Source organism: Syzygium oleosum, unplaced genomic scaffold (assembly GCF_021117445.2).
Source record: "Syzygium oleosum isolate NSW1041296 unplaced genomic scaffold, Sole_v2.1 Sole_v2.01, whole genome shotgun sequence".
Classification (NCBI taxonomy): Eukaryota; Viridiplantae; Streptophyta; class Magnoliopsida; order Myrtales; family Myrtaceae; genus Syzygium; species Syzygium oleosum.
In genome coordinates this window covers 37527410-37658919 of record NW_026607485.1, presented here as the reverse complement: position 1 = coordinate 37658919, position 131510 = coordinate 37527410, and the positions used below count along the sequence as shown (strand labels likewise).

The 131510-nt window shown below is 40.2% G+C and overlaps 14 protein-coding genes, 2 long non-coding RNA genes, 6 other non-coding genes and 2 pseudogenes across 23 annotated transcripts; 9 read left to right on the top strand and 15 right to left on the bottom strand.

Moving 5' to 3' along the window:
- Positions 1–8008: 8008 nt before the first annotated feature.
- LOC115679538 (protoheme IX farnesyltransferase, mitochondrial) lies at positions 8009–16582 on the bottom strand. Its single transcript, XM_030603153.2, has 7 exons — positions 16146–16582; positions 14816–14945; positions 12249–12386; positions 11977–12110; positions 9853–9978; positions 9459–9562; positions 8009–8732 (listed from the first exon to the last, which is right to left on the bottom strand). Exons 1-7 carry the CDS (start codon positions 16502–16504, stop codon positions 8359–8361), a joined length of 1365 nt encoding a protein of 454 aa, XP_030459013.1. The 5' UTR covers positions 16505–16582; the 3' UTR covers positions 8009–8358.
- A 1238-nt stretch (positions 16583–17820) lies between these two features.
- On the bottom strand, positions 17821–20996 carry LOC115679562 (uncharacterized). Its single transcript, XM_030603179.2, has 5 exons — positions 20809–20996; positions 20565–20685; positions 19739–19991; positions 18282–18401; positions 17821–18103 (listed from the first exon to the last, which is right to left on the bottom strand). The coding sequence occupies exons 1-5, from the start codon at positions 20886–20888 to the stop codon at positions 17982–17984; spliced, it is 696 nt and encodes a 231-aa protein (XP_030459039.1). The 5' UTR covers positions 20889–20996; the 3' UTR covers positions 17821–17981.
- Positions 20997–23133: 2137 nt separating this feature from the next.
- Positions 23134–27065, top strand: LOC115679551 (rRNA 2'-O-methyltransferase fibrillarin 2-like; annotated as a pseudogene).
- Positions 25027–25099, top strand: LOC115683436 (small nucleolar RNA snoR60). Its single transcript, XR_004006017.1, has one exon. It is a non-coding gene; the product is annotated as a small nucleolar RNA snoR60 (small nucleolar RNA).
- On the top strand, positions 25278–25348 carry LOC115683443 (small nucleolar RNA snoR60). The gene has a single exon (XR_004006019.1). It is a non-coding gene; the product is annotated as a small nucleolar RNA snoR60 (small nucleolar RNA).
- A 701-nt stretch (positions 27066–27766) lies between the features above and the next one.
- Positions 27767–29396, bottom strand: LOC115681191 (probable LRR receptor-like serine/threonine-protein kinase At3g47570). The gene is made up of 2 exons (XM_030605048.2): positions 28379–29396; positions 27767–28233 (listed from the first exon to the last, which is right to left on the bottom strand). Exons 1-2 carry the CDS (start codon positions 29376–29378, stop codon positions 27863–27865), a joined length of 1371 nt encoding a protein of 456 aa, XP_030460908.1. The 5' UTR covers positions 29379–29396; the 3' UTR covers positions 27767–27862.
- A 304-nt stretch (positions 29397–29700) lies between these two features.
- On the bottom strand, positions 29701–31062 carry LOC115681184 (probable LRR receptor-like serine/threonine-protein kinase At3g47570). The gene has a single exon (XM_030605034.1). The coding sequence runs from the start codon at positions 31060–31062 to the stop codon at positions 29701–29703; it is 1362 nt and encodes a 453-aa protein (XP_030460894.1).
- Positions 31063–39961: 8899 nt separating this feature from the next.
- On the top strand, positions 39962–55777 carry LOC115669657 (rRNA 2'-O-methyltransferase fibrillarin 2-like). The gene is made up of 5 exons (XM_056318420.1): positions 39962–40108; positions 52842–52920; positions 53008–53184; positions 55152–55220; positions 55593–55777. Exons 3-5 carry the CDS (start codon positions 53065–53067, stop codon positions 55773–55775), a joined length of 372 nt encoding a protein of 123 aa, XP_056174395.1. The 5' UTR covers positions 39962–40108; positions 52842–52920; positions 53008–53064; the 3' UTR covers positions 55776–55777.
- Positions 54081–54152, top strand: LOC115683408 (small nucleolar RNA snoR60). Its single transcript, XR_004006007.1, has one exon. It is a non-coding gene; the product is annotated as a small nucleolar RNA snoR60 (small nucleolar RNA).
- Positions 54331–54401, top strand: LOC115683431 (small nucleolar RNA snoR60). Its single transcript, XR_004006015.1, has one exon. It is a non-coding gene; the product is annotated as a small nucleolar RNA snoR60 (small nucleolar RNA).
- Positions 55778–56530: 753 nt separating the features above from the next.
- On the bottom strand, positions 56531–60667 carry LOC115679532 (probable LRR receptor-like serine/threonine-protein kinase At3g47570). The gene is made up of 4 exons (XM_030603139.2): positions 60505–60667; positions 57781–60408; positions 57262–57632; positions 56531–56818 (listed from the first exon to the last, which is right to left on the bottom strand). The coding sequence occupies exons 1-3, from the start codon at positions 60665–60667 to the stop codon at positions 57265–57267; spliced, it is 3159 nt and encodes a 1052-aa protein (XP_030458999.2). The 3' UTR covers positions 56531–56818; positions 57262–57264.
- Positions 60668–74835: 14168 nt separating this feature from the next.
- Positions 74836–77925, bottom strand: LOC115681166 (probable LRR receptor-like serine/threonine-protein kinase At3g47570). The gene is made up of 4 exons (XM_056309352.1): positions 76008–77925; positions 75795–75914; positions 75339–75716; positions 74836–75186 (listed from the first exon to the last, which is right to left on the bottom strand). The coding sequence occupies exons 1-4, from the start codon at positions 77923–77925 to the stop codon at positions 74996–74998; spliced, it is 2607 nt and encodes an 868-aa protein (XP_056165327.1). The 3' UTR covers positions 74836–74995.
- A 3351-nt stretch (positions 77926–81276) lies between these two features.
- LOC115681156 (uncharacterized) lies at positions 81277–85310 on the bottom strand (annotated as a pseudogene).
- Positions 85311–89642: 4332 nt separating this feature from the next.
- On the top strand, positions 89643–92202 carry LOC130140057 (rRNA 2'-O-methyltransferase fibrillarin 2-like). The gene is made up of 3 exons (XM_056318416.1): positions 89643–89799; positions 91462–91530; positions 91858–92202. Exons 1-3 carry the CDS (start codon positions 89680–89682, stop codon positions 92038–92040), a joined length of 372 nt encoding a protein of 123 aa, XP_056174391.1. The 5' UTR covers positions 89643–89679; the 3' UTR covers positions 92041–92202.
- LOC115669118 (small nucleolar RNA snoR60) lies at positions 90381–90453 on the top strand. Its single transcript, XR_004004291.1, has one exon. It is a non-coding gene; the product is annotated as a small nucleolar RNA snoR60 (small nucleolar RNA).
- On the top strand, positions 90632–90702 carry LOC115669117 (small nucleolar RNA snoR60). The gene has a single exon (XR_004004290.1). It is a non-coding gene; the product is annotated as a small nucleolar RNA snoR60 (small nucleolar RNA).
- Positions 92203–92805: 603 nt separating the features above from the next.
- LOC115667494 (uncharacterized) lies at positions 92806–93765 on the bottom strand. The gene is made up of 2 exons (XR_008818074.1): positions 93497–93765; positions 92806–93053 (listed from the first exon to the last, which is right to left on the bottom strand). It is a non-coding gene; the product is annotated as an uncharacterized LOC115667494 (long non-coding RNA).
- Positions 93766–93783: 18 nt separating this feature from the next.
- Positions 93784–94337, bottom strand: LOC130134643 (probable LRR receptor-like serine/threonine-protein kinase At3g47570). Its single transcript, XM_056309341.1, has 2 exons — positions 94016–94337; positions 93784–93872 (listed from the first exon to the last, which is right to left on the bottom strand). The coding sequence occupies exons 1-2, from the start codon at positions 94335–94337 to the stop codon at positions 93784–93786; spliced, it is 411 nt and encodes a 136-aa protein (XP_056165316.1).
- On the bottom strand, positions 94022–95210 carry LOC130140054 (probable LRR receptor-like serine/threonine-protein kinase At3g47570). The gene is made up of 2 exons (XM_056318409.1): positions 94494–95210; positions 94022–94371 (listed from the first exon to the last, which is right to left on the bottom strand). Exons 1-2 carry the CDS (start codon positions 95208–95210, stop codon positions 94363–94365), a joined length of 726 nt encoding a protein of 241 aa, XP_056174384.1. The 3' UTR covers positions 94022–94362.
- Positions 95211–95283: 73 nt separating this feature from the next.
- Positions 95284–97344, bottom strand: LOC115667493 (LRR receptor-like serine/threonine-protein kinase EFR). Its single transcript, XM_030589065.2, has 3 exons — positions 97339–97344; positions 96740–96875; positions 95284–96643 (listed from the first exon to the last, which is right to left on the bottom strand). The coding sequence occupies exons 1-3, from the start codon at positions 97342–97344 to the stop codon at positions 95286–95288; spliced, it is 1500 nt and encodes a 499-aa protein (XP_030444925.2). The 3' UTR covers positions 95284–95285.
- An 8518-nt stretch (positions 97345–105862) lies between these two features.
- On the bottom strand, positions 105863–107883 carry LOC130140061 (uncharacterized). 2 transcript variants are annotated; one of them, XR_008818072.1, is made up of 3 exons: positions 107460–107883; positions 106242–107370; positions 105863–106160 (listed from the first exon to the last, which is right to left on the bottom strand). It is a non-coding gene; the product is annotated as an uncharacterized LOC130140061 (long non-coding RNA). The 2 variants fall into 2 exon arrangements; XR_008818073.1 differs by having other exon boundaries at positions 105863–107370; positions 107460–107576; positions 107670–107883.
- Positions 107884–112432: 4549 nt separating this feature from the next.
- LOC115681148 (probable LRR receptor-like serine/threonine-protein kinase At3g47570) lies at positions 112433–113745 on the bottom strand. Its single transcript, XM_030604998.2, has 2 exons — positions 112941–113745; positions 112433–112795 (listed from the first exon to the last, which is right to left on the bottom strand). Exons 1-2 carry the CDS (start codon positions 113743–113745, stop codon positions 112578–112580), a joined length of 1023 nt encoding a protein of 340 aa, XP_030460858.1. The 3' UTR covers positions 112433–112577.
- A 3673-nt stretch (positions 113746–117418) lies between these two features.
- Positions 117419–118249, bottom strand: LOC130137626 (LRR receptor-like serine/threonine-protein kinase EFR). Its single transcript, XM_056309328.1, has one exon. It carries the CDS (start codon positions 118247–118249, stop codon positions 117419–117421), a length of 831 nt encoding a protein of 276 aa, XP_056165303.1.
- Positions 118250–118255: 6 nt separating this feature from the next.
- LOC115681138 (probable LRR receptor-like serine/threonine-protein kinase At3g47570) lies at positions 118256–119077 on the bottom strand. The gene has a single exon (XM_030604987.1). It carries the CDS (start codon positions 119075–119077, stop codon positions 118256–118258), a length of 822 nt encoding a protein of 273 aa, XP_030460847.1.
- Between the last annotated feature and the right edge of the window lie 12433 nt (positions 119078–131510).

Sequence of the window (131510 nt, the reverse complement as noted above, 5' to 3'; positions counted from 1 at the left end):
TTTGCTTGCGGTAACCGTGGCCTCTCGGGAGAATCGATTAACTGCATCAACTGGATATAGGACAGTTCCCATAAGATTCTGCTGTGAACTCTGCCGTTTCTTCCTACACACAATGTGCACTGAGCTGCCCCCGGAGATGCAGCACCCCTTGCATTCGCCTCACCCCCCTCAGCCTTCAATAATTCAGATTAACCACAGTCCTCTCTGCAATGTTTGCAGTGGCCAGCCGAGCATGTTCTTCTACAGCCGCAACTGCAACTTCACGATGGACATGGGCTGCGCGATCGCGATGATGCCTGGTGATAAGAACCAGGACGAGGCCTCGGAAGCAATGTCATAACATGTTGCTCAAGATGTCCACTGACCTGCCTTGGGGTGAAAGTTCGGAACGAAGTCAGGTTCAAAGGAGGCAGGCATCACCTCTGGGGGGAGGTCCATAAAACATGTGCCGCACACCCCAGGAGATACAACATCACCTCTTCCGCCGCCACCCTCTCACTCTCGTCTCCATCTCCATCTCTTCCGGTGAGAACAAGCTCAAACGCAATACACGTGGAGAGTACTTCTACTTGGTCTACCGGCGTGGTGAATGCGAATTCCACCTCGACATGCTTTGCATGAGTTCAACTCTGCCTCTTGAAGATCGGGGGGAGAAGAATCAACGTTGTGACCGACCCTTCAATCCACCATAATCCACTCAGATGCTTCTATTCAAAAACCCTGACCTGGATTAGGTGCAACGTGTGTGCCGAGCCTATACCAGCAGGTAAATTATTTGGTTGTCCTGATTGCTTCTCCTTTGTTCATAAATCATCCACCCAGGTCCGATTACCAATGGAGATTCAACACTCTCCATAATTCTCACCCTCACCCCTCCATCTCCTCAAGACAGATACTGCTTTAGTTGCTCAAGCACATCACTAGTTAGCGGTGGTGGCTTTCCTTACAGTTGCCAAATGTGTGACTCCCATCTTCATGCCAAATGTACCCTCCAGATCCATGCTTATCTTGACGAAGGAGCAAGCCCAACCATTCTACATCCCTCACACGAAAACGAGCTGAGTCTTTGCGAGGTAAATTGCCACAGTTGCTCCGCTTCCTCCGAGTATGAACACAGTCCAGCGTATAGATGCCTATTTAAAAAGTGCAGGTATGTGCTCCATTAATCATGGAGCGGAAATGCAGTTAGATATTCAGCATTCCATTCACCTTCAATGGTGAAGCATCACTTCAATGAGCACTGCCTTGTCTATTTCGATTGCAAGTGGGCTTTTGGTGCATGCTTGTGATGGCAGCTGCAATGTTGACCTCAACCGTCGTGTGCACTGCAATTTCAATCTTCACCCTCATCGCTTTAGTCTACCACCTACTATAGAAAGTCCTATCTTCAGCTTTGAACAATTAATGTGGGATAGATGACAAGGAGACTGACTTTAGAGTCCAGTCAGCCCAAATAGCACAGAACATTTTGTTGAGTTGGTTGAATGAGAAAAGACTAGCTAAACTGTATTATTGATTGAATCGCTACTTACAAATTTATAAGCTGTAGAAGCTTATTTCTAGGAACAGAAAAACAATAAGATCCCAAAATACAAGGAATAAAAAATAAATAAGATATTTATCCCTAATGATAAGAAGAATTTTAAAAACAAATCCTAACTGAAATAGCTAAAAAACTAAATCCTAAAAATCTGCTAAGGATTCGCAACACTCCCCCTCAAGCTGAGTTGTACAGATCGTACATACCTAGCTGGTCTAGTAGATTCTCAAACATTTTTCTGGATAGGCCCTTAGTCAAAATGTTAGCTGCTTGATTTCCGGTAGGAACGTATGTTAAACTGATAATTCCATCTTCTATCTTTTCTTTGATGAAGTGTCTATCTACCTCTACATGTTTAGTGCAATCATGATGAACTGGATTATGAGCAATACTAATAGTAGCCTTGTTATCACAATACATCCTCATAGGCAGCTCCCCTTGAACTTGTAACTCTTTCATAAGACGACTCAACCAAATAAGTTCACAAACTCCGTGTGCCAAAGCTCGAAATTCTGCCTCTGTACTGCTTCTAGCCACAACACTCTGCTTCTTACTCCTCCAGGTTACAAGATTGCCCCAAATAAAAGTACAATAACCAGAAGTTGATCTCTTATCTTCCACTGATCCTGCCCAATCAGCATCTGTATATCCTTCAATTAATCTATTCTCATTTTTTCTGAAAAACAGCCCCTTTCCAGGTGTACCCGTACAAGTATTTCAAAATTCTAAAGACAGCTTCCATATCTTCTTCAGTAGGATCATGCATATACTGACTTACCACACTTACAGCAAATGATATATCAAGTTTGGTATGTGAAAGATAAATGAGTTTACTTACCAAACGTTGATATCTTCCTTTATCTACAGGTGTCCCATCGACTTTTTGCCCGATTTTGCTTAATGATTCCATTGGAGTATCAACAGGTTTAGAGCCAAGCATCCATGTTTCTTTCAATAAATCCAATACACACTTTCTTTGGGTAATGGAAATAACTTCTCTATTTCTTGCAAATTCCATTCCAAGAAAATATCTTAAGGATCCCAAGTCCTTAATTTTGAATTCAGCAGCTAACTTCCCCTTCAACCTTGACATTTCCTCTTCGTCCCTGTTAAGATAATGTCGTCATCATAAAAAATAAGGATAGTACTCTTACCTTCCTTATGTCTATAAAAAAGAGTGTGATCCGTCTGTGCTTGACAATATCATAAAGAACTCTATTCAATCTGCAAACCTTTCCATACTTCTTCGCATCATCAAATCCTGGCGGAAGATCCATATAAACTTCTTCTTCCAAATCACCGTTTAGGAATGCATTCTTGACATCGAGTTGTTGTAGTTTCCAATCAAGGTTTGCTACAAGAGAGAGAATTACTCGTATAGTATTCAGTTTCGCTAAAGGTGCAAACGTCTCCCCGTAATCAATCCCGTATGTTTGGGTGAAACCCTTGGCGACTAATCTTGCTTTGTACCTTTCCACTAAGCCATCAGATTTGTATTTAACTGTAAAAACCCATTTGCACCCTACTGGAGTCTTCCCCTTGGGTTTTTCAACAATATCCCAGGTGTTATTTTTCTCAAGGGCACTCATCTCCTCAAATAGAGCTTTCTTCCATTGTAGTTCTTTTAAGGCATGATGAATATCCTTAGGAAGATTTTCACCTGAAACCCTTGTAACAAAAGCTCTAAAAGAAGGAGATAGATGTCCATAGGAAACATAATTAGAAATAGGATGTTGTGTACATGATCTTACACCCTTTCTAGCAGCAATGGGAATGTCGAGCTCACTAACCTTATTAGACTGATTCGGGTCCAAGAATTGACTGCTTTCGGGTTGCACAATGGTCTCCTTATTTTGTTTCAAATTTCTACGTGAATAAACACGTAATTCAGTGTGTAATTGTGGGCTATTGGGTACGGTTTCAGGACTATTGGGTACGATCTCAGAGATAAAAGGAGACACGGTTTCTATTTCAATATTGGTTTCGGTAGATGATGGTATAGTGGATATAGGTTGAGATAGTGATTCGGGCATTGTAGGCAATGTAGGGACGGTAGGGATAGATTCAGTGAGCGTAAAGGATTCAGTGATTGTGTCCCAAGAATTGTCTTCCTCTATATTTACTGGTTTCTCCCCCTGAAGAGAATTCTTGAAAAAAGGTTGCTGTTCAAAAAAGGTAATATCCATAGAGATAATGCATTTTTTATGTTGGGGAATAAAACACTTGTAACCTTTTTTTGTGGAGGAGTAACCGAGAAATATGCATGGAATGGCTCGAGGTTCAAGCTTTGAACGAGAAGGATCAGTGATATGAATGAAACACTTGCAGCCGAAAACTTTCAGTGGTAAGGAGGAGACAATTTGGTGATCTGGGAAAGTTTTGCAAAGAATGTTGATTGGTGTCTCATACTTGTGAACTCGTGAGGGTAACCGGTTAATTAGGTAACAAGCTGTAAAGATAGAATCCCTCCAAAGATATGTAGGTACATTAGTTGTAAACATGAGGGAACGGGCTACCTCTAACAAGTGTCTGTTTTTGCGTTCAGCAACACCATTCTGTTTTGGGGTACGGACACAAGAACTTTGGTGAAGGATGCCGTTGGATTCCAAGTATTTCCCAAGAGGGGAGTTGAAGTATTCTGTACCATTATCAGTACGAAATATTTTGATATTAGTATCGAACTGAGTTTTAACCATGGTATGGAATATTTGAAAGATATGAGAAACTTCACTCTTGTCTTTTAATAGATATACCCAAGTAAGACGGGTATGATCATCTATAAAAGTAATGAACCACCTTTTTCCCGTATTAGTTGAAACATGTGAAGGTCCCCATAAGTCACTGTGTATCAAAGAAAATGGTGAGGATGGGATATGTTCATGAGATGAGTAGGAAGAGCGCTTATGTTTAGCTAATTGGCATATATCACATTGAAAAACATCACTTGAAAGGAATAATGATGGAAATAATTGTTTCATATATCCAAAGCTTGGATGTCCAAGTCTGAAATGTAATAGCATGAGATGTTTTTCACGAGTCATTGGAAAAGATTCACAACTAACATTGAAAACATTTTTATTAATGGAGAAATCTGAAACAAAATAATAAAGTCCACCGTGCTCCTTAGCACTGCCAATCCTCTTCCCCGAACTCAAGTCCTGAAATTCACAAATAGATGGTGAGAACCGAACCATACAATTCAAATCCCTTGAGAGCTTACTAATGGAAAGGAGATTGCAAGTCAACTTACGGACATGGAGAACATTTACTAAGCAAATTGTCGGGCTCAAATGGACAATACCCGACCTTGCAATAGAGGCAAGGGAACCATCTGCAATTTTCACTTTAATGTTACCCGGACTTGGTTGATATGTAGAAAAAATAGTTTCAGATCCAGTCATATGATCAGTAGCTCCGGAATCTATTATCCATGGATCTCAACCAGTAGATCCCCCAGAGAGAGCTTACCCCTTCCTTTAACGACCATTAGGACTGACCGAGACCAAGAGAGGAAGTTTTTTCCATTTAATTTCAGTGAGATAATTTGAGGAGAGGAGAGGGATTGATTAAGGAAAGAAGGAGTAGGAGCAATTGTAGAGGAGGACGAGATGATCGTAGAACCATCCGAGTCTGCTCCTCTGCTTGCCCCTGTCATGGCAGTCTTTACCATGGTTTTTTCTCAACTTTACAGATCAGAACAACCATGCTTTGATACCATGTTGAGTTGGTTGAAGGAGAAAAGACTAGCTAAACTGTATTATTGATTGAATCGCTACTTACAAATTTATAAGCCGTAGAAGCTTATCTCTAGGAACAGAAAAACAATAAGATCCCAAAATACAAGGAATAAAAAATAAATAAGATATTTATCCCTAATGATATGAAGAATTTTAAAAACAAATCCTAACTGAAATAGGTAAAAAAACTAAATCCTAAAAATCTGCTAAGGATCTGCAACACATTTTGACAGTTTCTTGGACATGGCAATCAAGATCTCTTCTTTTAAAAGAACAGCATTTCCTCTGGAAGAACACTCTCCATTTGAGTTCCTTGAGGTCCTCGGAACTTCGGATAAGTAATTGATGCAGTATGCAAATAGTTCAAGCAAAATCTTGTTGATCAAGGAACAGTGTTCGATTATGCTAGGAGATAGAACTCCACCAGTCTCTGAGACTTCCAGTAAAACAGGAAACAAACTCTAAGAGTAATTCGCAATTGCTTTCCACTGTTCATCTTAGAGAGAGGAAGTTTGGGTCTTGATGGAGGTGGTGAGGGTGAGGACAAAGGTGGAGATGTAAGTAGCTAATACCATACTGGTGGAGACTAAATATTGGTATTTACCACCTTCTCCTAGAGCACCAACGGATACATCACACTTTCATATCCTCTGAAAACTTTGTGTTCAGGTGAACACTTCTTTTGCATCCTTTTGAAGGAAGAATCATCTTCATCTTCATCATCATGAGGAGTGATAGACAGTCGTCACATTGACAATATGGAAGCCAAAAACAATGTCCTCCTTCTGCATTCTTGAAATAACAGTGCAGGCTGTGCGGTGAGCCTCGTTGATCAAATGAGTGAATGATCTTCTCTATAGGGCACATATCCTCTTCTGGATTAGGAACCGGCTGCATCATCATGATTGTCGGGAAAAAAAGAACAAGTTTCGTCCTCAGGGGAGTGGTCGAACTTGATAGTATCTATGCCGTCTTTCTTTTTTTTGTAAACTTTGGCTCATAAGACTGAACCGGTTGAGCATTCTGGTAAATCTTCTCATAATTGGTGATTAAATTACTGAGAAGAAGCTTTGTCAGTTCAGCTCTGGGAATCTGCAGAGGCACGTGGGTGCACAAGGGTGTCTGGTTTTGATCGACTGAGATAAAAAAACGTGCTTCTTCAGCTCCCGGGAGACTAAGGGCCGTTTGGTTCAGCATTCCCAATGCTCATTTGGCCTCTAAAGTCCCTTGGCCAAATACAAATGGCGTTTGGCAATTTTTTTTACTCACTTTGGGAAAATGCAATTGCATTTGGAATGCTGGCCAAGGGATCTTTGGCCAATGCACCTCTGCAGGTTCTTTGGGAATTTGCATTTTCGAAATGCAACTTGCACTATTCATCGACATTGTTCATTTTGCCTAAATCGAGGTCCGGCGGCCGCCGCCTGAGGGCTAGCCCGACTCCGGCGACCACCGCCCGGGGGTCGCGCGACCCCAGCGACCACCGCACTGGGGTCGCCGGACCTCGGGCGGTCGCTGGGTCGCGCGACCCGGGCGAGCGTTGCCCTGGGTTGCGAGACCCGAGGCGACGCCCGAGGTCCGGCGACCCGGGCGGTGGTCGCCGGGGTCGCGCGACCCCGGCGGTGGTCGTCGGAGGGTCGCGCGACCCCGGCGACCGCCGCCTGGGGTCGCCGGACCTCGGGCGGTCGCCTGGGTCGCGCAACCCAGGCAAAGCGTTGCTTGGGTCGCGAGACCTAGGCGACGCCCGAGGTCCGGCGACCCCAGGCGGTGGTCGCCGGCGACCGGATCTGGCCGTCGGCGGTTGGCCGGCGACCAGATCTGGCCGGAGGCGGTGGCCGGCGGTGTAGCTCCACCGGAGCTTTTTTTAAAAAAAAAAAAAATAGCAAAAGTCCTTTAGCCCAAGTTAAACACTTACCAAATACTACTTGCATTTCGGAAAACCTCTTTAGCCCAAAGGTATTTGCAGTCCCCTAAATGCATTCCCCCAAAGTCAAACCAAACGGGCTCTAAGATCAACAGCATGGTTCTGTACACGGTAAGCCATCTGGTAACGTAAAGTGGCTGCAATTGAGTCTGGAGTCCGGGAGGCATTCGCGATCTAAAGTAGGACTTTCAAGGCACGAGTATATATGATCACAGAATGCCATGTTGAGTTGGAGATGATCGAATTTCACTAAGAAAGATGGCTTGAAGGTATTGTTTTCTGCATTGAAGTAAGTAAATTTCCATCATAGGTTACGAGCTTAAAGTCAAGTCCCACAAAGTTCAGCCCCACAAAGTTCAGCAGATCAACATGTAAAGAACCTAAACATCAGTATTCCCTAGCGGAAAAGTAGCCTGCTATAGCGAAATTGATTCAGATGGAACCCTGAATTAAAGTTTCAAGAACAAAATCACGACGAGCGGGAGAAACTACGGCTCAGATCCTACCTAGTGCTTCGAAGATCTCTTAATACAATGAGAAACTAGAGTTTCAGCAAGATTCCACAAATTCACATTGATCTCCCTCTCTTTCCTTCTGTTAACCTGCAATTGTGGTCATGATCTACTTTTGGCTGTTGTAGTGAATTACATAATATCCTTTTCTTCTCTTCCTTTTCTGTTAAGTTCTCGTCTTAACAATTTTTTTTCCCTGCTTTCACTTCTTACCTTTTTTTCTCAATCAAACATAAGATTGATATCCAATGCAAGAAAATTCAAAAGTACCCGCCGCACAATCGAACTCAACAGATGATGCCAAAATGACTAGCGGACTAGTATGAGCGAGTTACCAAATGTTACAATTTACAGCTTAGTGGCTAATTACTCCTCACCCCAAATTCCAGGGTGAAATGTACATTCCTCTCCGTCAAATGAAAACCGGGCAGTAATCCAATTTACAAGTCCATAATCATTATTCAACAACAGAAAGTGCACACCCTCACCACAAAAATGATCAACAGCCTCTGGCTCCACCCATTTTGAATTTCATCCCCCCGCCCAACATTATTGACATGTATACGGGTGCATTTCCTTGACAAAATCTGAAAAACTTACAGCAAGGATTTTCTTGCAAAAACTTTAAAATTGAAAGACTCGGATTCAATGAGGGACAGTGTAAGAAGGAGCAGGTAGAAAAGGAAATGGTGCATAAGATGCATATGCAACCGGCGGTCGTGCTTGTGTCCTCGCACTCTTTTTTCTCTTGGAAGAACCATTTTCTTCTAATGGAGTTTCCAGAGAAGATGAGAGCTCGTTATATTTGAGTGAGCGGCTCTCTGAGAGATCTTGATGATTATCCGAGACACGGTGAAAGAGGAGGCCAGACATAAATACAGGAAGATACAAGAGGCTCGCATGGAACATTCTTCTCGCCTTCTGCATGGTACGGTCCCGATAGAACGAAAATGCTGTAGCACTTATAGCGAGCGTAAGGAGTGTTGATTCCAGACAGAACCACCCGGTTGCCAAACCCCCTGCAGAAAGAAATTAAGTTGCCAGCACTAGAGCTGTAAGAAAAGTAGATTTCCTTCCAGGTAGATACACAAGAGTCTAAAGGAAACTGAGAAGGCTCTTAAGAAAAAAGAAAATACCTCAAAGAGATTGAAGGAAAAAAAAAAAAATATATATATATATATATATATATATATATATATTATAAATGATACATCCCATAAATCCACCTAACATTTATGCACCTAATTATAAGCAATTTAGTCCAGCTAATTCACATAGAATAGCAAGCAAATTTGTCCAAATCACAATTCATAATCACTGTCAAATTAAGAGGTAGAAAGACAACTTTAATCAAGTAAACAGTAATAAGAAAGTTTCATGAAACCTAAGCAAAGAAAAGAAAACAAGAGAACTATAGCATCGGAAAGGAACAAAGCTGAGAAGGTTTTCCATTTCTTTCCGGAAGGGAAAGGGGGTTAAGAAGCACAAAACATTCAGAATTCTGTTTTATTTTTTACATAAATATAGGCTTGAGCTGGACAAGTCAATAAAGTTAAAAAGAAAATATGTTCCCATCCACCACTTAATTAGTGGAAACCTTAGATATAAAGGAAAGGTCCAATAAAAGGTCAATACATTGCAGCAAAGGCCGACTTTAAGGTATATATTAGTCAATCTGACAGAATTTAACTAAGAGTGCAAAATTTCATACATAAGTATAAAAGGTTCAGGTTTCAGGGACTTACAGTCATAGGCTAAATACCCCAAAGGAACCAGATAGAGGCAGTTCCTTAAAGCTACTAAAGAAGTTCTCTGCCCCAGAGCATCACCAAGGGATAGCATTTTGAACCTAATGTGTGAGGGAAAAAGGAGATAGTAAGCCAGCAAAGACAATAAGCTTTTAATCAACAAGGTACCTAGACCCAATACTCAGCTGTAAAGCAGAAAATTACATAAAGACCTAAAATTAAGATGTTTCGCAGTATCCATTAAGGTTGGAAATACAAGTTTCAAAACAAAGTTCACACGACCTCAACAATCTTAAAGCACTGAAAAAGATCATGCTGACAAGAAAGTTTATGTCTATGGTTAAATGACTGTAAATTTTCACACAAATATTTATCAGAAACATGGACATACCCTCCAGCAGCATAATCATTGCGACACAAGTGTGCCAGAGCCATGAAATGGGGTATTTGCCAGAAGTAGAGAGCAGCCGGGAGAATTATCGAGTTGAGAGAAATTTCACCAGAAGCCGCAACCCAACTGAAATGCCAAAAAATCAAAAGCTTTAATGCATAATCTGATATCTATGCAAAACATGACAATATACAAAATAGCTGCAAATAATACTTAGAGAATTAAAAGTTTCATCGTTATAGAACAACCGAAGAGGGGCCACTAAGCATTTACTTTAAGCACCACTCAACAATTGAAGAAAAACCATTGAGTATCCACCTTAAAGTAGTTTAATTCTTGATCAAGTCGTTGATGATTTTTATTTTTGTTTTGGAGGAGAGTTCAATGAGAAGGTGATGTTTTAGGTGATTACAGAAATAATATCTGACCAAATGTTATTGATTAAAAATATTATTCATCTTATCTCATCAATACCAGATGGTGGGAAACTAATTAATCACCACCAATAGCCAATCACCAATGGCAGCACATTATTTCTTTGTCACCGTCAAATCCATCTCATACATATTGCGCTATCCTCCAAAGCAAAAATCACAAATGACTTCACGCTCAGGAATTAGACTAACTCATGCTAAAGTACACATTATGTGTCGAATATAATATAGCCCTCTCAAAATCCAGAAATTCCAACATTCCAGACTCTTCCAACTCATCTCAGGCTCATGTCTGCACCTTGTCCCCCTGCCCAAATATATACAGATAATCCATTCATTCGGACACAAGATTATCTAGCCGCAACTTTATGCCCCTATGTAGTTAACAGCATAGGGTTTAGTTATCTTCTTCTCATATGAAGAGACACCAAAGATAATTTTAGCTGCAATTATATGCCCCTATGTAGTTAGCGGCATAGGGTTTAGGGCTTCTTCTCCTCTTTTGAAGGGACACCGAGAAGTCGAAACATATAAAACTATGAAGTTTGAAGCTTAGCAGTATTGGTCAAATTCCGCTTCAAAACCTCTCGATGGCTAATACTGTAATCACAGTTTCAGTTTGGCTACACAACCAAGATAGTGAAATGGCCTATTAGTTACCACCATCGGAAGCACAACTTACTTGCTTGTCTGTCAAATATTAATCAAAATGTCCAAAAAACTGGATTAAGTAGCCCTGTTTGACCAACCCCCCGGGCGCGTTCTCTTCTTCCCTCTCACCATTCATTCCTAAAGAGACTTAAACTTTTTACTTTCAAAAACCTTCTGTACTGTCACCCTTTTTAGTGTCCTTTCCATACCACCCCACTTTACAAGTTTATACATTGCCACAAGCAGTTCCATGGAGGTCAAATTCAAATTAAGAGGGCTCATAATGATTTTAGCAAAGACCATAAGGTGCGGAAGTGGCGATGTGGACCCATCTGTAGGTTTTTGTTAGAGGGATGCTCTTAATAGTTTCTTTTCTCGACCACCGAATACAAATGAGGAGGAAGCTGAGTAAGGCAGAGGATATGACCCTGCCCTAAAGAGTGACAAATCCATTGGTTAAATCACTCCTGCCTCCTTTTTGTCCACTTCAATTGTGTTTTTCAGAATAAATATAAACTGAAATTAGTTTCTTTCAAGGTTAAAGGAACACATGGCCAGAAAGGTACGTGCATAGCAGCTTCAACATTGACATCCTCGGTCAAAATAACCTCCAGAGGTGACTTTTTCTTTAGTTTTGTTGGTGAGTCCACTACCTGATTCAACTACCCTGCGTGACCCAGATTGAATCAGGTCAACACCAGTTTGATCCGGTTTTTTAAAGCTACAAGTTCAGGCGTCCAGACCTGCCCTTGTTGGATGGACTGGTCCAATCGGATTTTTAAAAACATTGATTATAACCAAAAGTCAAGTGTCAGGTCTAAGTCCAACTGAGATCAAGATTCAAGCTCCAATCACATATAGGAGTTTCCTATGACTATGACCACCATGGTCCACACAGCATGAAGATCCTTTAGGTGAGAATCTTTTGCATGTAATGTGTTAAGATTAAAAATAACTTTTAAACTTATTAACGAAAGCACTGTGAGCAGATCAACAGAATTGTATAGATAAGGCAAAGAGACTTGAGAGATAAAATTACCCAAGAAGGGGTGGAATGGCACCAACAATAGCTCCAACCCAAGTATTTACAGGGTGAATCTGCTTCAGTGGTGTGTATACAAAAGCATAAAGAATAAGATTGGAAGCAGCAAATCCCGCAGCCAATGCATTAGTCTGAAACAACCTTGTCAACAGGATAGTCAAATTAGTCCTCCAAGCAAAATAAAATGTCAAAGTGAAAGAAATGCCCAATACCCGACTGCTGAGTCTAAAGTAACTTTTCTAGAGCTACTATGTAATTAATTTGGTCACCTGATATGCCAATAGTGCAGTCCCAACTACACCAACAGAAGATGCCCAAGCAACTGCATGAGGTACAGATATCCTCCCCGAAGGTAGAGGTCTTTGCTTTGTTCTCTTCATTTTAGCATCATTGTTTATCTCAAAGACCTGATTAACAAGGCACATAGAATTAGAAACTTTCTTCTGACGGATTATACCATTCTACACATCATATTAAAAAAAAGGAACCCCAATAGAGAACTAATTAGGCTCTCGACAGTACCAAACTATCTATCTCCTTCATTTATACCTTGTTGCGCCAACTCTATCTTCCAACTAAGTGAACCAGAACATAGTGAATAGGTACTCTCTTTGGGGGCGAGCGAAGCTGCCGATCCCTCACTCTCTCAATCAAATTAGCACTACTCTCCCAACAGAGGGATTGTTGACTTTTGACTCTGACTCTCTGCCTTCCTCACTCCCTCCCTCCCCCTCTCATCCTCTTGTTAAGTTCATGACAATTTAAAACCTAATATTGACTTAAAGTGGAAAGTAGTCAATAAACTGACATTAATCAGGGACAGAAAACTAAAAATCATCTTCTCTTTAAAAGACAACTACTTTCCTTCTTGATCGGCAATAAAGACCACTAGATATTACAAGTGAGGTTGTTGGAATTAAAAAAATGTATGATCCTTCTTGATTGGCAATAGAGACCACTAGATAGTACAAGCAAGGTTGTTGGAATAAAAATATCCATGAATGGAACTGTGCGAATCAAATAGCAAATCAATTAAATTCAATATGAAATTGGTTCTAATTGAGGATGGGAATAGAAATCAAAAAAGAAATTGTTGAATTTTGGTTACCAGTCAATTTGTTCAAAATAACTGATTTAGTTGATTAGCCAAAAATTTCAATTGAGTGTGATATTTACTGTTTACCTAGAATCTTATGTCCTAATGACATAGCTGATTTGGATTCTGAACCTAACTTGCATTTGATAATAAATAGGTTGAACCACCATATCAATGCTAAAGCACTCATCGTAGATGCATTCACTTGATTAAATATGATAGGATACTCATGTAACCATCCTAACTTTTTGCCTATCACCCTTTAAAAACATTTGTTCCAAACAATCAACAGCAGAGTGACCTGGAAGTAAATGATACCAGATTGGTGTTGCACATAAAATCAATTCATTAGAGTCTACGCTTTTAAAGCCCAGTGGTTACAATTCGCATCTCTTTGACTGCAATAGTTCAGGTTCCTAAGATATGTCTGTGAGAGACTATCTTCCATGGAACTATAATAATGCAAATAGTCCTCATGATGCAGTTCTGCTTCTTTTTGTTCCTTCTTTTCTGAACAGTTTTATTGGTGACTATACGGCCTTCGTAAACATAAGACTTTCAGTAAAACTAGGCATCTCTCATAAGGCAATCTTTTGGGTTCTTCATTTCAGTTAAAAAGGTCATTCAGCTAGAAAGAAGCCCAGAAGAAACAAATGCGAGCTAACTTGTGAATTGTGATTTTCCCCAAGTTAATTCCCAGTCCTAGTACAAACCCACTACTCTTCTGTTCCTATTCAAGGGCATGTTTGCCAAAGTAAACAAGTGTTTTCCCCTAATACTTACTTTCCTCCGAAAATTTGAAAACAAAAAAATTAATCTTACAAAGTATCAAAATATGATAGATGATCCAGCATGTTGATTTGAATATAGATTTTAGGTGTTCCGAGTTAAATAAAAGTCAAATTCTGAAAACCGTACGACTTAAAAAAATAGAAAGTTTAACGTCAAAAATCACTCCAAGTAGATCCCAAGTTAAAATATAGAGTTTCATTCAAAGAAGCCGTTTGCTACCAAATGTGGAAGAACAACGGGGTTCCAGGCACTAGGTGAAATTATCGCTTGGAGTGATTGGCTAGTCAGTTCATGATTTTATTCACGGTTTAGAGGGATCTCATCAGCAAGGGAACTTTGTTCATATATATTACCACACCGAGGTTTTATTTCTAGGGTGTTTTTTTTTGGGGAGGGAAAAATGAAAGAGAGGGACTTTATGTACTAATGATCCATCCAAAGAAATTCGGTTATGTTTACATTCGTGAATGGCTTAGTTATAAGAAACGGTGATGCACGAACAGACTAGCAATGAAGAAAAAGTCTTGTGGTGAGTAATTTCAGATCAGATGATACACGCAACATGCTTGGTTCTTTGATAGGGCTTTTTGGAGTTTGATTGAATTATCTTCTAAACAGGTTTTAGTCTTGTTGTACCTTTTCCAATACCCTGAGGTTTATGCATAAGGAGACCATGGGCTGATACAAAAATCTCTCATTAAACTATAGACATCAAACCTATAATCTCATTATACATAACAATGTGAAGTTTCAATGAAATGCTAAATGTCCACTTTCAGGGACACACTCTTGTCTAAGAGGAGATGCGAGATAAACGCCCCATACTAAATCATCAGTTAACCAGAAAAAGTATCCACTCAACAGTTCACTAACGACAAAAAAAAACAGTTCACTAAAATCGCAGAGAGCCAATTATCACAGCAATGAGAATTCTATTGAAATACCTACCTGATTCAAGGAGTTTGCAGCAGCTGCGACCATCATGGTGCCACCGCAAGTCCAACAAAGCCCTGGAATGTCAACCGCACTCCCACTCCCAAGAACAAACCCGGTTCCAGAGGTAGCAACAACTAACAAACTAGAGAGAGAGAGAGAGAGAGAGAGAGAGAGAGAGAGAGAGAGAGAGAGAGAGAGAAATTTTAGTTCTGAGCACAACGAGAACGGTTTTTGACTAATATGAAACCAGTCTATGCTCTAAACTAACTACCCCCATTTAGCATGTCCAGGGAGATATCAATCAAACGTAACTAGTAAATAGGTTCTTTCTGTGTCATCAGAGATTCTATCTGCTCTATCAGTGTGAATCAAATGCTTTGAGAACCGTGCAAGGGAATAAGCATCCAAGCACTACCTTATGGGTTGGTTGGCAAACACAAAAGTTTGATATGATATAGATATAGCTTAAGTGGAACCATTTCTCAAGGAACAGTGTATGCTTTGTGAAGTAGTTTGGATGATTCCAGATATAAGCTGTTGAAGGACTCTAAATAGAATGACAAGACCAGCATATGTAGCTGGAAAAAATGAAAACTCCACAAAGGCAAATTGTCGGTCACCAGCTGAGCTAATACATGCAGGATTGTCTTTGTATACAATTTAAAGTCAAGCATTGCAGCTAAAATAAAGAGGTCCAAATGAATGAAGTGAAGACTGCGAGATGATAGAGTACTGACTGTGGAAGTAGATTGAAATGTCAGCTGGTATAGATTGCACCATGATTTGAGCGACCTCCTAGACAAGAAAATTCATAGGCCCCCATAACTAAATTGGCGGCAAGAGTTATCATTACTAGCAGACAATCGACATGATTTTGTTCACTTAGCTTGTATGGATGAGTATTCACTGCTTTTGTCATTATTTTTCCAGATATAGCTTACACCCAGGAACAAATAGTAAATCAAATTTAGTGCATTCTCAAGCACACATACATCCTTAAATGTTCCGCAGCAGTAGCTTGCAACATAGGATCCCAGCATAACAGATCACAAATTTTCAAAACGTCAAACAAAAGCATGAAGACGACGGTTTTCGTCCATAAAATCTGTGCCGTGGTTTTGGTCAAAGTGGAAGCCAGCAGCCAAAGAAAATGCAGAGAACCACCCAGGGCAGTCATCAAGTCAACGGCAGCCCACGCAAGTCGTTCAAGCTACCGAATTTCGAAAACCAACAATCGAAATAGCAAATCAAGAACATCTTCACTGAATTGATCAGAAAAGCAAACCCAGATCGCAAATTCCCCGAATCAAAAAAACCCAGAAAGAGCTAATGGAAGCTTCACCTAAGGCGAGCCTTCGACAGCTCCCAATAGCACCGCCCGTAGTGACGGGCCAAGTCCACCGCGTCCCTCGCCCTCGAGGAAGCGAGGGCAGAGACGTCGAAGGCAGCGGCAGCGGCAGCGACGGCAGCGGGAGAAGAGGAGGCAAAGCCCCTGACCCCATCGGCTCTGCCGATAAGCCCTACCCCTGACGTCGCCGCAACCGGCGGGTTCGGATGCGACGGCGGCGCCGCGGCGGAGAGGGACTGGAGTGGCCGAGTGGCGACGCTGTAGAATGAGTGATGGGTTGAAGAAGACGACGACGACGATGACGATGAGAGAAGCTTTCTCGCGGAAGAGAAACTCAGAGAGCTCCGCCACATGGCGGCGGCGGCGGCGGCTATGAGGAGGGGAAGACGCCGGAGATCAGCTCCTTCTGCGCGGAGTCTACGGAAGCAGCGAGGTGAAAGACGTTCCGGTTTTACCGAACGAGCGAAACGACGGCGTTTAGCTGCTCTGAAGACTTCTGGCCATGATGTCGAAACGCCACCGTATCCGTTCGTCAACGTGGTCTCCAGGCTCTTTTTTTTTTTTTGGGGAAAATGACACAGGCAGTCCCTAAACTTTGACTCAATATACAATTTGGTCTCCAAATTTTTAATTTGTTCAATGTAGTCCATGAACTTTATCCTAATATTAAATGTGATCTCTGAACTTTTAATTTGTTCAATATGGTCCATAGACTTTTGGTACGTGTTCAATTTATTCTCTGGTATATTGGATCAAAGTTCAGGGACTGTTTGTGTCATTTTCCCTTCTTTTTTTTCCGATTGAGAAATTGTCGTTCATTTACGTAGCGATCTGCAACTGCTTCCCCAAGAGCTTAGGGAGGGACGTTGGATCCTCGCCGGTGGTCGAACTGTATTGCCGCCACCGTCCCAGGATGTCTTCATATTTTTACTAGTTACTTGTGGAGTCTTTAAAGTTTTTACGATATGAAGTCGTCCGATCTTAAGCACATAAATTCTATTTTAAAGAGAAGGCATCGAGGGCGGCAGCGGTATCCAGGGTAGTGGCCAAGAATGGTGTCATGTTTTTGGTTCTGATGGGGCAATTGATGGTGTCATCTGACATCGTTAAGAGGGTTCGTGTTAGTGACGAGATGGTGATTATGCAGTGTTCTAGAAGATATGTTTATGACATGTATGACAACTACTGAAGGATCGTGAACGAATAGTTCTTTTACTTTTCTGCCCGACTCTTTAGTCTTAAGAATGCCAACTTAGAGACTGAGCGACTACCCTTCTCCGACTCTCATTGCTCAACCTGAGAGCAGACCGATAGTGCATTTCACATATTGTTCAACTTGACATTAAGAAATCATAAGGTTTCATGAATTCTTTACCAACTTCACTTTTACTTTGCACTTAACATCCCTGAAGTTGTCCATGACGAATTATTATTGATGTCATGTAGTCCTAAACTTTTGTTCGATGTCCAATATATCCTCTAAATCTTTTCTTGTCCAATTTAACACTTAAACTTTCCAAATTTGGTTCACTATCATCCCTTTGTTAAATATACTAATGGAAATTGCTGATGTCCAACCTAATACCGATAGTGTGCGTTAAGTGCTCAAGTTGGCTTCTTACGCGTACAATCAAACGGTCAAATTCCACGTTTTCATATTCAATCTTCATTTTCCAACACATTATATTAATCTGCATTAACCAAATAAGGACTCAAGCATGCTTGACATGCTAATGAAGGTCACATCACGACCCAAAAAAAGAAGAAGAGAGAGAGAACTGAAGGCATTGCAGATTAACAAGATCAAAAACATAATCAACAGCTTTCAGTTCAGTGCCAATCTATGCCACCTATTGTGGTAGATCCCACCCCTTCCCACACTTCGCTCTGCCCCACCTCCTCGCTCTCAAAGCCCTCCATTCCACTGTCCCAAAAGCCTCCACCATTTGCATCTGGCAGCAGAGAACATGAAGCAAACAATTTACCTGATCAAGTTAGTCATGGCCACACTTCTGCATTTTCGCCGGAAAAAGTTTTCGATTCCGTTTAAAGAGAACTTCAGAGAACTAGAGCCATCTTGGGATGACATGGTTTCGATGCTTTCATTGGCAGGAGAGTTTAAAGACTTACAGTGGTTATAGAGAGGCCTTCTTTTCTCGTTCCGGCTAATACTCTCTGCCTTCCTTTGCTGCTCGGGACTTGGAGCTTGTCCCAGAACTACAACACGCTTCAGAGGAGCAACAATTCCGCCTTGCAAGTATACATGGAGTAATTTATGTGTATATTTTGAACAGTATGAAGCGTACACAGATGGGATCAGGGCATTGTAAGATGTCATCATGTGTATTAAGGTAAGGCTTGCTTGCAAAGTTCATTGCATCATGCTTTCTGAGTATTCATCTGGGTCATTCACCGAGCAATGTCTTTATTCCAAGAAATACCACATGGTAACGAAAGAGGGAAAATAAGTGCGAAATTTACCATCTAGGTTCAAAAATCCAGTGGCCATATCGTCAAAGTTGTATCTTATGATTTCAAAGACTTACTAGATTGGCATGATATTTATGTCTAGCCAAACAAGCTAAAACCGTTGTCGTAGATTCAGAATTCACTTGCGTGTGCAAGATAGGATCAACCAAGCCGCTAACAATCAGCGATTGTGGATGTGAAACCATTGAAAAACCAAGATGGAGTTCCAGTGTTGCTCTTCCAGGAATGTTCTAGTGATCCCCGTGACTATGACATGTCGTTTAAGCTGATTATGCAGCTTTCATGCTCTATTCAAGGTTTTGCATCATACTTTTCCCAGTATAGAGGAGCTCTATCTGTTGAAAACTGAGGAACACGGGGGCTTAAAAGCCCATCTTTTTCGGCACATGTGCCCAGAAAGAGTTTTGGTTTGATTGCAACCTCAGATAGGTAGGTTAATTTTATCTAATCATTCATAGACTTGCTTAATCACTATCTTTCATTGCCCTCTCAACTTATTATCTTCAATTACAAGAGCTTATTTCACATGCCTGCTGATGGTGATTTTATGAGTTGTTAATCCTATAGATAAACGTGGAGGCCTTAATGCTAGACTAGACTCATGCTTGAAGAGCCAAAAATTGAGATAAAGGGCCAATCTTTTGCTATCATTTGTTGCATCAGATCACCCAAAAACATAGTGAAAACGACTGACAGTACCAAGGTTTAAAGGGTGAAAACAAATCTTAAACTTGAAGCACCAACCTTCGAAAGGGTTCCTTAATGCTAGACTAGACTCATGCTTAAAGAGCCAAATCTAGAGATTACGGACCAATCTTTTGCTATCATTTGTTGCATCAGATCACCCAAAAACATAGTGAAAACGACTGACAGTACCAAGGTTTAAAGGGTGAGAACTGAACTTAAACTTGAAGCACCAACCTTCGAAAGGGTTCCTTCATGCTAGACTAGACTCACGCTTGAAGAGCCAAATCTAGAGATAGATGACCAATCTTTTGCTATCATTTGTTGCATCAATCACCCAAAAACATAGTGAAAACGATTGACAGTACCGAGGTTTAAAGGGTGAGAACTGAGATTAAACTTAAAGCACCAACCTTCGAAAGGGTTCCTTCTCTTTCTGGACTCCCTCCCTTCAACAACTTCTACAAAGTCTCCGACCTTATCGGAGCCGGTTGCAACATTACGATCTTCTCCACTTTCTTTACAAGTAAGCTTGAACTGCTCAAAGACGGCTTTATCGACACTGCACTTCTTTTCTACCAACGCTTTCTCTTTGCAGTCTCGTGAATTGCCCAACTCATTCGCATCTCTAGTGCCTAGGAGCGTCGAAAACGGCTTTGCCTTGCCCTGCCAAGGAAAGAGCTTCCCTCTCTCAATCAATTGATTATTCAGGCCACTGAAAATGATCAAGTGGAAAGGAGCATGTACTTGAACCAAATGGGTCTAGCCCGAAATGAAAATTACCTGACTAAAATGAGTGGGAGAACAATTCATATCCAGACAAATGCCTCATGTTATTCTTGTATGGTAATTTCTCATAAATAAGTTAAGCTATTGCAAAGAAGATATTGTCCCAGACTAGGCATGCACGCATTTTTTCTGCAAATTCGACACGAAATTGAAGGGTAAAAGAAAAAGAAAATGAACCCTCCTACACACCTAAAAAGAGAGACTAAATTATCGCAAGGTTGGGCTGTGATTGGTTTCTACAATCAACACAGTCAAACGAACTTCAGGTTCTTATAACTATATGTCAGGGAAACAAAGGGTACATCTGCACTGTCCACACAGACTAGACAATTAGTTCATCACTCCCAATATGGCATCGCCATAACCCGATGCCCAAGTAGAATATGACGGGACTTCAGATTTTCCTTCACTTTCTTGGCAGCCAAACACAAGGTCGGAGACAAACAGTACCCGAATCATGCCCGGCGAAGCAGAGGTCCTTCGCAGTTTCTGATCGAGAAACTCGGACAGAGAGATGCGCGTCGGGCCCGCTTTCCGGTCTCTGTTCGCATCCTCCTTGGCGTCCTTGCCTCTGATCTCACGACCCAACAAGAAAGAACCCAAGAAAAGGAACGCCCAGAGAGATACATCAACATCAACAGCACAGCAGTTTTGAAGGATCAAGAAAGGTATGTACATGATGGACTAATCTTACGGGTTCGAAGATCGAAAGAGGGCCGACGACTTGATCGAACGCTGCCCGAACACTTGGAATGCAGAATCTTTGGAGCTCATTTGCGCTTTGAGACTAGAATCCTTCGGCTATTTCAGTGTTCTGCCTTTGAGCTCCACTCCATTCTTGGCTTCTGTTCGCGCTCGAGTTTTGTGGCGCCATCGATTCAAAATATTGGAAGAGGGTTATATGCTATTGGGCCTGCTGGCCCAAATATATTAGGTTCAACTATAATCAATTAGTAATTTATATAGAAAAGGACAACTTAATTTTTTTTAGATTGTTTTTTTTTTACATCCAAATAAATTGTTTTCATAGGACAAAGGGAAATTCTAAATGGAAATTTTCTTAATGAAAAGTTAATGCATTTAATTAAAAACTTTCGTCTTTTTGCCAAACACTTTGAAGGATCTCCACAAACTCTTATTAGCAGAATACTTAATCAACTATATCTAGTGATCAGGATGGTAGTCGAGATTGAATAAATTTTAATTTATTTGGTATTTGGTTGCTGTTTAGACAAAATAAGGTCAGATAATATAAGGATAAAATCAGAATTTTAGAATTTTCATGTGGAGGGTGTAATAAATGTGGATAAAAGTTCTTTTGGGCTATTTCCATCCTTTATGACTATACCTACTCCTTTTTTACTAGATAGACAAAATCGACTGTAATGGTTTTCATATTTGCACAGGTGTCTTTAACCTAGTTATTTTCCTTTTACGATTTCCCATCAAATTTAAACTTATTGCCATTTTGAAAATAAAAAACTAGTTTCTTATTGATCATTACTCTTATTGCAAATAATCTATTCTTCATCTCTTCCATCTCACTAGCTCACTTTTCCTGGTGATTTTTTTTTAATTTCATTAGTACAAAAAAAATATCAAGTCTCTTTATTTACTATATCAAGGAATTTGAGTTTTTTCTTTAATATTTGTGAGACATTTTTAAGCACGCGAGACATTATAGGAGTATTTCGAAGTACACTAAAAAATCTGACGTGAAAAGGTAATACACATTAAGGCATATTGATATTTTTTTCATAAACACTACGTGAATAATATTAATTTTTATCAATATGAAATTAATGAAATTTCATTGACAATTAAAACATATGTTATTTTGTGTAGAACTTTCATTTAATTAATTTCATGTTCTAAAGTTTCACTTTGGCAAATGTCACTGATTTTATTTTGAAAAATCTTTCAAGAGGTCCGATCATCTCCTGAAGTACATTGAATATTTGCTAAAAGTTTAAGAACTATATTGAAAGTTTATGGACGACATTGAACATTAGACTAAAATTCAAGGATTACATTGAATAAATTAAAAGTTCACGGACCACATTGCACATTAGGTTAAAGTTCAGGAACTATTTGTGTCATTATCCCAAAAGAAAATATAGTGAGTTTAATATAAATGAGATATCCACAACAAAAAGAAAAAAACAAAAGGTGTTGTATTAATAATTACAACAACTAGATTTTACTTAAAAATAGAAAAACTAAAAAAAGTGGAAACTAAATATATTTAGACACTTTAAATTGTAATTAAATTATCGAGTACAATTTATTTTATTATCGAGGACAATTAAAAATGTGCGAATTTAATTACGCAGAGTGAAAATAGCCCACCGTTTTACTATAAAGCCTCCTCCTTGTAAAGCCCTGTCTTCCCTTCTCCTTCTCCTTCTCCTTCACCGTACCTCTCAGGGTGTAATCTGCAGCTTTCACTCTCTTCTTCCTCAGTCAATCTACCTCTCAGCAGATACCAGCAGCTCTCCTTAGCCTCTCGCAAGCCATCACCAAGATGAGGCCGCCTCAGAGAGGTAACTCTTCGCCTTGTCCCTTCTTGCGGCGACCGTGTGGGAAATGGAGGGAAAGAGGAGTTCAGCTTTGGGTGGTCGGTGGATGCTTTTCTTTTCTTGCCCTTTTGGTCCTGGTCTCACTTGAAAATCATGGGCATGGGTCAGTTCTTGAGCTGTTTTCAGCGACCGAGGATGATACTAAGTTTTGGTTACGGTTTGCTGCTGTAGAAGTTTGTGGGATACTGGTACTGCTTGCGCTCTGTGATTCTTGGTAGTGGAAGAAAAGTGTGGGGTTATTGTTTTCTGCTTCGGGGATGAGCTGGGGTTGTCTTTTTTTGAGATTTTATGTTAATTTACACTCGTGTGAGCCAGTTCCATGAGGTAGTGTCTCAGGATGTTATATTTTTAACTCTACTTGGAGACCCTTAACGGGGTATTGGAGTGCTTATTTATTGCTTGACAAATGGTCTTGTTTGGTCATTTGCAGGTCGTGGGGGTGGCGGCGGATTTAGGGGGGGAAGGGGTGATGGAGGGAGAGGAAGAGGGAGAGGCGGTGGTGACAGAGGTGGTACCATGAGAGGGCATGGTGGTGGACGCGGTGGCGGCTGTGGTGGAAGAGGACGCTGTGGCGGTAGAGGTGGAATGAAAGGTGGAAGCAGAGTTGTGGTTGAACCTCATAGACATGAGGGGGTGTTCATTGCTAAGGACAAAGAAGATGCTCTTGTTACAAAGAATATGGTCCCTGGAGAGGCCGTCTACAACGAGAAGAGAATCTCTGTGCAGGTGAATATGCTTTTTTATTCATCTTGCTAGTGATTGCTAGGCATTTTGCACTGATTTAATTGGTTTTTCAAATACTAGAACTGATAAGCTCCCAATTCATCTCAAAATAGAATTTAAAAAAAAATGGTGAACAACTTGCTTATCTAGGATCAACTGGTTTTTTAGACTTTTACTAACGGTTCTAAGAATGCAAATATTTTTTTGCTATCTGTACTTATGCTACCCGAATTTGATTAGTAAAGGAGCATCTGGCTTGGAGTTGATTCTTTGATTTGTGTGAGGTTCCTTTTGCCAGGGCTATAAGCAAAGAGTTTTCTACTAGTAAACTTTGTTGATACAAATGCAATTTTCTACTGTTTAGATCTTCCCGTTTTAGGAGCTTAATAATGTCGACCTCCCTTACATTCTTTGACTATCATTCTCATGTTAAATTTGAAAGCTTCTTTGTTTTCATTTCCCTAGAAATGTAACTAAGCTGTATTTCTTTGTGTTTTTTATCTCTTGTTAGAATGAAGATGGAAGTAAAGTGGAATATAGAGTGTGGAACCCCTTCCGATCAAAGTTGGCAGCTGCCATTCTTGGTGGGGTTGATGAGATATGGATTGTGAGCATCTCTCTTCCTTTTTCTCTGGTGTATTGTAGATGTGTGGCTTCTTCCATATCACTGATCAAGTTTCATTTTTTTCAAATTCAGAAACCTGGCGCTCTGAGTTCTCTATCTGGGAGCTGCTTCTGGGACCACAGTATCTCATGTTTCCGACATTGTTGGCCCTGTAGGTCGTTTGTTTTGGAAGAATGATTCTTTTACCAAATGACTTCATCAGACGACTGACTTGTTGTCATGTGTTCCTTTTGGCAGACAGGAGTGGTGTGTGCAGTTGAGTTTTCACATCACAGTGGAAGGGACTTAGTCAACATGGCTAAGAAGAGAACAAATGTTATTCCTATTATCGAAGATGCTAGACATCCAGCCAAGTACCGTATGTTGGTCGGAATGGTAGATGTAATATTTTCAGATGTTGCTCAGCCAGATCAGGTATTAACTCGTCTTTGCCTATGAAAGAAATTGAATAAATTCTTATGAAGGTCTTCCTTGCCAAAGTGTAGGTCCAGGACTTAATCTTGCCTCTGGACCACTGAAAAGGAAATCCTATATAATGCATCCCTCCTCTATTTCTGTTTGAGTTACTGCATGGTTTTGTTATATGCTCGTAGCAACTTATTTCTCTATTTAGATTTTTCTTCTTTTATGAAAATGGAGATTTTTTACCTTTTGCTCCTTTGGAAGCAGATTCCATGAATTGTCAACTTTTTATTTCTGATAACAAAATCAATGCTTCTTTGCAGCCTTCATTTTTATTTGTGATATTTTCATGATTTGTTTCATCTTTGTAGGCTATATTCATGCCATGGATTTTTGTTTCCCTCGTGTATCTGTGGGGCTTAAATTTGTATGGGCGGGATGACTTGTTATTTGGGGATTAACTTCTTGGTTTTGTGATTTACCTTTTCTTATATATATCTGTATATCCTGTAACTACAGTTTTCTTATACAAATTTGCCCCAGAACTGTATTGTGTTTTCTGTTTTCACCAAGAAGGAAACTTATGCACATGAAGAATTTACTCGGATTCCCCTTCAAGACAGCATGGGTGATGCAAGCTCGAGTTTTCTGATGGATATCTGCTTGGTTCACTCCATAAATTTTTTTGTTTTCTTTAGTTCTGATTTGATTTACTTTGAGAGATTTGAGAATATAGTTGAATCTTTTTTTCCTTTCCTTTTCCTTAAAGATAAGTTTATCACATTCCTTCAGGCCGGCAAACTCCATGAGTATTCCCTGTACTCAATTATTACAAAGCATTTGGTGAAATATTCGGATTCCCCTTCAAGACAGTTTGGGTGATGCATTTTCGAGTTTCTGATGCATGGTTTGTAGCCTTTCAAATTGTTTCTGTTGTATGAAGCTTAAGGATTTATGAAAATCAGGTTTGTTCAACTAGTGTGCATGACAATTTAGTGTTACCATCAGCAACTACAATGTGCGGCTTCCCAAATTTTTTAGTCTGGTGAGGTCCTTATTCATGCAATTGTCCTTATGACCAATTGCTGATTTAGGTTACCATTTCAAACTTTGTCGATAAGGTTAACCTGCCCTCCAGATTATAGCATATGGTCGTGTACATTATGTTGTCTTTACGGCTTTGGGCTAGTGGATCTTAATTTAATAATTACTCAAGCATATGCTAAATTATAAATTCGCACGTCTTGTCAGATTGCACGTGCTCTTGTTATTATTTTTGATCTAGTGTGTGCAACAACTTGACTTATTATGAAGTGGTGTTGGATGCACGTGATATGTCTCTCTGATCACCCGAATGGTCTTTTTGCGTGTACATATGATAAAAGTTGCTGTGATAATACTCGTGGAAGTGTCTCTGCATTTGACTGTTTATCAATTGAATACTGACTATTAAAACACTTGCATGACTTGCATCATTACACTTGGCTGACCAGAAAAAAGAAAAAACACTTGCATGACTTATTGAAGCACTCATTACACCAGACTTAAGCTGTGTGTAATGAAGTGTGTTCATTATACGTCAGAGGGAGAGAAATGCAAGGTCTTTAATCTGTTATTTGGATAACTTTTCTACCTGTTTAGAGTGCTTTGCTAGAAGATGTCTCTCGTTAACATGTGATGTTCAATGATATGTGGTTACATCTCAGGCAAGAATTTTGGCTCTAAATGCATCATATTTTCTCAAGGCTGGAGGTCACTTTGTCATCTCTATTAAGGTATCTCTCTCTGTGTGGACAGATGCGCACTTGGTTTTTCTTTATTATTTTTCTTGAGATGTAGCTTGTTGGATTAGAGGACTGTTGGTCATACTTCTATTTTTCTTTATCACTTTATAATTCCTTAAAAAGTAAGACAAGTAGCGGGTGCAAGTTCTTGCAAGCCTACGAGATAAGCTGTGACATCAGAAACACTGGAAATGTTGCCTCAATGAGAAGAAACGGGTAATCAATTCCTTTTGGTTGTGCTTGTTTTTGCAACTAATGAATGATCATCAAAATTTTCTCGAAAGGGCTCATAGTACTCATTATTTCCATTTAAGAATATAACTTATTGATCAGTGTAAATCAATTTGAGGTTACAGAGGATGATCAAGTATGATTATAATATTTGATCATCACAAGGTGTTTAGATAAAGTCATACATATCTGGCCTTGTTTTGTGTAAACCGTGTGAATAACAGATTATAATAGGATCAATGATAATTAATTTGAGGTTGTATAGAATAGAACACAAGTATACAATCAACTACGTTTTCTCAAATTTTTATCGTTTCCATGAAAATAAATTGTTTCAGACGGCAGAAAGCAAGTTCTTACCGAAAAACGTCTAATAAAAAGACAATGCAATTAATTAAAAACTTTTAATTATTGCCACACCAATGGCCCAGAGAGTTATAACAATCTCAAAAGAGGCACTTCACAGCTCACTTAAGAGCTTGCTCTGATTCTATGTTCACAGGAACGGTTTGGAACTTGCATTACATGTAAAAAATAGTTGGTCTGCTTGGACAAATTGTTCACGGTGGCTGAAGTAGCGAAATCCTGTCCACGCACGAGAAATACGATTTCAACAGCCAGATAGGATTATTTGATTTGCTTCTCAAATTCCTGCTCTGCCCCACGGATGACTCGTACATGAAAAGGTTTGCGAAAGAATGAATGCATCGAGTCGTCATCAAATTAAAAGAGCTACTTGCAGTTCTTGCAACAATTGAGCCAAATCCGAGTTTTATTGAATAACAGACAAGATTGAGTTCTCATTTTGAACCGTGGCCAAGATCGGAGAACCGTCGCCTTCCCTAAATCTATTATACTAACATAGCATGCATCCCCTTTTTCTAGTGCTAAGCATGGGAGAAGAAAACATCCTACTGAAATTGCAGAAACCGACTCCAAGCACTCCCGACTTCATATAACCTGGAAGAGAGATGTAGATTCATTTTTTCAGCAAAGGTGATAGTTTTAAGCATACTCTTAATTAAAGCTACATAAATGTCCTCAATCCAACGAATTTGGTGCAACTGCGAATGCATATGCCGAACATTTTTAAGGGATGGAGGGTTATGATTAGCCTGTCAACTGCTTTGATCACGAGAATAACCTCATTCTGCCCTCGGAGTTCTAACAATTATTCTATAGGATGAATTCTCTATCTCTGTAATGTGCATTTCTGTGATTCAGTTGGCAATTCATGCCTTTTTGATTCACACAAAACCAGAAAATTGAGGAATCGTGTGTGCATTTTTGAGTTTATTCACATAAGCAGGCACATGAATGCGTGCTTATCGGTGCATATATGGCAATGATCTGGTCGTTCAAGGGAAAATAAAAAGCACAAAAGCCATTTATCTTGTACATTACCTATCCTTGTAAACCGGCTGCATGAAGTTTATCCCCGATAAAATGCAGCTGAGCTGCGACTATCGCAATGTTCGTGCGCTCTCTGCGTGCTTGGACTGAGCAGGCAACCCCGATTCTATAGACCATCTCCAGACATTCGCGAGCTGCATTACCTCGGCCAGTGCCTATATGGCTCTCCATTTCTTGAAGTAGAAGAGGATCGGTAATCTCTAGGAGTTGTTCAGGCAAGGCTTCCTCAACGAACTTATGAAGGTTAAAATTTTCTCTGAACATTTCATTTGTTGGACTCATGCCTGTGAACATCTCAAGCAAGAGAATGCCATAACTATAAACATAGCCTTCTCTTAAAACAATGCTTTCCATTCCGTATTCTGCGCTTCATTCGAATTGCAAATAAAAGATAAATAATTGCAGCACAAGCGGCAGAGGGAAAAGGAAATAGCACGCAAACACTTGGACATTATTAGAATATAATTTGTCCGTTTTACTTTAGGGTACAGAGGAGAGGAGACTCACCTGGAGCAGCATAGCCCACAGTTCCTCTTACACCCGCAGAGCTCATTTTAGCTTTAGTGTTGTGGGTCGATTCATTCACGACCTTCGCCAAACCAAAGTCTCCAACATGTCCAACCATTTCACCATCTAGCAGGACGTTACTTGGCTTCAGATCACAATGGATAACAGGGTTTTGAAGGTGGTTATGAAGATAATCTAATGCTGAAGCAACATCGATGGAAATATTTATCCTCTGGATGAGACTCAATTTATGCGCACTCCCATCTACATTAGCTGATGATGGACTTGGATGTAGCCAATCTTCAAGGCTACCATTGACCATGAACTCATAAACCAAGGCCTTAAACTCATTGCCCCTGTAATCAGTGCCCGAGCATACTGTTAGGACTTTCAAAAGATTACGGTGTCGGACATTCCTTAAAGCCTCACACTCGGATATGAAGCTCTTCACAGTACCATGAAGCGTCAAATTAAGTGCCTTCACAGCAATGACAGCTCCATTTTCATCGAGGACTCCCTTGTAAACAGATCCAAAGGCGCCAACCCCAATCAAGTTAGTTGAAGAAAACCCACTGGTTGCTTTAAAAAGAATTCTGTAAGATAGATTCAGTGATGAATCATCTTTGGAACTTGAAGCTGGTTCTGTCCTTTTCTTCATCTTCAACCAACCAAAGTACATAAGAGCAAGAACAAGAGTTATTCCAAGAACCCCGAAGAAAATCGAGATGGCGAGCTTCCACTTAGGGATTAGTCTTCGGCCTGAGTTTCTAGAGCTGCATTTCGGGAGATGAAATTCGGGCATTCCTCCGCAAAGCTTGTCGTTTCCAAAGATAAAAGTAGCGCTGACATTATTAAATATTCCTCTAGTTAATAACATGCCATCAAAGTTATTGTACGACAAATTCAGGATCTCCAAAGAGTAAAGTGCCTCAAAAAACTCCGGAATCTGACCGGATAAATTATTGTGTGAAAGATCTAGCTCCTTGACATTCCTCAACATACTAATAGATGAAGGAATGGAGCCTCGGAAAGAGTTCTACTGCATTTTGAGCACTTCCAATCTAACACAACTGCCAAGACTGGCCGGAATGTCGCCTTCTAACATGTTTCTAGAGACATCCAATTGAGCCAAAAGCTTCATTTCCCCAACTTCCTTAGGTAGGACACCGACGAGATGGTTCCGAGACAAGTTCATAAGTATAGAAAGTGATGAGAGACCTATGGACTCTGGAGGTATGGTTCCATTTAAGTTGTTACTAGAAAGATCAAGCTCCACCAAACTTCGGCACTCCGATAGACGTGATGGAATGCGGCCGTGAAAGTTATTGTGTTCGAGATGGAGTCGTGCTAGCTTTTCCTAATGAAGAAGGGATTGCTCCAGAAAACTTGTTATGCGATAAATCCAGTTCCACTAGGTTATGAAGATTTCCCAAAACCGAGGGGACAATACCTGAAAATTTGCTGTGGTCCAAAAACAACCTTTCCAAGTTGACGAGATTTCCGAGTGCTCGAGGAATTGTGCCAAACAGTGGATTCTTGGCTAGCCACAATTCTGAGAGAGTAACGGAGAAATTACTGATGCACTCGGGCAACGTCCCGCCAAAATTGTTGCTTTGTATATCCAAGCGCAATAGACTGGTGGAGTTAGTCAACGAGCAAAAGAAGCTCGAATCACCGTATCCTCCGCTTCCCAGATAATTAGAACCGATAAGCAATATTTTGAGCTTGTTTAAGCGGTCCAAAGGAGGCATGTTCCCTGACAGTTGGTTCTCATTGACTTGTAGCCACAACAAAGCGGTTGCATTAGACATTGACCGAGGAATCGCTCCAGAAAATCGGTTAGAGGAAATGGTGAAAATCTCGATGTTTGGAAAAGCGAACCCTATATTGGCAGGAAGATTCCCTCCTATGTGGTTTCCACCGATGTCGAACACCGTTAGAGAAAGATTGAAGATAGATGGAGGAATCGTGCCAGACAACCTATTTGGTCCTAAACCAAGCTTTTTTAGTTTGGTTAGCTTTCCAAGAACTCGGGGTATCTTCCCACCTAACTCATTGCCAGCCAGACTGAGAGCCTGTAACGATGGCATGTTTCCGATGTATGAAGGAACAGTTCCCGTTAGATAGTTCCAGGCAAAAGATAAACCCTCAAGCTCCAGCAAAGAACCGACCTCGACGGGAATTTCTCCAACCAGCCGGTTGTGACCTAGGCGGAGCAGTGTCAGGCGAGCACAACCCGACAAGTTTCTCGGGATTTCACCTTCCAATGCGTTGACAAATAATTGCAAGATACGTAAACTGTGCAAATGACTCACTTGTTGCGGGATTTCGTGATTGAAACTATTGTTGTTGAGCATCAAGAATCTCAAGAAGCTCAAGTTTCCAATGTGAGGGGAGATGGATCCCGAAAGCTTCAGGTGTTGTAGGTCTAGTCCCGTGACTCTGCTGTGCAGGCGACCGCATGTGACACCGTACCACCCACAGTGGTCGGTGGTATGGTTCCATGAATTCAGGGCCCCGAGAGGGTCCTCAGTTATAGCAGCCTTGAATGCAAGTAACGCGAGCTTGTCTGTTTTGTTATTTGCTGAAGAGACTAGGCTAATGCATGGCAAAAGCACTGCACATGTGAAGAAGAGACGACATGATGATGAGAACTGAAGGGAAGACACTTTGTGAGGCTCCATAGTACTTGAGGTGAAATCTTAATGGATACCTGAAGCAAGTAAGAAGGTTACTGAGAAGGAATTTTCAGGAGTATGAACAGGTTTGATTGCAATTTGTATGGAGATGCTTCGATGGAGAAGTTATTTGAGTAGGAGCTCTTTGAAGTCAAATCTTAGCCATGCCCACCAAGTTGATAAGCCATCCTTCCCCATATATCACGGCAATTTGTAGTAACATGACTCGTTTTGTTCCCTAGCGAATGAGTCGCCTTCATGCAATCAATTGACAATGGTTAGGTTATGGACTAACGTGATATAAACGCCAAAAAGAAAAAAACTCGAAGTGAATGGTTCCTTTTTAAGTTTGAAGAGTCTTATAATACCGTCTTATGTAATGACCCGACCCGATCCATTTGAGCAATGGCGGAGTTACAATAACAATTTAGTGGGATCAATTGATTAAATAGAACTTGTATTGACAGGAACGTTTCAACATAGAATACCAATTGGCAAATTTAGATACAAATGGCGCAATATGTCAGTTTCAAATAATCCTATTACGTTTTTGGACAAAAATTATCTCCTTAGACCAATTTAGGCGATGAATTGCAAAGAAGATGATCCGCTAATGTTTAACTGACATTCATGTCTCGAAGGAATCAAGAATAGGGCCTTACAAATGAATCCAAAGTGTATACATTTCCCTACACATAGCGTGTAGATTTTCTCTCGCCAATGTCGGTGGCTATCACTTTGCAGGGACCTACCCTCCGAAGTGGGATTCTTGTCACGGATCAGAGTTCTCCCTCGTTTTAGTGTAGTTTATAACACAAGACAGTCATGGGATCAGTCAATACTTGTGTTGGTTGTTTCGAACCGACTATCTGTTTGTAGATTATGTGATTAAAAAAAGCGAAAAAAGACACGGAAATTTAAGTCAAATACCATAAACGCTTAAGCAAGTCTTGTAGGTACTTGATAAATCAGAACCTAAGGTGCGAATGATAACCATTCTATTCTATAAATCAATTTTTGGCCAGAAATAGATTTTTCTATTTCTATTTCATGGACGAGTTTCTTTGCCAAATACGCATTTGATAATGACACAAAATTTCTATTTCTGAAATAGAAATTCGTTTGATAACGATACAAAATTTCTTCATCCCCAGCAGTCGGCGGGAGGTGGCTGGCGAGCGGGCAGTGGCAGAAGGTGGCAGCGGGAGGTGGTCGACATCGGGTGGTGGTGGATGGCGGAGGACGATGGGCGGCAACGAGAACCGGCGGGTGGCGGCGAACGGCGGTGGATGACGGCGGCCAATGGTGGGAGGCGAACGAAGTCGGGCAGTGGTGGAGGATGACAGGTGGTGGTGGTGGATGGCCATCGGTGGGTGGCGGCGAACGGCGGTGGGAGGTAGCCGATAATGGACAACGGTGGCGAGAGGCGGGTGATGGCAACGGCGGGTGGGCGGCCGGCTAGTAGCGAGACGCGAGCGATGAGAAGAGTTTTTATTTCTCATTTATGTTCCAGAAATAGAAAGGTAGATTTTTTTTTTATTTCTGATTTTTGTTCCAAACCTATTTCTGGAGTAGAAATTTGTTCCAGAAATAGAAAAATGAAATCGCGTTACCAAACGGATTTCTGTTCCAAACATGTTCCCGGGAACAGAAAAATAGAAAAACAGAGAAACAGAATGGTTTTCATGCGTGCCCAATCATCCAAGAAATGAAGAAAAATCAGTACATGAGCAGAAGTCGTTAGTAAACTATGAAGACATGCTTTAAAATCAACTAGTATTCTACTATTCACCAAAATAGAATTCAATAGTCGCGATGTATACATTAAGTAGTCATAAAAGGAAATGAAAGTACCTTCATAGAATTCGATAGTCGCGATTCCATATTTCACGTCAAAACTCTAACCGGTTCAGACGAATACGTTAACTCCAACTAATCGGATTTGGAGCAATGTGAACTTGATTAGAAAGCCCATGCATATTCAATAATTTGATTAGACGAATTAAAAGTCTAAGCACTTGATTAGAAATCTGCATCGGTTCGGGGATTAAAAATGAAAATTTTTCTAAATCTTATTCCCACCCTTGTACGCCGAGAATTTGACCCTTTTACTTGCCATACTTATAACGCCGAGTCATTTTACTGGGGCCCACACGCTGTAGTGGTAGTTTCCAACCTAGTAATCAATACACGTGAAAGAGAATTGAGACAAAACAAGCTACAAGTTGATGATGATGCCGCCAAGGCTTCTGGTCCCCACTCTTGGCCATTTTTTTGAAGCTAATACTTTCGCGGATCTGATTCGCAATCAATCGACTCAATCAAAGCCGTTGATAATGCATTTCTTTATTGTCCGCTTACAAGGAGGCGGACGCACCTGTGCAACAGGCGGTCATTACGAGAATGGCGGGGAAGTGAACAACACCGATTGACGTTGGTGATGGGATGCAAACCTATCGAGCAAGGATGGATTTTGGAGAGGTGGAAACCATCCTCAAAGGACAGGAATCACTGAGATGAAGACAATAGTGACTTTGGTTTTTCAACAAAGGGACTAGAAATACAGATTTTGCTCCTTTCTACAATAGGGATAATTTGTCATAAAAGTGTAATTGAGTCTTAAAACTTTCAAAAAGTGTAATTAAGTCCTAAAACTTATCACGAAATACAATCAAGTCCTAAAACTTTCAAAAAGTATAATCAACGAAAGGGGTCCCCCACACCAATTTCAAAAGAGTAATAGAATTTTAGTGGATTAGGAATAGTAATTTGTTCTGGAACGAAAATTAAATTAAATTTTACACAGCATGTACCTACCTCAGCTTTTGCGCAAAGATTGAGTATATTTTACGCTACATTATGTAAGTTTTCAAGCTATGATTCGCAGATGCATGAGAAGAGTGATGTGTGGATGCTTGTCCCATTGTGCCATGAGAGCTGCACCTTCGTGAAGCTTCAGAATACCCTGGGGAGTCGCAGCAAAAAATCACAAATCTCGAACTGGCCTTTTTACTGCGGTTTGTGAAACCCTGTAGGAAAGGAAATCACTAACTCATAACCAGCTAGCTTTAAATTGAATTTGCTACACCAAAACAAAAAAAAACCATAACCTAGAATGAAAAGTAGAAATACACAATCGTTTATGTTATTTCAGCTGTTGCAACTACTGATTAATGAATTCTGTCGGCAACTGGTGACAATGTAATTGCGCCGAAGGCATGTCACTTCAGATGTTTAATTTTTCAGTAATGAATCTCAAGAATGTGCAAAAGATGGCAATCAGTGAGCCAAGTGATTGAGCGCGTAGGGAGAAAATCTTTTCTATTTTTTTCTTTTTCTTTTTGGGTGTAGAAATTGACTGCTTTGTGGGTGCACAATTTGGTCATATTAGCACCAAGGTTTTACATTACCTATGCTATAATTACATGACGCAATATTCAATGGTAATATCATATGATTATTACCTTTTCGTACCGCGCTAGTTGCGGGGTCTGAACTCTAAATTGACCTAGCTATGCTTGTAACTGTCCTTTTCCCGAGTAATTCTCACGCAACTTCACATTTTCCAAAGGCTGAAGATTTTATGTGAATGTTATAATTAGACATGGGGCCTATATGGGCATGTTTAGTATCCGACTGGACAATCCTTAATTGATAACGCCGCATCACCCACGATTAAGAATTGGACTTGTCCGGTTGAGTTGGTGTTAACGTGGGGATTCAAATAAAAATGATCAAAGTCAAAAAAACGTGTATCTCAGGAAATCAAGACAAGGTGTATATACTACCATAAAGATTGTAATTTGTCGAAATGAATAATAGTTAATCCAAAAAACACGGTCCGTATACAACACTCTTACTCTAATATTTGACAACCATTCTGTTTCCGGAAACAATTTCTATTTAGAAATGATTCATTTTTATTCAGTGCTCGGGAATAATTTCTAAGTATTTGAAAATATTTAGTAACTGTCCAAAATTTCTATTCTTGGAATAGAAAAAGAACATAAATGGGTTTGGTAATTGCACAAAATTTCTTTTTATTAATAATATTTTAAATTTTGTAATGCTTCTTTCTTTTTATTTTTCTTTATTTTTTCTTCTTCTTCCCCTTCCTTGGCCATGGCCAGGTCGCCAGCGCCGGCGAGGGCGTTGTGGCCCTTGCCGGTCACAAGCGAGGACCACCCTCGCCTGCTCCGAAGAGGGCGGCTTGAGGCGAGGGTCGCCCGCGCCAGATCCGACGAGGGCCGCGACGTCCTCGCCAGCCTTTGCCTATGGCCGATCATCGATGGCTGGCGGTTGGCGGCCGGCCACAGGTCAGGAAGAAGAAGAAGAAGAAAAAAAATTTTCTTTTCCATTTCTGATTCTTGTTCCCAAAATGAAGAAGCAATTTTTTTTTGCTTCTTAATTCTGTTCCAAAATTGGTTTTGGGAACAAATTTTTGAAAATTTATGCCCGGGAGCAAAAAATTTACCAAACGGATTTGTGTTACAAAACTGATTCTGGAAACAAAAGAATAGAAATACTTACTGTTTGACCGGTTGTCAAACGCGTCCTAACTTTCCACTCTTCACGTGCATATTAAAAGAAATGCGAAATATCTTGCATGATGGACAATGAAATGAATGAGTACCTGAAAAGAAAATTGTAGTGCCTTGAAAATTTAGAGGATTTCATACTCTCCATCAAAACTCTTGCCACTTCCACCGAATAAGTCAGCTCCAGTGACGTGAATGAGAATCTAGACGAAGCAGAACCAAAAGACGACTCAATGATTGTCAAGTCAACAGTCAATGACGGACCTTGACACCGCATCGGGGAGGCGTCCGGCGCCCTTTTCTTTTCTACGGATCATGATACTAATACCGACTTTCTCTCGGCCATTTTTTGAGCAAATACTTTCATTGACCCAATTCACATGAATCGAGTCAATCACAGTCGTGGATAAACGGCTCTTTCTCATCCACTCTGGAGGGGGCAGACACACCTGCCCAAGAACATGTGACTGTTGCGAGAATGGCGAGGAAGTGAACGGCACCCGACGACATTGGAGGAGTGATGCAAACCTATCGAGCAAGGCTAATCATTCTCGTTTTTGGAGAGGTGGTGACCACTTTCAACATAGAATATTGATTGGCAAGTTTAGATACAAATGTCGCAATATATCGTTTCTGATAATCCTTGTATGTTTGTGGACAAAAATTGACTCCCTCGACCAATTTAGCCGATAAATTGCAAAGAAGATGATCCGCTAATGTTTAATTGACATTTATGTCTTGAAGGAATCAAGAATAGGGCCTTACAAACGAATCCAAAGTGTATACATTACACTACACATGGTGTGTAGATTTTCTCTTGCCATGTTGGTGGCTATCGCTTTGCAGGGACCACCATCCGAAGTGGGATTCTAGTCATAGATTGGAGTTCTCCCTCCCTTTAGTGTAGTTTATAACATAAGACAGTCGTGAGATTAGTTAATACTTGTGTTGGGTGTTTCGAATCCACTGTCTGCTAGTAGATCATGTGACAAAAAAAGCGAAAAAAGACACGGAAATTTAAGTCAATTACCATAATTGCTTAAGCAAGTCTTGTAGGTACTTGATAAATCATAACCTAATCATCCGAGAAATGAAGAAAAATTAGTACATGAGTAGAAGCCATTAGTAAACTATGAAGACATGCTTTAAAATCAACTAGTATTCTACTATTCACTAAAACAGAATTCAATAGTTGCGATGTATACATTAAGTCGTCATAAAAGGAAATGAAAGTACCTTCATAGAATTCGATAGTCGCGATTCCATATTTCACGTCAAAACTCTAACCGGTTCAGACGAATACGTTAACTCCAACTAATCGGATTTGGAGCAATGTGAACTTGATTAGAAAGCCCGTGCATATTCAATAATTTGATTAGACGAATTAAAAGTCTAAGCACTTGATTAGAAATCCGCATCAGTTCGGGGATTAAAAATGAAAATTTATCTAAATCTTATTCCGACCCTTGTATGCCGAGAATTTGACCCTTTTACTTGCCATAATTATAACACGGAGACATTTTACTGGGGCCCACACGCTGTAGTAGTAGTGTTCAACCTAGTAGTCAATACACGTGAAAGAGAATTGAGACAAAACAAGCTACAAGTTGATGATGATGCCGCCAAGGCTTCTGGTCCCCATTTCTCTCGGCCATTTTTTTGAGCAAATACTTTCACGGATCTGATTCGCAATCAATCTACTCAATCAAAGCCATTGACAATGCATTTCTTTATCGTCTGCTTATGAGGAGGTGGACACACCTGTGCAACAGGCGGTCATTACGAGAATGGCAGGGAAGTGAACAACACCAATTGACATTGGTGATTGGATGCAAACCTATCGAGCAGGGATGGATTTTGGAGAGGTGGAAACCATCCTCAAAGGACAGGAATTATTGAGACGAAGACAATAGTGACTTTTGTTTTTCAACAAAGGGACTAGAAATACAGGTTTTTCTCCTTTTTACAATGGGGATAATTTTTCACGAAAGTGTAATTGAGTCTTAAAATTTTCAAAAAGTGTAATTAAGTCCTAAAACTTATTACAAAATACAATCAAGTCCTAAAACTTTCAAAAAGTATAATCAACGAAAGGGTCCCCCACACCAATTTCAAAAGAGTAATAGAATTTTAGAGGATTAGGAATAGTAATTTGTTCTGGAACAAAAATTAAATTAAATTTTACACAGCAAGCACCTACCTCAGCTTTTGCGAAAAGATTGAGTATATTTTACACTACATAATGTAAGTTTTTAAGCTATGATTCGCAGATGCATGAGAAGAGTGATGTGTGGATGCTTGTCCCATTGTGCCATGAGAGCTGCACCTTCGTGAAGCTTCAGAATACCCTGGGGAGTTGCAGCAAAAAATCTCAAATTTCGAACTGGCCTTTTTACTGCGGTTTGTGAAACCCTGTAGGAAAGGAAATCACTAACTCATAACCAGCGAGCTTTAAATTGAATTTGCTACACCAAAAAAAAAAAAAAAACATAACCTAGAATGAAAAGTAGAAATACACAATCTTTTATGTTATTTCAGCTGTTGCAACTACTAATTAATGAATTCTGTCGGCAACTGGTGACAATGTAATTGCGCCGAGGGCATGTCACTTCAGATGTTTAATTTTTCAGTAATGAGTCTCAAGAATGTACAAAAAATGGCAATCAGTGAGCCAAGTGATTGAGCGCGTAGGGAGAAAATCTTTTTTATTTTTTTCTTTTTCTTTTTGGGTGTAAAAATTGACTGCTTTGTGGGTGCACAATTTCGTCATATTAGCACCCAGGTTTTCCATTACCTATACTATAATTACATGACGCAATATTCAATGGTAATATCATATGATTATTACCTTTTCGTACCGCACTAGTTGCGTGGTCTGAACTCTAAATTGACCTAGCTATGCTTGTAAATGTCCTTTTCCCGAGTAATTCTCACGCAACTTCACTTTTTCCAAAGGCTGAAGATTTTATGTGAATGTTATATAATTAGACATGGGGCCTATATGGGTCGGTTTAGTATCCGACCTGACAATCCTTAATTGATAACGCCGCATCACCCATTGGACTTGTCCGGTTGAATTAGGATTAGTTTTGCTCCTCTTTACAATAGGGATAATTTGTCACAATAGGGATAATTTGTCACGAAAGTATAATTAAGTCTTAAAACTTTCAAAAAGTGCAATTAAGTCCTAAAACTTGTCACGAAGTGCAATTGAGTCCCAAAACTTTCAAAAAAAGTGCAATCAAATCCTAAAACTTGTCAAATTAGTCCATCAAGCTCTTTTGTTGATTGCACTTTTTGAAAGTTTTAGGACTCGATTGTACTTTTCATAACAAATTTTAAGACTTAATTGCACTTTGTGAAAGTTTTAGGACTCGATTGTATTTTTGTAACAAGTTTTAGGATTTGATTATACTTTTTGAAAGTTTAAGAATTCAATTGCACCTTCGTGACAAGTTTTAAAGCTTTCAGTGCACTCATCCCAAATATGAATAAACGAATAAAGGTCACCACCCACGGTAATTCTATGTGTGGCTCTCAGTTGGGCTCCATAAAATCCAACAACTGTGGCCGCACCGTGTTCATAGACCTTGGATCAAGCGAGAATTTCTTCATTTTCTTATGCCTATCAGATGGCCAATTGTCCACTAGTTATCTTGTTTTTGTGAGTTTTACACAATACTAAGGCCCCGACTTTCATGTTTTCTGTTTTCTTGTTTCAGTTTCATTTGAAAACAAAAGCATGAGACGGAAAAAAAAAAGCATCTGTTAAGATTTTGAAAATAATTTTCAAATGATAAAAGAAAAATTGAAAAGAAACTTTTTTATGAGTGTTTTCTCTCATGAAAACACGATGGATCGAGAATGAAAACAATAAGCCAAAAGTTCCTTCTCAAGAGGCAACATCAAAAGGGTGTTTGTGGCCAAAATAATTAAGGCGGTGTTCTGTGCATGTGAAACGAGAGTATTGTGGTCCTTAATTTGCTAGGATTGCTCTTCAATATCATTGGTTGCTCATCTATGGGAACCAGAATAAGAGTACATTGACTATGTCTATGCTTATTCCCACCCCGCCAAGGAAAAAGCACAAAACCAAAAAACTGGATCGAACTTATATGCAGAAATGACGTTTACACTTATTCAAAAAGTAAAGATCTTGGCAACCCATTATGGTGTCTCCACCCTCTGTGTTGATCAAAAGAATCCGTATGTGCTCTCTCAAAGAAATTCTGCAATGCCTTGCAATTGTGGCATCTTATCTGCTTATTGTGAAAATGTCATCGGGTGTAAAACTCATGTCTGTTGAAAGTTTTTCTGTGATTGGTTTTCATCTTCTCTTTTTCTGGTTGATTTTCCAGGCAATCTCTTTCTTAGTTGACGTTGAGTTATTTGACTCTCACCTTCGGTATGTAGACCAATCAGTGACATTGAAAGCATGTGCTGGTTTGAATGGTATTAAGTTGGGAGGCCAAGTTCTAACCGTGGTTCAAGCTGTCCCAGATCCAGCAGCAATTGTACTAATTTACCGTATTAAATGCATTATGTTTCTTGTTTCCTACCGGTTCAATTTAGTACGTGCTGACAATGGAAATGGTATATATTAAATTTGAACGCTTCTTTGTTTTCATTTTTCTAGAAATGTAACTGAGCTGTATTTCTTTGTGTTTTTTTCTCTTTGTTAGAAGATGGAAGTAAAGTGGAATATACAGTGTGGAACCCCTTCCGATTAGAGTTGGCAGCTGCCACTCTTGGTGGGGTTGATGATGTTGGAAGCGTGTGTCGGGAGAATCGACTAACCTGTTTGATGCACTATGAACAAAATTTCCAAGATCGTACATTAAATCACCAGCAAACGATGAATGAATCTTCTTCATGTTGGTCCGAATACAATCACAAGGAAAGTATTCTTGTTCCACAGCGTTAATGTCGATTGTCTTCTCTAAATAGATACAGAATCCTTATACGTCAAGAGAGAGAGAGAGAGTTCCGATTAATCTCTTGTCAATTGTTCATCTACTGAGGAAGTTATCTTAACTTCCCTTAAGAAACTCTTCTCACACCTCTTCAAAAGGTATTTCTCAGACACACTTCTTATTAGAGCAAATGGTGTCCTTTGGACACACACATCATGGGCTGATCGACGAAATATATCATCTCCCACTCGCACATGATCGGCTTGCAGATGCTCTATCAAGAACATAAGGCATTCAACATTCATCTACCTTAGAAACAATTCATACTGGCAAGAAAGCCGTGCGACCAGTGAGTACACCTGCACTTGGGAGCTCTAATTATGCACCTGTTAGGGACAACATAATGGCTATAACCCCAAAAATAAATAAATAATTGATGTCTCACGGTGTCCCAGACATATTTTGTTACATCAGTCCAAGTATACCTATCCCTTAAAGGCTATACTTGACTTTTCTCATGAATACCATGTATTTACAATTATTTCCGGAAGCCATTGAAGGCGAAATAATTGGTCGACCAGTAAACACATGTGATAGATGTAAAACAACAATAGTCTTCCTTCGCACTCATGTCTCTCTCCATTTTGGAACAACTGCTTTCCTAAATACGTCCTATAAAGCTATATCTATTCATGACCGCCGGTAACATGCTAAAGTAGCACATTGATCTTCTATTTTGAGAACATAGTCAGAAGTAACATAGGGCACAAAGTAAGGTAAATTATAAATTACCTTAAGGACTCACACGATGAATAAATAGACATAATTATACTTATCTCCCTTATTGGTCAAATAAAACACATATAGTATGAATTACATGCTATAGTGGATTTCTCTTTCTATAAGAGTGTATGTCATTTATTAATCATATCCACTATACGAATCTTAGCCTAAACATAGTCACATGCTTCTCACGTACTCATGTTTAGCCCGAGTGCTATATCGGCTCGCTTTCCACAGTGCCCAATTTAGTATTCGCATCCGGTTACTTTCAGACATATATGATTGTGGGAATATCATGTTCAGTCTTATCACATACGAATAACAGACCTTATCTTGATTCCAATCAAGGCGACATTAAATCGTTTTATGTACTAAACTACTCTTCTAGCATTTATAGTACATATCGTCTCATCTCAACCCGCTTACTATAGCGTTTGAGTTGATTACTCGTGTGAGTGAGCCAATCATTACTTGGTGACATACCTTTCAACAATATATGTGTGTTTGTGCTAGTCTCATAACATTGTACTAATTGATAAAACATCAATTCATTAACAAACAAGTACAATACATATACACACATAATCCAGTGATCCTCAATAATATTACATATCATAATCACATTCTACGTAATCCTAGAGACATCTTGTGGGTCAAGAACACGTCTCTTGGAACAGCCTTCGTAAATGGATCAGCAACCATCCTGTTGGTTGAAATATATTGTAGGACTACTTCCTTCTGCACTATTATATCTCTGATGAAGTTATTCTTTATGTCAATGTGCTTCGTCCTACCATGGTACTTGGGATCTTTCACATAGGCAATGCCTGCTTGACTATCGCAATATACTGTCACTAGTCTTGGGATATCAGTGACAATGGCTAAATTTTTCAAGAAACATTTTAGCCATACTGCTTCTTGCACTGCAGCAGAAGATGCAATAAATTCTGCCTCCATCGTAGATAAAGCTATGCATATCTGTTTCTTGCTATTTCAAGAAATTGCCCAATCATTAAGCAAGAACGCATATCCAGACGTCGATTTACACTCATCTAGGTCTCCTCCCTAATCAGCATCAGAGTATCCTAATAAGCGTAGATCACTCCCTTGTTAGCAAAGTCGATAGTCCATAGTGCCTTTCAAGTATCTCAAGATCCTCTTAACTGCTTTCCAGTGTGCTGGACCAGGATTTGATTGATATCGGCTCACTAACCCTACAGCATGACATATGTCGGGTCGAGTACACATCATAGCATACATCAAACTTCCAACAGCACTAACGTAAGGAACTGTTACCGTTTCTTTTTTTTCTTCTGGAGTCTTAGGACACATCTTAGTACTCAGGCCTTCGTCTTACATGACAGGGGTATCAATGGGATTACAGTGCTGCATATTAAAGCATTCAAGAATCTTCATTTTATAAGACTCTTATGACATAGCAAGGAGTTTATTTGATCGATCTCTTTCAATCTGAACTCCCAATATATATGCAGCTTCTCCCATGTCCTTCATTTCAAAATTAGAAGACAACCATTCTTTTATGATTATAACCAAACCCTTGTCATTCCCAACCAACAGAATATCGTCCACATAAAGAGATAAAATCATAAATTTATCCTCGGACTATTTGATATACACACAGTGATCCTCTTCGATCATCATGAACCCAAAAGAAGTTATGGCTCAATGAAACGAAAATACCACTGTCTAGACAATTGCTTAAGGCCATAAATTGAGCGATGAAGTTTGCAAACTTTTCGCTCTTGACCTTCAGCAATAAAATCTATTGATTGTTTCATATAGATTTTTTCATCTAGTTCTCCATTGAGAAGTGTTGTCTTTACATCCATTTGATATAATTCTAGGTCCAAATGTGCAACAATGGCTATGATAAGGCGTATGGAGGCAAAACTTACAACTGGTGAAAAAGTTTCCTCATAGTCTATACCCTCTTGTTGAGTATAGTCTTTCGCCACAAGGCGAGTCTTATACTTTTCAATGGATCCATCTGTCCTTCGCTTAATCTTGAAAACCCATTTATTTCTAATAGCCTTGCGATCAGGTGGTAGATCAACCAAGTCCCAGACGTGGTTTGTCCTCATAGACTCAATTTCGTCTTCTAAAGCTTTTCTCCATTTTTCTTTATCAGGGGATAAGAGAGCCTCTTGAACTGTTTTAGGCTCCGCATCGTCTTGTGGAGCAATCATAAATGTTTCTCCTTCAATCTCAAATCGACGACGGGAAATACTTTTACGATTACTTTTACGCAACTGAACTTCTTAAGAATTCAGTTCACCAGGCGACACTACACTCCCACTAGGTCTTGTATGTTGAGGTAAATCTGTATTTCCCTCAATAACATTAGTGGGTGTGTTATCGAGATCTTCCATCTCATGTAATTGGAAGTCCATATCGATCTCACCTCTACTAGAAAAAACGTTCTCCAAGAATGCGACATCTTGTGACTCCATTTCAGTCACACTTCCATCAGCTTCTTCACCTATGAACACGTACCCTTTGGAGTGTTCAAAGTATCTATTAAAGATACACTTCTTCCTTCTAGGGCCTAATTTGCCATATTTATGGGAAGAATCATGAACATATGCTGCACACCCTCAAGGTCGTAGATTACTTAAGTCTGGTTTTCTACCAGTCCACAATTCATAAGGGGTGGAAGCAACTGACTTAGAGGGCACACAATTAAATGTATAGGCAGCAGTCAATAATGCATCTCCCCAATATGAGACAGGTAGATTTGCCCGCGTCATCATAGACCTAACCATTTCCAATAGGGTTCTATTCCTTCTTTCTGCAACCCCATTTTGTTGCGGAGTACCAGGAATAGTCGATTGTCTTACAATTCCCTTTTCATCACAAAGAGCCTTGAATTGCTCAGATAGATACTCACGTCCGCGATCGGTTTTCAATGCCTTTATTGGTTTGTTCAACTGATTCTCTACCAAAGCTATAAACCGACTGAAGCAATCCAATGCTTCGGACTTATGGGAGATCAGAAAAACATAACCGAAACACGTGAAGTTATCTATAAAAGTGACGAAATATGAGGCTCCATACCTCGCCCTCACATTTAAAGGACCACAAATGTCAGAAAGTATAAGTTGCAATGAAAGTTCAGCTCTGGTTCCTTTACCAAATGGTTTTGTAGTTATTTTTCTCGCTAGACAATGTTCACATACGGATAGTTCAATATTAGCGAGTGACCCCAAAAGGCTTTCTCTTTCTCTTGTTAATCGTTTCATTTTTTGTAACTCAATGTGACCCAGTCTAGCATGCCAAGTACTTGCATCAATCTCCACATTACTAGAAGATACAATTAAATAAAAACAGCCATTAACATTAACTTTGTACACATCATAGTCAATGTCTAACACCATAAAGTCATTCAATACATAACCAGAACCGTAATAAACTGTTCCAAACAAAATGTCAATACAATCACCATGAAAATTAAATACATAACTTAAGCTAAGAAGAACAACTATAGAGACCAAGTTTCGCCGAATATCTGGAGCATAGAGGATATCATGTAGGAATAGGTTTCAACCACCACGAAAGGTTAATTTACATGTGCCGATACCCTTCACTTCAACTCTTGAGTTATTTCCAACATGTATCCATCTTCTTCCAAGCTGTATTCGACGATACTCCACAAATGCTCCTCGGTCTCTAGTTACGTGGTCTGTTGCTCCTGAGTCTACAGTCCACATTGGATGAGATTTAGCAAGCATTGCAGTGCTAGAAACAAAAGCATTACTCAAAGTAATTGAGTAATGTGGTACCCTTTTCGGCTCAGTGCATTCACGAGTGAAGTGGCCCAATTTGCCACAATTGTAGCACATCATCTTGGCCTTATCCTTCTTCCCGCCGTGCTTCTTGCGTCGGGAGGTCTTGGCTCTCTTGGGTGCTTGATTAGTCTCTTTTCCTTTATTATTGAATTTATGGTTCCTCTTGCGCTTAAAGCCCAAAACTTTGCCCGAACCTAATTCAGCAACATAAGCATGGATGGAGGATTTTGCAGCCTCTAGACGCTCATCTTCTAATTCCAAATGACGCGCAATATCGTCAAAAGTGACGATATTCTCATTGTGCATCATATTGATTTTCATATGTTCTCAGCTGTCAGGAAGAGACCTTATAACAGCATGAACTTGCTGTTCGTCAGTTAAGATATGACTTGCCAACTTCAGCTCACGTATCATGTTTGACATCTCCCGAAGATGCTGCCTCATCGATAGATTTGAGCGCTTCCGGTATGTGTCAAATTTGATGGTGAGTCTCCTCAACTTAGTGGCAAATGTACCCCCAAACTTGTCTTTCAAGGCAACCCACATTGCTTGAGCTTTGTCATAACTTTCAAACTTACACATGAGATCATCTTGCATATAACTCAGCAACGTGATGCGAGCAATGCTATTTTTCTTTTTCCAAGCTTGAAAAGCTTCTTGATCTCTTTTGTGTTGAGCAGAAGTTCCATACTCAAGTTCATCCATGGTGTGGTTGAGGGTTTCCAAAACCTCTTGCTCCTCAAGGATATATTGAACTTTTCGGTGCCAAATGTCATAATTGTCACCGTTCAGCTTCTCACCCTTATTAAGGTCAGCCACAATGGTCTTGGATGCTGAAGCCATAATCACTATCTTCTACACATTGACATAATAAACGTAGAATCAATACTAGCACATTTTCCACATAAACACATATATTTTAATTTACAGCAAAGACAAACTAAATTAATGATAATACAACAAAAGACACCAAAACGAAAGTTCACGATGTTCCCAATCAGTTTCAGCGTACGATTGTTCTACTATCATTAACTTATTTAATTTGTGCAAATTTTAAGTTGTAGGTGAGAATTTCTTCTAATTCTACCAACCTATGAACTCCCACTAGACTAGATAATTCACAAAAATATTTAAAACAATGATCACATCCTTTCTAGCAATCATATAGCATGGCATGATGTAAATCAAAAAATAGAACACTCATGCAACAAATATAATCAACAGCGGAATTCATGACGTAAGGATTTCCAGCCATTGTTTTAATATGCTCAAAATTAGGAAATTGCAAGCACATCAAACCATATAAACATGCCATCAATAAACCATGCTTTACATAATCTTTATGTGGTCATTTACATGTTAGCCAGCTTCTGTATTTCCAAAACCATAGGAAAATACAAGTAAAATGCAATAATACTCCAAAAATACACGTATTTAGGGTTTCGTATGCATTTTCATACCTTTAAAAGCTTCAAACATATAAAATAAATATACCAAAATGTAGAGAATTTCAATACGAACACAACGGTACCAACCACAGCTCGATCGGACTTGGCACGCGCCCACACGCGCCGCCTAAGTGCACGGGATGTGTGGCGCACGCGCCTGCCCAATCAGGCTATTGAGTTGGTCCGACCGGTCCAACCGGTCCGACCGTTGACCAGTCACGAGTTGGGTCAGGATGTGGTTAGGTCACCATCCGTGTCGGGTCTCTGGGTCGGGTTGGGTCGCTGGGTAGGGTCATGTCGCCGGAGGTCGATCGGCCGGCGAGATGATGTCATCAATGACGTCAGTGTGTCGTCACCGAAAGTTTTGCTGACGTCATTGATGACGTCAGCACGCGCCGGTTGGCAATGCGCGCGTGGCCTTCACGCGCTGGCTGTGGCAACGCTTTGGGCGCGTGGCTCCCACACGCTGTGGCTTCTGGCCGCGCGTGTGGGCGCGTCCGGCATCTTCCGGCGGTGCTCGACCCACCGTTCTGTTCGTCTTGACGAGTTCTTCAATTATATATAATAAAATATAATTTTTACCGTAAAGAATTTTTCGAAAATCATCCGAACAGAATGGTCGCCCGTAACGTTCAAACCCATTCTTCGTTTCAATTCATGTTCGTCAATTCATCTTGCAATTCCCAAGCAATGAACATGCAGACAGTATGAAGTTCATCATCATGATCTCCATATCAAACAGCAAGCGAAAAAAATCAACAGGAAAACATGTAACAGCCCGAATTTCGATGTAATTCTGGGATTAATAAAATTGACAATATTTCGCATTTCATTTTAGTAAGTCTCGCCCGGAGCTGATCACTCTAGGAATACTAACCAAAGGGGTATGGCTAACTAGGAAGATGGTACGTGAACCAGGGACCCGATCGCGAACCGGACACCGATCACGAGAAATGATGAGAGAATATTATGAACCAATGTGGATCGATCTTAGGAAAAGTAACGGATTTGGTTTGGCCAAGGCCTACGATGTACAATCGGATCGCAGGTGATTCTGCATGACCGAGAGTGCACGTGGCCAACCAGTCCTAAACTTAAACCGGACGATCGTGACCTCTGGGATTAGTGATAATTTCTCATTCTCTCAATGATCAGGACTGTCATGACTCGGATAAACCTAGGTCGATACGCGTAACCTCTAGACAGCCGCCCGTTAGTGAGAGACCCTGAAATTTGAAATCGAGCGAGTTTTGGTCACGAAATTGGACCCGGACTTTGATACCGATTTTCGAAGGCTTGCACGACTATTTTCACGATTCTGACATCATATTACGCTGGCCACACATGTTTGCAGTTAGTACGAGTGAAAATTGGAATTTCGGTCCGGGGGTGAAAAAATTACGATTTTACCCTTCGGGACACCACCGTCGCTTTTTGAGGTCAAATGAGGTTATTTTTCGAGGCCGACGCCATTTTAGGGTGGCCACGCATACCAGGAGTCGTTATGGCCACAAATTGGAATTTCGACAAAAATTGGAAAAATTGACGATTTTGCCATTCAAACTTCGACGCGGATTTTCGAGGGCTTGCGCGATGAATTTCACGATTCCGACACCACATTATGTTGGCCACACTCATTTGGAGTTGATAGAGATAAAAATTGGAATTTCGCCCCGGGACCGGAAAAATGACCATTTTGCCCCTGGGCTATTTTTGGATCCAATTTTTGGTAAATAATTTGGGATAATTATGGATAATTATCAGCTGCATTATTAGGGGCCAAAGACTATATTACCCCTCAATTATTTGATCCTATCTCTTTAGAACCGTTGGATCAAGGGTATTTTGGTCAAATCGTCTAGGATCGCGACACGTGGCGCCCCCTTAGCCCCTATTTTTGACCAGCTAACTCTCTCTCTCTCTCCTCCCAGCCCCATTCGGCCAGCAGCCACCCCAGAACAGCTCCCCCTCTCCCGTTTTCCTCCTCCTCCGTCGGTTTTCCTCGCCGTTCGTCGGAGCTCGCCGGAGCCACGCCGGCCGCCGTCCGCTGGTGCCGCTGCTCCGCCTGACCTCACCTCACCACCCTCACCTCGTTCCACTCTTTCTCGCTCTCTCTCCGCCATCCGTACATCGTCCGTACGGCCGCCGCGCCAGCCACCGCCACCTCGCCGGCCACCGTCCCCGTCGTCCGTACAGGTGTCCGTACGGGGGGTGTTCGTACGTCCGTACAGTCGCTGGCCGTACCGCCGTCCGTACGGCCGCCGCGCCAGCCACCGCCACCTCGCCGGCCACCGTCCCCCGTCGTCCGTACAGGTGTCCGTACGGGGGTGTCCGTACAGTCGCCGGCCGTACCGTCATCCGTACGCCGACCGCCGTGAACCGTCGCCGTCGCCGCCTTCGAAACGCCGCCACTGATTTCGCCGTTCACCGGCAATCGGCCGCTCGTTTCGCGTTGTCGCGATCTAGAAATTAAGTGAGTATATTTCCTAAACCCGGATTAGGACTGATAATGCATTTTCTGGACTGACTTAGATATTGTCGATGTATACTTAGGATAGGATTGAGGACCGGTGGGTGGAAATAAATCCAAGGAATTTAGTGGGATTATTGGAGATAATTATTGGACTAGTACGGATTAGTTGGAGATTATGTGATTGGACTGCCGGGTATGCCCGGGCTGAATGACTGGTTGATTTCTGTATCCAATTGTTGGGAAATTGAATAATGCCATGTCGCGTGACTGAGTGGCCGACTCGTGCGGAATGTAATTGGCCATATGATGGGTTGAATGGTTACTGAATTACGCATTGTGAAATTGGGCCGCACGGTATTAACTGGCCAAGTGAGTAATTGTTATGGCGTGAATTTGAATGGATATTTGAGTTGTGTTTGATGCTCATGTGGCATTATGTTGCATTTCATGGCACGCATTGTGAATGCCGAGAATGAGGCGTGTGATGAAATTGTGCGAGAATGCGTGCCTGCCATGAGCATGTGATCACCTAATTATGCCCTGATGCGTTTTACGCGGGGTTCAGATAATAATTGATTGTGTGTATGTGTGATCACAATTTCGCCCTGATGCGTGTTACGCGGGGTGTGCCGTCCTGAGGCGTTTTACGCGGGATGATGCCCGGTACGTCCGGAAGACGACCAACCTGATGCGTTTAACGCGGGCTCTGGTTCGTGAGGAGATCGGTGTTGCGCCTGATGCGTTCTGACGCGGGCTAGAGACACTGGGCCAGTTGATGCGTTTTAACGCGGGCCACGGAGTGTTGTGATTAAATGAAGAGACCCGATGCGTTTTACGCGGGTCGTAACATATAATAAATTGAGCAAGTGCCAGGGTGCCAGTGTGGGCTAGTGAGCCGAGGCATGAGTGTGGCGTGACGATAGCATTGCATGCATAAGAATGCATGGGCCGGTATGCGAGTATGCGGGACTCGGTGATTGGCACGTGTTATTATCACTATTGAGTATGAGCATGCGTTTGGCGCACGTGTGAATTGAGTATGATTGCGCCTGTGCCACGATTATTTTGATTATATAAAATGCTTAACCTGCAGGGTCAAGAATGTGGCCAACCTGGGCCCGAGGGCCTGGGCCATTATTGTTGTTTGTGAGTGTGTGTGATTGTTTTCCCTGTCAGGAGATTGCATGTTAGCCTAACCTAGGTTTAGGGGGTTATACTCGCTGAGATTCGTCTCACGGTTGTGTAAACCGAAACTTTTCAGACCCCCAACCGTAGAATGCCGAGGGCACCACCTCTTTTTGGGATACCGCATACTATTCAGCGGTCGTCGAGCGTGCACCCCTGTGAAAATGGAGTAGCCTGATGTAGCTAGCAAGGATCACCTAGAGGGGGGTGAATAGGTGATCTAAAACAATTTTTAGTAATTTATGTGAAAACAAAATAAATCACAGAAGAGTCTGAATAAAATTCAGATTCAAGACAGATTATAAAGACGGTGCTCTTGATGTGCATAATGTAAAGTAAGAGATAAGGGATAGAGAATCTGCACACAAGTTTATAGTGGTTCGGCTTATAGCAAGCCTATATCCACTCTCCCACGCTTACAGCCTACCGGCTGGATTTCACTATGTAATCAAGAGGAATTACAACTTCTGAGTGTTAACACTCTTGTGTATGATAGGACTCTCTATCTCACACAATCACTCTTACAAAGTATCCCTCAAGATCTTAATGTTTTGCTCAGAACGACAAGAGAAATGATTGGAGTATGCTCAGACTTTGGACTTGTTGATTCTTGATTCTATATTTCCTTCTGTTGCTCGTTGATCTCCTTAAATACTCCTCTACTTCCAAACTAGCCGTTGGACAGCTTTCAGAGGATCATCTTCCAATCTTCACCTTGGACAGATTTGTATAGAAAGGATTGAGTAGCCGTTGGATAACAGATTCTGAATCACGCTGATTCTGGTCGCCCATACAATCAGAATCTTGGTTTCCATAAGTAGAGCTTTGTCCGTTGTAATGCATTCCTGTCGTGATGTTTGATTGACAATCAATTTGATTGAGATTGAGACAATCGGAACATTCCTTCTGTGAAATCCATGCCAGATCACTAGCTGTTGTGTTACGTTCTGAATTCTGCGTCTGAAGAAATTCTGCGTCTGCATCTGAAGAGCTTCTGCGTCTGCGTCTGAATAATTTCTTCGTCTGCATCTGCATCTAAATAACTTCTGCTTCTGCATTTGCATCTGAATAACTTCTGCGTTTGAATTTCAGAACTTCGATTATGTGGGTCTTCAAAAACATACTTGATAGATTGTAAAGTCTGAATAACTTTCTTCTGAGTTTCCAGAATATATAGATTTGGAATAAATTAGTTCAGAATAAGTATCAGATTTATAATAACATAGAAGGTTTTGTCAACTTCAAAATCAATAGGAGTTTTCCTCAACATAGCCTATGTGAGATATTATGCTGTTTTGTTTGTGAATGTGGGAGAGTCGCACTACCATACCCAAGAATATGTGGCTTGGTGCTATAGAGGAACCGACGGAGTAACTGGACCCCCGCTCAGAACCTTCGACGTCCCGGTGGATGTGAATGGCGTCATGATTCCGCAGATGGTAAGCGGTGAGATCTCCGATCCTCCAACCTCACCTGATTGGAGCAGCCAGGGCGAGACCGTGGATGGACCTGTTGCCATGGTCGAAGAGGATGACGAGCCGGAAGTATTGTATGCTGATCCGGAACCCTTGGACCATAAGGACAAGGAAGAGCCGATAGCCATGGAAGTAGATCAGGAGCTTGATGGAGAGGTTGCGGAGCTGGGATCCGATCAAGAAATAGGAGCTGAGAAGTTCGAGTCTCAGGAGAGCTCGTCAGAAGAATCATCAGAGTCCGATCCGGACTGGACTCCTTAGGTTGGCCCTAGTCTTAGGCAGAGCGGGTTGCACCCTTTTGACTGAAACCCGTTTTAGCTCCATCCAGTACCCCTAGCCACTGACCCTTTTTGACTTGTGGCTGCTGACTGTTCGTTTGCTTGTTGCAGTGTATAAGCGAATATTGTAAAAAGGCTTTCATCGGTAATGGAATGTATGTTCTTGTTTTGATGGTTGTTCTACCTTGGTCTCATGTGTTTTCTTTTGTACGGGTGTATATATATATAATTATATACGTGATTTCCGTGTGTGCTTGATCTCTGATTGGGTGTTGGGTCGGCGACGCTTCCTGGGACGTCGCACCATAATCGACCTTTGAGTGGGATGTTCGCGCTTCGTAGGGTTCGGGGCGTGACAAAACAAGACAGAGATCATAACCGAGGCTCAGATACCAATTGGAAGCGTGTGTCGGGAGAATCGACTAACCTATTCGATGCACTAACAACAAAATTTCCAGGATCGTACGTTGAATCACCAGCAAACGATGAATAAATCTTCTTCATGTTGGTCCGAATACATTCACAATGAAAGTATTCTTGTTCCACAGTGTTAATACCGATTGTCTTCTCTAAATAGATACGGAATCCTTATACGTCAAGAGAGAGAGAGAGTTCTAATTAATCTCTTGTCAATTGTTCATCCACCGAGGAAGTTATCTTAACTTCCCTTAAGAAACTCTCCTCGCACCTCTTCAAAAGGTATCTCTCAGACATACTTCTTATTAGAGCAAATGGTGTCCCTTGAACACACACATCATGGGCGGACTGACGAAATATATCAGATGAGATATGGATTGTGAGTATCTCTCTTCCTTTTTCTCTAGTGTATTATAGATGCGTAGCTTCTTCCATATCACTGATCATGTTTCATTATTTTCAAATTCAGAAACCTGGTGCTCTGAGTTCTCTATCCGGGAGCTGCTTCTGGGACCACAGTATCTCATGTTTCCGACATTGTTGGCCCTGTAGGTCCGTTTGTTTTGGAAGAACGATTCTTTTACCAAATGACTTCATCAGACGACTCACTTATTGTCATGTGTTCCTTTTGGCAGACAGGAGTGGTGTATGCAGTCGAGTTTTCACATCACAGTGGAAGGGACTTAGTCAACATGGCTAAGAAGAGAACAAATGTTATTCCTATTATCGAAGATGCTAGACATCCAGCCAAGTACCGTATGTTGGTCGGAATGGTGGATGTAATATTTTCAGATATTGCTCAGCCAGATCAGGTATTATCTCGTCTTTGCCTATGAAAGAAATTGAATAAATTCTTATGAAGGTCTTCCTTGCCAAAGTGTAGGTCCAGGACTTAATCTTGCCTCTGGACCACGGAAAAGGAAATCCTATATAATGCATCCCGCCTCTATTTCTGTTTGACTTACTGCATGGTTTTGTTAGATGCTCGTAGCAAATTATTTCTCTGTTTAGATTTTCCTTCTTTTATGAAAATGGAGAATTTTTACCTTTTGCTCCTTTGGAAGCAGATTCCATGAATTGTCAACTTTTTATTTCTGATAAAAAAAATCAATGCTTCTTTGCAGCCTTCATTTTTATTTGTGATATTTTCATGATTAGTTTCATCTTTGTAGGCTTCATATTCATGCCATGGATTTTTGTTTCCCTCGTGTATCTGTGGGGCTTAAATTTGTATGGACGGGATGACTTGTTTTTTGGGGATTAACTTCTTGGTTTTGTGATTTACCTTTTCTTATATATATCTATATATCCTGTAACTGCAGTTTTCTTATACATATTTGCCCCAGAACTGTATTGTGTCTTTTGTTTTCACCAAGAAGGAAACTTTTGCACATGAAGAATGTTAAATATGTCTTGAATTTTATGTTCTCGGTCCGGTTCAACACCCGACCCGACATATTTTTGTGCGACCCGACAATTTCGGGAGCACTATTTATACTGCGGCTAGGTTTTCTCATTGAAGTAGTGAGAGAGAATTTTATTTTCAGAGAGTTTTGTAAGCCGTGAGCTTTTGTCGTTGTTTCGACTTCTGAAAACTGTACTCTCTTTGATTATAGTAGAATCTTGTCTTGCCTCGCCCGTGGACGTAGATCACATTGTGATCGAACCACGTAAATCCTCGTGTTCTGTGTTTGCTTTTCCGCGTTTGCTTCAACAAAGAATTTACTCGGATTCCCCTTCAAGACAGCACGGGTGATGCAAGCTCGAGTTTTCTGATGCATATCTGCTTGGTTCGCTCCATAATTTTTTTTGTTTTCTTTAGTTCTGATTTGATTTACTTCGAGAGATTTGAGAGTATAGTTGAATCTTTTTTTCCTTTCCTTTTCCTTAAAGATAAGTTTATCACATGCCCTCAGCCCGGCAAACTCCATGACTATTCCCTGTACTCGATTAGTACAAAGCATTTGATGAAATATTCGGATTCCCCTTCAAGACAGTTTGGGTGATGCATTTTCGAGTTTCTGATGCATGGTTTGTAGCCTTTCAAATTGTTTCTGTTGTATGAAGCTTAAGGATTTATGAAAATCAGGTTTGTTCAACTAGTGTGCATGACAATTTAGTGTTACTATCCGCGACTACAATGTGCGGCTTCTCAAATTTTTTAGTCTGGTTAGGTCCTTATTCATGTAATTGTCCTTATGACCAATTGCTGATTTAGGTTACCATTTCAAACTTTGTCGATAAGGTTAACCTGCCCTCCAGATTATAGCATATGGTCGTGTACATTATGTTGTCTTTACGGCTTTGGGCTAGGGGATCTTAATTTAATAATTACTCAAGCATATGCTAAATTATAAATTCGCATGTCTTGTCAGATTGAACGTGCTCTTGTTATTATTTTTGATCTAGTGTGTGCAACAACTTGACTTATTATGAAGTGGTGTTGGATGCACTTGATATGTCTTTCTGATCACCTGAATGGTCTTTTTGATTGTACATATGATAAAAGTTGCTGTGATAATACTCGTGAAAGTCTCTCTGCATTTGACTGTTTATCAATTGAATACTGACTATGAAAAAACTTGCATGACTTGTCCAAGCACTCCTTACACTAGACTTAAGCTGTGTGTAATGAAGTGTGTTCATTATACGTCAGAGGGAGAGAAATGCAAGGTCTTTAATCTGTTATTTGGATAACTTTTCTACCTGTTTAGAGTGCTTTGCTAGAAGATGTCTCTCGTTAACATGTGATGTTCAATGATATGTGGTTACATCTCAGGCAAGAATTTTGGCTCTAAGTGCATCATATTTTCTCAAGGCTGGAGGTCACTTTGTCATCTCAATTAAGGTATCTCTCTCTCTCTCTCTCTCTCTCTCTCTCTCTCTCTCTCTCTCTCTCTCTCTCTCTCTCTCTCTCTCTGTGGACAGATGCGCACTTGGTTTTTCTTTATTATTTTTCTTGACATGTGGCTTGTTGGATTAGAGGACTGTTGGTCACACTTCTATTTTTCCTTATCACTTTATAATTCCTTCACAAGTAAGACAAGTAGCTGGTGCAAGTTCTTGCAAGCCTAGGAGATAAACTACGACATCAGAAATGTTCTCATCATATCCGAGGGAGGGTGAAAACCAATCCTCTTGAAAAAAAGAAACACTAGAAATGTTGCTTCAACGAGAAGAGATGGGTATCAATTCCTTTTGGTTGTGCTTGTTTTTGCAGGCAAACTGTATCGATTCTACTGTTCCTGCCAAGATAGTATTTTCCCAGGAAGTGAAGAAGCTGCAGGCGGATCAGTTCAAGCCTTTTGAGCAAGTTACTCTCAAGCCCTTTGAGCGAGACCATGCTTGTGTCGTCGGTGGCTATCGCATGCCGAAGAAACGGAAAGCTACCCCTGCATCATAAAAAGTCCCAGGTTGCCTTAGTTGTTCAATCTCCTATCTTTTAGTCTCTCAGGATGCACTTGAATGTCAATCTTGATGTATGTCTTTATTAGATTGGAAGTTTTTTTTTTTTGGTCAGATATTAGATTGGAAGTTGGAACGCCAATGTATTCAATGTTTTTGGTAGTCTCTTGAAATATTCTGAAATGAGTTCAGATTTTTTACCTTAAGGCCGGTAATTCAGTTGATATTTTTCCATGTCCAATTATCAACATCTAACTTTTTTTTGGTCTGAACATGTTTTGTGTAAACCGTGCCAATAACAGATTATAATAGGATCAACGATAATTAATTTGAGGTCGTATAGAATAAAACACAAGTAAAAAATCCACTAAGTTTTCTCAAATTTTTATCTTTTGCATTAAAATAAGTTGTTTTCAGACGGCAAAAGGAAATTTTTACTGAAAAATGTCTAATGAAAAGACAATGCACTTAATTAAAAACTTTTAATTATTGCCACACCAACGGCCGAGAGAGTTATAACAATCTCAATAGAGGCACTTCACAGCTCACTTAAGAGCTCGCTCTGATTCTGCGTTCACAAGAACAGTTTGGAACTTGCATTACATGTAACAAAGTAGTTGGTCTGCTCGGACAAATTGTTCACAGTAGCTGCAATATCGAAATCCTGCCCATGCAAGAGAGATGCAATTTCGACAGCCAGATAGGATTATTTGATTTGCTTCTCAAATTCCTGCTCTACCCCACGGATGACGCGTACATGAAAAGGTTTGCAAAAGAAGGAATGCATCGAGCCGTCATCAAATTAAAAGAGTTACTTGCAGTTCTTGCAGCAATTGAGCCAAAACCCGAGTTTTATTGAATAAAAGACGAGATTGAGTTCTCATTTTGAGCCGTGGCCGATATCGGAGAACCGTTGCCTTCCCTAAATCTACTATACTAACATAGCACGCATCCCCTTTTTTCTAGTGCTAAGCATGGGAGAAGAAAAGATTCTACTGGAATTGCTGAAACCGACTCCAAGCACTCCTGAGTTCATATAACCTGGAAGAGACATGTAGATTCATTTTTTCACCAACGCTGACAGTTTTGAGCATACTCTTAATAAAGCTACATAAATGTCCTCTATCCATTGAATTTGGTGCAACTGCGAATGCATATGCCGAACAGATTTAAGGGATGGAGGTTTATGATTAGCCTGTCAACTGCTTTGATCACGAGAATTTCCTCATGCTGCCCTTAGAGTTCTAACAATGATTCTATAGGATGAATTCTCTATTTCTGTGATGTGCATATATGTGATTCAGTTGCCAATTCATGCCGTTTTGATTCACCCAAAACCAGAAAACTGATGAATCATGTGTGCATTTTTGAGTTTATTCACACAAGGAGGCACATGAATGCATGCTTGTCGGTGCATATATGGCAATGATCTGGTCGTCCAAGGGACAATAAAAAGCAGAAAAGCTATTGATTTCATATATTACCTATCATTGTAAACCAGCTGCATGAAGTTTATCCCTAATAAAATGCAGCTGAGCTACGACTTTCGCAATGTTTGTCCGCTCTCTGCGTGCTTCGACTGAGCAGGCAACCCCAATTCTATAGACCATCTCCAGACATTCACGAGCTGCATTGCCTCGGCCGGTGCCCATATGGCTCTCCAGTTCTTGAAGTAGAGGAGGATCGGTAATCTCTAAGAGTTGTTCAGGCAAGGCTTCCTCAACGAACTTGTGAAGGTTAAAATTTTCTCTGAACATTTTGCTTGTTGGACTCATGCCCGTGAACATCTCAAGCAAGAGAATGCCATAACTATAAACATCGCCTTCTCTTGAAACCACGCTTTCCATTCCGTATTCTGCACTTCATTCGAATTGTAAATAAAAGATACATAATAGCAGCACAAGCGGTTGAGGTAAAAGGAAATAGCGCGCAAACACTTACTGCATTATTAGCCAATGTAATTTGTGCGTTTTCCTTTAGGGGATAGAGGAGAGGCGACTCACCTGGAGCAGCATAGCCAATAGTTCCTCTTACACCAGTAGAGCTCATTTTTGCTTTAGTGTCATCGGTGGATTCAATCACGACCTTCGCCAAACCAAAGTCTCCAACATGTCCAGCCATTTTGTCGTCTAACAGGACGTTGCTTGGCTTCATATCACAATGGATAACAGGGCTTTGCAAGTGGTTATGGAGATAATCCAATGCTGAAGCAACATCGTTGGAAATATTTATCCGCTGGATGAGACTCAATTTCTTTGCATTTGCTTCTAACTCAGCTGATGATGGACTTGGATGTAGCCAATCTTCTAGGCTGCCATTGACCATGAACTCATAAACCAAGGCCTTAAACTCATTGCCCTTGTAATCAGTGCCCGAGCATACTGTTAGGACTTTCAAAAGATTACGGTGTCGGACATTCCTTAAAGCCTCGCACTCGGTTATGAAGCTCTTCAAAGCACCATGAAGCGTCAAATTAAGTACCTTCACAGCAATGACAGCTCCATTCTCACCGAGGACTGCCTTGTAAACAGATCCAAAGCCACCAACCCCGATCAAGTTACTTGAAGAAAACCCATTGGTTGCCTTAAAAAGAATTCCGTAAGATAGATTCAGTGATGAATCATCTTTGGAACTTGAAGCTGGTTCTGTTCTTTTCTTCTTCTTCAACCAACCAAAGTACATAAGAGCAAGAACTAGAGCTATTCCAAGAACCCCAAAGAAAATCGAGATGGCGAGCTTCCACTCAAGGGTTAGTTTTCGGCCTGAGTTTCTAGAGCTGCATTTCGGGAGATGAAATTCAGGCATTCCTCCGCAAAGCTTGTCATTTCCAGAGACAAAAGTAACGCTGACATTATTGAAGATTCCTTTCGTCGGTAATGTGCCTTCAAAGTTATTGTACGACAAATTCAGGATCTCCAAGGAGTGAAGTGCCTCGAAAAACTCCGGAATCTGACCGGATAAATTGTTGTGTGAAAGATCTAGCTCCTTGACATTCCTCAACATGCTAATAGAGGAAGGAATGGAGCCTTGGAAAGAGTTCTCCTGCATTTTGAGCACTTCCAATCCAACACAACTGCCAAGACTGGCCGGAATGTCGCCAACTAACATGTTTCTAGAGACATCCAATTGAGCCAAAAGCTTCATTTCCCCAACTTCCTTAGGTAGGACACCAGCGAGTTGGTTCCAAGACAAGTTCAGACTTATAGAAAGTGATGAGAGAGCTATGGACTCTGGAGGTATAGTTCCATTTAAGTTGTTACTAGAAAGATCAAGCTCCACCAACCTTTGGCACTTTGATAGACATGATGGAATGCGGCCGTGAAAGTTATTGTGATCGAGATGGAGTCGTGCTAGGTTTACTAGGTTTCCTAATGAAGAAGGAATTTCTCCGGAAAACTTATTATGCGATAAATCCAGTTCCACTAGGTTATGAAGATTTCCCAAAACCAAGGGGACCGAACCTGAAAACCTGTTGTAGCCCAAAAACAACCTTTCTAAGTTGACAAGATTTCCGATTACTCGAGGAATCGTGCCAGACAGTGGATTATTGTTCAGCCACAATTGCGAGAGAGTAATGGAGAAATTACCGATGCACTCGGGGAACGTTCCACCAAACCTGTTGTTGTTCATGAACAAATGCAGTAGGCTGGTGGTGTTAGTCAACGAGCAAAAGAAGCTCAAATCACCATATCCTCTGCTTTCCATATAATTAGAAGAGACGTCCAATTCTTGGAGCTTGTTTAAGCGGTCCAAAGGAGGCATGTTTCCCGAGAGTTTGTTCATACTGGCTAGAAGCAACTCTAAAGTGGTTGCATTAGACATTGACCGAGGAATCGCTCCAGTGAACTGGTTATTGGAAATGCTGAAAATCTCGATGTTTGGAAGCGTGAAGCCTATATTGGCAGGAAGATTCCCTCCTATTTGGTTTTCACCGATGTCGAACAGCATCACAGAAGAAAGATTGAAGACAGATGGAGGAATTGTGCCGGATAACCTATTTAGTCCTAAAGCAAGCAAGTTGAGCTTATTTAATTTTCCTAGAGCTTGGGGTATCTTCCCACCTAACTCATTAGAACCCAGACTGAGAATCTCTAATGATGACATGTTTCCGATGGATGAAGAAACAGTTCCTGTTAGATAGTTCCTACGTAAAGCGAGAAACTGAAGCTCCAGCAAAGAACCGAGCTCGACGGGAATTTCTCCGACCAGCAGATTGTGACCTAGGCGGAGGTGTGTAAGGCGAGCGCAACCCGACAAGTTTCTCGGGATTTCGCCTTCCAATGTGTTGTTGAACAAATGCAAGATACGTAAACTGTGCAAATGACCGACTTGTTGCGGGATTTCGTGATGGAAACTATTGTTGTTGAGCATCAGGACTCTCAAGAAGCTCAAATTTCCAATGTGAGGGGAGATGGATCCCGAGAGCTTCAAGTCTTGTAGATCTAGTCCCGTGACTCTGCGGTGCAGGCGACCACATGTGACACCATACCACCAACAGTGGTCGGTCGTATGGTTCCATGAATTCAGCGCCCCGAAAGAGTCCTCAGTTATAGCAGCCTTGAATGCAAGTAACGCGAGCTTGTCTGTCCTGTTATTAGCTGAAGAGACTAGGCTAGTGCATGGTAAAAGCACTACACATGTGAAAAATAGATGACATGATGACGAAAACTGAAGGGAAGACAATTTGTGAGGCTCCATAGTACTCGAGGTGAAATCTCAATGGATACCTGAAGCAAGTAAGAAGGTTGCTGAGAAGGAATTTTCAGGAGCATGAACAGGTTTTATTGCAATTTGTATGGAGATGCTTCGATGGAGAAGATATTTGAGTAGAAGCTCTTTGAAGTCAAATCTTAGCCATGCCCACCAAGTTGATAAGCCATCCCGCCCCATATATCACGGCAATTTGTAGTAACATGACTCGTTTTGTTCCCTAGTGAATGAGTCGCCTTCATGCAATGAATTTGTTGCGGAAGCCAAGCGATCGAACAATAAAATTGACAGAATAAGAAAATAAATCGAACACCAGATTTACGTGGTTTGGTCGTAGTGACCTACGTCCACGGGGAGAGCAGCACGGAATTCCACTATAGATCAAGCGATACAACGGAGATTACAACCACACTCGAGTCACTCAAACACTCTAAGTGTTTCCCAAGCCTCAATTACACCCAACAACTCACACAGTGTTTAGCCCCACAATTCCTCTCAAAATAATCTCTCAATCTCGCAAAGGAGTTGTACACAAATCTTAACACAAGATTTAATCGCTACGAACACTTGAGTTGTTGATGTAATTCCACGAAGAGAAACTCGCATCAAGCACTCGTTGAGAACGGCGCTTCCGGACAGAATTCACGAGAAAGCTCTCTGCACCAAGCACTCGCACAAGCGGCGCTACAAGAGGTCTTCTGTGCCTCAAGAACCTCGCCACAGCACCACAATTAATATTATATACCCCAAGAAAAGAATATGCAGTGGCCGACTCCAGCTTGGACAAGAAGTTCCATGCGGTCAACAAGTCCAAGTTTGGGCTTTCCTATTTCTTCTTTCTTTGGCAGACCGTGACTCCCACTAAAATTAGGAAAGAATAAATATTCATTCTATTTTCCTTTTCTTTTGTTTGCTGCCAACTCTTGCATATTAGGAAAGCAAATTTCCAATATTTCCTTTTGCTCGATTTCGGACGTCCGCAAAATACCAATTCCGAATATTCAGATTTTTGCTTTGGGCTTAAACTCGAGACATATTTTCAATAGAATTGACAATCGTTACGTTATGGACTAACGTGATATAAACGCCAAAAAGAAAAAAACTCGAAGTGAATGGTTCCTTTTTAACTTTGAAGAGTCTTATAATACCATCTTATGTAACGACCCGACCCGATCCATCTGAGCAATGGCGGAGTTACAATAAAAATTTAGTGGGGTCAATTGATTAAATAGAACTTTTATTGACAAGAATATATAACCGTTTCAACATAGAATACCAATTGGCAAATTTAGATACAAATGGTGCAATATGTCAGTTTCAAACAATCCTATTATGTTTTTGGACAAAAATTATCTCCTTAGACCAATTTAGGCGATGAATTGCAAAGAAGATGATCCGCTAATGTTTAACTGACATTCATGTCTCGAAGGAATCAAGAATGGGGCCTTACAAATGAATCCAAAGTGTATACATTTCCCTACACATAGCGTGTAGATTTTCTCTCGCCAATGTTGGTGGCTATCACTTTGCAGGGACCTACCCTCCGAAGTGGGATTCTTGTCACGGATCAGAGTTCTCCCTCGTTTTGGTGTAGTTTATAACACAAGACAGTCATGGGATTAGTCAATACTTGTGTTGGGTGTTTCGAACCCACTATCTGTTTGTAGATTATGTGATTAAAAAAAGCGAAAAAAGACACGAAAATTTAAGTCAAATACCATAAATGCTTAAGCAAGTCTTGTAGGTACTTGATAAATCAGAACCTAAGGTGCGAATGATAATCATTCTATTCTATAAATCAATTTTTGGCCAGAAATAGATTTTTCTATTTCTATTTGATGGACGAGTTTCTTTGCCAAAATACGCGTTTGATAATGATACAAAATTTCTATTTCTGAAATAAAAATTCGTTCGGTAATGACACAAAATTTCTTCATCCCCAGCGGCCGGTGGGAGATGGTCCGTGAGCGGGCAGTGGCAGAAGGCGGCAGTGGGAGGTGGTCGACGTTGGGTGGTGGCGGACGGCGGAGGACGATGGGTGGCAACGAGAGACAGCCGGTGGAAAGATTCGACTGGTAGGCGGCGGCGGCGGAAGATTGCAAACGGTGGCCGACGGAGGATGGTAGGAGGTGGCCGACGGGTGGCGGCGAACGGCGGTGGATGACGGCGACCAAGGGTGGGAGGCGAACGGCGTCGGGTGGTGGTGGAGGACGACGGGCGGCGGCGGTGGATGGCCACCGGTGGGTGGCGGCGAACGGTGGTGGGAGGCGGCCGATAATGGATAATGGTGGCGAGAGGCGGGTGATGGTGACGGTGGGCGGCGGGTGGGCAGCCGGCTAGTAGCGAGGCGCGAGCGATGAGAAGAGTTTTTATTTCTTATTTGTGTTCCAGAAATAGAAAAGTAAATTTTTTTTATTTTTGTTTTTTATTCCAAACCTATTTCTGGAGTAGAAATTTGTTCCAGAAATAGAAAAATGAAATTGCGTTACAAAACGGATTTCTGTTTCAAACATGTTTCCGGGAACAGAAAAATTAAAAAAACAGAGAAACAGAATGGTTTTCATGCGCACCCAATCATCCAAGAAATGAAGAAAAATCAATACATGCGCAGAAGCCGTTAGTAAAGTATGAAGACATGCTTTAAAATCAACTAGTATTCTACTATTCACCAAAATAGAATTCAATAGTTGCGATGTATACATTAAGTAGTCATAAAAGGAAATGAAAGTACCTTCATAGAATTCGATAGTCACGATTCCTTATTTCACGTCAAAACTCTAACCGGTTCAGACGAATACGTTAACTCCAACTAATCGGATTTGGAGCAATGTGAACTTGATTAGAAAGCCTGTGCATATTCAATAATTTGATTAGACGAATTAAAAGTCTAACCACTTGATTAGAAATCTGCATCAGTGTGGAGATTAAAAATGAAAATTTATCTAAATCTTATTCCCACCCTTGTATGCCGAGAATTTGACCCTTTTACTTGCCATAATCATAACGCCGAGTCAATTTACTGGGCCCCACACGCCGTAGTAGTAGTGTTCAACCTAGTAGTCAATACACGTGAAAGAGAATTGAAACAAAACAAGCTACAAGTTGATGATGATGCCGCCAAGGCTTCTAGTCCCCATTTCTCTCGGCCATTTTTTTGAGCAAATACTTTCGCAGATCTGATTCTCAATCAAAGCCGTCGATAATGCATTTCTTTATCGTCTGCAACAGGCGGTGGACAGTGGACACACCTGTGCAACAGGCGGTCATTACGAGAATGGCGGGGAAGTGAACAACACCGATTGACATTGGTGATGGGATGGAAACCTATCGAGCAGGGATGTATTTTTGAGAGGTGGAAACCATCTTCAAAGGACAGGAATCACTGAGATGAAGACAATAGTGACTTTGGTTTTTCAACAAAGGGACTGAAATACAGGTTTTGCTCCTTTTTACAATAGGGATAATTTGTCATGAAAGTGTAATTGAGTGTTAAAACTTTCAAAAAGTGTAATTAAGTTCTAAAACTTATCACGAAATATAATCAAGTCCTAAAACTTTCAAAAAGTACAATCAATGAAAGGGGTGCCCCACACCAATTTCAAAAGAGTAATAGAATTTTAGAGGATTAGGAATAGTAATTTGTTCTACGAAAATTAAATTAAATTTTACACAGCATGTACCTAACTCGGCTTTTGCGCAAAGATTGAGTATATTTTACACTGCATAATGTAAGTTTTTAAGCTATGATTCGCAGATGCATGAGAAGAGTGATGTGTGGATGCTTGTCCCATTGTGCCATGAGAGCTGCACCTTCGTGAAGCTTCAGAATACCCTGGGGAGTCGCAGCAAAAAATCTCAAATTTTGAACTGGCCTTTTTACTGCGGTTTGTGAAACCCTGTAGGAAAGGAAATCACTAACTCATAACAAGCTAGCTTTAAATTGAATTTGCTACACCAAAAAAAAAAAACATAACCCAGAATGAAAAGTAGAAATACACAATCTTTTATGTTATTTTAGCTGTTGCAATTACTGATTAATGAATTCTGTCGGCAACTGGTGATAATGTAATTGCGCCGAGGGCATGTCACTTCAGATGTTTAATTTTTCAGTAACGAATCTCAAGAATGTGCAAAAGATGGCAATCAGTGAGCCTAGTGATTGAGCGCGTAGGGAGAAAATCTTTTTTATTTTTTTCTTTTTGTTTTTGGGTGTAGAAATTGACTGCTTTGTGGGTGCACAATTTGGTCATATTAGCACTAAGGTTTTCCATTACCTATGTTATAATTACATGACGCAATATTCAATGGTAATATCATATGATTATTACCTTTTCGTACCGCACTAGTTGCGTGGTCTGAACTCTAAATTGACCTAGCTATGCTTTTAAATGTCCTTTTCCCGAGTAATTCTCACGCAACTTCACATTTTCCAAAGGCTGAAGATTTTATGTGAATGTTATAATTAGACATGGGGCCTATATGGGTAGATTTAGTATCCGACCTGACAATCCTTAATTGATAACGTTGCATCACCCACGATTAAGAATTGGACTTGTCGGATTGAATTAGTATTAATGTGGGGATTCAAATAAAAATGGTAAAAGTCAAAAAAACACGTACCTTGTGAAATCAAGGCAAGGTGTATATACTACCATAAAGATTGTAATTTGTCGAAATGAATAATAGTTAATCCAAAAAACACGGTCCGTATACAACACTCTTACTCTAATATTTAGCAACCATTATGTTCCCAGAAATAATGGGTGCGTTTAGCAACAATCCTATTCCCGGAAATAATTTCTATTCAGAAATGATTTTTTTTTATTCCGTGCTTAGGAACAATTTCTAAGCATTTTGAAGGCATTTGGTAATTGCCCAAAATTTCTATTCTTGAAATTAAAAAAGAACAAAAATGCGTTTGGTAATTACATAAAATTTCTTTTTATTAATGATATTTTGAATTTTTTAATACTTCTTTCTTTTTCTTTTTTTTTTCTTTCTTCTTCCCCTTCCTTGGCCATGGCCAGGTCGTCGGCACCGGCGGCTGGATCCTCGTTGCCGCCCTTGCTAGATCCGGCGAGGGCGGCTCACGGCTTGGGCAAGTGCCGCCCTTGTCGCCACCCTCGCTGGATCTGACGAGGGTCCAGCCCTCGCCGGCCTTGGCCTGTGGCAGGTCGCCGGTGACCGCCGGCCGGCGATCGGCGACTAGCCACCAGCCATAGGTCAGGAAGAAGAAGAACTAAAAAAAAAAATTCTTTTTCATTTCTGATTTTTGTTCCCAGAATCAAGAAGCAACTTTTTTTTTTGTTTTTTGATTCTGTTCCAAAATTGATTCTGGGAACAATTTTTTGCAAATTTGTACTAAAGAGCAAAAAATTTACCAAACAGATTTCTGTTTTAAAACTGATTTTGGAAAAAAAAAAAAGAAATAGTTACTGTTTGGCCGGTTGCCAAACGCGCCCTAACTTTCCACTCTTCAAGTGCATATTAAAAGAAATGCGAAATATCTTGCATGATGGACAATGAAATGAATGAGTACCTGAAAAGAAAATTAAAGTGCCTTGAAAATTTAGAGGATTTCGTACTCTCCATCAAAACTCTTGCCACTTCCGACGAATAAGTCAACTCCAGTGACGTGAATGAGAATCTAGACGAAGCAGAACCAAAAGACGACTCATTGATTGTCAAGTCAACAGTCAATGACGGACCTTGACACCGCATCAGGGAGGCGTCCGGCGCCCTTTTCTTTTCTACGGATCATGATACCAATACTGACCTCCTCTCGGCCATTTTTTGAGCAAATACTTTCATTGACCCGATTCACATGAATCGTGTCAATCACAGTTGTGGATAAAACGGCTCTTTCCCATCCACTCAGGAGGGGGCAGACACACCTGCCCAAGAACATGTGACTGTTGTGAGAATGGCGAGGAAGTGAACGTCACCCAACGACACTGGAGGAGTGATGCATACCTATCAACCAAGGCTAATCATTCTGGTTTTTGGAGAGGTGGTGACCGCTTTCAACATAGAATATTGATTGGCAAATTTAGATACAAATGGTGCAATATATCGTTTCTAATAATCCTTGTATGTTTGTGGACAAAAATTGTCTCCTTAGACCAATTTAGGCGATAAATTGCAAATAAGATGATCCACTAATGTTTAATTGACATTTATGTCTTGAAGGAATCAAGAATAAGGCCTTACAAACAAATCCAAAGTGTATATATTTCCTTACACATTGTGTGTAGATTTTCTCTCGCCATGGTGGTGGCAATCGCTTTGCAAGGACTTACCCTCCGAAGTGGGATTCTTGTCACAGATCGGAGTTCTCCCTCCATTTAGTGTAGTTTATAACACAATACAATTGTGAGATTAGTCAATACCCGCATTGGGTGTTTCGAACCAACTGTCTATTAGTAAGTTATGTAATAAAAAAATCGAAAAGAAAATCTCAGAAATTTATGTCAAGTACCATAAATGCTCAAACAAGTCTTGTAGGTACTTGATAAATCAGAACCTAATCATCCAAGAAATGAAGAAAACTCAGTACATGATTAGAAGCCATTAGTAAATTATGAAGTCATCCTTTAAAATCAACTAGCATTCTACTATTCACCAGAACAGAATTCAATAGTCGCGATGTATACATCAAGTATTCATAAAAGGAAATTGAAGTATCTTGAAAATTTGGAGGATTCCATATTTCACGTCAAAACTCTAGTCGGTTTAGACGAATACGTTAACTCCAACTAATCGGATTTGGAGCAATGTAAACTTGATTAGAAAGCCCGTGCATATTCAATAATTTGATTAGATGAATTAAAAGTGTGAGCACTTAGATTAGAAATCTGCATCAGTTCAAAGATTAAAAATGAAAATTTATCTAAATCTTATTCCTGCGCACGTATGCCGAGATTTTGACCCTTGCCATAATTATAACGCCGAGTCATTTTGCCGGGGGCCCACACGTTGTAGTATTAATTTTCAACCTAGTAGTCGATACAAGCGATAGAGAATTGAGACAAAACAAGCTACAAGTTGATGATGATGCCGCGGAAGGCTTTCTGGTCCGCATTTCCGTCGGCCATTTTTTTGAGCCAAATACTTTCGCGGGTCTGATTCGCAATAAATTAACTCAATCAAAGCTGTTGATAATGCATTTCTTTGTCGTCTGCTTGTGAGGAGGCGGACGCACCTGCACAACAAGCGGTCATTACGAGAATGGCGGGGAAGTGAACAACACTAACCGACATTGGAGGAGGGATGCAAACCTATCGAGCAGGGATGGATTTTGGAGAGGTGGCAAACATTCTCACAGGACAGAAATCACCTAGCCAAAGACAAAAATGACTTTGGTTTTTCAACAAAGGGACTAGAAATACAGGTTTTGCTCCTCTTTACAATAGGGATAATTTGTCACGAAAGTGTAATTGAGTCTTAAAACTTTCAAAAAGTACAATTAAGTCCTAAAACTTATCACGAAATGCAATTAAGTTCTAAAACTTTTAAAAAATGCGATCAACAAAAGGTGTCCCCCACACCAATTTCAAAAGAGTAATAGAATTTTAGAGGATTAGGAATAGTAATTTGTTCTGGAACGAAAATTAAATTAAATTTTAAACAGCATGTACCTACCTTGGCTTTTGCTCAAAGATTGAGTATATTTTACGCTACATAATGTAAGTTTTCAAGCTATGATTCGCAGATGCATGAGAAGAGTGATGTGTAGATGCTTGTCCCACTGTGCCATGAGAGCTACACCTTCGTGAAGCGTCAGAATACCCTGGGTAGTCACAGCAAAAAAATCTCGAATTTTGAACTGGCCATTTTATTTCGGTTTGTGAAACCCTGTAGAAAAGGAAATCACAAACTCATAAACAGCGAGCTTTAAATTGAGTATGCAACACACACACACAAATAAAAAAATGTAACCTAGAATGAAGAGTAGAAATACACGATCTTTTATGTTATTTCAACTGTTGCAACTAGTGATTAATGAATTCTGTCGGCAACTGGTGACAATGTAATTGCGCCGAAGGCATGTCACTTCAGATGTTAAATTTTTCAGTAATGAATATCGAGAATGTTCAAAAGATGGCAATCAGTGAGCCAAGATGTCACTTCAACTGGTGACAATGTAATTGCGCCGAGGGCATGTCACTTCAAATGTTTAATTTTTCAGTAATGAATCTCAAGAATGTGCAAAAGATGGCAATCAGTGAGCCAAGTGATTGAGTGCGTAGGGAGAAAATCATTTCTATTTTTTTCTTTTTCTTTTTGGGTGTAGAAATTGACTGCTTTGTGGGTGCACAATTTGGTCATATTAGCACCAAGGTTTTCCATTACCTGTGCTATAATAACTGACGCAAGATTCAATGGTAATATCATATGATTATTGCCTTCCACTCAAGTGAACTAATGGATTAGGTCGGAATCCACCGTATAAAGCTTTTCGTACCGCACTAGTTGCGTGGTCTAAACTATAAGTTGACCTAGCTATGCTTGAAAATGTTCTTTTCCAGACTAATCTCACCCAACTTCACATTTTCCAAAGGCTGAAGATTTTATGCGAATATTATAATTAGATATGGGGCCCTAGATGGGCAGATTTAGTATCCGACCTGAAAATTCTTAATTGATAAGGCCGCAGCACCACCCACGATTAAGAATCGGACTTGTCATGTTGAATTGGTGTTAATGTGGGGATTCCAATAGAAATGATAAAAGTCAGAAAAACATATACCTTGGGAAATCAAGACAAGGTGTATATACTACCACAAATTGAGTATGCAACACACACACACACAAATAAAAAAATATAACCTAGAATGAAAAGTAGAAATACACGATCTTTTATGTTATTTCAGCTGTTGCAACTAGTGATTAATGAATTCTGTCGATAACTGGTGACAATGTAATTGCACCGAGGGCATGTCACTTCAGATGTTTAATTTTTCAGTAATGAATCTCAAGAATGTGCAAAAGATGGCAATCGGTGAGCCAAGTGATTGAGCGCGTAGGGAGAAAATCATTTCTATTTTTTTCTTTTTCTTTTTGGGTGAGAGAGAGTGGGTGGGTCTTGGACTAAATAGTCCAATTTTGACCAATTGGCAAATTACCATCTTGCCCCTCTCTAATCTTTTTAATCAACGGCCGAGATTCGATCTTATCTTGAAACCGACGGTCAAGATCGAATCTTTCTAAAAAATATCCAAGGGCAATTTGGGAATTTCATAAAATTCCAAGGGCAAAATTGTCTAACCAAAAAGTTAGGGCAAAATGACCAAAATGCCCTTCCCTCTTAAAACTTGCCCTTAACAAATTCCTAAGGGTAAACCGGTCACTTTCCTCATTTCTCGCCAAAATTGAATTTCTCTGAAGGATTCGGGAAAATCCAAAGTTGCACGTTCCAACCACAACGTCGTCATAATGTCCCATCGTGATTTCCTAATTTTTCGATATCCAATTTGAGCTCAATTAAATAATTAAATTTTATTAAACGCAACTCGAGCGTTTCTCAAACTAACGGGCGGCTTTTTGGGGAAATTCGCATATTCGACCCGTGACTGATAACAAATCGAGTCACGTGCAAGTTCATTCGGTTCGTGATGATTTCGATTGTCATTTAAATCGCGAGAATCGACTGCTAGATCCGAGGGGCACGATCGTTTGGTATAGGTTCAGGATCATTCGTCAATTCATTTCGTGGTCCAGCGGAATCACCCGCGATCCACTACTATGACAATGGCGAACTGACCCCTGGCTATCCTTGGATCGGCCAACAGTGGCTCAAAATGTCACCTCGGCGATTTGATAGTCGAAAATCAATTCACAATCGAATTTTCTCTTAGTCGCACGAATTTAAATCCCTAATTAGCCTTTCCCTAATAGTTAGCATCCCAGGAATGATCAGTTCCGGGCGAGAACTAACTACGAGTACGTTCATAAAACCCAGTATTCATAAATCCCAAATGGACGGATTTTAGGATGTCACAGGAGTTGGGGACTGGGACCCGTCTGCTATACCTTCTCCTGATGGCGAATTGACTAGTGTGGAGACTAGCTTGGCGCAGTTTGGACTGCAGCCAGCGCCTGCAGTACCGGGGTCTTCAGGGGCTGAGCACGAACGGGAGCCGGAAGAGTCTCTAGCGGGAGATGATCCAATGGACGTGGATCTCGAGCCGATCCCAGAGGAAGGACCGGAAGAGGAAGGGCCCGAGGCCGAACCCGAGAATGAACCTGAAGACGAGCCAGAAGAAGAATCGGTGTACATTCCCCCGTATGAGTAGTGGATTGACCCTGAATTTGTACTAGAGTACGGGTCTGATGAGAAGTCCGACTCGGAGGGGCGGATTGAGGTCCCAGCGGAGTCGAGTGACATAAATCACCCGATTGAGATTGAGGCTGAGCCAGAGTCCTCAGAGGAACAGACCGTTCAGGGGAATTCAGGTTCAGAGGACGAAGAATCGGACTCGGAATGGACGCCGAGCAAAGGACGTAAGGGCTAGCGTAGGGGTTGAAATTAGACTTTTTGGAGGTGTACCATTTTTGAGGATAGAACATACAAGTCATCGATCCTTTTGATATCGGTAGTTATAGTACGGTGTGCATATGTATATTGGTGGTTTGTAAATTGTGAATATTATATGAGTTTGAATGAGAAACGAATATGTGCATTCTCCCTATTCTCCCCAGTTTTAAATTGTCCGGGTATTTGTGGTTTCCGCTGATCGTTTAAAATCTCTGATATTTATAAGTGAGGTCGGCGATACCCTGGAATGTCGTATTAATCGATCAGAGAAGTGTGTCGCGTGCTCGATAGGGTTCAGGGCGTGACAGATTCAGATCATTCTTCTCCTTCTGCGACAATAAGTGCATTGCCACTTGAGAGAAGTCCAAAATCTGTATTAAAGACCATAGCAACAGAGGCTAAAGTTACAATAAAAATGGGTACTTGCATTGAAGTTGTTCTTCGCAAGTAGTGTCAGCTGTCACCTCGTCTAAGTACCAGCAGTCATGGGAATTGAGAGGGGTGTTTACTGTGTTCTGGCATAAGTAAAATGTTGCGATGGACAACCGAGCGACAGACGTGCCAGAGGACTACCTCGTGATTGTCACCTATTCTCTCTCTCTGTCTCTCTTCCCCCACCCCCGTTGCTGCCTTCCCCCGCGACCTCCCATCGATCTGAGGCCGCCGAGGCTGATCATGTGTTCAAGTAGAGAGAGAGAGAGAGAGAGAGAGAGAGAGAGAGGGCTTGGTCAGGCTCATGGTGGCTTGAGGACGGGCTCATGACTAAGGCGATAGATGTGGTGTCCGTGAGCTCCGGAGAAGGTATGATTGTGGTGGCAGGGACCAGGGAGGACGATGGTGATGGCGGCCACGGGTGGAGCTCATGGCTCTGATTCGGGAGAGAGAAACGATGACTTGGGAGAGAGAGTTGTAGAAGTTACATGCGGTCGATATCAGAGCATGTGACCACCAATCAAGGACTTAGTTGGCGTGAAATTTGAAAACATAGCCCGACTTCTGTTAGATAATTTTGGTTTGTGACACGCAGTGAATTGGTAAACTCGTGTTTTGAATTGCATTGGATCGACCTAATCATGCGTTGGTAACAGATTATTGGTCACAATTCTATATCTTAGTCACTTTATTTTGTAATTCCTTAGATGTTAAGACAAGTAGCTGGTGCAATTTTTTGCAAGTCTCCAGGAGTTGTGACATCGGGAATGATCCCATCATAGTTGAGGCAGGTTGAAAAACCAATATACTTGGAAAAAAGAAACACTTGAAATGTTACTTTTGAGGAGAGAAAGGTAAACAATTTCTTTGGGTTGTGGTTTATTTTTTGTAGGCGAACTGTCTCGATTCTATTATTTTCTCATGTCCTGTCAGATTTCTCATGCTCTTATCATTATTTTTGACTTAGCGCGTGCAATGACAGGACTTATTATGAAGTGGTGTTGGATGCACGTGATTTGTCTCTCTGATCACCTGAAAGGTCTTTTTGTATGTACATATGATAAAAGTTCATGTGATAATACTCACGGAAGTCTCTAGGCATTGGACATATCAATTGAATACTGACTATAAAAACACTCGCATGACTTGTTGAAGCACTCGTTACACTAGACTTAAGCTCTGGGTAATGAAGTGTGTTCAATATACGTCAGAGGGAGAGAAATGCAAGGTCATTTGTCTGTTACTTGGATAGCCTTTCTACCTGTTTAGAGTGCTTTATTAGAAGATGTCTCTCGTTAATATGTGATGTTCAATGATATGTGGTTACATCTCAGGGAAGAATTTTGGCTCTAAATGCATCATATTTTCTCAAGGCTGGAGGTCACTTTGTCATCTCAATTAAGGTATATCTCTCTCTCTCTCTCTCTCTCTCTCTCTCTGTGGACAGATGCGCACTTGGTTTTTCTTTATTATTGAGATGTAGCTTGTTGGATTAGAGGACTGTTGGTCACACTTATATTTCTTTATCACTTTATAATCCCTTAAAAAGTACGAAAAGTAGCTGGTGCAAGTTCTTGCAAGCCTAGGAGATGAGCAGTGACATCAGAAATGATCTTATCATATCTGAGGAAGGGTGAAAACCAATCCTCTTGAAAAAAAGAAACACTGGAAATGTTGCTTCAACGAGAAGAGATGGGTATCAATTCCTTTTGGTTGTGCTTGTTTTTGCAGGCAAACTGTATCGATTCTACTGTTCTTGCCGAGATAGTATTTTCCCGGGAAGTGAAGAAGCTGCAGGCGGAGCAGTTCAAGCCTTTTGAGCAAGTTACTCTCGAGCCCTTTGAGCGAGACCATGCTTGTGTCGTCGGTGGCTATCGCATGCCGAAGAAACAGAAAGCTGCCCCCACATCATAAAAAGTCCCAGGTCGCCTTAGTTGTTGTTCAATCTCCTATCTTTTAGTCTCTCAGGATGCACTTGAATGTCAATCTTGACGTATGTCTTTAATAGATTGGAAGTTGGAACGCCAATGTATTCAAGGTTTTTGGGAGGCTCTTGAAATATTCTGAAATGAGTTCACATTTTTTACCTTAGGGCCGGTAATTCAGTTGATATTTTTCCATGTCCAATTATCAATATCCAACTTTTTTTTTGGTCTGAACATGTTTTGTGTAAACCGTGTGAATAACAGATTATAACAGGATCAATGATAATTAATTTGAGGTCGTATAGAATGAAACACAAGTACAAAATCCACTAAGTTTTCTCAAATTTTTGTCTTTTGCATGAAAATAAGTTGTTTTCAGATGGCAAAAGGAAATTTTTACTGAAAAATGTATAATGAAAAGACAATGCACTTAATTAAAAACTTTTAATTATTGCCACACCAACGGCCCAGAGAGTTATAACAATCTCAATAGAGGCACTTCACACTCACTTAAGAGGTCGCTCTGATTCTGCGTTAACAAGAACAGTTTGGAACTTGCATTAAATGTAAAAAATAGTTGATCTGCTTGGACAAATTGTTCACAGTAGCTGCAGTAGCGAAATCTTGCCCATGTACAAGAAATACGATTTCGACAGCCAGATAGGATTATTTGATTTGCTTCTCAAATTCCTGCTCTGCCCCATGGATGACTTGTACATGAAAAGGTTTGCGAAAGAAGGAATGCATCAAGCCGTCATCAAATTAAAATAGCTACTTGCAGTTCTTGCAGCAATTGGGCTGAAACCCGAGTTTTATTGAATAACAGACAAGGTTGAGTTCTCATTTTGAGCCAGGCCAAGATCGGAGAACCGTTGCCTTCCCTAAATCCACTACTGTACGAACGTAGCATGTATCCCCTTTTTCTGGTGTTAAGCATGGAAGAAGAAAAAAATCCTACCGAAATTGCAGAAACCGACTCCAAGCACTCCTAGGTTCATATAACCTGGAAGAGACATGTAGATTCATACTTTCAGCAAAGCAGATATTTTTAAGCATACTCTTAATAAAGCTACATAAATGTCCGCAATCCATCGAATTTGGTGCAACTGCGAATGCATAGCCGAACATATTTAAGGGATGGAGGTTTATGATTAGCCTGTCAACTGCTTTGATCACGAGAATTTCCTCATGCTGCCCTTAGAGTTGTAACAATGATTCTATAGGATGAATTCTCTATTTCTGTGATGTGCATTCATGTGATTCAGTTGGCAATTCATGCCTTTTTGATTCACACAAAACCAGAAAATTGATGAATCATGTGTGCATTTTTTAGTTTATTCACACAAGCAGGCACATGAATGCGTGCTCATCGGTGCATATAGGGCAATGATCTGGAAAATAAAAGGCAGAAAAGCCATTGATCTCATATATTACCTATCCTTGTAAACCAGCTGCATGAAGTTTATTCCTGATAAAATGCAGCTGAGCTGCAACTTCCGCGATGTTCGTCCGCTCTCTGCGTGCTTCGACAGAGCAGGCAACCCCGATTCTATAGACCATCTCCAGACATTCGCGAGCTGCATCGCCTTGGGCGGTGCCCATATGGCTCTCCATTTATTGAAGTAGAAAAGGATCAGTAATCTCTAGGGGTTGTTCAGGCAAGGCTTCCTTAACGAACTTATGAAGGTTAAAATTTTCTCGAAACCTTTCGTTTGTTGGACTCACGCCTGTGAACATCTCAAGCAAAAGAATGCCATAACTATAAACATCGCCTTCTCTTGAAACCACGCTTTCCTTTCCGTATTCTGCGCTTCGCGCTTCATTCCAATTGCAAATAAAAGATAAATAATTGCAGCACAAGCGGCTGAGGGAAAAGGAAATAGCACGAAAACACTTGGGCATTATTAGAATATAATTTGTTCGTTTTCCTTTAGGGGACAGAGGAGAGGAGACTCACCTGGAGCAGCATAGCCGACAGTTCCTCTAACACCAGCAGAGCTTATTTTCGCTTTAGTGTCATCGGTGGAATCAATCACGACCTTCGCCAAACCAAAGTCTCCAACATGTCCAACCATTTCAGCATCTAGCAGGACGTTACTTGGCTTCAGATCACAATGGATAACAGGGCTTTGAAGGTGGTTATGGAGATAGTCTAATGCTGAAGCAACATCGATGGAAATATTTATCCTCTGGATGAGACTCAATTTATGCGCATTCCCATCTACGTTAGCTGATGATGGACTTGGATGTAGCCAATCTTCTAGGCTACCATTGACCATGAACTCATAAATCAAGGCCTTAAACTCGTTGCCCCTGTAATCAGTGCCCGAGCATACTGTTAAGACTTTCAAAAGATTACGGTGTCAGATGTTCCTTGAAGCCTTGCACTCGGTTATGAAGCTCTTCACAGCACCATGAAGCGTCAAATTAAGTACCTTGGCAGCAATGGTAGTTCCATTCTCATCAAGGACTCCCTTGTATACAGATCCAAAACCGCCGACCCCGATCAAGTTACTTGAAGAAAACCCGTTGGCTGCCTTAAGGAGAATTCCTTAAGATAGATTCAATGATGAATCATCTTTGGAACTTGAAGCCGGTTCTGTTCTTTTCTTCATCTTCAACCAACCAGAGTACATAACGGCAAGAACAAGAGCTATTCCAAGAGCCCCGAAGAAAATTGAGATGGCGAGCTTCCACTTAGGGATTAGTCTTCGGCCTGAGTTTCTAGAGCTGCATTTCGGGAGATGAAATTCGGGCATTCCTCCGCAAAGCTTGTCATTTCCAAAGACAAAAGTAGCGTTGACATTATTAAAGATTCCTCTAGTTAATAACATGCCATCGAAGTTATTATACGACAAATTCAGGATCTCCAAATAGTCAAGTGCCTCAAAAAACTCTGGAATTTCACCGGATAAATTGTTGTGTGAAAGAGCTAGCTCCTTGACATTCCTCAACATACTAATAGATGAAGGAATGGAGCCTCGGAAAGAGTTCTCCTGCATTTTGAGCACTTCCAATCCAACACAACTGCCAAGATTGGCCAGAATGTCGCCTTCTAACATGTTTCTAGAGACATCTAATTGAGTCAAAAGATTCAATTTCCCGACTTCCTTAGGCAGGACACCAGCGAGATGGTTCCGAGACAAGTTTAGAAGTATAGACAGTGATGAGAGACCTATGAACTCTGAAGGTATAGTTCCATTTAAGTTGTTGCTAGAAAGATCAAGCTCCACCAAACTTCGGCACTCTGATAGACGTGAAGGAATGTAGTAGTGAAAGTTATTGTGATCGAGATAGAGTCCTGCTAGCTTTACTAGGTTTCCTAATGAAGAAGGAATTGCCCCGGAAAACTTGTTATGCGATAAATCTAGTTCCACTAAGTTATGAAGATTTCCCAAAACCGAGGGGACTGTACCTGAAAGCCTGTTGTGGTCCAAAAGCAACCTTTGCAAGTTGATGAGATTTTTGGCTATTCGAGGAATCGTGCCAAACAGTAGATTCTGGCCCAGCGTCAATTGCGCAAGAGTAACGGAGAAATTACCGATGCACTCAGGCAATGTCCCACCAAAGCTGTTTCCATATATGGACAACAACTGTAGATTGGTGGTGTTAGTCAACGAGCAAAAGAAGCTCAAATCACCGTATCCTCCGCTTCCCAGATAATTATAATTGAGGTGCAATATTTGGAGCTTGTTTAAGCGGTCCAAAGGAGGCATGTTCCCTGACAGTTGGTTCTCATTGACTTGTAGCCACAATAAAGCGGTTGCATTAGACATTGACCGAGGAATCGCTCCAGTGAATCGGTTACCGGCGATGGTGAAAATCCCGATGTTTGGAAGAGTGAAGCCTATATTGGCAGGAATATTCCCTCCTATTTGGTTGTCATCGATGCTGAGCAGCTCCATGGAAGAAATATTGAAGATAGATGGAGGAATTGTGCCAGACAACTTATTTTGTGATAATTCAAGCACTCTGAGTTTGGTTAGTTTTCCCAGAGCTTGGGGTATCTTCCCACCTAACTCATTGCAAGCAAGACCGAGAATCTCTAACGATGACAAGTTTCCGATGGATGAAGGAACAGTACCCGTTAGATAGTTGCCAATTAAAGCAAGATACTGAAGCTCCAGCAAAGAACCGAGCTCAACGGGAATTTCTCCGACCAGCCGGTTGCCTCCTAGGCGGAGCCATGTTAGGCGAGCGCAACGCGACAGGTTTCTTGGGATTTCACCTTCCAATGTGTTGTAGGCTAATCGCAAGACACGTAAATGGTGCAAATGGCCGACTTGTTGCGGGATTTCATGATGGAAACTATTGTTGTGGATCATCAGGACTCTCAAGGAGCTCAAGTTTCCAATATGAGGGGAGATGGATCCCAAAAGTTTGAGGGCTTGTAGGTTGAGTACAGTGACTCTGTGGTGTAGGCGACCGCACGTGACACCATGCCACTGACAGTGGTCGGTCGTATGGTTCCATGAATTCAGCACACCGAAAGGGTCCTCAGTTACCGCGGCCTTGAATGCAAGCAACGCGAGCTTGTCTGTCATGTTATTAGCTGAAGAGACTAGGCAAATGCACGGCAAAAGCACTACACATGTGAAAAAGAGACGACATGACGATGAGAACTCAAGGAAAGACAACTTGAGAGGCATAGTACTTGAGGTGAAATCTTAATCGATAGCTAAATGATGCAAGAACGTTGGAAAAAAGGGATTTTCGGGAGCATGAACAGGTTTTGTTGTAATTTGCATGTACATGCTATGATGGAATATATATATAAAAGAGGTCTTTGTAAGTCAATTCTGAGCCGTGCATTGCAAGTTAATGAGCCATCCCGCTCCATAAATCACGGTAAAGTTCTAGTATCGGGTATAAACGCAAGAAAAAGAACCCTTTCTTACTTTTTAAAAGAGCCTTTTTAAAAAGAAACCAATTCCCTTTTTAACTTTGAAGAATCATATAAGATCATTTTATGTGACTGTTGACACCTAAATTTTGACTAACCATTTAGTGATTAATTGCATAGAAAATTAGGGATTAAATTTTAACCCCTAAACAAAAATATCAAAATCGCATATCATGTAGTTTAGGTTCATATAGATTAACTGCATTCCACATCGAACCGGCGGTGGCAAGTGAACTGAAAATCCATCGCGCAAACCGAGCTCGAGCACTGAACGAAACTCGGCTCACTCGGAAGACGGGGGCCGAAAATCACAAGTCTAAAAGGCATTGGTTGTCTTAATTTGAGCTTAAATCAGCCCATTAAGCTTAATTAAAGAAAAGCCCAAATTAATTCAGTCAATTTGGAATTAAATAAAAATTAAAGGATAAAGCATAAGCCAAAGCCCATTAGGACTAGGAAACCCAGCCAATTAACCTAAGGTTGCGATATAAATATGTGATTATACCCCCACTCAAGAGGGAGGCTCCCAGAATTTTCAGAGATCAGAATTTTCAAAGAGAGCACGAGAGACACACTTGAAATCGAGAGAGATAGTCGGTTGCGCACGTGCACATCCGCCATGTCGGCGTCGCCTCTCCGCTGTGTCCGTGCTTCCTGCCGCTGCCGCTTCCGCCCGACGTGAGTGAACTGCTTGTTAATTAGAAATCATATTAGGATTGTTGATGTGATTTTCTAGCTAACAATACAGATGCTTACGTTGTTTCGAGGTAAGTAATTCTCCCAATCTTGCAATTTATTTAATGTTTTGATTATTGAGTGTTACTTTGGTGGTTTGCGCACCCGCATGATCACCTCACATGCTAGTGACTAAGTTAAAATGGATCCAAACTGCCTGCATAAATATTTTTGAAAAGAAAAGGTACCGAAAGGGCGTTAGACTAGATTTAGCGTAACCAAGTCTCCAAGCTTAGAATCTCTGGTTCGTAGGCATAAAATATATCTCCCTATGTTTTATTTAGGTTTATAATCGACCTACCACAAATAGATTAGTGGCGACTGCAAGCATGAAAACTTTTGCATGTTAAAAACTTAAACCCTAAGTCGCGAATTGGTAGGGCTTGGGAGGGCCCAAGTTAGGCTTAGTCTTAATAATCCATTAGCCTAAGAAATTTTAGTTCGCGACAGTGACGATCTGTGACGATCTCACACAACCCGATCCATTTGGACAACATTGGAGTTAGGATAAAGCTTTAGTACAGGCAATTGATCAAAGCCTAGGAATTTATAAAACATATATGTTATTGTTACATGGTAAAATATCAATTTGCAAATTTAGATACAAATGACGCAATATGCCGGTCCATGTTAGTAGACAAATGATCTCCATAGACCAATTTGGGCGATAATAAAGAAGATGATCCGCTAATCTTTAACTGACATTTATGTCTTGAAGAAATCAAGAACTGGGCCACACAAACAAATCCAAAGTGTGTACATTTCCCCCGCACAAAGTGTGAAGATTTGCCTCCCCATGGCAGTGGCTGTTGCCGTGCAAAGACGCCCCCACCTTTCAAAGGTGGGATTTCTATCATAGATCGGAGTTCTCCCTCCTCTTAGTGTAGCTTATGACACAAGACAGTCGTGAAATTTGTCAACACCGGTGTTAGGTTTTTCAACCCCATTGTCTTTTTTTTTTTTGTCATATGATAAAAAAAACCAAAAAAAACATAGAAATTTAAGTCAAATACCATAAATTCTTAATCAAGTCCTGTAGATACTCGATAAATCAAAACAAAATCACCCAAGAAATGAAGAAAAATCAGGACATGAGTTAAGCCATCAATCAATTATGAAGTCATCCTTTAAAATCAACTCGTATTTTACTATTCACAAAAACAGAATTCAAAACTAAATGTTCTATATATATGTGAAATATTCATAAAACAATATTAAAGTACATTGAAAATTTAGAGGATTTCATATTCTACGTCAAAACTCTTGCTGGTTCCGACGAATACTTTAGGTCCAACTAATCGGATTTGGAGAAGTAGAAACTTGATTGGAGAACTCATGCAACTTCAATAACTTGAGTAGAAAAATTTAAAGTTTAAATACTTATTAGAAATTTCTGCTAGTTAAGAGATTAAAATTGGAATTCTATCTAGATCTTATTTCAGACCCGTGTGTCGCGTGTTTCCAAAAAATTTGACCATTTTGCTTTTCCCAATTATAAAGCGAGTCACTTTACAATTGTTTTTAACCAAAAGAAGACTCATTGACTGTCAAATCAACTACAATGACTGACCTTGACTCCGCATGGTGCTCTTTTCTCACGGCCATTTTTAGAGCAAATGCTTTCATGGACCTGATTCGCATATGGATCGAGTTAATAAAGCCGTCAATACGACATTTCTTTCTCATCCACTCTGGACAGGGCGGACACAATTGTATGACAAGTGACTAATTATGCTTTTTATTCGCAATTTCATTTGAAAACAAAAGCATCATGCAAAAAAAACAACTATTGATATTTTGAGAATAGTCTTCAAATAATAAAAGAGAAATTGAAAAAGAAAATTTGTTATAACTATTTTCTATAATGAAAACACAACAAATCGAGAATGAGAACACGGGTTTGAAAGTGAAAAGTTCCGCCTCAAAAGGCACCTTCAAAGATCACAAACCCTTTTTTTCCAATCCGACTATTTATGCTTTCTACACTGGGGTCAAGAAAAATCGTAGAGGACACGTAGTAAAAAGGAATTGACTCGAAAAGGAATTGTTATTCCGTGTGCGATTCGGTTTCTTTTGCTTTTTCCTAGAAATAGGGTGGAATGCTCATTTTGGGAGTGCTTATTCCTAGAATGGCCATTCCATTCCTAGACAAAATATGAAAAAAATAATTTTACAAAACTATTTCAAGTGTAATCTCGATTTTTTTCTTACATAATATAATATTTTTAAGACACTTTAGAATTTTCGATACTATCCTTTAATTGGTAGGAGAGTTTAAAGACTTATAGTGGTTATAGAGAGGCCTTTTTTTTCTCATGCCGGCTAACACTCTCTGCCTTCCTTTGCTGCTCGAGACTCGGAGCTTGTTCAAAACTACAACACGCTTCAACGGAGCAACAGTTCTGCTAGGATTCGACACACAAATACAAGGAAATAGAGAGTAAAAGCAAGAAAAAGAAATTGATACATAAAATTTTTATCTTGATTCACCCTTAAACTAGAGTTACGTCTAGCAGAAAATTCTACTATAATTAACACCTCACATTTCTCTTTTACATGACTCTCAATTGCAAGAAAAAGAGAATATATATAGGCATTCAGTAGTTATTCTTTAACCCAAACCCAAATTACCAATAAAATACGGGCTTAAATTACAAAAGCTCTCTGGCGTCAAGGAGGCGCTGCCCCTACGACCCCCGCCAGGGCGGCTCCCAAAACCCCCCCGCTCACCGAGGAGTGAGACCCCTATGCCTTCCTGTCGTCGGGAAATATGAACCACACCCCAACAAATTCCACCTTGCAAGTAATACATAAAGTAAGTTATGCGTATATTTCGAACAGTAAGAAGCATGTACAGAAAGGATCAGGGCATTCTAAGATGTAATCATGTGTATTAAGGTAAGGCATGCTTGCAAAGTTCATTGCATCATGCTTTCGAGTATTCATCAGGTTCTTTCACCAAGCAATGTCTTGATTCCAAGAAATACCACGCGGTAAACAAGAGGGAAAAGAAGTGCAAAGTTTACCAGTTTAGGTTCAAAATCCAGTGGCCATAACGTCGAAGTTGTATCTTATGATTTGAAAAGCTTAGTAGATTAGCATGATATCTATGTCTAGCCAAACGAGCTAACACCATTGTCGTAAATTCAGAATTTACTTGCGTGTGCAAGATAGGATCAACCAAGCCACTAACAATTAGCGATCATGGATGTGAAACACTAAAAAACCAGGACGGAGTTCCAGTGTTGCTCTACCAGGAATGTTCAAGTGATCCCCATGACCATGATGTGTCATTTAAGCTGATTACGCAGCTTTCATGCTCTATCCAAGGTTTTGCATCACACTTTTCCTGTTGTAGCTAGAAATATCACCTAGAAGAGGTGAATAGGTAATTTTAAAACAACTTGAAATTTTAATGTGAAAGTAAGACAATCAAGTTGATTATTATCAAAATCGAGTGAAGTTAGAATCTGAATATTGATAGTGATACAATGATATTCACAAGTGTGCGAACTTCTAAAAGGTAATAAGCAAGAGTTGAGAAATGGAAGAAATTGCACACAAAATTCATAATAGTTCGACTTAAAGCAAACTTATGTCCACTCTTCCACGCTAGCAGCCTACTGCCTGGTATTCACTAGTCAATCGATAAGAGGTTACACATGTGAGTGATGATACTTTGATTTGTGATATGTCTCACTATATCACACAATCACTCTTTCATTGCCTCTCAAGGATTACAATTTGTAGCTCCGAAAGACAAGTATGAAAAATCGAAGTTCTCTTGCACTTTGGAATTTATGATTCTGGACACTCTCTTCTTTTCGGCACCTTGGTCTCCTTTTATATTCCTCCACTTTCAATCTACCTATTGGACAGTCTTCAGAGGATCACTCTCCAATAGACCGTTGGATGAGATTACACGATTGAGTAGCCATTGAAAGATAAAATCTGAATCCCCGTTGATTTGGTCACCCATACAAGCAAATCTTCAGAATTCTTCGATAAATAAAAGTAATTTGTCATTGGAGTGATTGTCAATCAATCAAGATATCTTGCGTAAAGAATGTTGTTGCAAAACAATCTTTAATATTGAAGGTCAATCATTTCTTTCTATATAGGAAATCCAAACCAGATAACTAGCCGTAATGGTTGATATTTTGCGTCTGAACATATCTCCATGCGTCTGAATATGTTTCCAAGAGTAGATTTAGCAATATGATGATATTCATCTTTAGAATAGAGTTTGAAGAAATCAAATGCTATGATGATATCCACGTATAAGGTTTGCCAATATCCACACTATTGCTCTAATAATATACATACAATAATATTGATGATATCCACGAAGTGCGCTGCTGATATCTATGTCATAACTGGCTTCTGATGATATCCAAGTTCAATTGTCTGGTAATATCCAAGTATATTGGCAATCGTGACTCTACCTTGTTGTTCACCCTTCTATGGTACTTCCAAACTTTACCAAACTCCCCGTTCTAAGCTTGTTCATCTTCTACTTAGGTACCTCCAGCTTGTAGACACTTTTATGCCTAATGCCTTGTTTACCACTGATAGATAACTCATAACCTTTATACGTTCTTATTAGAATATCATCTACATAACGGCTTGTGTATCTTTCACCTGGTTACTCAACCATTAAATACGTTGGTAGCTTTTGATTATTTTGTCATATTCAAAATATCATGAGGGATTTTCCTAACATTTCCCAGTTTAGAGGAGCTCTATCTGTCGACAATTGAGGAAACAAAGGGGCTTAAACGCCCATCAAATTCAGCACATGTGCCCAGAAAAAGTTTTGGTTTGATCGCAACCTTAGATAGGTAGGTTACTATAATCTAATCAGCGATAGACTTGCTTATAATCTTTCACTGCCCTCTGAACTTATTATCTTCAATCAGCAGAGCTTATTTCACATGGCTGCTGATGGATAGTAAAAACTAACGTGATGGTGATTTTATAAGTTGTTAATCCTAGAGATAAACGTGGAGACCTTAATGCTAGACTAGACTCATGCTTGAAGGGACAAATCTAGAGACAAAGGACCTATCTTTTGCTATCATTTGTTGCATCAGATCACCCAAAAACGTAGGAAGAACGATTGACAGTACCGAGGTTTAAAGGGTGGGAACTGAGATTAAAGCACCAACCTTCGAAAGGGTTCCTGTTCTTTCTGGATTCCCTCCCAGCATCAACTTCTACAAAGTCTCTGACCTTATTGAAGCCGGTTGCAACATTACGATCTTCTCCACTTTCTTTACAAGTAAGCTTGAACTGCTCAAAGAAGGCATTATCGACACGCTTCTTTTCTACAAATGCTTTCTTTTTGCAGTCTTGTGAATTGCCCAACTCGTTCGCATCTCTAGTGCCCAGGAGTGTCGAAAACGGCTTTACCTTGCCCTGCCAAGGAAAGAGCTTCCCTCTCTTAATCAATTAGTTATTCATGCCGCTGAAAATGATTAAGTGGAAAGGAGCACGTATTTGAACCAAATGATTCAAGCACAAAATCAAAATGACCTAACTAAAATGACTGGGAGAACAATTCGTATCCAGACAAATGCCACATGTTATTCTTGTTTGGTAATTTCTCATAAATAAGTTAAGCTCTTGCAAAGAAGAAATGGTCCCAGACTAGGCATGCACGCATTTTACCTGCAATTAGACACGAACTAAAAAGAGAGACTAAATTATTGCAAGGTTGGGCTGTGATTGGTTTCTACAATCAACACAGTCAAAACGAACTTCAGGTTCTCATCACTATATGTCAGGGAAACAAAGGGAACATCTGCGCTGTCCACACAGAGATGGTAACGACAGTCCTAGACAATTGATTCAACACTCCCAATATGGCTTCCCCAAAACCCGACGGCCAAGTAGAAAACGACAGGATTCCAAGACTTTCCTTCACTTTCTTGGCGGCCAAACACAAGTTCGGAGACAAACAGTACCTGAACCGTGCCCGGCGAAGCAGAGGTTCTTCGCAGTTTCCGATCGAGAAACTCGGACAGAGAGACTCGCGTCGGGCCCACTTTCTTGTCTCAGTGCGCATCCTCCTTGGCGTCCTTGCCTCTGATCTCACGACCCAACAAGAAAGAACCCACAAAAAAAAGGAACACCCAGAGACACATTAACATCAACAGCATAGCAATTTTGAAGGATCAAGAAAGGTAGGTACATGATGGACTAATCTTACGGGTTCGAAGAAAGAAAGAAGGCCGGCGACTTGATCGACCGCTGCCCGAACACTTGGAATGCAGAATCTTTGGAGCTCATTTGCGCTTGAGACTATAATTCTTCGGCTATTTCAATGTTCTGTTTTTGAGCTCTTCCATTGGCGCTTGAAGTTTTATGGCGCCATCGCTTCAAAATAAGGAACTGGAAGAGGGCTATAGTCTATTGGGCCTACTGGTCCAAGTATAACGGGCTCGTCGATAATCAATTTGAGGTTGTATAGAGTAGAACGAAAATACACAACCAATTAAACTTTTTTAGATTTTTCTTATTTTTTGCATCCAAATAAATTGTTTTCAAACGGCAATTGAAAAATTTCTTAATGAAAAGACAATACACGTAATTAAAAACTTGTAACTTTTTGCCTAGAACCACGAAATATCTCTACAAACTCTTGTTAGCGAAATAATCGATCAACTATATTTGGTGATCAGGATAAAAGTAAGGATTGAATAAATTTTATTCTATTCGATATTTGGTTACTGTCCAAGACAAAATAAGGTCATAAAACAATAATAAAATTCAAATTTTAGAATTCCATGTGGAGAGAGTGTAATAAAGATGGATAAAAATTCCATTAGGCTATTTCCATCCTATATGACTATACCTACTCCTTTTTTACTAATAGACAAAATCGATCTTAATGGTTTTCATATTTGCATAGTTGTCTTTAACCTAGTTATTTTCTTTTCATGATTTCCCATCAAATTTAAACTTTTTGCCACTTAGAAAATAAAAACTAGTCTCTTATCACAAGTAATTTATTATTTGTCTCTTCCATCTCAATAGCTCGCTTTCTCGGTGAATTTTTTTTATTCATTTAATTTCATTATTACAAAAAAAAAATTCAAGTCTCTTTATTTATAATATCAAAGAATTTGTGTTTTTTCTTTACTATTGGTGAGACATTTTTAAGCATGCGAGACGTTATAGGAGTATCTAGAAGTACACTAAAAAATTCGATGTGAATAGGTTATACACATTAAAGTATCTTGTTTGTAAATACTCCATGAATGATATTAATGTTTATCAAACCGAAATTAATGAAATGTCATTGACACTTAACAAATATCTTCTTTTGTGCAAAACTTTACTTTAATTTAATTTCATGTTCTAAATTCCACATTGACGAATGTAATTGTGATTTTATTTTGAAAATCTTTCAAGAGGTCTAATCATCTCATTATACATATGGTTTATACCACGAAAAAACCCAAATTTTTATACCGGTGACAGATTTACCCCAAATTAATTTTTGGATTTCCAAAAATCTCAAACTAGTACACTTGTGAAAAATCTACCTCAAACTAATTTCTGAATCACCAAAAACCCCAAACTGGTATATTCGTGACATATTTACCTTTCGTTAGTTTTTGTCAAATTTTACCGTGAAGTTGCTGAGTTTGATAACACATGGCAATAACTCAATTGACATGACAAGTCCATGTGAAAATCCATATCAGTTTGGGATGAAATTATTACATGTGTATTAATTTGGGTTTTGGGTGACTCAAAAATTAGTTTAAGGTTAATTTGTTATAGGTGTACCAGTTTTGGGTTTTTGATGACCTAAAAATTGGCTTGGGTTAAATATGTTGCAAGTGTACTAGTTTGGAGTTTTTTGTGATATTAATCCTTATATGTATATATAAAAGACAATTGATAGGAAATATTTTAATGGTGATATGCACAATAAAATAAAAGTTTACAAACATGTAATTATGTCCAAAATTTTTTTATGCTTTAATCTTTTGAGGTTCTACCTTACAATTAATATATAAATATTGATCGATAACGCAAAACAAAACTAGGTTTCTTGATAATTTCTCTTTTCAATTAAGTTGATTTTTGCATAAATAAAATCTAAAGTAAAAAAGGAAAGATGGTGCGTTTAATATAAATGAGATATCCACAAAAAAAAAACAAAAAGTGTTTTAGTATTAATTACAACAACTGGATTTTACATAAAAATTATATAAAAAAACTAGAAAAGGGGGAAAGTATGTAAATTTTGGACAATCACTTTAATTTGTAATTGAATTATTGAAGACAATTGAAAAATGGGTGAATTTAATAATGCAGAGTGGAAATATCCCGCCGTCTTTGTATAAAACCTCCATTTGGAAAATAAAATAAAGTTTACAAACATGTAATTGTGTCCAAAATTTTTTTATGCTTTAATCTTTTGAGGTTCTACCTTACAATTAATATATAAATATTGATCGATAACGCAAAACAAAACTAGATTTCTTGATAATTTCTCTTTTCAATTAAGTTGATTTTTGCATAAATAAAATCTAAAGTAAAAAGGAAAGATGGTGCGTTTAATATAAATGAGATATCCACAAAAAAAAAACAAAACGTGTTTTAGTATTAATTACAACAACTGGATTTTACATAAAAATTATATAAAAAAACTAGAAAAGGGGGAAAGTATGTAAATTTTGGACAATCACTTTAATTTGTAATTGAATTATTGAAGGCAATTGAAAAATGGGTGAATTTAATAATGCAGAGTGGAAATAGCCCGCCGTCTTTGTATAAAACCTCCATTTTGGAAAACCCTCTCTCTTCTTTACCCTCTCCTTCACCTTACCTCTCGTGGGGTAACATGCAGCTTCACTCTCTTCCTCAGTCAATCTACCTCTCAGCTGATACCAGCAGCTCTCCTTAGCCTCTCGCAAGCCATCACCAAGATGAGGCCGCCTCAGAGAGGTAACTCTTCGCCGTGTCCCTTTTGTTGCGACTGAGTGGGAAATGGAGGGAAAGAGGAGTTCAGCTTTGGGTGTTCGGTGCATGCCTTTCTTTTCTTGCCCTTTTGGTCCTGGTCTCACTTGAAAATCACGGGCATGGGTCAGTTCTTGAGCTGTTTTTAGCAACCGAGGATGATACTAAGTTTTGGTTGCGGTTTGCTGCTGTAGAAGTTTGTGGGATGCTGATACTGCTTGCGTTCTGTGATTCTTGGTAGTGGAAGAAAAGCGTGGGGTTATTGTCTTCTGCTCCGGGGATGAGCTGGGGTTGTCTTTTTTGAGATTTTGCGTTGATTTACACTCGTGTGAGCCAGTTCCATGAGATAGTGTCTCAGCTGTTGGTGACTGATTTTGTGCTGCCGTCTCTGCTTTGTTTTGCCTTTCAATGTGCTATTTTTCACTCTACTTGGAGACCGTAAACGGGGTATTCGAGTGCTTATTTATTTTTTGACAAATGGTCTTGTTTGGTCATTTGCAGGTCGTGGAGGCGGCGGTGGCAGATTTAGGGGGGGAAGGGGTGATGGAGGGAGAGGAAAAGGGAGAGGCGGTGGCGACAGAGGTGGTGCCATGAGAGGGCGTGGTGGCGGATGCGGTGGCGGTGGCCGTGGTGGAAGAGGACGCGGTGGTGGTAGAGGTGGAACGAAAGGTGGAAGCAGAGTTGCGGTTGAGCCTCATAGACATGAGGGGGTGTTCATTGCTAAGGGCAAAGAAGATGCTCTTGTTACAAAGAGTATGGTCCCTGGAGAGGCAGTCTACAATGAGAAGAGAATCTCTGTGCAGGTGATTATGTTTTTTTATTCATCTTGCTAGTGATTGCTAGGCATTTTGCACTGATTTAATCGGTTTTCAAATACTACAACTGATAAGCTCCCAATTCATCTCAAAATATAATTTCAAAAAAAATGGTGAACAACTTGCTTATCTAGAATCAACTGGTTTTTTAGACTTTTACTAATGGTTCTAAGAATGCTAATATTTTTTTGCTATCGATACTTATGCTACCCCAAATTTGATTATCAAAGGAGCATCTGGCTTGGAGTTGATTATTTGATTTGTGTGAGGTTCCTTTTGCCAGGGCTATAGGTAAAGAGTTTTCTACTGTTTAGATCTTCCTGTTTTAGGAGCTTAATAATGTCGACCTCCCTTACATTCTTTGACTATCATTCTCATGTTAAATTTGAAAGCTTCTTTGTTTTCATTTCCCTAGAAATGTAACTAAGCTGTATTTCTTTGTGTTTATTCTCTTGTTAGAATGAAGAAGATGGAAGTAAAGTGGAATATAGAGCGTGGAACCCCTTCCGATCAAAGTTGTCAGCTGCCATTCTTGGTGGGGTTGATGAGATATGGATTGTGAGCATCTCTCTTCCTTTTTCTCTGGTGTATTATAGATGCGTAGCTTCTTCCATATCACTGATCATGTTTCATTTTTTTCAAATTCAGAAACCTGGTGCTCGAGTTCTCTATCTGGGAGCTGCTTCTGGGACCACAGTATCTCATGTTTCCAACATTGTTGGCCCTGTAGGTCGTTTGTTTTGGAAGAACGATTCTTTTGCCAAATGACTTCATCAGACGACTGACTTATTGTCATGTGTTCCTTTTGGCAGACAGGAGTGTTTTGTGCGGTCGAGTTTTCACATCGCAGTGGAAGGGACTTAGTCAACATGGTGAAGAAGAGAACAAATGTTATTCCTATTATCGAAGATGCTAGACATCCAGCCAAGTACTGTATGTTGGTTGGAATGGTGGATGTAATATTTTCAGATGTTGCTCAGCCAGATCAGGTATTGACTTGTCTTTTCCTATGAAAGAAATTGCATAATTTCTCTTATGAAGGTCTTCCTTGCCAAAGTGTAGGTCCAGGGCTTCATCTTGCCTCTGGACCACCGAAAAGGAAATCCTATGTAATGCATCCTACCTTCATTTCTGTTTGACTTACTGCGTGGTTTTGTTATATGCTCGTAGCAACTTGTTGCTCTATTTGGATTTTTCTTCTTTTATGAAAATGCAGATTTATTACCTTTTGATCGTTTGGAAGCAGATTCCATGAATTGTCGACCTTTTTTTTTCCTGATAACGCAAATCAATGTTTCTTTGCAGCCTTCATTTTTATGATTAGTTTCATCTTTGTGGGAGTCATATTCATGCCATGGATTTTTTCTCCCTCATGTATCTGTGAGGCTTTGTTTTGTATGGCCGGGATGACTTGTTATTTGGGGATTAACTTCTTGTTTGGTGATTTACCTTTTCTTATATATATCTATATAAACTCCTGTCACTACTGTTTTCTTCATTGCTATGTTAAGCGTAAACGTTTTGCCCCAGAACTGTGCTGTGTTTTTTGTTTTCACCAAGAGGGAAACTTATGCACATAAAGAATTTACTCGGATTGCCGTTCAAGACAGCATGGGTGATGCAAGCTCGAGTTTTCTGATGCATAACTGCTTGGCTCACTCCATAAACCTTTTTGTTTTCGTTAGTTCTAATTTGATTTACTTTGTGAGAGTTGAGAATATAGTTGAATCTTTTCTTCCTTTCCTTTTCGTTAAAGACAAGTTTTTCACATGCCTTCAGGCCGGCAAATTCCATGACTATTCCCTGTACTTGATTATTACAAAGCATTTGATGAAATACTCGGATTCCCCTTCAAGACAGTTTGGGTGATGCATTCTCGAGTTTCTGATGCAGGGTTTGTAGCTTTTCAAATTGTTTCTGTTGTACGAAGCGTAAGGATTTATGAAAATCAAGTTTGTCATTAAGGTAGTGTGCATGACAATATAGTATTACTATCAGCGAATACAATGTGCAGCTTCCCAAATTTTTTAGTCTGGTTAGGTCCTTATTCATTTAATTGTCCTTTTGATCAATTGCGGAGTTAGGTTACCATTTCGAACTTTGTCAATAAGGTTAACCTGCCCTCCAGATTATGGCATGGTCGTGTACATTATGTTGCCTTTACGGCTTTGGGCTAGGGGATCTTAATCTAATAATTACTCAAGCATATGCTCAATTATAAATTTGCATGTCTTGTCAGATTGCGCGGTCTCTTATTATTATTTTTGATCTAGTGCGTGCAATGACTTGACTTATTATGAAGTGGGGTGTTGGATGCACGTGATGTCTCTCTGATCACCTGAAAGGTCTTTTGGTATGTACATATGATAAAAGTTGCTGTGATAATACTCGTGGAAGTCTCTCTGCATTTGACTGTTTTAGTGTTTATCAATTGAATACAGACTATTAAAACACTTGCATGACTTGTTGAAGCACTCATTACACTAGACTTAAGCTTTGGGTAATGAAGTGTGCTCATCTTACGTCAGAGGGAGAGAAATGCAAGGTCATTAGTCTGTTATTTGGATAACCTTTCTACCTGTTTAGAGTGCTTTACTAGAAGATGTCTCTTGTTAACATGTGATGTTCAATGATATGTGGTTACATCTCAGGCAAGAATTTTGGCTCTAAATGCATCATATTTTCTCAAGGCTGGAGGTCACTTTGTCATCTCAATTGAGGTATCTCTCTCTCTCTCTCTCTCTCTGTGGACAGATGCGCACTTGGTTTTTCTTTATTATTTTTCTTGAGATGTAGCTTGTTGGATTAGAGGACTGTTGGTCTCACTTGAATTTCTTTATCACTTTATAATTCCTTAAAAAGTAAGACAAGTAGCTGGTGCAAGTTCTTGCAAGCCTAGGAGATAAGCTGTGACATCAGAAATGATCTCATCATATCTGAGGGAGGTGAAAACCAATCCTCTTGAAAAAAAGAAAGTAGACTGGAAATGTTGCTTCAATGAGAAGAAACGGGTAATCAATTCCTTTTGGTTATGCTTGTTTTTGCAGGCAAACTGTATCGATTCTACTGTTCCTGTCGAGATAGTATTTTCCCAGGAAGTGAAGAAGCTGCAGGCGGAGCAGTTCAAGCCTTTTGAGCAAGTTACTCTCGAGCCCTTTGAGCGAGACCATGCTTGCGTTGTCGGTGGCTATCGCATGCCGAAGAAACAGAAAGCTGCCCCTGCATCATAAAAGGTCCCAGGTCGCCTTAGTTGTTGTTCAATCTCCTATCTTTTAGTCTCTCAGGATGCACTTGAATGCCAATCTTGATGTACGTCTTTATTAGATTGGAAGTTGGAACGCCAATGTATTCAAGGTTTTTGGTAGGCTCTTGAAATATTATGAAATGAGTTCAGATTTTTTACCTTAAGGCCGGTAATTCAGTTGATATTTTTCCATGTCCAATTATCAACATCTAACTTTTTTTTGGTCTGAACATGTTTTGTGTAAACCGTGTGAATAACAGATTATAATGGGATCAACGATAATTAATTTGAGGTCGTATAGAATGAAACACATGTACAAAATCCACTAAGTTTTCTCAAATTTTTATCTTTTGCATGAAAATAAGTTGTTTTCAGACGGCAAAAGGAAATTTTTACTGAAAAATGTCTAATGAAAAGACAATGCACTTAATTAAAAACTTTTAATTATTGCCACACCAACGGCCCAGAGAGTTATAACAATCTCAATAGAGGCACTTCACAGCTCACTTAAGAGCTCGCTCTGATTCTGCGTTCACAAGAACAGTTTGGAACTTGCATTACATGTAACAAAGTAGTTGGTCTGCTTGGACAAATTGTTCACAGTGGCTGCAGTATCGAAATCCTGTCCATGCAGGAGAGATGCAATTTCGACAGCCAGATAGGATTATTTGATTTGCTTCTCAAATTCCTGCTCTGCCCCACGGATGACTCGCACATGAAAAGGTTTGCGAAAGAAGGAATGCATCGAGCCGTCATCAAATTAAAAGAGCTACTTGCAGTTCTTGCAGCAATTGAGCCAAAACCCGAGTTTTATTGAATAAAACACGAGATTGATTTCTCATTTTGAGCCGTGGCCGATATCGGAGAACCGTTGCCTTCCCTAAATCTACTACACTAACATAGCAAGCATCCCCTTTTTTCTAGTGCTAAGCATGGGAGAAGAAAAGATTCTACTGGAATTGCTGAAACCGACTCCAAGCACTCCTGAGTTCATATAACCTGGAAGAGAGATGTAGATTCATTTTTTCAGCAAAACTGATAGTTTTAAGCATACTCTTAATAAAGCTACATAAATGTCCTCAATCCATCGAATTTGGTGCAACTGCAAATGCATATGCCAAACAGATTTAAGGGATGGAGGTTTATGATTAGCCTGTCAACTGCTTTGATCACGAGAATTTCCTCGTGCTGGCCTTAGAGTTGTAACAATGATTCTATAGGATGAATTCTCTATTTCTGTGATGTGCATATATGTGATTCAGTTGGCAATTCATGCCGTTTTGATTCACACAAAACCAGAAAATTGATGAATCATGTGTGCATTTTTGAGTTTATTCACACAAGGAGGCACATGAATGCATGCTTATCGGTGCATATATGGCAATGATCTGGTCGTCCAAGGGAAAATAAAAAGCAGAAAAGCCATTGATCTCATATATTACCTATCATTGTAAACCAGCTGCATGAAGTTTATCCCTGATAAAATGCAGCTGAGCTGCGACTTTTGCAATGTTCGTCCGCTCTCTGCGTGCCTCGACTGAGCAGGCAACCCCAATTCTATAGACCATCTCCAGACAATCGCGAGCTGCATTGCCTCGGTCGGTGCCCATGTGGCTCTCCAGTTCTTGAAGTAGAAGAGGATCGGTAATCTCTAGGAGTTGTTCAGGCAAGGCTTCCTCAACGAACCTGTGAAGGTTAAAATTTTCTCTGAACATTTTGTTTGTTGGACTTATGCCCGTGAACATCTCAAGCAAGAGAATGCCACAACTATAAATATTGCCTTCTCTTGAAACCACGCTTCCCATTCCGTATTCTGCGCTTCATTCGAATTGTAAATAAAAGATAAATAATAGCAGCACAAGCGGTTGAGGTAAAAGGAAATAGTGCGCAAACACTTACTGCATTATTAGCGAATGTAATTTGTGCGTTTTCCTTTAGGGGACAGAGGAGAGGCGACTCACCTGGAGCAGCATAGCCAATAGTTCCTCTTACACCAGTAGAGCTCATTTTTGCTTTAGTGTCATCGGTGGATTCAATCACGACCTTCGCCAAACCAAAGTCTCCAACATGTCCAACCATTTCGTCGTCTAACAGGACGTTGCTTGGCTTTAGATCACAATGGATAACAGGGCTTTGCAAGTGGTTATGGAGATAATCCAATGCTGAAGCAACATCGTTGGAAATATTTATCCGCTGGATGAGACTCAATTTATTTGCATTCGCGTCTAAGTCAGCTGATGATGGACTTGGATGTAGCCAATCTTCTAGGCTGCCATTGACCATGAACTCATAAACCAAGGCCTTAAACTCATTGCCCCTGTAATCAGTGCCCGAACATACTGTTAGGACTTTCAAAAGATTACGGTGTCGGACATTCCTTAAAGCCTCGCACTCGGTTATGAAGCTCTTCAAAGCACCATGAAGCGTCAAATTAAGTACCTTCACAGCAATGACAGCTCCATTCTCATCGAGGACTGCCTTGTAAACAGATCCAAAGCCGCCAACCCCGATCAAGTTACTTGAAGAAAACCCATTGGTTGCTTTAAAAAGAATTCCGTAAGATAGATTCAGTGATGAATCATCTTTGGAACTTGAAGCTGGTTCTGTTCTTTTCTTCTTCTTCAACCAACCAAAGTACATAAGAGCAAGAACTAGAGCTATTCCAAGAACCCCAAAGAAAATCGAGATGGCGAGCTTCCACTCAGGGGTTAGTTTTTGGCCTGAGTTTCTAGAGCTGCATTTCGGGAGATGAAATTCGGGCATTCCTCCGCAAAGCTTGTCATTTCCAGAGACAAAAGTAGCGCTGACATTATTGAAGATTCCTTTAGTCGGTAACGTGCCTTCAAAGTTATTGTACGACAAATTTAGGATCACCAAGGAGTGAAGTGCCTCGAAAAACTCCGGAATCTGACCAGATAAATTGTTGTGTGAAAGATCTAGCTCCTTGGCATTCCTCAACATACTAATAGATGAAGGAATGGAGCCTCGGAAAGAGTTCTCCTCCATTTTGAGCACTTCCAATCCAACACAACTGCCAAGACTGGCTGGAATGTTGCCTTCTAACATGTTTCTAGAGACATCCAATTGAGCCAAAAGCTTCATTTCCCCAACTTCCTTAGGTAGGACACCGACGAGATGGTTCCGAGACAAGTTCATAAGTATAGAAAGTGATGAGAGACCTATGGACTCCGGAGGTATGGTTCCATTTAAGTTGTTACTAGAAAGATCAAGCTACACCAAACTTCGGCACTCCGATAGACATGATGGAATGCGGCCGTGAAAGTTATTGTGTTCGAGATGGAGTCGTGCTAGCTTTACTAGGTTTCCTAATGAAGAAGGGATTGCTCCAGAAAACTTGTTATGCGATAAATCCAGTTCCACTAGGTTATGAAGATTTCCCAAAACCAAGGGGACAATACCTGAAAATTTGTTTTGGTCCAAACACAACCTTTCCAAGTTGACGAGATTTCCGAGTTCTCGAGGAATTGTGCCAAACAGTTGATTCTTGGTTAGCCACAATTCTGAGAGAGTAACGGAGAAATTACTGATGCACTCGGGCAACGTCCCGCCAAAATTGTTGCTTTGTATATCCAAGAAGAATAGACTGGTGGAGTTAGTCAATGAGCACAAGAAGCTCGAATCACCGTATCCTCCGCTTCCCAGATAATTATAATTGATGCGCAATATTTGGAGCTTGTTTAAGCGGTCCAAAGGAGGCATGTTCCCCGAGAGTTTGTTCAAACTGACTTGTAGCAACACTAAAGCGGTTGCATTAGACATTGACCGAGGAATCGCTCCAGAAAATTGGTTAGAGGAAATGGTGAAAATCTCGATGTTTGGAAGAGCGAAGCCTATATTGGCAGGAAGATTCCCTCCTATGTGGTTTCCACCGATGTCGAACACCGTTAGAGAAGAAAGATTGAAGATAGATGGAGGAATCGTGCCAGACAACCTATTTAGTCCTAAACCAATTATTTTAAGTTTGGTTAGCTTTCCTAGAACTCGGGGTATCTTCCCACCTACCTCATTTCCATTGAGACTGGGAATCTCTAACGATGACATGTTTCCAATGGATGAAGGAACAGTTCCCGTTAGATAGTTGACAGGTAAAGCGAGAATCTGAAGCTCCAGCAAAGAACCGAGCTCAAAGGGAATTTCTCCGACCAGCCGGTTGCCTCCTAGGCGGAGCCATGTAAGGCGAGCGCAACATGACAAGTTTCTCGGGATTTCGCCTTCCAATGTGTTGTTGGATAATCCCAAGACACGTAAACGGTGCAAATGGGCGACTTGTTGCGGGATTTCGTGATGGAAACTATTGTTGCTGAGCATCAGGACTCTCAAGAAGCTCAAGTTTCCAATGTGAGGGGAGATGGATCCCGAAAGCTTCAGGTCTCGTAGATCTAGTCCCGTGACTCTGCTGTGCAGGCGACCACACGTGACACCGTACCACCAACAGTGGTCGGTCGTATGGTTCCATGAATTTAGGGCCCCGAGAGGGTCCTCAGTTATAGCAGCCTTGAATGCAAGTAACGCGAGCTTGTCTGTTTTGTTATTTGCTGAAGAGACTAGGCTAATGCATGGCAAAAGCACTGCACATGTGAAGAAGAGACGACATGATGATGAGAACTGAAGGGAAGACACTTTGTGAGGCTCCATAGTACTTGAGGTGAAATTTTAATGGATACCTGAAGCAAGTAAGAAGGTTGCTGAGAAGGAATTTTCAGGAGCATGAACAGGTTTTATTGCAATTTGTATGGAGATGCTTCGATGGAGAAGATATTTGAGTAGGAGCTCTTTGAAGTCAAATCTTAGCCATGCCCACTAAGTTGATAAGCCATCCTGCCCCATATATCACGGCAATTTGTAGTAACATGACTCGTTTTGTTCCCTAGCGAATGAGTTGCCTTCATGCAATCAATTGACAATGGTTACGTTATGGACTAACGTGATATAAACGCCAAAAAGAAAAAAACTCGAAGTGAATGGTTCCTTTTTAACTTTGAAGAGTCTTATAATACCATCTTATGTAATGACCAAACCCGATCCATTTGAGCAATGGTGGAGTTACAATAAAAATTTAGTGGGATCAATTGATTAAATAGAACTTATATTGACAGGAATATATAACCATTTCAACATAGAATACCAATTGGCAAATTTTGATACAAATGGCGCAATATGTCAGTTTCAAATAATCCTATTACGTTTTTGGACAAAAATTATCTCCTTAGACCAATTTAGGCGATGAATTGCAAAGAAGATGATCCGCTAATGTTTAACTGACATTCATGTCTCGAAGGAATCAAGAATAGGGCCTTACAAATGAATCCAAAGCGTATACATTTCCCTACACATAGCGTGTAGATTTTCTCTCGCCAATGTCGGTGGCTATCACTTTGCAGGGACCTACCCTCCGAAGTGGGATTCTTGTCACGAATCAGAGTTCTCCCTCGTTTTAGTGTGGTTTATAACACAAGACAGTTATGGGATCAGTCAATACTTGTGTTGGTTGTTTCGAACCGACTATCTGTTTGTAGATTATGTGATTAAAAAAAGCGAAAAAAGACACGGAAATTTAAGTCAAATACCATAAATGCTTGAGCAAGTCTTGTAGGTACTTGATAAATCAGAACTTAAAGTGCGAATGATAACCATTCTATTCTATAAATCAATTTTTGGTCAGAAATAGATTTTTTTTATTTCTATTTCATGGACGATTTTTTTTTGCCAAATACGCATTTGATAATGACACAAAATTTCTATTTCTTAAATAGAAATTCGTTTGATAACGATACAAAATTTCTTCATCCCCAGCGACCGACGGGAGGTGGTTGGCGAGCGAGCGGTGGCAGAAGGCGGCAGCGGGAGGTGGTCGACATTGGGTGGTGGCGAATGGCGGAGGACGATGGGCGGCAACGAGAGGCAGCCGGTGGCGGGAGTCGACTGGTAGGCGGCGGCGGCGGCAGAAGATTGCAAACGGTGGCCGATGGAGGATGGTAGGAGGTGGCCGGCGGGTGGTGGCCAACGGCGGTGGATGACGGTGGCCAATGGTGGGAGGCGAATGGCGTTGAGCAGTGGTGGAGGAAGACAGGCGGCGGCGGCGGATGGCCACCGGTGGGTGGCAGCGAACGGCGGTGGGAGGCAGCCAATAATGGTTAACCGTGGCAAGAGGCGGGTGATGGCAACGGCGGGCGGCGGGTGGGTGGCCGGCTAATAGCGAGGAGCGAGCAATGAGAAGAGTTTTTATTTCTCATTTATGTTCTAGAAATAGAAAATTAGCCTTTTTTATTTCTGATTTTTGTTCCAAACCTATTTCTGGAGTAGAAATTTGTTCAAGAAATAGAAAAATGAAATTGCGTTACCAAATGGATTTCTGTTCCAAACATGTTTCCGAGAACAGAAAAATAGAAAATACAGAAACAGAATGATTTTCATGCGTGTCCAATCATCCAAGAAATGAAGAAAAATCAGTACATGAGTAGAAGCCGTTAGTAAACTATGAAGACATGCTTTAAAATCAACTAGTATTCTACTATTCACCAAAATAGAATTCAATAGTCGCGATGTATACATTAAGTAGTCATAAAAGGAAATGAAAGTACCTTCATAGAATTCAATAGTCGCGATTCCATATTTCACGTCAAAATTCTAACCGGTTCAGACGAATACGTTAATTAGAAATGGAAACTTTTGATTAAAAAACTCATGCAAATTCAATAATTCAAACAAATAATTTAAAAGTTCGAGTATTTAATTAGAAATTTGACTAACGTACACCAAGAATTTGACCCTTTTGCTTTTCCTAATTATAAAGCTAGTCACTTTACAGTTGTTTTCAACCAGGGGGAATTTTTTTTGGTACTCTTTTCTCGAGGCCATTTTTTTTGAGTGAGCACTTTCGTGGACCTGATTCACCATGAATTGGTTCTGTTATAGCCGTTGATAGAACATTTCTTTCTCATCCACTTAGGAGAGGGCAGTCACTCTTGCGCAACAAGTGATTATTATGTTTTTTATTTTTCAATTTCATTAAAAAATAAAAGAATCTGTTGATATTTTAAAAATAGATTTTAAATGATAATTATTTACTTTAATGAAGGCGCCTTCAAAAATCATGAACCCTATCATTCTGATCTGACTGTTTCTATTTTCTACATTGGGATCAAGAAAAAACTTAAAGCATGTTTGTTTCTTTCAGAAGATATGGAATTCTCGGTCTATGAATGAGCTTTCCACCAAACTAGGGTCCACCGGTGGAATGGCCGTACTATTCCTTGACAATATACTAAAAAAAATAATTATACAAAAGTATTTCAAAGTGTACTCTTTATTTTCTCCTTACACATTATATGTTTTAAGACAATTTAGACATTTCGATACCATCATATCCATTCTAAATATTTTCAAAACGCATGGAAAGGAATCATCATAATTTTTTCTCCTCATTTCTTTACAATAAACAAACACAAGAATTGTAATACATACATCATTTCATTAATTTCTTTCCATTCCATTGCATTGTACCGAACATGTGAAAAAGTACTACACTTGTGAAAAAGAGACGACATGATGACGAGAACTCGAGAAAAGACAAGTTGAGAGGCTCCATAATACTTGAGGTGAAATCTTAACTGATACCTGAAGAATGTAAGAAAGTCGAAGTAAAGGAATTTTCAGGAGAATAAACAGGTTTTGTGGTAATGTACATCTACATCCTGCGATGGAGAATATATTTGTTTAGGAGGTCTTTGTAAGTCAAATCTCAGCCGTGCACGCCAAGCTCATGAGCCATCCCGCTCCATATGTCACGGCAAAGTTCTAGTATCGGGATAAAAAGGCAAGAAAAAGAACTCTCTTTAACTTTTAAAAAGAAACCCTTTTTCACAAGGTTCCCTTTTTAACATTGAAGAATCATATAATACCCACTTATGTAACGGTCTCACCTGACCCGATCAATTTGGACAATGGCGGAGTTAGGATAAAGCTTTAGTGCAGTCAATTGATTAATGCCTAGGAATTTATAGACATGATTATGTTAGTGTTTCAAGGTAGAATATCACTATGCAAATTTAGATACAAATGGCGCAATATGTCGGTCCTAATAATCCCAGTATGTTTGTGGACAAAAATGATCTCCATAGACCAATTTGGGTGATAATTCACAAAAAAAAAAAAGCTGATCCACTAATCTTTAACTGACATTTATGTCTTGAAGAAATAAAGAGTAGGACCATACAAACGAATACAAAGTGTGCATAGTTCCCCTACACAATACATATAGATATTTCCTATCCCCCAAAGGTGGGATTCTTGTCACAGATCAAGGTTCTCCTTCCCGTTAGTGTAGTTTGTAACACCAGACAATCGTGAGATTAGTCAACCCGTGTTTGGTGTTTCGACCCCATTGCCGGTTAGTAGGTTACGTAATTAAAAAAAAAAACTGAAAAAGATCACAGAAATTTAAGTTAAGTACCATAAATGCTTAAGCAAGTCCTATAGGTACTCGATAAATCTAAACAAAACATCCAAGAAATGAAGAAAAATGAGCACGAGTAAAGCCATTAACAAATTATGAAGTCATCCTCTAAAATCAAATTCTACTATCCATAGAAACAGAATTCAATAGTCATCACACTGGAAATGCACTATATATACATAAAATATCATGACAAAAAATTAAAGTACCTTGAAAATTATGCGGATTCCACATTCCACGTCAAAAATCTTGCCGACGGATTCGTCAACTCCAACTAATTAGATGTGGAGCAGTGGCAACTTTTGATTAAAATACTCATGCAAATTCAATAATTTGCTTAGATAATTTAAAATTTTAAGTATTTGATTAGAAATTTGGTTAGTTCAGGGATTAAAACTGGAATTTTATCCAAATCTCATTTCCACCCACGTCTGCCAAGAATTTGACCCTTTTGCTTTCCCGTATTATAAAGCGAGTCACTTTACTGGGCCCAACAAGTAGTTGTTTTCAACCAAAGGAAGACTCATTGACTGTCAAGTCAACTATCAATGACCGACCTGGACTCCGCATGGTGCTCTTTTCTCGCGGCCATTTTTGAAGCGAATACTTTCAAGAACCTGATTCGCAGTGAATAGACTCAAAATCACAGCCTTCGATCAAAAGAAAAACAAAGACTCAATCACAGCCGTTAATAGAACATTTCTTTCTCATCCACGCAGGAGGGGGCGGGCACACATGCGCTTCGGGTGACTATTTTGTTTTCTATTTTTCAATTTCATTCGAAAACAAAAGCATCAGGCAAGAAAACTTCCGCGCTGAGATCATGAAAATAGTCTTCCAATGAGAACATGGGCAAAGTGAAAAGTTCCATCTCAAAAGGCACCTTCAAAGACCACAAACCCTATCTTTCCAATCCGTCTGTTTGTATTTTCTACATCGAGATCAAGAAAAGACTAGATTAAGCGTAGCAAAAAAGGACCTAACTCGGAATTTTCCGAACACCGGAAAAGATATTATCAAATTCTCTCCTTTTCGCTCCTTCACAACAAACAAACCCAAGAATTCTAGTACCTATTTTACTTCATTCCTTCTTTTTTTCCATTCTATTTCATTTCGTCATACCAAATATAGTGCGATGCTACACGTCGTATACTTTTTTCCTCTCATATGTGATGCAAAATCCGCCCACATTGGAATTAATAATTTTGTGATAGAAAGGGAGTAAACTTGCTGAACCTAATAGTTCTTCTGCGTCCGATTGGCAAATGGTATTACACATTCTTTATTAGGAAAATACCAAAAACCACTATTAAAACTTTTCATCCTCTCTTTGTAAATTACAACATTGCATCCTAATTTTTCCATTGTGGAAAACAATTTGCACGTCACACTAGTCAAACAAGCTCGACGTGGGCGTTGGGCTGCAGAAAAAGAGAGGGAGAGAGTTATAGAGAAAGAAAGGCATAGCACAGAAAGCGAAAAACCAGAGACCGGAGAGGGACGCGTTGTCAAGGGCGGTGATGGGGGTGATGACGGAGCTTGATAACCATTGGTGGAGTCCAGAGGTTGCGGGGCCACGTCCAACGGTGGTGCGTGGTGGTGGGTTGGCGGCTACCATTTGCGTAGTGCTTGGAGGGAGAGTGATTTGGTGCTTTCGATTGCGGGATTTCGTCATGACATGCACAGTGATATTTTAAAAAGTGGAGCATGAGAAGCGGTAAGGACGATATTTATAGCGCGAATAATAACCATTATGTTTCCGGGTGCCCAATTTTTTATTAGAAATAGAAATCTATTTATATTCCCTGGATTAGTTTCTCAACAGAAAATAGAGTTCGATAATGACACAAAATTTTTAGTCCCCGGAATAGAAATTCGTTTAATAGCATCGATGTAGAATTTGTACATCGGCTGGCGGGCGGCCGTAGGTGGCGAGGGCGAGCTTTGAGAAGAATTGTTATTTCTGTTTCTATTCCAGAAATAAAAAAAAATAGAATTTTCTACTTCTCATTTCTGTTTTTATATCTATTTCTGGGCTAAAAATTTGTCTCAGAAATAGAAAAATGAAATTATATTGTTAAACAGATTCTTGTTCTAAATCTATTTTCAAAAATATAAAAATAGTGAAACATAATGATTATCTCACGCCCTTAGTATCTTTATCTCTTTTATTACGTTTCTCACACTAGGGTCTGTGCAAGTGGCTTAAGAAAGATTTTGCAACAGTAAAAGCTATCTAGACTCTAGGCTTTTGTTATTGGGGCGCTAGGTTCTGTCTACCTCCTATGTCTTTGTCCAGAGTCTTTGCCTCACGGTCTTCACATTAGCAACTTAAATGTGATATTATTTCTCAAGAAATTGCTTTGACAATAGTTGCCAAACCCTTTTCATTTAGGTACTATGCAAATTGCAAAACCCGTGATGCGCGACTGTAGATGCATTTCAAGCTCTCGAGTACGATCACAAGGAGATGGAAGGTTGAACGAGATCATAAGAGACGAGAATGTGTATTTCGATGAGATGCATGGCTACGCGGTTTTACGAATTATGTTTGGAAAAGGAAAAGGATGGAGGGCATGAAAATAGAGAAGATGGAAAGCCTAATGGACTCACGTACCCAAAGGACAAAGGTCAAGGAGCATAGAGAATCCAAGTCCTTTTTTTTTTTCCTTTTTGGATCAGAAGATACAATCCAACAGTCTAACACGCCAATTTCGAAAGAGTAATCGATTTTTACGGAACCAGGGACAGTTCTTTGCCTTGCAAGGAAAATAAATTAAATTCAGGAGATGAAACCAAAAATGGCAAAGAATTATTTCGATGCGACAGAGATAGTTTTCTACCGTTGATTACTATCGCAAACTTAATAGTTAGCTCATCGATTGAATAAAACAAGTTATCAAGATTAAATTTGGCAGAGCTGTGTAATTATTGAGGCTTCTTCTCTTTTTAGTTCCAAAACCGAAATGAGGATTTTACCAGTTTCGCGCGTGTACAAAACCTATGTCCCTGCTTTGTACGAGTCTTGGCGATAGAAGGTATAGGGTTATCGCAATATTCTTGCCTAAAAATAAGATCAGACCAATTTTCTAGGACCAGTTCTCGAAACTCATTCACATGCTGCAAATGCTATTTCATGTCCAAGCCTGCAATAGCCATTTGGAGTAACAAGTCTTTGCCTCTATATGTTTTCTCCAGTAGCTCTCATTCAAAAAGCTCATACTACTTTTGAACTAATATGGCATTTCTAGGCTCTTTGAATTCTATAGAGATCTCTATTTTCAGAATTTATATCACAGAAGTGAGAGCCTTGCCAACGACTTCAGCTTGGACAAGCAGAACTAATCCATTAGTATTATATATTACACTGCATGTACCTATCTCAGCCTTTTCGCAAAGAGTTGGTATATTTTACACTTCGTAATGTAAGTTTGAAGCTATGATTCACAGGTGCATGAGAAGAGTGATTTGTAGACGCTTGTCCCACTGTGCCATGAGAGCTGCACCACCGTGGAGTTTCGGAGTATCTTGGGTAGTCACAGCAAAAAATCTCAAATTTGAACTTGCCTTTTTATTGCATTTGTGAAACCCTGCACAAAAGGAATTCACTAACTCATAAACAGCGAGCTTTAAATCGAGTATGCAAACGAAAGAGCATAATCTAGTAAAAATAGTATATATACACAATCTTTTATGTTACTTCAGCTGTTGCAACTACTGATTAATGAATTTTGTCCATAACTGGTGACAATGTAATTGCAGCAAGGGCATGTCACTTCATATATTTTTATTTTTTAGTAATGAATCTCAAGAATGTGCAAAAGATGGCAATAAGATATTGGACAATTATTGCCGCAGAAGCTTTCTCATGGCCTTCAATCCTGCTTATCTGAAACTGAACAGCATATATTTTCATATTCTGGTGGGAGTCGAAAATCTCTTTGAGGGGGGGTTTTCTCTTGGAGTTTGCTTTCCATAACCTATATGCCTGTCGCCTGGGGCACTATAACTCCATTTTGAAATGTAGTGTTTGAACATCACATTCATTCTTTCTACTTTGTTACCAGCTTCTATTAAGTGAGGGTGGCATCAAATATTTTACCTCTTTAAACTTGAAAAGATATGAGTCTCTCTTTAAGGTGGTCGGCTTTCGTTCGGCATTGTCCGTGTTCTGAGAACCTTCAGCCTTCAATTTTCTAAACCTGTTCCACAGAAGGGATAATATTAAGCAGAATCAAGAATATTACTTGCTCTAAGGCACATTAAATTGTATATAATCTTTTTCCGCAATGAGCGGATCTCCTATTCTATGTGCAACACCGACAGAAAGATGAGACCTATGTTTGTCATGGAGCCATGAAAATTTTGGGGATGACACTAATAGAGTTATCATTTTCATAGAACGCTCATTTTGGTGCCATAACTTTTCAAGCAATCATTCAAGTATCCTAACTTTTACGAAATTAGATCATTCAAGTTACATCAGCGATCTTCTTGTGGAAAATTTCCGATGTAACTTCGATGTGTTTCTAAAAGTTATGGTACTAAATGATCGTTTAGAAAGTTATGACACCAAATTGAGCGTCGTACAATTATTATGACACATTTAGTGTCCTTTTCCCAAACCATTGAGATGTAATGCAGAACCAAATTTATGCATCGATCAAAAGCTACTAAATGATACCAAGCATTTCAACACCAAATTATGCTTTGAAAGGGTATAGCTAACATCAAGGGAGGTATATCACAATTTCTGTACGTTTTAAATATACGTAAAAAGAGGACGCCGTGTTAAAATTCTTCAGACAACCTATGTGGTGAGTGAAGTAAGCTAACAGAGGAAATGACGGCCACCCAATTATGGCAGCATCATTCAAGAAGAAGAATAACTAGATTTAATGCTAGCGTTGAATTTACAAGAGGAGCTGCTGCTTTTAAGGATTCTTCCAGCTTAAAACTAATGCAGATGTTAACTTCAGACTAAGTTAGGAAATCAGATTAATAACGACTAATGTAGCTACTATATTATGTAGTACAGAAAGGAATTGTTCATGGAACCACATGGTCATATATGAAGACAGGAAGATAAATGTTTTACAAGAAAGGGACTAAGCATTTCCAAACTTTCGAATTCGAGAGGTAGATGATATTTTTCCCGGTGAGGACAACACTGTAGCTGTAGCTGTGAGGCATATTGTGGGTTACAGAAAGAAAAGGTGAGTACTCTTTCCCCCATGTATTCTACAATCCAAAATTTTAAACAATGACCACTTTAGTTAACGTTAGAAAGTTGAGAAGAAAACTCAATGATCGAGATAAAGCACCTGTCAAAGAAGCTGGATCTAGCAGAAAGCTTTTTAAAATCATTAGTGGGCTTTAGCTTCACATCATTGTTGGTAGCTCTGTTGTGAGCAAGGGATTAAGAATTAGTGGAGGCACTCGTATTAAATTGAGTAGAGCTAGATATATTAGCTCCACTTCCAATGTCCTTCATAGCACAAGTGGCCACATTGAAAGAATTGTATCTTGTTCCCCTAGTCTTCTCTCCTTCAATGTCCTGTGCTTCACTCTGGTATGCAAATTTCTCAGTGCTCCCATGCAAAAGCTTTTGTTTCTCGACCTGAGTTTCACTGAATTTAAGGATGTGAGTGACAACAAATTATGTCAATGAAAAGGGGAAAGCTTCGCAATAGCCTAAACGACAAGGGTACCTGTGGATCCGCCCATATCCCTACATGAAGTGCATGCACATGCACATGCGGCTTGGACTGCGTGAGCGAGCACGTTGAGACCAGTGTGACAAACACAAAAGGATGTGGCATGCCTACGGCACCCATGCCCAGAGAGAGAGAGAGAGAGAGAGAGAGAGTCTGCAAGGCCAACCAATTAGCATGGCCAGTTTCTCTGCCAAAGCGACATGACAGGATCATAAGCTTCAACTGTATTGGCATTAATTTGTGCGTCAAATTAATTGGCATCAACATATTGATGGAACTTCCTTTTCAGTAGAAGGATGGATAGATCTTTATAGCTGTTAGATGGTGTGGGTCAAGATAAAACCAGATGTTCTAACAGAGAGTTTAAGCTTTAAGGTCCCTCAACTTTGAACAACACTTGTTCCGTACGATTTACACTTTGGCTCATGATAAAGCCAATCTCATAAAAGTTTCTCTAATTGAATCTAACAAGTTTTCCTGCTCCAGTTTACCACTGGGACAACATTATCCTGAGCAATGAGGTTGAGCATCTGAGACACTTCTTACTACATGCAGCAGCTCATGCCTCTCGGTACATAAATCAAAGCACCTTGACAAGAAACAGAAAAACTTGCTGTCCTATCATAACAACATATCTACCGGAAATCATAGGAATTAAAAGTTCAAGTATGCCTCAATTTCATGTCAATTCTCTAGCTGATTGTTGTGATGATAAAGCTAGACAGACAAATTGGCATTAAAAAATCACAATAGGTACTTTATGAACCCAAAGTCACTTTAAATCTTAAAGTTTGTAGACAGAAAGAAGTTAAATTTACAAAATGCTCAAAAATCTTCTCTCTTTAAAGCCGATTCTTGTTACAAAGAAGATGCCGATATATGAATTCTTCTGTTCTTTCAGGCTGGAATCAGTTGGGAAGAGAAAAATGATGCCAGCTACAAGGTTGTTTGTTGATTAAAGCATTATGTCCAAGCAGAGCGAACCACTCAACTTGATTTCAAGACCCGATCAGGTTGAGAGGAATCGGCACATAAAACACAAAGCACTAAGTTGAAGGACTACCTCATGGACCAACACTTGCTTCAATGCTGCTGGAAGTATGTGATAACTAGACTTGTAGTCCTGTTTAGCCCAGACAAGAACACTTTGAGAACTATACAATTAACAATTACATAGCATCCGAATTAGGACATATAATTCACAAGCCTCACCTTGAAGTTTACATATTCATGAGTAGAATAAGACACCATTGTGCTAACCAACTGATTCAGATCATTCTTCTCCTTCTGCGACAATAAGTGCATTGCCACTTGAGAGAAGTCCAAAATCTGTATTAAAGACCATAGCAACAGAGGCTAAAGTTACAATAAAAATGGGTACTTGCATTGAAGTTGTTCTTCGCAAGTAGTGTCAGCTGTCACCTCGTCTAAGTACCGGCAGTCATGGGAATTGAGAGGGGTGTTTACTGTGTTCTGGCATAAGTAAAATGTTGCGATGGACAACTGAGCGACAGACGCGCCAGAGGACTAACTCGTGATAGTCACCTATTCTCTCTCTCTGTCTCTCTTCCCCCACCCCCATTGCTCCCTCCCCCCGCGACCTCCCATCGATCTGAGGCCGCAGAGGCTGATCATGTGGTCAAGTAGAGAGAGAGAGAGAGAGAGAGAGAGAGAGAGAGAGAGAGGGCTTGGCCAGGCTCATGGTGGCTTGAGGACGGGCTCATGACTAAGACGGGCGATAGATGTGGTGTCCGTGAGCTCCGGAGAAGGTATGATTGTGGTGGCAGGGACCAGGGAGGACGATGGTGATGGCGGCCACGGGTGGAGCTCATGGCTCTGATTCGGGAGAGAGAAACGATGAGTTGGGAGAGAGAGTTGTAGAAGTTACATGCGAACGATATCAGAGCATGTGACCACCAATCAAGGACTTAGTTGGCGTGAAATTTGAAAACATAGCCCGACTTCTATTATATAATTTTGGTTTGTGACACGCAGTGAATTGGTAAACTCGTATTTTGAATTGCATTGGATCGACCTAATCATGCGTTGATAACAGATCATTGGTCACAATTCTATATCTTAGTCACTTTATTTTGTAATTCCTTAGATATTAAGACAAGTCGCTGGTCCAATTTTTTGCAAGTCTAAAGGAGTTGTGACATCGGGAATGATCCCATCATAGTTGAGGCAGGGTGAAAAACCAATATACTTGGAAAAAAGAAACACTTGAAATGTTACTTTTGAGAAGAGAAAGGTAAACAATTTCTTTTGGTTGTGCTTGTTTTTGTAGGCCAACTGTCTCGATTCTATTATTTTCTCATGTCCTGTCGATTTCTCGTGCTCTTATCATTATTTTTGATTTAGCGCGTGCAATGACAGGACTTATGTTGAAAACTACAGCGGAAAAACAATTACACAACACAAGGATTTTTGTGGTTCGATCACAAGGTGATCTACGTCCACAAGTAAGGCAAAACAAGATTTCACTAAAATCAAAGAGAGTACAGTTTTCAAAAGTCGAAAAACGACTTAACAAAACCTCACGACTCACAAATCTCTCACAAAACAAAAATCTCACTGTCAATGAAAAAACTTAGCCGCAATATAAATAGTGCTCCCAAAAAATTTCCTCGAGGGCTACGCCCCCGAACTCTTCGAGACATTGGTTCGCTTGCTCCAGCTTGGGCGGTCCGCCATAGAGATTTGTTCGCTTGCTCAATAGGCCCAACCCTTCGCGTCACGAACTAAATCTCAATTTTTTCTCCACTTTTTGGTTGCACAAAAATATGTCGGGTCGGGTCAGGTCATGAAACGGACCAAGTGTATAAAATTCAAGACATATTTAACAACTTATTATGAAGTGGTGTTGGATGCACGTGATCTGTCTCTCTGATCACCTGAAAGGTCTTTTTGTATGTACATATGATAAAAGTTCCTGTGATAATACTCATGGAAGTCTCTAGGCATTTGACATATCAATTGAATACTGACTATAAAAACACTCGCATGACTTGTTGAAGCACTCGTTACACTAGACTTAAGCTCTGGGTAATGAAGTGTGTTCAATATACGTCAGAGGTGTTGAGGAAAACTCCTAATGGATTTTGAAGCTGACAAAACTCTCTATGTTTAACTTATGAATCTGACATACATTTCTTCCCAGGTTAATATATTCTGGAAGTTCAGAAGGAAATATCAGACTTTACAAGTTTTCAGAACTAAAAGTTCAGACTCAGACATAAGATCTTCAGACTTTATCATGAAAGTCATTCAGACTCTAATTATGAAATATTCAGATTTTACTGAAGACCTATGCTGACTCAAGTTTTGAATTAGAAATTCTTCAGATGCAGAAGTTATGCAGACGCAGACGCAGAAGCAAAACTCATTCAGAAGGAATCACAACAGCTAGTGATTTGGCATGGATTTCACAAAAGGAAAGTTTTGATTGACTCAATCTCAATCTAATTGATTGACAATCAAACCCTATGACAAGTATGCATTACAACGGATAAAACTCTATTTATGGAAACCAAGATTATGATTATAAGGGCGACCAGAATCAGCGGGATTCATATTTTGTCAACCAATAGCTACTCAATCCATTTATACAAATCTGTCCAAGATGAAGATTGGAAGATGATCCTTTGAAGATTATCCAACGGCTAGTTTGGTAGTGGAGGAGTATAAAAGGGGATTTACAAGGAGTGGAAGGGAGGATGAAATAGAGAATCAACAAGTCCAAAGTCTGAGCATACTCCGATCATTTCTCGTCTTTCTTGAACGAAACATTAAGATCTTGAGGAACACTTTGTAAGAGTGATTATGTGAGATAGAGAGTCCTATCATATACAAGAGTGCTGTTACTCAGAATTTGCAATTCCTCTTGATTATATAATGAAATCCAGCCAGTAGGCTGTCAGCGTGGGAGAGTGGACGTAGGCTTGCTATAAGCCGAATCACTATAAACTTGTGTGCGATTTTTCTAACCCTTATCTCTTACTTTACATACTGCACATCAAGAGCACAGTTTATATAAACTGTTTTGAATCTGAATTTTATTCAGACTCAACTGTGATCATTCATTTCTGCTTAAATTCAAAAAATTGTTTAAGATCACCTATTAACCCCTCTCTAGGTGATCCTTGCTAGCTACATCAAGAGGGAGAGAAATGCAAGGTCATTTGTCTGTTACTTGGATAGCCTTTCTACGTGTTTAGAGTGCTTTATTAGAAGATGTCTCTCGTTAATATGTGATGTTCAATGATACGTGGTTACATCTCAGGCAAGAATTTTGGCTCTAAATGCATCATATTTTCTCAAGGCTGGAGGTCACTTTGTCATCTCAATTAAGCTCTCTCTCTCTCTCTCTCTCTATGGACAGATGCGCACTTGGTTTTCCTTTATTATTTTTTTTGAGATGTAGCTTGTTGGATTAGATGACTTTTGGTCACACTTATATTTCTTTATCACTTTATAATCCCTTAAAAAGTACGAAAAGTAGCTCGCGCAAGTTCTTGCAAGCCTAGGAGATGAGCAGTGACATCAGAAATGATCTTATCATATCTGAGGAAAGGTGAAAACCAATCCTCTTGAAAAAAAGAAACACTGGAAATGTTGCTTCAACGAGAAGAGATGGGTATCAATTCCTTTTGGTTGTGCTTGTTTTTGCAGGCAAACTGTATCGATTCTACTGTTCCTGCCGAGATAGTATTTTCCCAGGAAGTGAAGAAGCTGCAGGCCGAGCAGTTCAAGCCTTTTGAGCAAGTTACTCTCAAGCCTTTGAGCAAGACCATGCTTGTGTCGTCGGTGGCTATCGCATGCCGAAGAAACAGAAAGCTGCCCCAGCATCATAAAAAGTCCCAGGTCGCCTTAGTTGTTGTTCAATCTCCTATCTTTTAGTCTCTCAGGATGCACTTGAATGTCAATCTTGATGTATGTCTTTAATAGATTGGAAGTTGGAACGCCAATGTATTCAAGGTTTTTGGTAGGCTCTTGAAATATTCTGAAATGAGTTCACATTTTTTACCTTAAGGCCGGTAATTCAGTTGATATTTTTCCATGTCCAATTATCAACATTTAATTTTTTTTTTGGTCTGAACATGTTTTGTGTAAACCGTATGAATAACAAATTATAATAGGATCAACGATAATTAAGTTCACTCAAATTTTTATCTTTTGCATGAAAATAAATTGTTTTCAGACAGAAAAAGGAAATTCTTAATGAGAAATTTCTAATAAAAAGACAATGCACTTAATTAATAACATTCTCAATGGAGGCACTTCACAGCTCACTTAAGAGCTCGCTCTAATCCTGTGTTCACAGGAACAGTTTGGAACTTGCATTACATGTACAAAGTAGTTGGTCTGCTTGGACAAATTGTTCACGGTGGCTGCAGTAGCGAAATCCTGCCCACGTGCAAGAAATACGATTTCCTGCTCTACCCCATGGATGACTCGTACATGAAAAGGTTTGCAAAAGAAGGAATGCATCGAGCCGTCATCAAATTATAATAGCCACTTGCAGTTCTTGCAGCAATTGGGCTGAAACCCGAGTTTTATTGAATCACAGACAAGGTTGAGTTCTCATTTTGAGCCGCGGCCGAGAATGGAGAACCGTTGCCTTCCCTATATCTACTATACTAACATAGCATGCATCCCCTTTTTCTAGCGCTAAGCATGGAAGAAGAAAAAAATCCTACCGAAATTGCAGAAACCGACGCCAAGCACTCCCGAGTTCATATAACCTGGAAGAGACATGTAGATTCATTTTTTCAGCAAAGCTGATAGTTTTAAGCATACTCTTAATAAAGCTACATAAATGTCCTCAATCCATCAAATTTGGTGCAACTGCAAATGCATATGCCGAACATATTTAAGAGATGGAGGTTTATGATTAGCCTGTCAACTGCTTTGATCACGAGAATTTCCTCATGCTGCTTAGAGTTGTAACAATGATTCCATGGGATGAATTCTCAATTTCTGTGATGTGCATTCATGTGATTCAGTTGGCAATTCATGCCTTTTTGATTCACACAAAACCAAAAAATTGATGAATCATGTGTGCATTTTTGAGTTTATTCACACAAGCAGGCACATGAATGCGTGCTTATCGGTGCATATATGGCAATGATCTGGAAAATAAAAAGCAGAAAAGCCATTGATCTCATATGTTACCTATCCTTGTAAACCAGCTGCATGAAGTTTATTCCTGATAAAATGCAGCTGAGCTGCGACTTCCGCGATGTTCGTCCGCTCTCTGCGTGCTTCGACAGAGCAGGCGACCCCGATTCTATAGACCATCTCCAGACAATCGCGAGCTGCATCGCCTCAGGCGGTGCCCATACGGCTCTCCATTTCTTGAAGTAGAAAAGGATCGGTAATCTCTAGGGGTTGTTCAGGCAAGGCTTCCTTAACGAACTTATGAAGGTTAAAATTTTCTCGAAACCTTTCGTTTGTTGGACTCACGCCCGTGAACATCTCAAGCAAAAGAATGCCATAACTATAAACATCGCCTTCTCTTGAAACCTCGCTTTCCATTCCGTATTCTGCGCTTCATTCCAATTGCAAATAAAAGATAAATAATTGCAGCACAAGCGGCTGAGGGAAAAGGAAATAGCACGAAAACACTTGGGCATTATTAGAATATAATTTGTTCGTTTTCCTTTAGGGGACAGAGGAGAGGAGACTCACCTGGAGCAGCATAGCCGACAGTTCCTCTAACACCAGCAGAGCTCATTTTCGCTTTAGTGTCATCGGTGGAATCAATCACGATCTTCGCCAAACCAAAGTCTCCGACATGTCCAACCATTTCAGCATCTAGCAGGACGTTACTCGGCTTCAGATCACAATGGATAACAGGGCTTTGAAGGTGGTCATGGAGATAATCTAATGCTGAAGCAACATCGATGGAAATATTTATCCTCTGGATGAGACTCAATTTATGCGCATTCCCATCTACATTAGCTGATGATGGACTTGGATGTAGCCAATCTTCTAGGCTACCATTGACCATGAACTCATAAATCAAGGCCTTAAACTCATTGCCCCTGTAATCAGTGCCCGAGCATACTGTTAGGACTTTCAAAAGATTACGGTGTCGGATGTTCCTTAAAGCCTTGCACTCGGTTATGAAGCTCTTCACAGCACCATGAAGCGTCAAATTAAGTACCTTGGCAGCAATGGTAGTTCCATTCTCATCAAGGAATCCCTTGTAAACAGATCCTAAACCGCCGACCCCGATCAAGTTACTTGAAGAAAACCCGTTGGTTGCCTTAAGGAGAATTCCATAAGATAGATTCAATGATGAATCATCTTTGGAACTTGAAGCCGGTTCTGTTCTTTTCTTCATCTTCAACCAACCAAAGTACATAACAGCAAGAACAAGAAGAGCTATTCCAAGAGCCCCGAAGAAAATCGAGATGGCGAGCTTCCACTTAGGGATTAGTCTTTGGCCTGAGTTTCTAGAGCTACATTTCGGGAGATGAAATTCGGGCATTCCTCCGCAAAGCTTGTCATTTCCAAAGACAAAAGTAGCGCTGACATTATTAAAGATTCCTCTAGTTAATATGTCACGCCCCGCACTCCTCGGCGCGCCACATCCCTCGCAAAGGTCGATTCGTGTGCGACGTCCCAGGACGCGTCGCCGACCCAACACCCAACACAGAGATTTAAAGCACATGCGGAAGTAATTAAAACCACCCGTACATTAAAATACACCTAATCAAGGATAGCCATACAACAACCAGCACGGATAAATATACACTTGTTTTGACATTGGGAAACATATACAATATTCATATACAGCCCACCCTCAAAAGTCAAAAGCGGGTACGTGGCTCGGCGATCAAACACTATATCTAGCCGGGGCTCCTCCCAAAACATTTCAATACGCCTGGCATCCTCAAGGCTGGGGGTCTGAAAAATTGGGTTTCAACAACAGTGAGAATAAATCTCAGCGAGTAATTCCCTAAACCTAAATTAGGCTAAAGTGCACCTCCTGACGAGTACTAAATCAACACACCAAGCAAATCATAATTGACTTAGGCCCTCGGGCCCAAATTCAACACTCACCTTGCCTTGCAGGTTAGGCACTTACAGTTCAAGCATAAAACATAGGACCCAGTCGCAGCACATGTACACATCATTTGGTCACAACGCATGTCATGCTTATGCTCGTGCTCATACGCGTGCTCACGCCTCATCAATGCATTTTCGCACGCTTGCACTCTAGCATACTTGCCATTTATCAATTTCTCCTCCGACCCGCGTTAAACGCATCAGGTCCGACCCGCGTAAAACGCATCAGGTCTATCACTATCCAACACTTCCTGGCCCGCGTAAACGCATCAGGCCCAGTGTCTCTAGCCCGCGTAAACGCATCAGGCGCAACACTGATCTCCATATACGGACCGAACCTGCGTAAACGCATCAGGTTGGCCGTCTTTCGGCAATCCGGGCATCGTCCCGCGTTAAACGCCTCAGGACGGATTCACTACCCCGCGTAAAACGCATCAGGGTTTATTGTGATCACACATTCACAAGCACCAATTTTCATCTGAACCCCGCGTTAAACGCATCAGGGCATTTTAGGTGATCACAATGCACATGTCACTCGAGCACACTTGTAAATGCACATGCCGTGCCAATGCTCGTGATGTAAACTCATGGCCATAAACTTCACACTCGGGCATTCACTTGCACCGCACCACTTACTCAAATCATGATGCAATCATGCGCATTTGCACCACGCATATTCAATTTCATAAATCAACATGCCCAATCAGACAATCAATTCAAATCAGCCATGGCATCAACTTGACACACAATCCATGCACAATCCACACAACCGGGATAACAAGAACCCTCGCATTCGAGGCCCGCCAAGCTATTCCATTCTTAGTCCCGCTAAACAAGCAACATGGCATCCTAAAATCAATCACAACAAGGCTCATTTAGCTAGTCAATTGATCAATGCGATCATTCCCGGTAATTGCACAATTAAACTTCAAATTGATCACGCCTCGCCTAAATCAAATCCTGTCGTGGCCAGCCACTATACCGCAATGTCTAGGCCAATAAATATCTTCAAAATGCCCCATTAAACTCCCCAAACCATCATTCTAATCAGCCACCACAAAGATCAAATGAGGCGCGCACTAAAATCCATATTTAAAGCCCGAACTTACTCCAAACTTGGACCACTCCGAACCAATCTGTCCAGCCATCTCACGGCACCTCGCGGGTCACTAAATCTCAACTAAATTGTCGCACTAAGCCCGTAAAATAGCCACCAAGACAGCCACCATTCGGTCTCCCAATTTCACCCGCTAAATCCACAATTCCGTCCAAATCACGGCACCTATGCCTCGCCACATCACAGCACACTATAGTCCACTAAACCTCAATTAAATCATCATTCTCGGTCACCAAACGGGCCACAAAAATCAGCCCATAGCGGCCTCCACTCGGTCCTCAATTTGCACCCGCCAAATTCACATTTTCGCCCAAATTAAGGCACCTATGCCCAGCCTACTCACAGCACAATACGGGCCTCTAAATCTCAATTAAATCATCACACTAAGCCTCGAAATCAGCCACCATATCAGCCTCTAACAACCTCCACAATTTAACCCCTAAAATACCCTAATTAACCCTTAAAACCCATCTAGAAATGCAAATTGTCCTAATTAGGGCTTAGGGTCAAACTCACCGGATGTCCTAAGCTTCAAACCGAGCTGAACACGTGGTAATGGCGGCTGGACAGCGGCGGTCCTTCGCCGGAACAGTAACGGCGGCGGCGGCTCCGGCGAACGGCGCGAGCGACGGCGGCTCCGGCGAACGGCGCGAGCGACGGCGACGGTCTAAGCTAATCCACGGCCTAGAGAGGGAGAGAGAGGGGCACGGTCAGAGATAGAGAGGGAAATGGAACGGCTGGACGGCCGGGCGAGGCGACGGATCCGCGCCGGAACAGTGACGGCGGCGGCGGAGCTCCTCCGGCTCAAGGCCTGTCACGGCCAAACCGAGAGAGAGAGAGAGAGAAAGGGGAGGGAAGGGCTTGCCGGTTGTTTGTGGTGGAACACGGCGGCGACCGGCAAGACCGGAGGCGGCGACGGCGGCGCTGGGCCGGCCGGCGAGCCGGCGAACAGGCGCGTCGGGCGCGAAAGGCAGCAGCGGCGAGCCTGCGGCTGCGCGCGCGAGAGGAGAAAGCGACGGATCGGGCGGCGGCCGGCGGAGGCGCGACGGCGGCCGAGCTTGCTGGCGGCGGCGACTGGTGGAGCGGCGACGAGCCGAGCTCGTGCGCTCGGGAGGGGAGGAAGCAGCGTCGAGCGGAGCTGCCGCGCGGCGCGGCGGCGCGACGCCGGTGCGAGGAGGAGGACGGCGGCGTCGGCGACTGGTAGGGTGGCGTCGGGCGGAGCTGGATGGGCGGTCGAGCAGCAGCCGGTGAGCAGAGCAGGAACGAAGCAGAACCAGGCGAGTTCGGGGAAGGAAGAAGGAAGAAGAAGAAGAGAAAGAAAGAAGAAAAGAAAAAGAAAGAAGGAAAAGAAACGAAGAGAGAGAGAGAGAGCAGGTGGGAGTGGGTGAGCTGAGGGGACGTGGGCAGGGGGAGACGTGCGCGGAGAGGACATGCGCGGCAGAGGAGAGAGAGAGAGAGAGAGAATAAAAGAAAATAAACTTCATTCAAATATTAATCGCGATCCGATGGCCCAAATTAAAAACCGAAAGTGGTCTACGGGTCCAAAATAAGCCTCGCACATAAAAAGGGACAAAGGCCAAATTAATTAGACCAAATCATAACGAGGGAGGTCTACTAGTCCAAATTCGCACGTGGTCAAAAACTCCCATTTTTCCATCATTCCTGACAATCTCAACGTTGGCTACCATAATATTGACACCGTCCAATTTATTTTGTCCCGAAACTCCCGGAAATCGACTGCCAAGTTCGGGATCCAAATAACGGCCAAATTTGATCGAGTGCGATTCTAGCGAAATCTCTAATTTAAAATGATAACCGGGAGTGATCAGTTCCCGGGCGAGATTTTACTATAAGCACACTGACAAATTACGCGTTTTATAAATCCCAAAAATGGGCCGAAATTCTGGATGTCACATAATAACATGCCATCAAAGTTATTATACGACAAATTCAGGATCTCCAAATAGTCAAGTGCCTAAAAAAACTCCGGAATTTGACCGGATAAATTGTTGTGTGAAAGATCTAGCTCCTTGACATTCCTCAACATACTAATAGATGAAGGAATGGAGCCTCGGAAAGAGTTCTCTTGCATTTTGAGCACTTCCAATCCAACACAACTGCCAAGACTGGCCGGAATGTCGCCATCTAACATGTTTCTAGAGACATCTAATTGAGCCAAAAGATTCAATTTCCCGACTTCCTTTGGTAGGACACCAGCGAGATGGTTCAGAGACAAGTTTAGAAGTATAGACAGTGATGAGAGACCTATGAACTCTGAAGGTATAGTTCCATTTAAGTTGTTGCTAGAAAGATCAAGCTCCACCAAACTTCGGCACTCCGATAGACGTGAAGGAATGTAGCAGTGAAATTTATTGTGATCGAGATGGAGTCGTGCTAGCTTTACTAGGTTTCCTAATGAAGAAGGAATTGCCCCGGAAAACTTGTTATACGATAAATCTAGTTCCACTAAGTTATGAAGATTTCCCAAAACCGAGGGGACTGTACCTGAAAGCCTGTTGTGATCCAAAAGCAACCTTTCCAAGTTGATGAGATTTTCGACTATTCGAGGAATCGTGCCAAGCAGCAGATTCTGGCCCAGCTTCAATTGCATAAGATTAACGGAGAAATTACCGATGCACTCAGGCAATGTCCCGCCAAAGCTGTTTCCATATATGGACAACAATTGTAGACTGGTGGTGTTAGTCAACGAGCAAAAGAAGTTCAAATCACCGTATCCTCCGCTTCCCAGATAATTAGAATTGATGCGCAATATTCGGAGCTTGTTTAAGCGGTCCAAAGGAGGCATGTTCCCTTACAGTTGGTTGTTATTGACTTGTAGCCACAACAAAGCGGTTGCATTAGACATTGATCGAGGAATCGCTCCAGTGAATCGGTTACCGGTGATGGTGAAATCCTTGATGTTCGGAAGAGTGAAGCCTATATTGGCGGGAATATTCCCTCCTATTTGGTTGACACCGATGTCGAGCAGCTCCATGGAAGAAAGATTGAAGACAGATGGAGGAATTGTGCCAGACAACCTATTTAGTGATAATAGAAGCACTTTGAGTTTGGTTAATTTTCCTAGAGCTTGGGGTATCTTCCCACCTAACTCATTATTACCCAGACTGAGAATCTCTAATGATGACATGTTTCCGATGGATGAAGGAACAGTACCCGTTATATAGTTGTCAGATAAAGCGAGAGACTGAAGCTCCAGCAAAGAACCGAGCTCAACGGGAATTTCTCCGACCAGCCGGTTGCCTTCTAGGATGAGCCATCTAAGGCGAGCGCAACGTGACAAGTTTCTCGGGATTTGGCCTTCCAATGTGTTGGAGGATAATCCCAAGTCACGTAAACGGTGCAAATGGGCGACTTGTTGCGGGATTTCGTGATGGAAACTATTGTTGTGGATTATCAGGACTCTCAAGAAGCTCAAGTTTCCAATGTGAGGGGAGATGGATCCCGAAAGCTTGAGGGCTTTTAGGTTGAGTCCTGTGACTCTGTGGTGTAGGCGACCGCACATGACACCGTGCCACTGACAGTGATCGGTCGTATGGTTCCATGAATTCAGCACACCGAAAGGGTCCTCAGTTACCGCGGCCTTGAATGCAAGCAACGCAAGCTTGTCTGTCATGTTATTAGCTGAAGAGACCAAGCAAATGCACAACAAAAGCACTACATATGTGAAAAAGAGACGACGTGACGATGAGAACTCAAGGAAAGACAAGTTGAGAGGCATAGTACTTGAGGCGAAATCTTAATCGATACCTAAAGAATGTAAGAAAGTTGAAGAAAAGGAATTTTCAAGAGCATGAATAGGTTTTGTGGTAATTTGCATGTACATGCTACGACGGAATATATACATATATATATTTAAGAGGTCTTTGTAAGTCAATTCTGAGCCGTGTATGCCAAGTTAACGAGCCATCCCGCTCCATAAATCACGGTAAAGTTCTAGTATCGGGTATAAACACAAGAAAAAGAACCCGCTCTTACTTTTTAAAAGAGCCTTTTTAAAAAGAAACCAATTCCCTTTTTAACTTTCAAGAATCATATAAGACCATTTTATGTGATGAACTCACCCGACCCGATCCATTTGGACAACATTGAAGTTAGGACAAAACTTTAGTACAGTCAATTGATTAAAGCATAGGAATTTATAAAGCATATATGTTATTGTTGCATGGTAGAATATCAATTTGCAAATTTAGATACAAATGACGCAATATCGGTCCATGTTAGTAGACAAATGATCTTCGTAGACCAATTTGGGCGATAATAAAGAAGATGATCTGCTAATCTTTGACTGACATTTATGTCTTGAAGAAAGCAAGAACTGGGCCACACAAACAAATCCAAAGTGTGTACATTTCGCCCCGCACAAAGTGTGAAGATTTGCCTCCCCATGGCGACAGCGCCCACCCCACCCCGCTCCATAAATCACGGTAAAGTTCTAGTATCGGGTATAAACACAAGAAAAAGAACCCGCTCTTACTTTTTAAAAGAGCCTTTTTAAAAAGAAACCAATTCCCTTTTTAACTTTCAAGAATCATATAAGACCATTTTATGTGACGATCTCACCCGACCCGATCCATTTGGACAACATTGAAGTTAGGATGAAGCTTTAGTACAGTCAATTGATTAAAGCATAGGAATTTATAAAGCATATATATTATTGTTGCATGGTAGAATATCAATTTGCAAATTTAGATACAAATGACGCAATATCGGTCCATGTTAGTAGACAAATGATCTTCGTAGACCAATTTGGGCGATAATAAAGAAGATGATCTGCTAATCTTTGACTGACATTTATGTCTTGAAGAAAGCAAGAACTGGGCCACACAAACAAATCCAAAGTGTGTACATTTCGCCCCGCACAAAGTGTGAAGATTTGCCTCCCCATGGCGACAGCACCCACCCCACCCCGCTCCATAAATCACGGTAAAGTTCTAGTATCGGGTATAAGCACAAGAAAAAGAATCCGCTATTACTTTTTACAAGAGCCTTTTTAAAAAGAAACCAATTCCCTTTTTAACTTTCAAGAATCATATAAGACCATTTTATGTGACGATCTCACCCGACCCGATCCATTTGGACAACATTGAAGTTAGGATAAAGCTTTAGTACAGTCAATTGATTAAAGCATAGGAATTTATAAAGCATATATGTTATTGTTGCATGGTAGAATATCAATTTGCAAATTTAGATACAAATGACGCAATATCGGTCCATGTTAGTAGACAAATGATCTTCGTAGACCAATTTGGGCGATAATAAAGAAGATGATCTGCTAATCTTTGACTGACATTTATGTCTTGAAGAAAGCAAGAACTGGGCCACACAAACAAATCGAAAGTGTGTACATTTCGCCCCGCACAAAGTGTGAAGATTTGCCTCCCCATGGCGACAGCGCCCACCCCACCCCGATCCATAAATCACGGTAAAGTTCTAGTATCGGGTATAAACACAAGAAAAAGAACCCGCTCTTACTTTTTAAAAGAGCCTTTTTAAAAAGAAACCAATTCCCTTTTTAACTTTCAAGAATCATATAAGACCATTTTATGTGACGATCTCACCCGACCCGATCCATTTGGACAACATTGAAGTTAGGATAAAGCTTTAGTACAGTCAATTGATTAAAGCATAGGAATTTATAAAGCATATATATTATTGTTGCATGGTAGAATATCAATTTGCAAATTTAGATACATATGACGCAATATCGGTCCATGTTAGTAAACAAATGATCTTCGTAGACCAAATTGGGCGATAATAAAGAAGATGATCCGCTAATCTTTGACTGACATTTATGTCTTGAAGAAAGCAAGAACTGGGCCACACAAACAAATCCAAAGTGTGTACATTTCGCCCCGCACAAAGTGTGAAGATTTGCCTCCCCATGGCGACAGCCCCCACCCCACCCCGCTCCATAAATCACGGTAAAGTTCTAGTATCGGGTATAAGCACAAGAAAAAGAACCCGCTCTTACTTTTTAAAAGAGCATTTTTAAAAAGAAACCAATTCCCTTTTTAACTTTGAAGAATCATACAAGACCATTTTATGTGACGATCTCACCCGACCCGATCCATTTGGACAACATTGAAGTTAGGATAAAGCTTTAGTACAGTCAATTGATTAAAGCATAGGAATTTATAAAGCATATATGTTATTGTTGCATGGTAGAATATCAATTTGCAAAATTTAGATACATATGACGCAATATCGGTCCATGTTAGTAGACAAATGATCTTCTTAGACCAATTTGGGCGATAATAAAGAAGATGATCTGCTAATCTTTGACTGACATTTATGTCTTGAAGAAAGCAAGAACTGGGCCACACAAACAAATCCAAAGTGTGTACATCTCGCCCCGCACAAAGTGTGAAGATTTGCCTCCCCATGGCGACAGCGCCCACCCCACCCCGCTCCATAAATCACGGTAAAGTTCTAGTATCGGGTATAAGCACAAGAAAAAGAACCCGCTCTTACTTTTTAAAAGAGCCTTTTTAAAAAGAAACCAATTCCCTTTTTAACTTTGAAGAATCATACAAGACCATTTTATGTGACGATCTCACCCGACCCGATCCATTTGGACAACATTGAAGTTAGGATAAAGCTTTAGTACAGTCAATTGATTAAAGCATAGGAATTTATAAAGCATATACGTTATTGTTGCATGGTAGAATATCAATTTGCAAAATTTAGATACATATGATGCAATATCGGTCCATGTTAGTAGACAAATGATCTTCTTAGACCAATTTGGGCGATAATAAAGAAGATGATCTGCTAATCTTTGACTGACATTTATGTCTTGAAGAAAGCAAGAACTGGGCCACACAAACAAATCCAAAGTGTGTACATTTCGCCCCGCACAAAGTGTCAAGATTTGCCTCCCCATGGCGACAGCGCCCACCCCACCCCGCTCCATAAATCACGGTAAAGTTCTAGTATCGGGTATAAACACAAGAAAAAGAACCTGCTCTTACTTTTTAAAAGAGCGTTTTAAAAAAGAAACCAATTCCTTTTTTAACTTTGAAGAATCATATAAGACCATTTTATGTGACGATCTCACCTGACCCAATCCATTTGGACAACATTGAAGTTAGGAAAAAGCTTTAGTACAGTCAATTGATTAAAGCATAGGAATTTATAAAGCATATATGTTATTGTTGCATGGTAGAATATCAATTTGCAAATTTAGATACAAATGACGCAATATCGGTCCATGTTAGTAGACAAATGATCTTCGTAGACCAATTTGGGCGATAATAAAGAAGATGATCTGCTAATCTTTGACTGACATTTATGTCTTGAAGAAAGCAAGAACTGGGCCACACAAACAAATCCAAAGTGTGTACATTTCGCCCCGCACAAAGTGTGAAGATTTGCCTCCCCATGGCGACAGCGCCCACCCCACCCCGCTCCATAAATCACGGTAAAGTTCTAGTATCGGGTATAAGCACAAGAAAAAGAACCCGCTCTTACTTTTTAAAAGAGCCTTTTTAAAAAGAAACCAATTCCCTTTTTAACTTTCAAGAATCATATAAGACCATTTTATGTGACGATCTCACCCGACCCGATCCATTTGGACAACATTGAAGTTAGGATAAAACTTTAGTACAGTCAATTGATTAAAGCACAGGAATTTATAAAGCATATATGTTATTGTTACATGGTAGAATATCAATTTGCAAATTTAGATACAAATGACGCAATATCGGTCCATGTTAGTAGACAAATGATCTTCGTAGACCAATTTGGGCGATAATAAAGAAGATGATCTGCTAATCTTTGACTGACATTTATGTCTTGAAGAAAGCAAGAACTGGGCCACACAAACAAATCCAAAGTGTGAAGATTTGCCTCCCCATGGCGACAGGGCCCACCCCACCCCGCTCCATAAATCACGGTAAAGTTCTAGTATCGGGTATAAACACAAGGGAAAGAACCTGCTCTTACTTTTTAAAAGAGCCGTTTTAAAAAGAAACCAATTCCCTTTTTAACTTTCAAGAATCATATAAGACCATTTTATGTGACGATCTCACCCGACCCGATCCATTTGGACAACATTGAAGTTAGGATAAAGCTTTAGTACAGTCAATTGATTAAAGCATAGGAATTTATAAAGCATATATGTTATTGTTGCATGGTAGAATATCAATTTGCAAAATTTAGATACATATGACGCAATATCGGTCCATGTTAGTAGACAAATGATCTTCTTAGACCAATTTGGGCGATAATAAAGAAGATGATCTGCTAATCTTTGACTGACATTTATGTCTTGAAGAAAGCAAGAACTGGGCCACACAAACAAATCCAAAGTGTGTACATTTCGCCCCGCACAAAGTGTGAAGATTTGCCTCCCCATGGCGACAGCGCCCACCCCACCCCGCTCAATAAATCACGGTAAAGTTCTAGTATCGGGTATAAACACAAGAAAAAGAACCTGCTCTTACTTTTTAAAAGAGCGTTTTAAAAAAGAAACCAATTCCTTTTTTAACTTTGAAGAATCATATAAGACCATTTTATGTGACGATCTCACCTGACCCAATCCATTTGGACAACATTGAAGTTAGGATAAAGCTTTAGTACAGTCAATTGATTAAAGCATAGGAATTTATAAAGCATATATGTTATTGTTGCATGGTAGAATATCAATTTGCAAATTTAGATACAAATGACGCAATATCGGTCCATGTTAGTAGACAAATGATCTTCGTAGACCAATTTGGGCGATAATAAAGAAGATGATCTGCTAATCTTTGACTGACATTTATGTCTTGAAGAAAGCAAGAACTGGGCCACACAAACAAATCCAAAGTGTGTACATTTCGCCCCGCACAAAGTGTGAAGATTTGCCTCCCCATGGCGACATCCCCCACCCCACCCCGCTCCATAAATCACGGTAAAGTTCTAGTATCGGGTATAAGCACAAGAAAAAGAACCCGCTCTTACTTTTTAAAAGAGCATTTTTAAAAAGAAACCAATTCCCTTTTTAACTTTGAAGAATCATACAAGACCATTTTATGTGACGATCTCACCCGACCCGATCCATTTGGACAACATTGAAGTTAGGATAAAGCTTTAGTACAGTCAATTGATTAAAGCATAGGAATTTATAAAGCATATATGTTATTGTTGCATGGTAGAATATCAATTTGCAAAATTTAGATACATATGACGCAATATCGGTCCATGTTAGTAGACAAATGATCTTCTTAGACCAATTTGGGCGATAATAAAGAAGATGATCTGCTAATCTTTGACTGACATTTATGTCTTGAAGAAAGCAAGAACTCGGGCCACACAAACAAATCCAAAGTGTGTACATCTCGCCCCGCACAAAGTGTGAAGATTTGCCTCCCCATGGCGACAACCCACCCCACCCCGCTCCATAAATCACGGTAAAGTTCTAGTATCGGGTATAAGCACAAGAAAAAGAACCCGCTCTTACTTTTTAAAAGAGCCTTTTTAAAAAGAAACCAATTCCCTTTTTAACTTTGAAGAATCATACAAGACCATTTTATGTGACGATCTCACCCGACCCGATCCATTTGGACAACATTGAAGTTAGGATAAAGCTTTAGTACAGTCAATTGATTAAAGCATAGGAATTTATAAAGCATATATGTTATTGTTGCATGGTAGAATATCAATTTGCAAAATTTAGATACATATGACGCAATATCGGTCCATGTTAGTAGACAAATGATCTTCTTAGACCAATTTGGGCGATAATAAAGAAGATGATCTGCTAATCTTTGACTGACATTTATGTCTTGAAGAAAGCAAGAACTGGGCCACACAAACAAATCCAAAGTGTGTACATTTCGCCCCGCACAAAGTGTCAAGATTTGCCTCCCCATGGCGACAGCGCCCACCCCACCCCGCTCCATAAATCACGGTAAAGTTCTAGTATCGGGTATAAACACAAGAAAAAGAACCTGCTCTTACTTTTTAAAAGAGCGTTTTAAAAAAGAAACCAATTCCTTTTTTAACTTTGAAGAATCATATAAGACCATTTTATGTGACGATCTCACCTGACCCAATCCATTTGGACAACATTGAAGTTAGGAAAAAGCTTTAGTACAGTCAATTGATTAAAGCATAGGAATTTATAAAGCATATATGTTATTGTTGCATGGTAGAATATCAATTTGCAAATTTAGATACAAATGACGCAATATCGGTCCATGTTAGTAGACAAATGATCTTCGTAGACCAATTTGGGCGATAATAAAGAAGATGATCTGCTAATCTTTGACTGACATTTATGTCTTGAAGAAAGCAAGAACTGGGCCACACAAACAAATCCAAAGTGTGTACATTTCGCCCCGCACAAAGTGTGAAGATTTGCCTCCCCATGGCGACAGCGCCCACCCCACCCCGCTCCATAAATCACGGTAAAGTTCTAGTATCGGGTATAAGCACAAGAAAAAGAACCCGCTCTTACTTTTTAAAAGAGCCTTTTTTAAAAAGAAACCAATTCCCTTTTTAACTTTCAAGAATCATATAAGACCATTTTATGTGACGATCTCACCCGACCCGATCCATTTGGACAACATTGAAGTTAGGATAAAACTTTAGTACAGTCAATTGATTAAAGCACAGGAATTTATAAAGCATATATGTTATTGTTACATGGTAGAATATCAATTTGCAAATTTAGATACAAATGACGCAATATCGGTCCATGTTAGTAGACAAATGATCTTCGTAGACCAATTTGGGCGATAATAAAGAAGATGATCTGCTAATCTTTGATCGACATTTATGTCTTGAAGAAAGCAAGAACTGGGCCACACAAACAAATCCAAAGTGTGTACATTTCGCCCGCACAAAGTGTGAAGATTTGCCTCCCCATGGCGACAGCGCCCACCCCACCCCCGCTCCATAAATCACGGTAAAGTTCTAGTATTGGGTATAAACACAAGAAAAAGAACCCGCTCTTACTTTTTAAAAGAGCCTTTTTAAAAAGAAACCAATTCCCTTTTTAACTTTCAAGAATCATATAAGACCATTTTATGTGACGATCTCACCCGACCCGATCCATTTGGACAACATTGAAGTTAGGATAAAGCTTTAGTACATCAATTGATTAAAGCATAGGAATTTATAAAGCATATATATTATTGTTGCATGGTAGAATATCAATTTGCAAATTTAGATACATATGACGCAATATCGGTCCATGTTAGTAAACAAATGATCTTCGTAGACCAAATTGGGCGATAATAAAGAAGATGATCCGCTAATCTTTGACTGACATTTATGTCTTGAAGAAAGCAAGAACTGGGCCACACAAACAAATCCAAAGTGTGTACATTTCGCCCCGCACAAAGTGTGAAGATTTGCCTCCCCATGGCGACAGCACCCACCCCACCCCGCTCCATAAATCACGGTAAAGTTCTAGTATCGGGTATAAGCACAAGAAAAAGAACCCGCTCTTAATTTTTAAAAGAGCCTTTTTAAAAAGAAACCAATTCCCTTTTTAACTTTGAAGAATCATACAAGACCATTTTATGTGACGATCTCACCCGACCCGATCCATTTGGACAACATTGAAGTTAGGATAAAGCTTTAGTACAGTCAATTGATTAAAGCATAGGAATTTATAAAGCATATATGTTATTGTTGCATGGTAGAATATCAATTTGCAAAATTTAGATACATATGACGCAATATCGGTCCATGTTAGTAGACAAATGATCTTCTTAGACCAATTTGGGCGATAATAAAGAAGATGATCTCGCTAATCTTTGATCGACATTTATGTCTTGAAGAAAGCAAGAACTCGGGCCACACAAACAAATCCAAAGTGTGTACATTTCGCCCGCACAAAGTGTCAAGATTTGCCTCCCCATGGCGACAGCGCCCACCCCACCCCGCTCCATAAATCACGGTAAAGTTCTAGTATCGGGTATAAACACAAGAAAAAGAACCTGCTCTTACTTTTTAAAAGAGCGTTTTAAAAAAGAAACCAATTCCTTTTTTAACTTTGAAGAATCATATAAGACCATTTTATGTGACGATCTCACCTGACCCAATCCATTTGGACAACATTGAAGTTAGGATAAAGCTTTAGTACAGTCAATTGATTAAAGCATAGGAATTTATAAAGCATATATGTTATTGTTGCATGGTAGAATATCAATTTGCAAATTTAGATACAAATGACGCAATATCGGTCCATGTTAGTAGACAAATGATCTTCGTAGACCAATTTGGGCGATAATAAAGAAGATGATCTGCTAATCTTTGACTGACATTTATGTCTTGAAGAAAGCAAGAACTGGGCCACACAAACAAATCCAAAGTGTGTACATTTCGCCCGCACAAAGTGTGAAGATTTGCCTCCCCATGGCGACAAGCCCACCCCACCCCCGCTCCATAAATCACGGTAAAGTTCTAGTATCGGGTATAAGCACAAGAAAAAGAACCCGCTCTTACTTTTTAAAAGAGCCTTTTTAAAAAGAAACCAATTCCCTTTTTAACTTTCAAGAATCATATAAGACCATTTTATGTGACGATCTCACCCGACCCGATCCATTTGGACAACATTGAAGTTAGGATAAACCTTTAGTACAGTCAATTGATTAAAGCATAGGAATTTATAAAGAATATATGTTATTGTTACATGGTAGAATATCAATTTGCAAATTTAGATACAAATGACGCAATATCGGTCCATGTTAGTAGACAAATGATCTTCGTAGACCAATTTGGGCGATAATAAAGAAGATGATCTGCTAATCTTTGACTGACATTTATGTCTTGAAGAAAGCAAGAACTGGGCCACACAAACAAATCCAAAGTGTGAAGATTTGCCTCCCCATGGCGACAGGGCCCACCCCACCCCGCTCCATAAATCACGGTAAAGTTCTAGTATCGGGTATAAACACAAGGGAAAGAACCTGCTCTTACTTTTTAAAAGAGCCGTTTTAAAAAGAAACCAATTCCCTTTTTAACTTTCAAGAATCATATAAGACCATTTTATGTGACGATCTCACCCGACCCGATCCATTTGGACAACATTGAAGTTAGGATAAAGCTTTAGTACAGTCAATTGATTAAAGCATAGGAATTTATAAAGCATATATGTTATTGTTACATGGTAGAATATCAATTTGCAAATTTAGATACAAATGACGCAATATCGGTCCATGTTAGTAGACAAATGATCTTCGTAGACCAATTTGGGCGATAATAAAGAAGATGATCTGCTAATCTTTGACTGACATTTATGTCTTGAAGAAAGCAAGAACTGGGCCACACAAACAAATCCAAAGTGTGAAGATTTGCCTCCCCATGGCGACAGGGCCCACCCCACCCCGCTCCATAAATCACGGTAAAGTTCTAGTATCGGGTATAAACACAAGGGAAAGAACCTGCTCTTACTTTTTAAAAGAGCCGTTTTAAAAAGAAACCAATTCCCTTTTTAACTTTCAAGAATCATATAAGACCATTTTATGTGACGATCTCACCCGACCCGATCCATTTGGACAACATTGAAGTTAGGATAAAGCTTTAGTACAGTCAATTGATTAAAGCATAGGAATTTATAAAGCATATATGTTATTGTTGCATGGTAGAATATCAATTTGCAAAATTTAGATACATATGACGCAATATCGGTCCATGTTAGTAGACAAATGATCTTCTTAGACCAATTTGGGCGATAATAAAGAAGATGATCTGCTAATCTTTGACTGACATTTATGTCTTGAAGAAAGCAAGAACTGGGCCACACAAACAAATCCAAAGTGTGTACATTTCGCCCCGCACAAAGTGTGAAGATTTGCCTCCCCATGGCGACACCCCCCACCCCGCTCAATAAATCACGGTAAAGTTCTAGTATCGGGTATAAACACAAGAAAAAGAACCTGCTCTTACTTTTTAAAAGAGCGTTTTAAAAAAGAAACCAATTCCTTTTTTAACTTTGAAGAATCATATAAGACCATTTTATGTGACGATCTCACCTGACCCAATCCATTTGGACAACATTGAAGTTAGGATAAAGCTTTAGTACAGTCAATTGATTAAAGCATAGGAATTTATAAAGCATATATGTTATTGTTGCATGGTAGAATATCAATTTGCAAATTTAGATACAAATGACGCAATATCGGTCCATGTTAGTAGACAAATGATCTTCGTAGACCAATTTGGGCGATAATAAAGAAGATGATCTGCTAATCTTTGACTGACATTTATGTCTTGAAGAAAGCAAGAACTGGGCCACACAAACAAATCCAAAGTGTGTACATTTCGCCCCGCACAAAGTGTGAAGATTTGCCTCCCCATGGCGACAGCGCCCACCCCACCCCGCTCCATAAATCACGGTAAAGTTCTAGTATCGGGTATAAGCACAAGAAAAAGAACCCGCTCTTACTTTTTAAAAGAGCCTTTTTAAAAAGAAACCAATTCCCTTTTTAACTTTCAAGAATCATATAAGACCATTTTATGTGACGATCTCACCCGACCCGATCCATTTGGACAACATTGAAGTTAGGATAAAACTTTAGTACAGTCAATTGATTAAAGCATAGGAATTTATAAAGCATATATGTTATTGTTACATGGTAGAATATCAATTTGCAAATTTAGATACAAATGACGCAATATCGGTCCATGTTAGTAGACAAATGATCTTCGTAGACCAATTTGGGCGATAATAAAGAAGATGATCTCGCTAATCTTTGATGACATTTATGTCTTGAAGAAAGCAAGAACCGGGCCACACAAACAAATCCAAAGTGTGAAGATTTGCCTCCCCATGGCGACAGCGCCCACCCCACCCCCGCTCCATAAATCACGGTAAAGTTCTAGTATCGGGTATAAACACAAGGGAAAGAACCTGCTCTTACTTTTTAAAAGAGCCGTTTTAAAAAGAAACCAATTCCCTTTTTAACTTTCAAGAATCATATAAGACCATTTTATGTGACGATCTCACCCGACCCGATCCATTTGGACAACATTGAAGTTAGGATAAAGCTTTAGTACAGTCAATTGATTAAAGCATAGGAATTTATAAAGCATATATGTTATTGTTGCATGGTAGAATATCAATTTGCAAATTCAGATACAAATGACGCAATATCTGTCCATGTTAGTAGACAAATGATCTTCGTAGACCAATTTGGGCGAGAACTAAGAAGATGATCCGCTAATCTTTGACTGACATTTATGTCTTGAAGAAAGCAAGAACTGGGCCACACAAACAAATCCAAAGTGTGTACATTTCGCCCCGCACAAAGTGTGAAGATTTGCCTCCCCATGGCGACAGCACCCACCCCACCCCGCTCCATAAATCACGGTAAAGTTCTAGTATCGGGTATAAGCACAAGAAAAAGAATCCGCTATTACTTTTTACAAGAGCCTTTTTAAAAAGAAACCAATTCCCTTTTTAACTTTCAAGAATCATATAAGACCATTTTATGTGACGATCTCACCCGACCCGATCCATTTGGACAACATTGAAGTTAGGATAAAGCTTTAGTACAGTCAATTGATTAAAGCATAGGAATTTATAAAGCATATATATTATTGTTGCATGGTAGAATATCAATTTGCAAATTTAGATACATATGACGCAATATCGGTCCATGTTAGTAAACAAATGATCTTCGTAGACCAAATTGGGCGATAATAAAGAAGATGATCCGCTAATCTTTGACTGACATTTATGTCTTGAAGAAAGCAAGAACTGGGCCACACAAACAATTCCAAAGTGTGTACATTTCGCCCCGCACAAAGTGTGAAGATTTGCCTCCCCATGGCGACAAAGACCCACCCCACCCCGCTCCATAAATCACGGTAAAGTTCTAGTATCGGGTATAAGCACAAGAAAAAGAACCCGCTCTTACTTTTTAAAAGAGCCTTTTTAAAAAGAAACCAATTCCCTTTTTAACTTTGAAGAATCATACAAGACCATTTTATGTGACGATCTCACCCGACCCGATCCATTTGGACAACATTGAAGTTAGGATAAAGCTTTAGTACAGATCAATTGATTAAAGCATAGGAATTTATAAAGCATATATGTTATTGTTGCATGG

Bases quoted from the DNA above. Each gene is read 5' to 3' on its own strand.
- LOC130134643 (XM_056309341.1), bottom strand. From the start codon at position 94,337: ATGGTCAATGGCAGCCTAGAAGATTGGCTACATCCAAGTCCATCATCA. The intron at 93,873-94,015 runs GTGAGTCGCCTC...ATTCGAATGAAG, and splicing joins TATTGGCTATGCTGCTCCAG to CGCAGAATACGGAATGGGAA.
- LOC115679532 (XM_030603139.2), bottom strand. From the start codon at position 60,667: ATGGGGCGGGATGGCTTATCAACTTGGTGGGCATGGCTAAGATTTGAC. The intron at 60,409-60,504 runs GTATCCATTGAG...TCACATGTGTAG, and splicing joins AACCTTCTTACTTGCTTCAG to TGCTTTTACCATGCACTAGC. The intron at 57,633-57,780 runs GTGAGTCGCCTC...AATGAAGTGCAG, and splicing joins TATTGGCTATGCTGCTCCAG to AATACGGAATGGAAAGCGTG.
- LOC115681184 (XM_030605034.1), bottom strand. From the start codon at position 31,062: ATGGAGCCTCACAAAGTGTCTTCCCTTCAGTTCTCATCATCATGTCGT.
- LOC115681166 (XM_056309352.1), bottom strand. From the start codon at position 77,925: ATGACAGACAAGCTCGCGTTGCTTGCATTCAAGGCCGCGGTAACTGAG. The intron at 75,915-76,007 runs GTTGGTTGAAGA...TCCTTAAGGCAG, and splicing joins TCTTGCCGTTATGTACTCTG to CCAACGGGTTTTCTTCAAGT. The intron at 75,717-75,794 runs GTGCTGTGAAGA...AAGTCTTAACAG, and splicing joins ACTTAATTTGACGCTTCATG to TATGCTCGGGCACTGATTAC.
- LOC115681148 (XM_030604998.2), bottom strand. From the start codon at position 113,745: ATGCCCGAATTTCATCTCCCGAAATGTAGCTCTAGAAACTCAGGCCAA. The intron at 112,796-112,940 runs GTGAGTCTCCTC...AATGAAGCGCAG, and splicing joins TGTCGGCTATGCTGCTCCAG to AATACGGAATGGAAAGCGAG.
- LOC130137626 (XM_056309328.1), bottom strand. From the start codon at position 118,249: ATGCCTCCTTTGGACCGCTTAAACAAGCTCCGAATATTGCGCATCAAT.
- LOC130140057 (XM_056318416.1), top strand. From the start codon at position 89,680: ATGGTGAAGAAGAGAACAAATGTTATTCCTATTATCGAAGATGCTAGA. The intron at 89,800-91,461 runs GTATTGACTTGT...GTTACATCTCAG, and splicing joins ATGTTGCTCAGCCAGATCAG to GCAAGAATTTTGGCTCTAAA. The intron at 91,531-91,857 runs GTATCTCTCTCT...TTGTTTTTGCAG, and splicing joins ACTTTGTCATCTCAATTGAG to GCAAACTGTATCGATTCTAC.
- LOC115681138 (XM_030604987.1), bottom strand. From the start codon at position 119,077: ATGACAGACAAGCTTGCGTTGCTTGCATTCAAGGCCGCGGTAACTGAG.
- LOC115667493 (XM_030589065.2), bottom strand. The intron at 96,644-96,739 runs GTATCCATTAAA...TCACATGTGCAG, and splicing joins AACCTTCTTACTTGCTTCAG to TGCTTTTGCCATGCATTAGC.
- LOC115669657 (XM_056318420.1), top strand. From the start codon at position 53,065: ATGGCTAAGAAGAGAACAAATGTTATTCCTATTATCGAAGATGCTAGA. The intron at 53,185-55,151 runs GTATTATCTCGT...GTTACATCTCAG, and splicing joins ATATTGCTCAGCCAGATCAG to GCAAGAATTTTGGCTCTAAG. The intron at 55,221-55,592 runs GTATCTCTCTCT...TTGTTTTTGCAG, and splicing joins ACTTTGTCATCTCAATTAAG to GCAAACTGTATCGATTCTAC.
- LOC115681191 (XM_030605048.2), bottom strand. From the start codon at position 29,378: ATGTTGAGGAATGTCAAGGAGCTAGATCTTTCACACAATAATTTATCC. The intron at 28,234-28,378 runs GTGAGTCTCCTC...AATGAAGCGCAG, and splicing joins TGTGGGCTATGCTGCTCCAG to AATACGGAATGGAAAGCATT.
- LOC130140054 (XM_056318409.1), bottom strand. From the start codon at position 95,210: ATGAACTTGTCTCGGAACCATCTCGTCGGTGTCCTACCTAAGGAAGTT.
- LOC115679538 (XM_030603153.2), bottom strand. From the start codon at position 16,504: ATGTGGCGGAGCTCTCTGAGTTTCTCTTCCGCGAGAAAGCTTCTCTCA. The intron at 14,946-16,145 runs GTGAAGCTTCCA...CTCTCTCTCTAG, and splicing joins CTGTCGAAGGCTCGCCTTAG to TTTGTTAGTTGTTGCTACCT. The intron at 9,563-9,852 runs GTATGTCCATGT...CTCACACATTAG, and splicing joins AATGATTATGCTGCTGGAGG to GTTCAAAATGCTATCCCTTG.
- LOC115679562 (XM_030603179.2), bottom strand. From the start codon at position 20,888: ATGAGCTCCAAAGATTCTGCATTCCAAGTGTTCGGGCAGCGTTCGATC. The intron at 19,992-20,564 runs GTACTGTTTGTC...TTTCCTTGGCAG, and splicing joins CTTCGCCGGGCATGATTCGG to GGCAAGGCAAAGCCGTTTTC. The intron at 18,104-18,281 runs GTAAGTCTTTAA...CTCTGCTGCCAG, and splicing joins AAGGCCTCTCTATAACCACT to ATGCAAATGGTGGAGGCTTT.